This window comes from Ixodes scapularis, unplaced genomic scaffold (genome assembly GCF_016920785.2).
Source record: "Ixodes scapularis isolate PalLabHiFi unplaced genomic scaffold, ASM1692078v2 PGA_scaffold0__279_contigs__length_252992795, whole genome shotgun sequence".
NCBI lineage: Eukaryota > Metazoa > Arthropoda > Arachnida > Ixodida > Ixodidae > Ixodes > Ixodes scapularis.
In genome coordinates, this window is record NW_024609835.1 from 53,951,381 (window position 1) to 54,078,325 (window position 126,945).

The window sequence follows — 126,945 nt, forward strand, 5'->3', positions numbered from 1 at the left end:
GCCGGGTCCGTCCGGTTGCAGGCCGGCCCAGTTGTTGATGGGGAGAGTCTACGCAGTAGAGTTCCTTGCCATCCAAGTTTGCTCGGGCCTAGAACCGTGGACGACGCAAACTGGAAACTGCGTGATGAAGGAAATTGGAGAAAACAAAAAGCCGACTTCGATAAGCGTCATTCAGCGAGGTCTCTGCCTAGCCTTTCTGCAGGTCAGCGGGTCTGGCTTCCGGAAACGAGCACCGAGGCGAGGGTGGTCAAGGCGTCCTCAACCCCAAGGTCCTACTGGGTCAAGAAGGACAACTTTCTGCGCAGAAACCGACGCCAGCTGGCTGCAGTACCAGGGGAAACGGCCGGCCAGAACGTCTCAGAGCACCGGGTTCCGGCCAAGTCAACACCGGGTGGTCAAGACGGAAGCCTTCCAACGGCTCCATCAGATAATAAAATTCCCGACATACCGGACGACTCCGGAGAATCGGGGGTGACGCCTGTCCAGAGTCTCCAACACCAGAGGCCGGTTCCAGCCAACGCGAGGCCGCCTCCGCAACAACGGCAGTCTCGCTTCGGTCAACTAATTAAAACTCCAAAAAGGCTCAGAATTAATAATTAATTGTTTGTGTAAGCTAGTTGACTGTAATAACGTACGTTGTTGTAAGAAGGGAACATGTAGTGTCATGATGCGGCCGCGCCGCTATCACTCTGATAACGCGACCGCGCCTATGTTTGTATTCTTTGTTTGGTTGACACACGACTGTATAAAAAGAACGTTTACACGAGGCTTTTTTCGGCTATTACCAGACAGATCAAATCCTCATTACACTGTATAAAAATTAAAAAAAAAATTGGTCATATGTTACATAAAAACTACTGTGTTGCATAAAGGACATGACGGAAATCCCCCCCCCCCCCCCTCTACGGCAATTTTCGTCGAATATGACACTCATCCCCTTTGACGACTGACTGCAGTATGCGGGCTCGCCCGGAAGGACTGCACGCTGGGCGGCAGCACACATGCCGGGTCCACGATCAGTGCTCTCGCACCAGTGCCTGTCGATATAACCAAGACACCTGGTGCCCGTACCACCTCGCCGGAAGTGTTCCTGGTAACTTCCATAATGGGTATCTCCATGATGCGGTTTTTCCAGCACCACTTAACCATTACTCCCTCTACAATCCTACTTTTCAGTTACCCCGCCACCCCACAGCAATATGTCATTATAAGTAAACTTTTTTCCCCCCAAGATATGCGCTGGTGTGTCACAAACATTCAAGGAGTGGGACTGAGGAATCTGAAACAATCGTACAGAATACGCCGAGAAACGGAGAGAGAAGCAGAACGAAAGAGGCGCGGGGATGTCAGAAAGCCGAGCTCTGACTGGAATGAATAGTGGTTAGACGTATAAAGCTAGTTGCCTTTGTCTCTACTCACTCTTCGAAGTGGTTCGAATGCGAACGCGGTACGCTGGACGCCGGCGTTTGGCAATCGAACGCGTTCAGCGTGTGAGCAAAGACAAAGGCGGCTATCTTTGAGTCTACCCACTAATTATTCCAGTCAGACCTCGGCGTTATGACGTCCCCGCGCTCTCTCCTCTACTCCACTCTATCAGGTTCTCGGCGCATTGGTTTCGTAACGGCGCTATGTTATATTTGTCAGCAGCGTACAGGGTTGAAAGGCACAACGTGTGGGGAGCGCAAGTTCGTCTGCTTTTTGACAGAGGCGGCGATGATGTCAGAACGCCGAGCTCTTATTGGTTGATTGAAAAACAAAAAGTGGATAGACCTCGGGGCATCTGGCATTGAGGTTTACCCACTATCCTTCCAATCAATTAAGGCCAATCAGAACTCGCTGTCGTTCTGACGTCACTCCCCCCCCCCCCCCCCCCCCCTTGGGGTAAGATGCAGACAACTTGCTCTCCATTTACTATAGTCACCCACAACTTAATAAACGCATGGTGCGACTTATTATGCTTCAAGCTTCTTGCTTCGTGAGTCGCTCTTCGGCTTTCTTCAAATGCCCGCAACCTCATCGGCTGCCGAGCGATAACAAGATGGTCGAGACTCACCACGCCCTGGTTTTCTTACGCTATCGGTCACGATGGAACGTAAAATAATGACGTCTTTCGCAATCGGGGTGTTGGCGTACATTCGGATAGAATATTTCATAGCTGAAAGGCCATTCATGCCGCACAGACGCTCGTAGTGGCGAGGGTGCAGGAAGCTCGTTTCTCCGTACAACGTGGCTCAATCAGTGGGATCCCGCTGAAAATAACTAATGCTACCGAAGCGGGAAGACAGCGTGGCCCAGTTGGCATCCATGATTCCAGATCGAGCTGCGCATGAACCGCAAACGACTAAACAAAGGCAATAAACGAGCGTTAGGAAAGGTCCTTTTGGGTTTTTTAAATTATTTTTAACTTTGTTAGGCCGACCTATGATAAGTTCATACTATGAAGCCTAAGGTTGTTTCTTTGAGCTCACGATTACTGGTACCTGAAACCACACAATAAGAACTAAAGTTGTACACATATGTTTTTCGCAATGCTCAGTGTTTTTTTTTTCCTCCGGCGTCATGTGCACTTAATTTACATGTATAAGTGTTGGTTGTTGTTTTTTCTTCTTTTTGCATATCTCGCTCGATAGTAATCTCGCGGAATTCATCTCGGTGATCATACAAATTATTTTTAAAACCTTAGCAACTTTATGGATGCAAGAGACAATCGTATTATCCGGCAACAAAAAAACAATGGTGGCCTATAGCCTTGAAGCCATGGAGCAGCTGAAAATAGAAAATCGAGGGCAGCCCGTATCGTAGTACTTCAGTGCTCACGTCACACGATTTCGCAGAGACCATAACAGTTCTTGGTATAGAGAGTGGACATTGTAGCTTTGGTGGCGATTCTGTGGTCCTCTGAAAGTTCTAAACATAACCATAAAATGCGTTTTTTTTTTCTTTTGTCGCAGTGCAGACATTGCATAGTGGAGAAGAAAACGTGCTAAGAAAGATGGGCTTTTTTTTTTGCGTTTTGGCACATTTGAGTTTTAGTCTGTTCAGAAGTGTTTTTAGTTCAACGCACATGGGCAGGAAAAAAAATGCAGTGCTCTTTTTTAGAAAATAGTCAAGAAGTATATCTAGTTTAGTTAAAAAGTTAAACAACGGGAACACAAATAGACCCTTTTTGAAACCCCATCAAGCAACATTGGTGATCGCCATTTCTTAGAGACGAAGCGTGTGATTTGATCAGAGTCCCCGCCGAGCGCTGACGCAGCACTTGCGTTTGTTGGCGATAAAAGATTCATTCGTGTCAGTTATTATACTGCGACAACATTTCTTGCGTCATTTTCCCACTACAAATTCACACTCTTTTATCTAGTAAAACTGTTGTCCCTGGCCAATACCAGCGTTTTCCGGTTTACTTAAAGCAACTCCGACCAGCCTGGTTCGCCCTGGAGGAGATTTAGCACTGTGAACAACTATACAAAATGTTACGAATATGCACAAAAAGAAAACGCGTTTTCGTGCCCCACACAAAAACGCTGCAACCTTGAGTAGACTCAGCAACCTGGAGTCGTTAATAAATAGATAAACGTGAATATTACGAAGCTATTTCCGGGATTTAAGGGGGAAACACAGGCAAAAAAGCATGGTGAACAACGCAAAGAAAATGACGCTCAGGTTTCCTCTTTCCTGGTCAGGAGACGTGTTGGTTCAAAAACATAGGAAGCTGTAAATCACTACTCTTATCGTATTCACGCGTCTTCGGTAAGACTTTGTGGGGAAGACGTAATAGAAAAGAAATGCATCACCTGTCATACACTTGCCGGTCTCTGAAGAAAAATATTTTTCTTCGTAAACTGCGACTGTGGAAAACGCGCTGGGGATTCTAAGCCAGAAGCAGAACGTTGCGGCATATGTAGGTGTGAAGATCAAAACTGTTTATTCACATATTAACAGGGCTAATGAGAGTTTATACACCAACTTATTTTTTGTAGATAGGCGTATGGTAACGTAAACACTGTGGACAATGCACATATACAGAAGGCTACCTCTGTTTAACCATAAGTGCGAGTGAAACGGAACTTAGATGCGCGAGCACGCTACATTGAACCACCTTTGCACCGAACGGGCGCGTGTGCTCTGCAGGCCGGTTAAAAGCGCGTATTTCGCACTTGTTGCATTTGCTACGCTCAAGCGAAAAAGGGAGTTTAAGAATAAGGGGCCCCAATGTTGTGTGTCCCATAAGCCATAGGTGGACAGGAGCGCAGCGATACTCGCGCTGCAGGCTTATACAACTGGGTTTTCAATACGTATACCTGACATGCTCGCGTTTCTCGCTTGCAGCGCCAATATGGCTAACAAGCAAAATGAATAAAACAGGAATTTCTTTCTTTTTTTTAAAGACGTTCACAAATCTCTGTAATGCGAAACTAGAGCGAAGCTCTTGAGGAAAAGGAGGGGAGGGTACGGAGGGGAGGAAATGTAAGGGAGGGTATGTCCCTTCTCCTCCCTCTTCTCCTCCTCTCCCCTTCTCCTTCTCCTTCCCTCTTCCTCCTCCTTTCCTCGTCCTCTCATCCTGACGCTGGATTTGTTCATAGGTGGCGTGACACGAAGTCGTGACGTCATCTTCCCCGCTAAATGTAACAGGGAAAGGAAACTGAATTGGTGTTGAGGTCACGTGACGTCAAATACCCGCTAAATTTAGCGGGAAAACATTCGTTACACCCCCTGTACAAGGCACAAACTGTCACGCGTGCTGCTTTTGGCATTCGGCTAGAACCAAGTCTTTTTTTTTTTTTTTGCTTTAGATCTTTTGAATTATTTGCAGGTCAGCACTTGTGCGTGACCTCATCCGTTCCTTTTCTATGCCTTCGTACTTCTGGGAGAGCGAGGCACACCCTTAAGTTGAGACTACAGCCAGTGCCACAAGCACGAGATATCGAGGTAGCTGCTTTGAAGCGTTCTTCCGCAGAACGAGCGCTGGCGTTAAAAATGCACACGTCAAAGTCAGGAGCGCGGACCAGCTCGTGGTTCTAGCTTTGGCTGCAGTCTCAGGCGCTATTATGTCAACAATAGACGTATTGCTAAATTTCCCAAACATCAACGAGAGTGCCGGGAATGTAAGTCCACGCGCCGCACAAGCTCAACTTCTCCGTCTAAAAGATTCGAAGTAAATATTAAAAATAAGGCTTTGGCGAACGCGCGTGAATTTTAGGCCGTTGTTTTAGAACGGTTACTGCGGCATACGACAACACGTGCAGCGCCTGTAACTACACCAGTATACGGAGTATTCACTGGCGGCCATAGCTGTGTGCGTGGCGGCCAAGCGCGTGCTGATGGCGAGCTTCCACGGTTCTTTTGCAACGTGCATTTCAAACCATCAAGGCCGCCGGTCTTAGCAGCCTATTACTGTGAGCTCATGCCGATCATAAGCTCTCAATAGTTCAATAGTGCCCTCAAATACGGCGGCCAGTGAATACCCCCAATACTCCCTTCAACCTTCAGCTTATATTGCAGCCAAATCTACAAACGCGAGCTGGTCCACGCTAGAAGCTTTGAGGCGTGTGTTTCTACACTCTTAGAAAAAAGAGTACCAAAAGGAAGTAACAGACCGCCTTGACCACCCTCCTCCCCGCCAGAGGGAAGCGCTTTGCTTGTTACCTTCTCAGACGCAGCAGACGCCAGCGCCTTCTATTAAGAATGTGTTGCTACAGGGTAAAGTTCGCCGCGAGGAATTGTTTAACGAGCGGAAGGTTACCTCCCAGGGGGTGCACGTGTTTGGGCGCTGAGATTGGCTATGGAACGTCGCAAACGAGAGCGCTAATTGGTTTCCTCGTATGGCACACCATTCTTCGCGCACGCCTTGCGGAAAAAAACGTTTCAAAGTGGCGATCTCGTGCTCTCGTGCTTTTCGCTTTGGCTGGAGTCCCAGCTTTACGGGGGGCGTTGTGTGTATGTTTACACTACCTAGAACTTGGTCTCCCTCAACGGGCGGCGAGTCTCCCAGCTGTAGACAAGAAATTTAGCCAGTGCAGTACAACCGCTTGCCTGGGGTCTGTAACGTGCCTCACGCAGATACACGACCGCACGCTGGTACGATGCTCATCCGGATCGAAACCGGCGGGGATGCGGTTGGGGCTTGGCTAATTTACCCGTAATTAGTTTCTTTTTCTTTTGTTGCGTAGGCCCGTGTATACAGTGCGTGCGTGTTTTGTCTGCTCGTGTCGGTGCTGTAGCCATGTATATTTTTTTTAGAGGGACTGAGGTGGCTGTTTATGAAACAAAACAAAAAAATTCTTATCAGTTTTTGGCTTAAGCAGAAAGTTTAGGTATTTCGATATCATTTGATCCCCAGAAAAACCAGAAGATGCCCTCGAAGTGTTTCTCGAGAAAAAAATAAGCTAGGGCTGACGCGCACACTCGTCTGAGAAGTGAGCAAGGCAAACTGGACATAGCATGCTTGCTCGAGATGCTGGATAACGAGTCACGCCTTTCAAGCACCACGAATGGATTTACATTTAGGGAAGGACAAAAAAAAAACAAAAAACAGACGCCATTCGAAACTGTGCAAGTAGCCGTAGGTGTACCATCCACACGGGTAAGCGGGGAGTGCTCAAGTTTAACTTATTGGAGAAGAGGTCTCTCATTTTATCGGTTAGACTCGATCACCTGTTGCTTCTGAGATTATGCTCAATCCCTTGGGTCGTTCTTCTTAGCAGTGATTTTACCCCGATACTTTCATTTTCTATCGTTGCAATATGAGCGCGCACTTACTAGAACTTTTCATTTAACAACTTTTTGATAAAAAGAAGTGTTTCGTTTTCTCCTTTAATTTTAATTTGGATTTTTTTTTTTTTTTTTGCACGCTAACAGGAATTATTTTGAACCGTTACGGACCATAACTTTCTTTTTCGTTAAAGAGCAGAAACGGAACAGAACATTTTCTATGGAACCAAACTAAAAACAGGACAAAACACTTTTTTTTTCCAACAGCCTGGTTTGGGTCGCTCAGGGCTCGATGGATATTGTTTTCTGCCAGGTTTAAACCGATTGGCCCTTTTTGTCAAGATGTACAGAAGGCGAACTTCTACAAAAGCCGGAGAGTCGAGGGAGAATGAGCGCGATTTTTGGGGTGGACTCGAGCCCTCCATCGCGCATCAATGATGCAGTGATCCCAAATTTTGCAGGAATAATTAGATGTTCATAATTTGTAAAACTAGATTCTACCAAATAAACCTTCGATAACATCACTATCTGGAATCTCTTCAATTTGTCCTCATCCACTTGCTTCATTGTTGATACACAGAAATAACCATGTTTATTTTCACACTTGGTAGATTTTTGGCGCATGGAAACTTTCCAACTAATATTTGAAATGTTTACGAAAATGAGATTATTTAATATTCACAATAAAAAGTTAGAAAAGCTATGTTGTACAATTGAATATGATTTTTATGTTTTGAAAGTAACTTTTTATATATCAGTTTGAGTGCGCACGTTTTTGTGCACATCTGTACGAATACGCATGTTTACGTACATTTCTGTACAAAATTAAATGTTCGACAGCTCTCTGCCTGCTCAGGCAGCGACATCAACGGCAATTAAGAACTTTAATCATAAATTTAATGAACAGAATTTTGACGTTTCGGCCACACAATATACTTCGACAGCAGCACTGCGCTCACCGCGGAGAAGAAATTCAGAAAACATATCTTCGTGACTCATTGTTCATCCAACGCGTTCAAGAAAAATTACCAACTCCTCCGGTAATTTTATCAACAACTATGTTTCGGTGATGCCTGACGTCATCAAAGCTCCGTACATCTGTGTATAAACGAGCCGGTCCTGGACTCAATCAAAAACCGACCAGGTCCCGATTCGTCAGGGTTAATGGTTAAAGTTCTTAATTGCCGTCAGTGTGTGTACAAAAATATGCACTAAGTTTCAAAATGCCCCACATGTACCATTACGACTGTTTGATATGCTACAAAAATTTAACTTATATCAGTCACGGGAGAAACTATCATCACATGCAGGCGACGTCGCTTTGCGCGGAAACCGCCAAGCAAAAAAAAAAAATGAAAGCCTGCACGAAGCGGTTCAGTGTAGTAGGAGCTCGAACAAATTATTGCAAAAATTCTGCGTTCAAAGCATCCTGTCGCAATATTGCTGAACTGAATGAAAAATAAGAGCGCAGGCGAAATAGCAAATTGCAAATGCAACTGAACCTTGACACCAAGGAAGCGTAGTACTCTTAGAAACAGGTACTTAGACGTATAAACACTGCATGTCAGTGATTTCTTTTTGTCTCTTCTTTACCAATCGGTTACAGTTGAAAACGAGCGTGTTGGTTAAAAGATACAAAACTTGAAAGTATAAAACAGAGAGGACGAGGACGGGAACAGGACATCTTTGAAAGATGTCCTGTTCCCGTCCTCGTCCTCTCTGTTTTATACTTTCAAGTTTGGTATTTACCAATCGGTATCTGTCTTTTGTTATAGTAGTGCGTGACTGAAATTGTTTTTTGTTTACGCACCCTGAGGCCATAGAAGAAACTATAACCAATTAACTTCAATGAGCGTTCGAAGCCGCTTTTATTGAGGCAACAGCGATTAGTTGAGAACTCCGCTGTGGTGGCATCTGCTTCGTGATCGAAAGTATAAATAAAATAATATGTTGGTGCTCTATTAAATAATTCAGAAGGCGCAACTAAGACTTCTTATCTTGTTGTTTCATGACGAATGTACTGGGCTTGCACGTGACGTCAGTCCGCCCATCTTTCTGATGACCAGAAGCGTCTCGTTAAAGCAGCGGAAAGTACCTTCTCAAGCGCCTTTCTCCCATTATGTCTGACCAAGTGATGTCAGTGGAAGCTATGCATATTGTATGTTAATATGTCGGGGTCTGGACCTAGTCAAGCCATGTGCTTGATGATTTTTGGCTTTCACTGCATCAAATAATTCGGGTGGTGATAAATAAAATTTTATTTATATGACCTGTAACTCTGGTCTTAGCGGTAGGAAATATGTCCCGTGGAGCACCGGGTCGCAAGGCAATTATAAACATATGCCTTCATTACGATAACAGTTATGTTTCTTCATATCCAACCCAAACTCACGAAATACGAAGGAACAGACGAAGACGGACAGAACAAAACGTCCCCCTCCAGCAGTCATAATAAGGATAAATAAACGCCAGAAAAAAAAAAACCAAGACAAGAAGATAGATAGTACGCAGGAGAGGGCATAACTTTTAATTAAAATTGATTAGAATACGCGTGCATGTATTCTATTAAATATCAATTGAAAGTCATTCCCTGTCCTGTGTGCTACTCATCTTCTTGTCCTTTTTTTTTTTGGCATATATCCTTAGTGTGAATTAGAGCCAACTATATTCGGTTACAGGTTCAAAGCTCAGCGAAACGCCTCCCACCTCTTTCCACTTCAGCAAAGCGAACGCTGCAGTGGAGGCGACCTCTCCTCCAGCGTTTTCGCTGCTAAAGTGGAGGAGGTAGGCGCATTTTCCCCTCAACTCTTAACCTCTTACTCCAGCAGTCTTCATTCCCGTGCTTTTTTTTTTTTTTTTCGTTCCCTGCCTAAGACGAAAAGAACTAAACCCCCCCCCCCCCCCCCCCCCCCCCCCCCCATCCAGCTCTGTTTCTACGTCAAGCGTCCAGAGATAGGCTGAGGAAAGGAACAACTCTATCTTACAGTTACAGCTACCGTACAGGCTCTGCAAGCAGTGCCTATACAGTTACCTTAGGGTAAGGAGACCTGCAGCGTCACCTGAAATCGTAAAAAATTCCTATTTTGGTTTAATCCACCCTGAATGAATGGATGGGTGGATGCGGTTGAACCCTCTGAATTGGGCGGCGACTTGCGCAACCTAGCCCCGGATGTGGCGCCACCTATTGGCAGATACTGGAACCTGATTTTTACTGAGTTCGATGATTTCTTGATTGCAAAACAAGGGCGCCATTAGCCTTCATCTCTGCACGTCGCTAAGTTCGTTTAGCAGTACGTTGGTTTTATGTTTAGTTTTTGTGGCTCTGATACTTTTTGCCGTCTACTGAGGATGGCCGAGGACGTCCCGTCCCATCTTCAGCCCGACGGCCAGGTTGAGAAGCCACAGCAGATCGTGGGCCTCTCGCAAGACGAAGTGTGGCGATAGCCGCACCACAAGACGGACTCGCTGTGACAGGTCCACCGAGGATGGGCTTTTAAGAAAGTGGGTTACGTCCGCAAAGTCAGGTGGAAAATATCTGACATCTCGGGAATATGCCTCGTACGGGGCCTCTGCTTTCCGTCGATGAAAAAGTGCCGTACACGGTATCGGCGCGGTTCTTGAAAAGAGCCGGGATCGTCATAGGCGGCCTTAGTAGCCGTCACTTCCTAACTTTGTAAGACGTTCGATCTTTGCATCGCTCGTAGAGATCGAGATAGTCATTGTTTCGTGTCAGCGAACTCAGTCGGCACAAAGCCTGAGTAATATTGGTGCAGCGAAACCAGTCCGCACAAAGTCTGAGTGATATTTGTGAAGCGATGATTTTCCGGTCTAATAAAGTGGTATTGTAATCACGCAACTTTCTAGGGTGCTTTTCTGCGGTGCGATTAAAGAGATTGACATGTGACGAAGTGAGGAGCTCACTTCGTGACAGATCAATTCATTTAATTTGTAGATGACTTTATTTCTGCGGGCTCAATATTCCGCGAATTTCGGGTAAATTTCGCGGGCAAACAATTTTGCGATTAGGAGTGGCTTGCTATGTATTTTTTACCATGGAGTAATATATTCGAGGGATCTATTGTTCGCTGTAATAAGTTCAAAAGTTCTCGAAGATTAGCTCCTTGTGAAAACTAAGTCGTTGACAGTAGTCAGGTATGCTTATTTGCCTTTCAAGCATTTGAAGCGCCTGACATGCCAACCCCCCCACCGCGGGAACCCAAGCCGCTCTTCTACCAAGGTCGTCCCCTAAACCGGCCGGTGCCAATTCCGACATTCAAACGCAACACAGCGCTTTGGCATCGTTCAAGCACACCGGGAATCGCACGGCGTTGCTCGCGTCTACCAAAATGGATGTCTTGTTTTCTACCCAGTCAAATCCGGCCTGACAAAACGTAAGTTTTATAACCTGGAACCGGCAAGGCCGGAAAAGGGTGGATTCAGTTGCAATATCCTCTTAAGAACGGCCAGAATTAGAAGACGGTCTAGAAAACGGGGCGAGATCATCGCTCATACTTTGGGATTTAAGCAAGTTAATGCAAAGCGAATACCATTTGTACCATTAATTACCGATGAACGTGTCTAAGAGTGCAGCGACCATAGTGATTTATTTCTGAAGCGAGCAATGCGTGGCGCCGCCCTGCATTGCTATTGTCTCGCGAATTCTGCATACCCTTGTCCAACTAGAGTGACAAGGAAAAATGAAAGCCGTTTACAACTCCCTGTAACGCCGAATTAGAGCGCAGCTCTTGAGGAGGAGGAGGGAAGGGTACTGGGGGGTGGGTCAAGTGACCTCGGGGGGCGGGGGGGTCACGTGACCTTGGGGGTCACGGGACCTTGTGGGTCACGTGACCTTGTGGGAGTCACGTGACCTTGGGGCGTCACGTGACGTCGGGGGGTCACGTGACCTGGGGCCACGTGACGATACCGATGACGTCATCAGTAGCGTCACTGATGACGCCATCAGTGATGATGATGACGATGCGGATGCCGGTGACGTCATCAGTGACGTCACTAATGACGTCATCAGTGATGATGACGATGACGATGCGGATGCCGGTGACGTCATCAGTGACGTCACTGACGACGTCATCAGTGCCTATGACGTCAACGGGGGGTCACGTGACCTCGGGGGGTATCCCCAGGTCACGTGACCCCAGGGGGGGTCACGACCTGGGTAACCATCGTGACCCTCGTGAGGGTAACCCTAGTAACCCTTGTGAGGGCAACTCTCGTGACCCTCGTGAGGGTAACTCTCGTGACCCTCGTAAGGGTAACTCTCATAACCCTCGTGACCCTCGTGAGGGTAACTAACCCTCGTAACCCTCGTGAGGGTTACGAGGGTGAGTAACCCTCGTGAGGGTAACTCTCATAACCCTCGTGACCCTCGTGAGGGTAACCCTCGTGAAGGTTACCCTCACGAGGGTTACTAACCCTCGTAACCCTCAAAAGGGTTACCTTCACGAGGGTTACCCTCACGAGGGTTACTAACCCTCGTAACCCTCGTGAGGGTTACAAGGGTAAGTAACCCTCGTGAGGGTAACCCTCGTGAAGGTAACCCTTTTGAGGGTTACGTAACCCTCACGTAACCCTTACGTAACCCTTTTGAGGGTTACGTAAGTAACCCTCGTGGCCCTCGTGATCCTCGTGAGGGTAACCCTCATGAGATTAACCCTCGTAACCCTCGTAACCCTCACGAGGGTTACGAGGGTTGCGGTTACGCCGACGCCGACGCCGACGCCGACGCCGACGGCGACGCCGACGCCGACGCCGACGCCGCTCAAGCCGGGAACGGGCCCCTAAGAGCTGCGCTCTAAAACAACCGATACCGACGAGCCCCAGATGCGTTCAGAAAGCACGGGAATGGAGCTTTTACAGGATTGCAATCACTCGAGCGTATTTTACGATCACCAAGAGATGCATGCAGCGCCAAAGGCACCATGTTGTGCATGCTGCACATGTTTGAGGCATGTTGGTGTCGGCTGTTTCTGTTTGCCGCTCTAGTGGGAATGGGTCGTTTGGTGCGCACGCTAACCAAGAGATAGCTCCTGTTCGGCGCATGCGCACTCGTGAGCCCTTATTTCTTAAGGGTCCTCTAACGTTGGGGCCCCCTATTCTAAAACTGCCTAATATCACGCAGGCGCCTGCCGAATGCCGACACTGCGAGTGAAATGCCGGAAAAAAGCCACCATATCGTGGATCGACATCCCGAGCCGAGTAGAGTCCCCGAACTATAATCTCTAAACGTCCCATCTCGACGTTCATAAGATAACTTGTATTATTTTTTTATTCGACAACTTCCAGTTCGGAGCGGAAGGGAGTGGCCGTTGTTCACAATAGTTTGCTACTTTAGGTAGATTTTAGGAAAATAAGGTTTTCGTTTTTAATTTACTTTGGCATTGAAAGAACCTGTTTGCAATTATTATGTACGAATATGCAGATTCTAAATAGCTCCACACAAGGAAAAAATTTTCCTCTTTTTTCTTTTTTTTTTTGTGCTGACATCAGGACCCGTCAATGTGAAGCATATAAGGGAAGCTCATGGTCAACGCGAAGTGCCTTATCAACTGCGCCTCTGTCCCCGCGGTCCATACATGGGTAAATTACTTCCAAAATGCAGTTTAATTACAATTACAATTACTTTGCTCCAGAAGCTGTTTAACTACAATTACAATTACTACTACGTGAAAAGCAATTTATTACAACTATAAATTACTTTTAAAGAGTAATGCAATTACTTAACAATTACTTATTTCTGAGCGTGACCCGACTTGGGTCATATAAGTTTAAACGAGTTGTATAGAATGCAACGTATTTCTTCATTTCTTGCCCCAATGTTTGACTTAAGCATCGCTGCATAAATGTCACGTATTGTACTTTACTTTTATGAATTCTGTTAAATTAATGATAGAACGACAGTTTGAGGCAATGATCTCCTACGTTATTATATTTTCAGTGGCGAATAGTTAATTAGTTCATATCCTTGAAGACGCCGGATCGCTGAAGAAAATTGGGCTGACACACTATTGTTAGTGAGGCAAATAGAAATGCGACATTTAGTCATATGTGAATATTTTATTGATGTTAATGTAAAACTATAATCCACACGAGCTAATACAACCACATTTACATATAGTCATCATGTTATAGTAAATTGTTTCCATTGAGTTGGCTTTATAATGGCTCAAAAATATATTAGAACCGAATCGGGGCGCCAGATCCACGGGTGCAAGGTCAGTCTCCAAAATGCTTATGTAAAAAAATATTCGAAGTATAACCAAAAGGAAATAAACATGAAAAGAATACAAAGAAACAAATATGCCTCAGTACCAAAAGACGGACGTAAAAAACTGAAAAGAAAAAAATTCATAGACAATTAAAATCACCAATCTCGACTGAAGGCTGAAGCTCAATTTTGTTTCTTTCAATATTTTGGCATGTTTACGCTATTATTTTCTGCTCGCACCGCAGACGGCGCCAAGCGGTGCCGTTGAGGTAGGCTCCAAAGAAGATTGTCTCTCAGCCCGCAGTGTAAGCAACAAAACCACAAACAACGCGACGCTATTTTTGTTGTGCGTGTGTGTGCATGCGTGTCTATGTGTGCGAGTGTGTCACCGAGCGCTAGGCCGCTTGCGCGAGCGTTGTGGCTTTCAGAGAGATTCCGCCGGCGCCACAAAGTCTTGCAAAAGTGATTGTAATTGTGCCCGAAATTTTGCAGTTACTGACGCTAGAAAGTATTGCAATTACGTTACAATTACAATTCCTTTTCGCCGGAAGTAATTAGCTACAGTTTTAAATTACGAAAAAGTAACTTAATTACAGTTTTAAATTACGAAAAAGTAACTTAATTACAGTGATTCAATTACTGTAATTAAAAAAAACGCAGTCTTAGTTTTGACATTAATCAATGCAAAACGTCACACTTGCATTGCTTAATGTCACAACTCACTCTGCGTTCATTGGTCTAAACATATGTTTCTGCATCGTCATTCGCTGAGCTGCCTCCGTAAGTTGCGTTCATTGGTTCTCCGAGTGTTGTGCGTGAAAGTAGACGCACAGACTTTTTTTAGAGTGAACTCGAATGCCATTTACAACTAATGATATTTGAGCGGACGGCCAATCAGCACGCGACACTCCGGGCGTAGCGCATTCCACGCGCGACTGAGTGCGAGCTGATTCGCCGATCGCACAAATGTCATTCGTTGTAAATGGCATTCGAGTTATCAGCCACCTGGCAAGCGCTCTCCAGAAAAAGAAGCCCACTCGCGTGGGGCTATTCATTATCTCCATGACTGTACGTTAATAATTTAAAAAAAATGCCACGATCCTTTCTTCTGTTAAAAGCCTATAGTATATTTTTGGTGGTCTTAATAAGTTCTCTGCATTGAGCGGCTTCTATAGCGTTTAAAATTTTGGAATTTTTCATCTGTTATCTCTACCACTATTATACTAGGGTTGTTCAGGAAAACAATGAAAACGATGTGTGAATCCTACCTTCCAACAGAAACCGGACATTACCAGAGACATTCACTGAACCCTTACCTTGTTCGCCCCAATGTTTAAAAACAAAAAATACACCGGGGCCCATTGAAACTTACTTTTATCCAGCCGATAAGTACTTGAGTTCGTAAATAATTTTTCTCTTTTATTCCACAATTAATTACATGTCGAAGATTCTGATTCCGAAATCTCTTGTGTTACAAAGTAGTTATATTATATCGAACTCCTTCCTGGACTTTTTTGTCCTAAGTATGTAATAGATTGTAAAAGAAGTTACTCCTTGTGTGAACGTGCCTAGTTGTGAGAGGAATTTGAGCGACTATTCTCTCGGGATGTCCTAACGGGATCTTTCAGAGCCTACCAATCGACACCTGGGAATGTATGGGAAGTGTATATTGTGGAATGTTTCAAACCCGGCTTATTATAAATGTATGTATATTTGAAATTTTTGTGAAGTGAGCTATAAATATGAGGTAATTCTGTTTCCTTCATTCCCCCACGCCACATGAGGCCCACAAGCCAGAGGCGTGGTCGTTTAAATAAACGTTTCAATCAATCAATCAATCAATCCTTCATTGATTTCCGTCTTTACTCTTCACACTTCAGCATTGAAGAAAAGCTATTGGAAAAGAACTATGCAAGTTTTGTGCTACCTTCTTTCATGAACCCTATTACTCGCTGCGATAACATATACTGAAAATAGTATTGCTGTTCCGAACCAGAGTCCGTAAAAAGGTGAACAGAGAAAACGGTACAAAAGCCATATTACCAAAATGTATTTTTATTAGCGAGTTACCTACTATTTACAATTCCTTTAATGGAATGAAGAACACCATTCCCACAAGACGTACACTAAATTTTCACGTAACCTCTATATATGCTCGGGTCAACGCAGTAAACTTTGAGACGTGTAACAAATATACAGCACGATAGCATACAATATTGAATTCACGCACTCGATGGGCCGCATTCATACACTGCTTCGTAAAACGAATTAATCGCTTCACGTTTCCTCGATGAAGAAAAATAAATATGTACAAAAGAAATGCTCCCTTTGAAAGCAGGTACGCACAAACGGAAAATGCTTGATGTTCTGCTTGATAAAAAGCAATAACATTCAACCATTTTTTAATTATGGTGTAGCATCGACCTTGATAGTTGCGAACAGACAAAAAAAAAGGCTTCAGAGCGAAGGAGAATGAAATATACACAACAGTAATCATTGTGAAAAGAAAAGAACTTCAACGGAACCAGACACAAATCTTCGCTCATGCTAAAATGCTAAACTGTGCCTCACTCAGAAGATAGAGAAATTCCAAAAGTTTACGAACGCGGTTTTAACAAAACCATTTGTTCACGTTGGGCCACATGAGTTTCCTGAGAGAGGCAGCAAAAGCAGCGCATAATTTTTAGCACGTCTTAGAAGCTTATCTGGTCTCTTCTACGTGTACAGAAACAGACAACGCGCGGGGCAAGCGAATCTTCTATCTTGGGCGTGCACTATCTGTGGGCCATATACAGGTTAAATAGAGACATATACCTTGTTTCTAAAACAAAAATGCACCAAGAATTAAAAACAAAAGACCACATAATAAACGTTTTGAGCAATAAACCCAACAGTGATATCTGCTTTAGACATCCTATATCAGCTTAAAATACCAAATGAACCTTGACTTCACACAGAAAGGGTGTAAGCTACCTGGTGTAGACAAAACACGATGAAAAAACCTGCGATAATATTCCCTAATGTTCGTTCCCAAAAATAAAAAAAAAATTAATGGCTGCCCTAGAGAAAGGTAACAGTTCTGGATGCCTGGTGGCAAATGTCACAATTTCTTCCAAAAGCGCGATACCGTCATTAAATATCTGACAATATGAACACCAATGAGCTCAAGCTTACACTTCAAGTTCATTACTTTCACAAGATTCACCTTCTTACGCTCACTCGACTTTTTTTTACTCCTCCCCTTTCTTGATTACCCGCTACAGATGTATTGTTGCTCCTAGAAGTGGAAGTTCGACGTCGCAGCGACGCTGCTCACAGAAAATCTGCAATTTGAGTTGTGGTTTAAAGGTATTTTCCCACGTTTTGGATGAACTGAGCATGAATTACGGTGCATAGGCGTAATATAATTCTAATTAGAAACACACGTTTTTAGGTGACTCCCGTTTTCATCTCCCTGTTTTGTTTGAAAATATTTGCTCAATGTTGCTTTTCATTCTACCAAAAGTGCTGAAATAAATTACGACTCTGATTCCCATCTGACATGGTTTTATAACCACTAAGACTTTATTATATGTGTTATCTCAACTATAGATACTTCAAAATATGACACATACCAAAACACCCTATATTAATTTTTTTTTTTTTTTTTTTTTACCTTACGGATCATAATTGGTATTCAAATCCCATGAGCTCGAACAATATTACAAAACAAAAGAATAAGAACTCTTCAACTTATTGAGATGACGGCAGCTTAAAACTGTAGTACCCATGAAGCCATCAAAGGTAGTTCACAGTGGAAATCATTCGACTGCCATACCAAAAATAAGGCAGCACAGGCTGAATCCAGAATTTTGTCATTTTCCATTCATAATCACTCGATTGTATTCTTGTAAACATACACGTTTCGAACGTCATTTACAGGTTAGGCGTCCTCTGCTAAGCTCAGCGTGTGTCTTGCGCCAAACCTGCGCCTGGCAAGACAAGGACAATGGTGACATAATCTCCAGAAGGACGTGTCCTCCGGTTACAAGAACTGAGATCTTGATAGGGCGAAGGAGAGCAGTAGGGAGACGGCGCCGAGCGCTTGGGACACGGGCAGCGTCGTGGCCGCGGAATCGATGACGTTGTCGATAGGCCGGAGGGGTTTGCTGGGGCGCTTCTCTGGAATCCACTTGGGAGTGGGCTTGGGCTTCGGGGCGGGAGACGTTGGAGCTTGTTTCCTGGGACAAGATTTACAGGTGAGAGAGCAGTGAGCAGGGTCGTTTAGGCGAACGACCTCTCATTAAAACAGGAGGCTGGGCCTCAACCTGTCCGGCCAGGCACTTTGGGCAGAGAACTGTACCTCCGAGATGTACTTCTGTCATGATACCCGCGCCGGAAGAGAGTTTATAGCGTAAGCGGTTAGGAAACCAGTGATGAAACTCGATTGAGTAGGAAGGTATTGGCAGAAAATTCAGCCGTTTTATTTTATAGAAGGGACAACTCAACCTTGAAAATTGATGGGTGGTAAACGGCTCGAGGTTCGTAGAAATGGTACCCCCAAGAAGCTGGACATCAAGTACGCATCTAGAAGATTCGCCAATTAGTGGAGTTTATAGGGTATTTTTTAATGAATATATACTTGATGTATATAGACTTTATATACATCAAGGTAGGAGAATCAAGCTCTTCCGTTAAATCTGCTTAAATAAAAATAATCATGCATTAACCACCGTAAATAGCGCTATCTGCTCTTTGATAAATTAGGTGTAAAAACATACTAAAAATAATAAAACGCTCAAATTAAGCGGTGTACGCTATCTCAAATTGTTTTATACTGAGATCCAAAAAAATAATATCGCTAAACAAGTTATCATAGGAACTAAAAGTGCCAAAATAAATGGACGGAGCAAAGACGACGACACTACTAGGCGCTTTGTGTTGTCGTCGTCTTTACTCAGTTCTTGTCTTTTAGCGCTTCTAGTGTGTAATGCCCCAACTAGTAGCACGTGGAGCCAAAGCTCGCTCTGCGGAACCCAAAGATCCTGGGTTCAGTCCCCATCCCTACCCATCTCGATATGGATGGGCATCGTATCGGCGTGCGGTCGTGTATCACTACTGCGTGATGCAAGCTAAAGACCCCAGGCAAGCAGTTGTACTGCACTGGCTAAATTTCTCATCTACACTGAGTAACAGTGTCGCCATGTTTTTGGCAGACTAACCTCCTGCTCTATAAACAACTAATGACTTACTTTTACCCAACCATTTTGTAGCTAAACATAGACGTATTTTTCTCACAATCTTTATTAGCTTGGTTTTACAATTATGGAACCGTAATTCCGCACATACAGTTTAGAAATATGTGACTGTGGACAGAATAGAAACAAATCAGAGCCATTCTAGTCCCCGATCAGTTGCTAATGAGCGCGCCATGGTTTTACCTGATACTTTTTTTTTTTGCTTTATGTTGCCTAAGTGATATATTTCATCGTTGTTACACTTACAGTGATTACAAAATGAAAACAAAATTAAAAAAGCGATATCATAAAAAGCTTCATTTTTTTGTTAAACGGATGAACAATATTTATAACATTCTTAGCACGAAGAACCTGTATACCCCGAGATATGTTTATTGCTTCTTTTGACTGAATATGAAACTCTTCTAAAATATAGCTTTACTATAAGTTAACCATACTGAATAAGGTTTTTTTGTTCTTTTTAATAAACCGGATAAATGGTTCGACTAGCTTGATACAGTTGTGCCACATCCACTCGGAACAAAATGATAGCCGTCAGGATAAAGAGTTTAAAATCAATTGCGCTGTAGACCTCTTCAAAATGCACCTTTTGTTTTTCTTTCAGTGTGGCAAATGCTCAACTTCCGAACCTCCGTCCTGAGATGGGTTCCGAAGCGCCTGAAGGGTCTTTTGTCTTTCACACTCCCAATGGGACTATCACTTCCGGAAATTTCACGATAAAACTTTCCTCACCAAGTTGTTTCAAAAACGGCACGTTTCTCGGCTGTTTATAGGCAATAAATAGTCCTGAGGAAATAATGTTGCACTCACCTCTTCACAAGGTATGGCTCCCAGAGGTGGCACTTCTTGGACCTCGGTCCATGGGCGACGCTGTAGTCGTTGGGCTTCAAGATGACGTATGCCTTGTCCTCCTTGGTGTATTTGGGCCAGTCTTGGTCTGTCTTGGGGATCTTTGGCTTACTGCAAAACAAACAGTAAATCACGTTGAGTCGTCTGTCCTTTAGGTTTTCAGAGAATATTAGAAACGGCAAATAGCTTTATTAAACTTCTCACCTTCTGTTCACGTAAAAAAAAAAAAAAAAAGAAACAGCTTGCTTTTTTTTAATACGTTATAGTTTTGACTATGTAGAAAAATTGTGACATAAAAAGGGACCGATTCGGGTAACGTGACCGCTGTCTGTTAAATTTGACGGCGCCCCCAATATTTACCCAATTTGGTTGGCTTCCCTTCAAAGTTTTGGCACATATTTTACGTAGAATAATTTTTTCCCCAGAATGATCAAAACAGGCTGCAATTAGAAAGAATGACAAAAAACATCAGTGAGAAAAAGAGCTCGGACATTTGGCCGGCGACACGGCTATAGTGACGTCGACATCAGCTTGCCCTGCTGAAACAAATCCGAATACCATTAAACATAACTAATTACATACTTACAACGCGTCTTCGACTGGTGCGCTCAGTGTTCCATATTAAGCATAGATCAAAATGCCCCCCTCCCCTTTCCCTCTAGCGGCCACAAGGTACGCTTTAGGAACCTGTGGGAAATTCTAAGGATTGTCGTGATTCTGGTGATCGGTTTTTAGAAACGCCAACCGAGGCAAGCCGATCGTAAGGGCTCCTGGCTCCACCCGTGACTGCTGTAGTCTCCGTTTGCTGGACAGCTGCACAGCAAACTATGCAACAAAATTTACGCATCTACCCCCCCCCCCCCCCCCCCTTGCTGTGTCACAGGAAGGATTGCTGCGCGTCGCAATATTTTCATTCCTGATGTCACAAGGAGGAAATGCAAGAGGGTACATTAAAAACGCGGTAAACGTACCAGTCTGAGAAACGTTCCAGGTACCGCTTTACTACATGCGGTTCATTCCGCAGGCACTTTTGGGGTTATTCGATAGATGCTCGATCATCCGTGATGGAACCATAAGCAAGTGTTCCAAAATGCGCCTTTCGTGCATCGGAACGCAAGGAACGCGAGGCAGTCAAGCGGGCGAAACCATTGGTTGAGGTCAGGGGTAAACAAAGCACGTGCCACGTTTGGGGGGTAAACACACGCACGTGGGGAGCAAAGAGCAGAGGAACTTGCAGGTCGTATAGGCTGCATAAAAGAAGGGGGACACAGAACCACGAGCTATGTAGATTAGGAGTAATGCGGGAAAGTCTAAGGAAAAAGAGCACCGATATTGGAATCATTTGGCATGCCCCTACTTTTTATAGAAACCATCAAAATATTCAGCCTAGGATATTATCCCACTAACAATGGCACAACCCTATCTGCATAGCATACTATGATGCTAACTACATGCGCGTTTCGTTGGAAGCAAATCTGGAAAATAAATTGCAATAGATTCAATAGACCAATCTCATCAGTCAGTTTGACTACGCCAGCGCAGCCACGATGCATCAGGAGAACTTTAGTCTTTCTGCACGTGCTGGAGCTCTGCACTGGAGCTCCAGCACGCGCAGAGCTCCTCGCTGTAGCTCTGCGCCTGTAGAGCACGAGAAGGCACGAGACTTCGCGTGCACGGCCGCCTGCCTCCTGTGGTCTAAAGTTATGGCGGCGACACGCCTCCGCAGAACACGTAGTGAGATCGGTCTATTCACCACAACATATAGAGGAGACGAACGTCCAGGCATCGTAAAATGAGCCGAACTAATGACGCGACGAAGATGGCACAGGAGAGCTTACTGAAGCTTACTTGTCACGTAAATTCATCCGAAACTTTAAAAAACCCCGCAAGAAACAAGGCAAAAAAAAAAGATATTGATCGAGTCACTTCTCGCCCTATCCCCAGACGTTTTGGACGACCTTGACCACAACCCTGCATCACGTGCACGGGACTACGTAACACCTCAAGCGAAGATTTCAACAATTTAAGACGAGCTAAAATCAATTTGAAATGAAGAGAAAACAAAAACGCCCAGATGAAAACTAACTTTGCTCGAACTCGCCAGCTGAGGAGCCCTATTTCCTCCGGCCGGGCGACTAGAGCGCTAAGGCCAAGAGTTTCAGGTCAAAGGCAGAGCAGTGCGTCCCAGAACTCGGATAGTTTCTCTCAGGCACGGAACACTTTTGGGAAAGAGCGCCGCCGTAAATATCGCGACGGAGAATCAAACCAGTTTACTAGGGAGCCGTGAGAAGCGAAGGTCGGCGGATTACTGAAGCAAATTAAAGCAGCGACTGCACGATTTAACCTTGACGGAGGAAGGCAGCACGTCGAGTATACGTGACAACGACTGTTCCGGAATCAAGCCAAGAATCTACCCGCCACGCGTGCATTTCCACGCTCTCGTGATGCTAATGCTCCACATGTCCTCCGGGCGATACCAGAGATTATACCAGTTCCTGATCGCAGAGAAGTTACCACTTTCAACGGAAATCTGCGTGCTCGTTTCCGCAAAATATATTCCTTTTTTTTTTTTTATAAGTGCTGACTTTTGCATATTTTGTAATACGTTTCTTTATAAATCACTTTTTTTGAAATAACGAACAAACACAAGACATTTTTTGTTATTGTTTAAAGTCTTTAGCGCGCGTTTTCTTAGTCGCGCGCAAGCAACAAAATAGTGGCGCTTTCATAAATTTTAGTTTTATGTATGTACATGTTTCGCTTGCTTAGAAAGTAATACGTAAAACCAGACAATTAAAACTCAAGGAGAAAGAGAGAAGTTCGTATAAAGCGCAAAACCGTGTCAACAAAAACATAATAAGTATACGACCCTACTCGGTGCTTCACAGTACATATACGACATATTTAAATGGCTAGGGGGCAAAGTACAGTGCAAAGTAGACGCGCAGTACAAATAATATTCGTAAGTGTAAGAGGGTCATCCCCACGCGAAATACTATTGCGTGACGAAACCCGTGAAACACAAGGGAAACGTATACTCCGTTTCTTAAGTTGCGCGCGCGCACAGTTGAATGAAAGCACGGATGAAAAGGCTCAGGGTTGCGCGAGTGTTTTCGCAACGCAAGCGCAATGAACGTATCCACAGAGGAACGGCCATCCCTTCTGCATTCATGAACGTTGTGGACAATATCCCCCGGGGGGAAGGGGGGGGGGGGGGGGGTTATGAGGTTTTGTTTTTTACAATATTCAGAATGCTACGATGCGAGCTACAAAATAATTTCAGTTTCGTTAGCATTAGATTTCCTATACGTTTTCACATAATAGGAATGCTTAGTCAGACACCTTAAAAAACGTAGAACGATGCGATTCCTGAGCATTGTATTGTTGTTCCACAGTCAGTAAGATTGGTGCATCAGCCGAAAAGAATTCGAAACAGCAAATCACAAAAGCGAGACGTGACGTGTGAATGAAATAAATTACGCATTGCGTTTTGCTGCGAGTGACTATTGTAATGTTATCAAAAACAAATTCACACCTTTGAAAGCGGAGCGATACCTTCAAACCGTAATTGCAATATGCGCAAAAAAAAACATATATATGGGGTTTTAAACATTGCGTATAAAACCCGAGGTGGTAAAAAACGAAAACGCTGTTGCGTTTCTCAGTGTTGTTATCAGCGATCAGAGCCGTCGGACTGGGACTCAGCTGACCGCGAACTTTACCTTTTTTTTTTTTTTTTGATAAAAAAAAAATTAAGTCCGATATATTTTCTTTTTATGAAACTTACCCTGTTCGACAGAATTCAGCGACAGTGTGAATAAGCTCATCAGAGAAGCGTAGCTCTTCGAGGTTAGGTTTTAAATCCTTGAGGACTGCAGCGAACGGCTCTCCATATTTGGTCTTCAGGGCAGTGCCAGCTATCCTCACCGTTCCGAGCAAGAACGGGAGCTCTTCGTTGTGCGTGACTGTGATCCAGTTTTCCCAGAAGCTGAATGACGGTCTGTGTCCAAACAAGTATCGAAACACGGACACGTTCTTGTCGTTTGCGGCATCGGCGAAAACATCAGTGGCGCAGTTGAACCCTAGGTCCGACACAACGGTTGACAGAGTCATGAGAACCTCGGTTTCTTCCTGCCCTTCCGTCTGACTGAAGTAAGCATCGGCAAGTGGAGCGCTTTGGGCGGGTCGTATGTTGTAGAAGCTTTGCAGGAAAGCCCGTATAACAGTGGGGCCGTCTATTAGGCCTTTGAGCCATTTGAGGCGAGACTGAAATTGCGTAAGCAAAAATGCTCCGTCATCCTTTACCGTACCGATGAGAACATCCTTCACGTGAAACTTCTTGCTGTCAAGTTCGAGCGGACTATTCGGCAACAACGAATCTCCGTACCTCGGTAGAACTGCGATATACTTGAAAGCCAGACCTTTTTCGCTTTCTTGACTAAGTCGGTGAGCGTCAATCTTTCTTAAACAAGTCACGCATTCGGATAGCTGAGTTTTGAAAGGCTTGTGGAAATCGATGCAGTTAAATATTCGGCAGACAGCTCGAAAAATGGTACCTTGGTCATTATTATCCGAGTAAGAAAGCGAGTTTGGAGTGCCGCTAATCATTATGGCACGTTGAAAAAGGCCATCGCTCATTTTCGACATCACGTGATAGCCAACAGATATTGATCCCGCACTGTGACCAGCAAGAGTGATTGCACTGGGATCCCCTCCGAAATACTTGATGTTCCTGTGAATCCACCGCAGGGCCTCAAGTTGATCGTACAGGCCCATGTTACCTGGTGCATCCGGAGTGGAAGAGTTCAAGAACCCCATAATCCCGACTCGATAATTAAAACTGACATAAATAAGATTTGCGCGGGCGGCAAACTCAATCCCGTCATATAGAAAAAAAGCACTGGATCCCCAGCTGAAGAATCCTCCGTAAATATACACGAACACGGGAAGCAAACCACCGCAGGCTGCACCATCCCCACGGCAGGTCCTCTTGGGGGCCCAGATGTTAAGCCTGAGGCAGTCTTCGTCCGTGTTCGACATGTCAAACTGGGCACCCTCGACGATACTGAAGTTGGTTTGCACGCAGCCCGGATGCATGCGGTTGGCCTGAAAGACGCCTCTCCAAGGGGACACCGGCACTGGCTTCTTGAACCTCCGCTCACCGATCGGTGACTCGGCGAAGGGAATTCCATAGTAGGCATCGATTCCTCCGCTTTCACTTCGCAAACGCATTCCGACCAGTGACCCCGAGCTCGTCTGAACCTCGGGAGGCGCCTCCACCTCGGCTCGCACCGGTGCCACACTGGCCAGCACAAGCGTTTGGAGCACGAACAACCGCGACGCCATCCTTCTTTCGTAAACCATCAGCTCGTACGACGGGCGTCTCCGCTACCCAATGTCAAATGCGCGAATTCACTTCATTCTCTTATAAGTCGTCTTCAGTGACGGGGAAGGAAATGTCTTCAGGACCTTGTCAGAGAATACAATCGAAGGCGTAAGAATCGCTTCACTTCACAACAAGAAGGGAAGGACGAGAACGACAGGGCTGTTCGTCACTTGCCCACGAAATAAGCCGGTTTTGCTTTTATAGATTCTTTAGCGGCCGACTCCTCACCGCCTTTCTCTTTCCTTCGGTTAAAACAAAGATGAAAGCGATGATGATGCTGAGGCCGGTCACACGGGCATGCGGAATGGCCAGGGAGGGTCGTTGCTCGAGGCCATGTTGATGCGCATGGCATACCTTCTCCCTTGTATAAGCCGCATATTACAACATGTCGCAATAGCTCCTGGAATGTCCCTCTCAATCGGAGCTTCCGATGCACCATACATTCCCAAAAAAGATACCTACGAATTCGTTATCTGATTGGTGCGAGTAGGCGTTAAAAGAACTGCTTCCCTTCGACGCTTGTTGGGAGGCAAACACTTTTCCTTTTATGCTTCTTATTTTTCTTCCTTCCTTGTTGGTTGAATGTCAATCACAAACCGACCTTCTCCAAGCCGTCTGCTTTGTTTCATTTATTATATTGTTTTATATTGGCCTTCTTGAAACGGGCGCCTACGTCGATTGACGCTTCAGACGGAACACTCGAGGAGATTGCAAACACGGCAAGCTCCCTTCTCTTCCATCGCCGGGATTCATTCTAGGTCTCTAGCAGAAGCGAAAACGGATTACGCCTATATTGTGTATGTCAGGTGAGCTGAGAATTACGTTTTACAAATATCACGTGTAATTCATGATTTATCTTTCCTTGGCGGTTCTGTACAAGTTTGTCCAAACTATTCAAAAATTACGTCTACCACCCCCAGTGTTGACTGTGACTGTTTTTTTGTTTTTTCCTAAAAATATATTTTGGAGCGAAATAAAAAAAGTCGTAGTGGATGATTGGTGCGTTTTAGCACGTAGGAAAATTTATAAGAAATATCTTGCGTGGAGTAGCTTTGTTCGGGGTCAAAGCAAGGCCTGAGAGACTGAACTGCGGGCTCGAGCGTGAACACATAACGCACAATATGTAGCTGGTCCAAACTGTCGGCGCATCTCAGCACTAACTCTCCCCTGTCCCTTGCCGGAAGGCTAGAATGACAGACGGATTTTTAATGCAATCAAGGAAGATATGTTACGTGGCAGTGAACATAGTCGCCCGAGATTAGACTCACTCTAAGTATCAAGCGGTGGAAGCTTCATGTTCGAAAGATTATAGAAGCGTTCCAGAAATAAACCTATATGTCCGTTTCCAACGAGATGAAAGAATTCAATAACTGTAAACAATGATAATCCGTTCTTTTGCACTGCTTATGTATACAAAAAGTCTGACGAGCAATTCTTTCTTTAATCGGCACCACCGCAATTATAAGGAAAAAAAAGATTGTCTTCGGTTGTTGTCGATTTCTTCGTATACAGTATGTGGAACGTTTGCAACATTTCAGGAAACAAAGATACGCACGAGCAAACATAAACAGCTTAGAAATCTTTAATAACCATGTCCAAATAAACTACAATTAATACCTTTAGTAACCGTAAACCCGCCTCAACTTATTTGTAAACACAGTTAAAGTTAAAACTACTGGAATATGTGTCAGAAGTTTATACAAAGGCTTCTAGACGCAGACCACTCCTCATGACACCTGCCCACATCGCACTAGGCGATTTGCCTCCGCCTACTTGTTCATTACGGTGTCCTAAGTTTTCGGCAATACCAGATGACAAATAGAAGTAAGCAGCGCGAGCAAGCAAGAAACGAAAGAAGGCACGTATACCTCAAGGGCTGTATGCCTTCAATCGTCCCTGTTTGATTCGCGCGGTTCATTTCCATGCCTCAAATAATAAACTAGTCACGCCAAACTTAAATACTGAATACCAGCTGAGCATGGCGACTTCGGTTCGTAAATTTGAGAATATACTTGGCTGTTAATACGGTCCAAAATTGGTTGAAACAAAAAAAATTTATTACGCTACAGTCCCCCTCATATCAGGTCATGAATGAAGCGTTTTAAATACTTAAACCGAAGCTTATTTTTCATTACTTAAGGTGCCCTAGAAAGATCAAAAACCTACAAAAAGACAACGAGGAGACAGACATACACATATGTTTGTCTCGTTCTTCGCTTACTTGTAGGTTTTAAGCCTCACAGCCATCATTAGCAGGGGGCTTCTCTTGCCTCAAACAATCAGCGTTTATCAGTTAAACAGCGTTTCGCTGGTATCCATGCAATTTTAGATCACGGTAATTGGGTACCCCAACCATATTGAAAGCCAGAACTGTATTGCTTTATTTGACGACTCCTAAGTCAGGCGCTTTTCCTAGTTGACTCAAATGAGAGAGCACGTTACTTCTACACATATTACCAGGAGTTTACGGTAACTTAATCATTGACATGTGGAATGGCCGTTCATACCCGAGTTGAAACCAATGTAACAATCTGAAAAATCGTTGAGAAACACAACGGGAGAACACGGCAATGTCTCGCGTCAACTACCTCGAGTAAAAATATTAATTGATGCTGACTGAAATATAATGGCAGTTAATGTGAATTGTGAGAAAATAAGAAAAGAGCTAAAACAAATGTAAACTGGTAAAAGTAAAAGCTATTTAAGGCCGGGAAAGTGTATGTGGGGAAGTAGGAAAACGAAGCAAAGTCCGCTTGTCCTTTGTTCCACTCATGCAAAGCGGAGACTTATCGTAACTTGTCGTGCGAATCGCTATGAACACCGCAAGAGGAGAGCTACTCTTTCGGTACTATTAGAATCATGGCTCTATGTTCTCAATTGATGACGCCAGAGCAGTTCACAACTTTAAAAGCGTCATGTAGAAACGCTGCGAAAATAAGTCATAATAGAGACTCAAAACGGCTAGAGTTTATAGTACAGTCTTGATCGTAAATATTTCAGTATGCTTGAGCATTCTTACTACGAATCATCGGCTCTCATGTTCTAAACGGCAACCAAATAAAGGCCGTTCTCGAGATTTCTTGTATTTCCTTCTTGCTACATAAAATTGAACGTGAATATTTGACAGGTATCCACCTGTTGGGGTAAAACTAATTAAAAAGGGAAACGTTCAACCAAGCCCTAATTAGGGACGGAATATTTTGAGGCCTGCTCTTGACTGTCGGGATGGCCATTGAGGTACAGTATTTTTGTTTGGTATACGCCTTCAAACAAAACTAAACAAATCTATTATATGCTGTCCTTGTTTACTCCCCTCAAGACAATCACGAAAGGAGTATCCGTCTTAATATTAGCGATTGTGTTAAAATTCGTCATAGATTGAATGTGATAATTTCCAACTCACCCAGTCTTGCAAAACATGGCGAGCGTGTCCAACAGATCGTCAGAGAAGAGCAACTCGTCAGGTGTTGGACAATAGTTTCGAAGCAGCATTTCCATCGCCGCCCCACGCCCCATCAGCACTCTCTCTCTCGAAGCCCTCACTGTCCCAAGGACGAAAGGTAACTCATCCGCATGTGTCGCTGTAATCCAATGCGGCCAGAAGCTATACGATGGCCTGTACTCGAAGACGTAGCGATATATTGTTGCATTCTGATTAAGCGCTTCCGTTGCGAAAAAAGAAGTTCCGCAATCAAATCCTCCATCCGTGATGGGAATTGACAGGTTTCTCTCAACCTCCCACTGCTCGTGAATGCCACCCTCGTCAAAGTATTCTTTGGCTAGTCGCGCGCTAGTGGCGTAATCGATGTTCATAAAGTTTTTCAGCGCAAACCTGAACGCTGTCGGGCCGTCAAGCTGGTCTCTGATGAAGTGCATGCGAGACAGCATCTGAGACACCAGATACGCACCGTCGTCCTTGGTTGTTCCCACAAAGATACTCTTGATGTGCATGTTAGAGCTCTCGAGTTCGATAGGGCTGTGCGTTAAAAACTCGTCTCCGTATCCTGGAAGAACAGTGACGAACCGGAACGATAACGCCTTCGCTCCCTTTGAGACCAAATCGTGGGCTTCCACTTGCCGAAGGCATGCCACACTGTCAGCAATCTGGGAAGCAAATGGCCTACTTTCATCCGTACAATTAAACGCCTTGCTCAAGATGCGAAAGTTTTGCCTGTGGTCTACGTAATCGGAGAAGGCTAGAGACTGGGGAGTTCCGCTGAAAAGCACAGCGCGGTGGAACAATCCTTTGCTCAGCTGTGACATCATGTGGTATGTGACTGACATAGCTCCTGCGCTTTGGCCCGCAAGAATCACAGCATAGGGGTCTCCACCGAAAAACCGAATATTGTTGTGGATCCACCGAAGAGCTTCCAACTGGTCGTACAATCCCATATTTCCTGGAGCTTCCGGAGACGACGCGTTCATAAATCCTAAAATTCCGACTCTGTAATTAAAGTTTACGAATATCACCTCAGTGCGTGCGGCGAATTCGAGTCCGTCGTACAAGTGCAGCGAACTCGAACCCCAAGCGAAGATACCGCCGTATATGAATACGAACACCGGCAGAGGTTTATCACAGACTCCACCATTGTCGTTGCACCCGCGGCGGGGAACCCAAATGTTCATATACAGGCAGTCCTCCGTTGTGTTAGACATATCCAGCTCCACGTTCTGAAACACAAAAAAGTTGGTCTGCACGCAGCCTTGGCGCTTGCGGGTAGCCTTGAGCACGTCCGTCCACGGCGTAACAGGCGACGGTTTTCGAAAGCGGCGATCACCAATCGGAGGCGCGGCGAACGGAATCCCGAAGTACGCGTCGACGTCTTTTCCTCTACTTGTTAGTTGTAGTCCTGCCACGGGGCCCGAGTTCGTGTGCACCACAGGCACTGAGATAGTTTCACCCGCGCACCACAACCTTTGAAGCTGGACAGCGAAAATAAACGCGACTGTCCACGCAACCATCATGCTTGCCTGCTTAGACTCTTCTGGCCTTCGCGCTTCACTACGCTGACTGAAGACGCGTCCTGTCTTGTGGCTGGATGGCCCAAGGCGGAGCGACTCAAATCTAATCCTTTCCCCTACGTGAAGAAAAAGATATGCCGGGAACGGGTGTGCTCGTACCTCGGCTCTCGCATGCTTCAAAAAGCCAAGACCACCACCTTCTCTCCTAAAAGCGGAAAATGCCAACTTTTCTCATGTGTCATCAAAAAGGACACTTCTTCATTAGAATTCTGGTATAATGTCTCTGTTTTTGTCTGTTTGTTGTTTAAACTACGCCTTGATATCGTTTTTATGGCGCCACGTGACTAAAGCCGATAAACATCAGATAATTGTGTAGACCCCATCGCAGTTGTAATGAAAAAAAAAAACAGTCCATCAGGAAATTAAAAGAGTAACCTTGCGGGGTTTTTTTGCGTGAAACCAGAAGTTTGACGCAACAGAGGCTAATCAGTGGAGCAATTTGGATTCAAGGCCAGCAACAGTGTATGCGAGAGTAGGGAATCCGCCGCAAATAGCCATGTGCACTTCGAAACAAATATTGGCAAGAATGCTGGACGTAAAATATTCGAGCTATGAACATCAATCTAGCGACGACGTTCCTGTTTCCGGATGCTCCGATATACGTTAAGCAATTGGTTTATCAGAGTGTTGTAAGTGATAATGAAAAGATTATGAAAGTTTTAACATTGCTTTAATAGCATGCCAAGCTAGCACATGTCTTTAATTCGTTTCATCTCCAAAATGTCACACATTTTAAAACATAAAGCAACATAAGCATTTTAAACATAAGCTTTACGTTGCTCGTCTAATATCCAAGTTAAGCTTACCGTTTTCGCTTCTATTCCAGATATATGCATGCGTATATCCGTTTTAGTCTTCCGCGAAAAAAAGGAACTCCCCTCTGCATTTACGGTTTTACCTTAAAAAAACAACTGTCACCTAATTTGAGTGCGAATATTAGCAAGACACCCAGAAATCCTTTTACTGTCTAACATCAGCATGTTACACAATATTCCAATGTTAGATTTGCTAGTAAAACAAAAAAAACCGCCCGCCATTTTTCGGTAAATTCAACGCGTACATAAAATTGAAAGAATAAAACACAGAGGACAAGCACAGGACGACCACTTTCTTTCATTTAGCAACGACGTTTATTTTGGGCAGAGACATTGCACCCCGACAAGATAGGTTGTTAAGGGAGAAGGCTAACAGGGAAATGGACCTATCAACCTATCTTGTCAGGGTCTCGTTCAGGGTGCAATGTCTTTGCAAAAATAAACTTCGTTGCTAAATGAAAGAAAGCGGCTGTCCTGTGCTTGTCCTCTGTGCTTTATTCTTTCAATGATATGTATTCATGTTCAACCCGCTCGCCTTCACCAGTCAATGCGTACGCCACGCATGCGTTGATTTGAATACAATGTCGGTTATCCTCACTGGCGACATAATCTTCTCTCCGTATCCGGAAATGGCCCTGAGGTACTTAAGGAGTTATGCGCCTCCCTCTGTATTCGTACTAGTAAAACGCTTTCTCCATGAAGACCGTCCTTTCAAGGTTTCCCTGCCTTGAACCTGAGCACGTGCTGTTAAAGTTTCTAAGATATTTGCCGAGCGAACATTCTACTCCTTCCAGACTCTCCAAAACGTTTGAGCTTGCTTAATTAGCCTCGTGGTCCCATTTCTTCGTTTCTACAATATTCTGCGTCCTGTGCGCACTTTGTCGAGTCAGAAGTACAGAAAACACTTTTGTCCTTCTGCCTAGTGACATGAACAGAAATACCCGGCAGGTCCTGCCTGATGGGCGGAACACGCGAGGTGGGGTTCACAAATATGCCGGCCTGCTGTGACTGTAATGCACGGTATGTAGGAAGGAAGAACAAGGTGAAAAAGCACAAACCAAATGTTAACAATAGGCCTTAGCTCCCGCAGAATAGACATGCGCATTTTAAAGGACATGTTACATTTGCGTAAGGGGCTAAGGAGTGTATATATAGGTGGAAATAACCATGAAACCAAACCGTTATCAATCGACAGGTCAATGTCTGACATCGCTGTGAATGGCCTTCAGTGTGCTCAACAGAAGAAAAAAAATCGTCTCTTTTTGGTTATTTATTTTTAAATATTGGCGCAGAAGTTCAACAAACCCTTTATCCCGCCCTAAGACATATACGTGCACAGCCGTGCTCGCATTTACTATTCCATATAAAAATTTCAGCGGGGAAACTGGGGTCCCGCTTCTACCAAAAGCCCCATATCGAAAACAGCACCTAATTGGGAGGTCGGTGAATTTCTTAATACACGAACTCCTACCATTCCTGCTACTACTCCGTTCTAGTCAGCCTCCACTATTGAAGTATCATGATCATGAGATGGTACCAACATTTGTTACGATGATCCGAACAACAAAGCATACCGTGCCCAACACCCGCCATCAGTGCCCTTGTAAATACATGAGCAACAGCACCTGCGGTACAAATCAATTACCTATTCTTAATCAACATAAGTTAAGTGTCAGTAACAATTACGGGCGGTCTAAACATAAATATTGTCACCCCTACAAAACCGGAAGCACCCCGAAGGTATACAGCGCGTTAAGGCGAAATATCACTACCATTGATGTTCATTTTTCAGCAGTGTTAAAAACAAAATACTACGATTTGAGGTGCCACGCAAGCCATTTCATACCTCGTTATTTTTTTTTTTTTTATTTGGGGGGGAGGGACAAGGGAGGGGGTGTACGCTTTATTTTATAGTACTTGGTTCTCTTAGTAAAACTTCAATCAACGCGGTGCTTTTCTTTTTTCTGCTTGGTAACCAAACTGACAAGTGAAAGGTAAGCTCTCGGGAAAAAACATACAGTCCATAACAGGAAATCTTTCTGTCCACCTTTTTCGCTTACCCTCACCCCTTATCGACAGCAAATTGTATGTTGAAAAGTATGGCCAATTACATACGTCGAATTTCCTCTCCTCTCTCTACACCAGGTATCGTCATTGTTTCAAGCCGCTATCTATTTGCTCTCTAGAACGCTTTAAAAAAAGAAAGGGGTAACGTAAAGAAAATCGACGCCGACGCCACCAAATTCTCGATCTAAGTGTCAAATCAGGTAAATTAAAAGAGAAAACAAAAAAGCCTTGTGCGCCCTTTCCAGCGCTTCAAGCGAATGGAGTTGTTTCTGTACCAATAACTGTTCCTTTTCAGTGCCTCATGCTCTAAAAAACAAAAAAAAAACGCTTTAACACTTGTAAGGTAATTTCAAGGTCTCACAACGTGAATTTTTAATTTGGTTTGATAGAAGATAAAAAGCGAAGTATTGTTGAAGCTTTATTTAATGACTATTGACTTAAATTATATAAGTCCGATGCTACACCTATTTGAGTCATTATAAACTCGTGACCTAAGATTTCGAATCCACTGCTGTGCCGACCTCTGTTGAACACCGTGACGAACGTACACTTTTCATTTCAAGTACAAATTATGAGTTCATCCAAGAACAATTTCAAGTAAATATTGTTATGTTTTTTTCCCCTTTCAGATCATAACCCTTGGAGTAATACCCCGTCGAAATATATGATAAATTAATTTAAAAAATTCTTATGTATTATCATGCAGTATATTAACACTATAAAAGTGGGCCAATCACGTGATGGCTTTGTTGTATTCGATTTTTCGCCAGAATACGACAACCTCTAGTTCAAGAATGACGCCATGTCGTAAAACGAATGATTAAAATATAAACAAATAAGAACTCACACAGTCTTGCAAAATTTCGCCAATGCGTCAACAAGCTCGCGGGAAAACTGGAACTCTTCTTGCGAGGGATTATATTTTCGGACGAGAGTCTCCAACGCTGGCCCATACAACAGGTTTTCATCCTTTGCTGTGGCGTTTAACGTTCCCAAAAAATATGGCAATTCTTCGGTGTGTGTCCCATTTACCCAGTCCGGCCACAAGCTATATGAGGGCCTGTGCTGAAATATGTAGCGAAACACTGTAACGTTGTGATTCGCTGCCGACTCCGAATACATTGATGTACTGCAATCGAAGAGTGAATCCGTGAGGGAACGGGACAAATTCTTCATCAATTCCCGGGGCTCGTGATAGGATTTGTCATCAAAATACACTCGTGAAATCCTCAAGGCGCTTGCCTGGTCCATATTCATAAACGTCTGAAGGATTAGCCTGAAGGCAGTTAGAACGTCGAATTTATCACTCAAGCCAATTCGGGAATAAGCCTCGGTAATTAACGAAGCCCCATCGTCTTTGGTAGTTCCCAAAAGTATTTCGTTGACGTGAAACTTTGATCTATCGAGATCCAACGGATTCTTCGGCAAAAACTCATCACCATAGCCAGGAAGTATGGATAGCTTTCCATAAGAAAGCGCCTTGTCAGCTTGTGCGACTAATGCGTGGCATCCACTTTTCACAGGCATTCCAAACTAGCTTCCAACTGTGATTCAAAACTCTTGCTGCGGTCGTGGCAATTCAAGGCTTCGCTCACAATTCTAAAGTTTTCGAGCTGATCGACGTGGTCAGCATACGCCAAACACGGGGGCGTTCCGCTTAAGAGTACGGCGCGCTGGAACAGTCCTTTGCTGAGCTGAGATATCATGTGGTAACCAACAGATATGGCGCCAGCGCTGTGGCCGACCAAGGTCACGGCATTAGGGTTTCCACCAAAGAATTTTATGTTCTTGTTGATCCAACGGAGGGCCTCCAACTGATCGTACAGCCCCATGTTCCCAGGAGCTTCTGGTGAAGAAGCGTTCAAGAATCCAAGGATTCCGACTCGGTAGTTGAGGGTAACATAGATGACTTGAGCTCCAGTGGCGAGAGCAGCTCCGTCGTAGACGTGCAGGTTAGCTGAGCCCCACGAGAAATGGCCTCCGTATAGGTACACAAACACCGGAAACGGTGTGCCGTCGGTGGTGTTGCCTTGTGGGACCCATACATTCAAGAAGAGACAGTTTTCAACGGTGGCCGACATATTGAGCATAAGCTCATCTTTGTACACAGCAAAGTCTGTTTGGACGCAACCCCTGGGCTGGTGTAGGGCCAGGAGTACGCCTTTCCAGGCAGGAATCGGCAATGGTCTTTTGAAACGAAGGTTACCTATGGGAGGTTCTGCGTATGGAACGCCTAGGTAGGCATTCATATCTTTCTCTTCGCTTCTTAGTCCAACCCCAACCACAGAGCCCGAGCTAGTATGAATCACGGGTACTGAACTCGATCCGCTCACGCTCACCACGCAGAATAATCCTCCAGCAACCAAGTAGAGCCGTACCCATAGCTTCCATTCAAGTGTGTGAAGGTACGCGGCTTGACATTTCATCGTGCGAAGGTTTCGAGTAGACTGATGGGAAAAGTTATACTCCGTGGATTCGGTTTTCCCATCTCGTCCGTTTCGCAACGCATGGTCAAATGTGCAAGCAGCCGGTTTCTACTCTAAATGCAAGAAACCAAGTGGTTCAGAAAAAGCATAGCGCATTATCAATGGACTATTGTAACTGGGCAGAACCTCGACGCATTCTACACACGTCTGTATGTTGGCTTGGTTTCAAACTCCTTTGCATGACTTTTTTCTTCTTAACTGCACAGTTTCCTTTCATTCGTCGCCGGTTTTCGTCCGTCGTACACACGTCACGTGTTGCGCAGTACCAGCAAGGTTACGTAAAGTTAATCTAATTAAAATAAGTTTGACATTGAAAGTTCATTAAATTGCGGACGCCCAAGCCGGAAGTTCACAGCAAAGCGAGAATCGCAATCATGCCATTACAAGGAAAGCATATAACATAATAGCTATTCTATAAAAAAAAATGACAAATATTTTTGGTACTTTTTTACTTTGGCTGATTTGTATCAAGGGCATTAAAGGAGTGTCAGCAAGGCCAACCCAAGACAAAGAGTAGACGCTTAGCTAAGAGATGGCTTTTAGGCGCGTGGGGCGTTTCTCGGGTGTAAGCGCTTCCCGTTTAGGTCCTTTCAATAGTTCTTGACAGTTTGAAATATTTTTACTTAAAACCGTATTTTAGAGGTATTAAACGTCTGAGTAATTCTTACGAAGGAATAAATAAATCGGGTTAAGAAAGCTTCATCGCCACACACATTCTGGGACTAGAACATCAGAAGAGTTAGAAGTTCTTCTCGCCACTCGCAATAAAGCGCTCGACCAGTATCCATTACTTGCATGACTTGTATATGTGCTCGCTGCAAGTGCACGCGAGGCACAAGTCCAAAGACTTCGTTCTTCCGTTGCTGGCTACAGAAGGAAAGGGCTACGGCCTGCTGGGACGCAATTGGTTTTCCGAACTCAAAATTCGAGTCAGCGGAACTCATCAGGTATCTGAAAACACCGCATTTATATTTATTATTTTGTCTTTAAGAGGCAAAGATGTGATGATTTCAAACTGGCGAAATATAAACTTTTTCTGGGCCTGCCTCTTCGTGCGAACCATATTGAAGTTATCGATACATAGAGCTGAAAGTTTTTGTGTGTTATATTTTTCTTTAAATGTGTGTGTGTGTATGGCGGGGGGGGGGGGGGGCAGTAAAGTTTGGGTCTTACTTAAACTCAAATTGTAGTTTCCTGCTATAAATATTGAGGACCGCTGAAAATGCAACCCGTCAAAGTTTATTGATCTTCTTATGGCGTCATTCGCTTTTTGAATATGTTTCCCTCAGTACTTCGGCGTTAATTGTAATTCATAGGTGGGAAAATGGCAAATGACGTTAAGCTTTAATAAATGTAGATCCCTATCATTTTCCCGCACTTCGCGTGCCACACCATATTCGTATTACCTCACTAACACTCAAGTAATATCATGCTTAACTTATAAATACTTGTGTGTTAATTTCACCTCTGACCCCATCATGGACTACTCACATAACTTCTGTTATTTCTGATACTAACCGTCCTCTCGGATATTTGCGCCGTAACCTTTAACTTGCTACACCTTCCATAAAACGACTAGCGTATACTACTATTATAAGATCGAAGTTAGAATACGCCTCATCTATATGGTCTCCATGGCAGTCCTACCTCGCAAACAATCTAGAATCTGTCCAAAACAGAGCCCTTCGTTTTATTTATAAGAACTACTCACCATATACTGGCATATCAGAATTACGCCAATCAGCTAACCTTCATTCACTTTCCCTTCGCCGCCGAGCATCACACCTTTTTCTCCTCCATCGACATTTAAGACGTTAATTGGAAGATGTTTGGTCCTGCAACCTGCTGGAAAGTATGCTCTCCCGTTAGGTAGTAACAAATTATTTTTTTTTCTTTTGTTTTGTTCTTTTATTTCTTTGTTTGCTTGGGTCTTGGGGGGGGGGGGGGGGGGGCGGAGGTTCGTTTAAAATAAGACCCACCGATAAAATATCCCACAATACTAACGAAATTACTGTTGTTTCTTATTTAAATTGTTAACATCTTTCAAGCTGATCTTAGGGGAAGGGGGAAAAAAGGGGGGGGGGGCGCATCTTAGACGCTAAGTTTGCCGGCTGCTTGATATGGCCAGTTACGGAGTACATATATGTTACCACAATCACCGCAATGCTACTGCTGCTAAATTTTCGTGTTCAAAGCAATTGTTTGTTTTTTGTGTGGTCATGCGAGCATGAACAGATTGACCCGGAGCTTTCATTTCGTTAGGTAGAATAAGCCTATCAATGAGGGTAAAAGAGGTTTAGGTTATAAGAACACAAACATTTGTGCGTAGTGATGATACACTTACCCAGTCTTGCAGAAGACGGCAACCGAGTCAATTAGTTCGTCAGAGAACTGCAGTTCGTCGGGAGATGGTCGAAAGTTCCTGAACAACGATTCCAACTCCCTTCCATGACCTGCCGTCAGTTCACTCTTTGAAGAGTGTATATTTCCAAGAAAAAAAAGGAGCTCGTCTGTGTGTGTCGCAGTGATCCAAACAGGCCAAAAGCTATATGACGGTCTGTGCTCAAACACATAACGGAAAACGTTGATCCCCTGACGAATAGCTGTTCTCAAGTAGAAGTCCGTGCTACATTCGAACATGCCATCCGTAAAAGCCACAGATAAATTCTTTTTTGTTTCTAACTGTCCATGAAGTCCAACGTCAGCGAAGTATTCACGAGAAAATTGCGCTGCTTCCGAGTGGTCAACCTTCATAAAATTGCGAAGAAAAACTCTAAACATGGTCGGACCGTCGAATTCATCTCCTAGCCAGCGTGTATGGTACAAAAGCTGGGCTACCATAAATGCTCCTTCCTCCTTTGTTGTTCCAATGAAAATGTCACTAACGTGGAGAGCCGAGTAGTCGGGGTTCAGGGGGTTATGCAGCAAAAAGCTGTCCCCGTATCCCGGAATCATTGTAATAATCCGAAAAGACAAGGCCTTGATAGCAGAGGACGTTAGCTTGTGGGCATCTAACTTTCGAAGGCAATCAAGGGCATCAGATACCTGGTCTGCAAAGCGTATGCTAGCATTCCAGCAATCGACAGATCGGCTGACGATGATAAAGTTCTCGCGCTGGTCCGTGCTGTCCGCGTAAGCGGTCGAGTGAGGTGTGCCACTGAAGAGCACAGCCCTTTGAAACAAGCCTCTACTTAGCTCCGACATAGCGTGGTAACTGGTCGAGAGGGCTCCCGCGCTTTGTCCCGCAAGTGTTATAGCATTCGAGTCTCCACCGAAAAACCGTATGTTCTTGTTTATCCAGCGTAGAGCTTCGAGTTGATCATAGAGTCCCATATTCCCCGGAAGCGTGGGTGTCGAAGAATTCAAAAACCCTAAAACACCCACGCGATAATTAAAACTGACGTAAATCATCCGGGCACGAGCAGCGAACCTGAGTCCATCGTAGAGACTCATAGCGGAGGAACCCCAAATAAAGAGGCCTCCGTGTATGTACACAAAAGCGGACAGAGGTTGTGCGCAGCTTCCTGGGTTGGCACTGCAGTCACGACGAGGAACCCAAATGTTGAGGTACAAACAATCTTCGGTCGTCTTACTCATGTTGAGCTTGGCCTCCTTGTACACTGGAAAGTCCGTTTGCACGCAACCCGCATGCTTCTCAACTGCTCGAAGAATATTTGTCCACGGTTTTATCGGTTCAGGTTTCGCAAAGCGACGCCGTCCCACCGGAGGTTGTGCGTAAGGTATTCCGAAAAAGGCGTCCACCTTCCCGTCGCCGAGTTTCAACGTAAGCCCGGTCACTGGTCCAGAGTCCGTGTACACCACTCCTGTTGAGTCTGCCGGTTCCACTGTCGGTGAACCACATCCTAGCACAACAAAGGTAGCAACGAGGACCCTCGAGAACATCTTGCAGAAACACAGGAAACTTCCACAGTCAATTCACATCGAACTGGCGCGTTAAATATTCGAAGGATAAGTAGAACCGTGTGTAATTAACCGATTATGAAACATTAAATAACTACACGAATACCTCAAGTTATGCGTTAAGCTAGCCCGAGCTTTTAGGTTCCTGGAAACAGTCTGCAGAGAATAAAATAACAAGTTGGACCCTGTCAGCTTTATACCATCGCACTCCCTTTCGTTGCTTTCCACTCTATTTACATTTACGCCAATTATAATCTCGCCACATATTTTCGGAATTCTGATTGCGTGCGAGAACGAGAACCGAAGTTGTGTCTCAAAAGCAAGACCAAAAACAAAACAAAAAAGGGGGAGGGGGGGTCACGAGTTAAAAACACGATGGATCCGTCCAATTGGCTGACGAGGAATTAAGTTATTTGCAGATTTTATCGACTCGATCGCTTTGGGCTAACATGGAGAGGTATTTTTTTTTATCTTGCATCATCTTCAAGGAAACCGGCTTTTTGTCACGGCCTGCCAGAAAGTTTCATTGAAAGTGAATGTGAACTTGGGCGCTGTGTCGTGAGGTCGCAATGTGCTTCAGCAAGCTAATCCCTAGAATGTATACGTGTTTCTACCATTCGCCCACAACAAATACATCCGCCGTATTGACATGCGGCCTTTAAGGCGACCAATCTTGAACTACACACAACCCGTGAAGAGAAGAGGGAAAATATGAATTTGCAACGAAATAGCCTATGTGGGCGGTCGAGCTGAAGGACACCGAGAAAACATTGAGCAATCGCGCACAATTATACGGAAGTGCTCAATATTCTACAAGATGAAGGTCCAAATAAAAAAGAGTACAAAACAACCCGCTACATGCAATTTTTTCTTCATGCGGTTACTTGTGTTTAGGCTTCGTCTCCCAGTAATGTTCTACAAGCAGACAACTTTCCAACCATTGCGCAGGGCTTGTCAGACAACTTTTCTGTCATATTTTCTTCGGGATGAACCGACTAAATAGCAATATGCAATTTAATCACCAGACTATTCGTCTTAGCAAGGGACAGTGAAATACTGGGTCAGGAATAATGTAAACTTCTACTTAATTTTCCCGTGGTATAACCAACAAAGAGTTTCATGCCTGTAATTTTAATGAAGCCAACAACTTGTAAAGCTATTCCCCTGAGATCCACAGCAACTGGTGTTTATATAAAGAAAACGTTTCATTACTTATGAACACGCGCGTGCCTCTTCGCATTGTATCGTCATCTCCTGATTCGTCATAGTTAGCGTGACTTTGAAACGGCTTTCTTACAAGAAAAAAAGAAACGCATATTTCGTGTAGTCGGAAAGGCCTACTTCTTTCAATAATATGTTACTATTGATACTGTTAAATAATCTGCGTCAATTTTGGAAAGTTATTAATCACACTTTCAGTTCCAGTTTGACGCTTACGGTTTTTGACAGAGACGAAATCGCCAGAGATGTATGTTCTTTTCTTTTGAGTGACGTGTTTTCTAGATCCTTTTCGATGCCGGTCACCTCTTGTCCTGATTTCCCAACTTGTGTTGTTGTTTCGTTTTCCTAATGTATTGTGTTATCATAGCCCTATCGGAAACCTAAAACAGCAAAATTTGATAATATAAACGCAGTTTTTTTTGTTTTTTTTTTAACACTAAACTATATTTCGGTACAATGTTTTCTAAATTATTTTCTCAGTCGCTTGAACAGGGAATGCTACCAGGAGGCTTCAAAGTGGGGAAAGTAATTCATGTTCAGAAAGGTGTGATAAGCATATAACACTTCCAAATTTTTCCCCATCTCTTTAACCAGCATTCCATGCGAAATCCTTGCGTACGTAATTTAATACCTGTCACTGATTAACTTTCTGAAGTCAAATTATTGTTCCATTCATTGCAACAGGAATATAAAAATTCTAGTCATATGAAACCCAACTCTTTACGTTTACCCCTAATATTCACGCCACTCTAGACCGGGGGACCTCATCTTACTACATATTTCTCGATTTCTCAAAAGCTCTTGATAAGGCTCCTCGCCTTCTCCTTTTTCATAAACTCGGTAGCCTTAAAATATGCCCATACGTTCTCGCTTGGAAAAAGTCCCTTCAAACTAATCGTCTCCAATTTGTTCATGCATACAAAACTAATTCTTCCTCTTCTAGTGTTAAGTCCGGGGTCCCACAAGGTTCAGCACTAGCTCCACTTATTTTTCTTATATAGATTAATGATCTTCATATCCCGTGTATTCTCTTCTATTAGTCTTCTTGATGACGACTGCGTTATTTACAAATAATTCATTGACGATTGCGATCTCTATGCTCTTCAGACCGATATTAGCAATGTTACTTTATAGTGCGACAACTGCCGTATGGAACTTAGCACATCTGAATACAAATCCACCAAAGTCTTTCGTCAAAATAACGCTTGCCCTTCCTACTCCATTAATAATTATATCCTCCTTAGTGTGTACTGTTAAATATATCTTGGTGTTCACATCACTAATAATCTTTCCTGGAAATTCCATGTCGACTACGTAAATAAAACCGATAATCAAATATTGGGTTACATCAAGATTAATTTTTCTTGTTCCCGTTTTTTAAGAACTTCTTATTCATAAAACTTTAATTTGAGCTAAATTTGAATATGCAGCTTCAAATTGGGACCCTGGTATCCCTCGTGCAACTGAAGTGGAATTAATCCAAAATTGCTCCCCCAACTCATTTTATATTTTCTAAATACCACCGCACAGCTAGCATTATCTCTATGAAAGCATCCCTATATTTGCCTAACCTCTCCCTCCGTAATAGAATGTATCGCATGCGTTTGTTTTAGACGATTTATTACTCTAACCCAACATTTCGCCAAGCACAGTATTCAGAACCATTTTGAATAAATATATCATCACGCACCAATCACCAAACGAAGTTAGGATCCCTTATTGTAACACAAATATACTTTTAATGCCTCCTTTTTAACTCAAACCTTAATTTATCGGAACCGCCTCCCCGCAGTCGCAGTTTCAATTACTAAAATTGTTGAAATTAGAATCGATATTAGTTATTTGTTACTTGGTGTTTCGTAACAAGGCACGTAGTTGGACATGAAGCTGCTGCAGACTTGTTTGGCGGGAACAGCGCTGAAAGACGTAGGACTAGGACGAAAGAACACGCAGACTGGGCGCTGACTCACAACTGAAAGTTTATTGCTCTGCAAAACTTTGTTTATTTCTCTTTTTGCAGAAAAATAAAGTTTCAGTTGTAAGTCAGCGCCCTGTATATGTGTTTCTTCGACGTCCTTTAGCGCTGTTCCCACCGAACAAGTATGATGTTTCGTACTAATTTTGTAGTCTTACTTTTTTATTTTTATGTGTATATTAGAGTGCTCACTCCTTTCTGTAATGCATTTGGGGCCCTGAGATAAAAATAAATTAAATTAAATTAATTCGTCATTTTTTCTGACATGATATTCTACTTATTAGTGAAAATGCAGCAAGCCAAGCCTGCTTGTGAAAATAGAGCGAGTCAACACCAACCGTTACAACATATTAATGACTTTAGCCATTAGACATAGTAAACCTTTAGCGAGTCACTGACAGCTGAAGAATCACACGGCGTTGTCAAGAGCATATCATTATCTCTTCCCAGGCAATCAGGGGGGCTACGTTCGACAACTGTTTCGTTTCTCCTAAAAAGAAACGGAAGTGACGGAACTGACGATACTGCGTCTGATTGGCTGGAGGCTTAAATGACGAAAGTTTCCTCGTTCGTCATTTAAGCCTCCAGCCAATCAGACGCGATATCGTCAGTTCCGTCACTTCCGTTTCTTTTTAGGAGAAACGAAACATTTGTCGAACGTAGCCCCCCTGGTGTGGGTACATCGTCTGATAGTGAAGCATTGCTGAGGCGTACCCACTGCCTCAGCAATACTTGGCTATCAGACAATCCACCCACACTAGCAGTAAGATGGCGGCGCCCAGAGGCCGTACTTCCAAGCGTCTATAGCTATGCCCGAGAGTGATGTCGCGTGCAGCTTCATATGCTGCTTTGACATAAGACAGTTAGAAAAGGGCAGGTCGTAATGGCCTCCATAATTTTACCTTTGCGGACTGACTGATTGACTGATTAGCTAGAGCTCATAATTCGAGTACACCTCGAGTACCTGTGACTTTTCCGTCGGTGCCCGCCGGCCACCACCTCGCCAGCATCGAGTAACCCGTTACCAGTTGTGTATTAGATTTAGTTGGAATGAAAGCCTCGAGGCATTCGGTTATAATATTTTATCACATGTTATGGCGAACAAAAATCCAGCTATGTGGAGTTAGAAGAGTAATTATGTCCATTTACAGATATTAAAACACGCTAAATACGGGCTATTATAGGTGTTCAATTCTAGCCCTAAAAAAATGTTTCACGTTTCCTCTGTCAACGCAATCCTTCAAGTCGAATAGCTGCCTCTTAACATTGCTTTCAGTAGCTCCTTTTGCGAATGGCAAAGTGTGAACGAGAGCGAGCATGGCTTTCAAAAACTGATGATCAGAGCCTCACTCACTGGTGTAGACTCGCGAAGTGCTGGTTTTGCCACTGTATAGGTAATAGGTATGTGTTTTTAAGTATTTGTGAAACTCTTAAGAGGGTATACAAAGTTTTAAGACTTCACACCTCTTACAGCTTAAAAATCTTACGCCCGCCTAGTTTTTGCTTAAAAGTGCCCTCAGATTTCTTATACTTTTATGTCGGTATTAAAATGTGTAGTGTTATTATAAATGGATGAGCTAAACGTTCATCAGTCTTAGTCAAGAGAACGCATGGCCTCATTCCAGCCCGTTCGTAACGAAAGGAGGTCTCTAACGCCCTTTTTTCTATAACAATCAAGCTTCATCCGTCCTCTTACCGGCGCGGTGCCGCAATAAATGCTCGAATCGAGGCCACGCGGACGCCGCTATCGCGTAATGGCCGGCTAAAAATACGAGAAACCATCGAGGTTAACCATGCGCGGCAGCGGATCGATGGATGTCCCCCAAATTCTCGATCTAAGTGTCAAATCATGTAAATTAAAAAAGAAAACAAAAAAGCCTTGTGCGCCCTTTCAGCGTTTCAAGCGAATGGAGTTGTTTCTGTACCAATAACTGTTCCTTTTCAGTGCCTCATGCTCTAAAAAACAAAACAAAAAAACGCTCTAACACTTGTAAGGTAATTTCAAGGTCTCACAACGTGAATTTTTAATTTGGTTTGATAGAAGATAAAAAGCGAAGTATTGTTGAAGCTTTATTTAATGACTATTGACTTAAATTATATAAGTCCGATGCTACACCTATTTGAGTCATTATAAACTCCTGACCTAAGATTTCGAATCCACTGCTGTGCCGACCTCTGTTGAACACCGTGACGAACGTACACTTTTCATTGCAAGTACAAATTATGAGTTCATCCAAGAACAATTTCAAAGAAATATTGTTATGTTTTTTTCCCCTTTCAGATCATAACCCTTGGAGTAATACCCCGTCGAAATATATGATAAATTAATTAAAACAATTCTTATGTATTATCATGCAGTACATTAAGACACTATAAAAGTGGGCCAATCACGTGATGGCTTTGTTGTATTCGATTTTTCGCCAGAATACGACAACCTCTAGTTGAAGAATGACGCCATGTCGTAAAACGAATGATTAAAATATAAACAAATAAGAACTCACCCAGTCTTGCAAAATTTCGCCAATGCGTCAACAAGCTCGCGGGAAAACTGGAACTCTTCTTGCGAGGGATTATATTTTCGGACGAGAGTCTCCAACGCTGGCCCATACAACAGGTTTTCATCCTTTGCTGTGGCGTTTAACGTTCCCAAAAAATATGGTAATTCTTCGGTGTGTGTCCCATTTACCCAGTCCGGCCACAAGCTATATGAGGGCCTGTGCTGAAATACGTAGCGAAAGACTGTAACGTTGTGATTCGCTGCCGACTCCGAATACATTGATGTACTGCAATCGAAGAGTGAATCCGTGAGGGAACGCGACAAATTCTTCATCAATTCCCGGGGCTCGTGATAGGATTTGTCATCAAAATACTCTCGTGAAATCCTCAAGGCGCTTGCCTGGTCCATATTCATAAACGTCTGAAGGATTAGCCTGAAGGCAGTTAGAACGTCGAATTTATCACTCAAGCCAATTCGGGAATAAGCCTCGGTAATTAACGAAGCCCCATCGTCTTTGGTAGTTCCCAAAAGTATTTCGTTGACGTGAAACTTTGATCTATCGAGATCCAACGGATTCTTCGGCAAAAACTCATCACCATAGCCAGGAAGTATGGAGAGCTTTCGATAAGAAAGCGCCTTGTCAGCTTGTGCGACTAATGCGTGGGCATCCACTTTTCTCAGGCATTCCAAACTAGCTTCCAACTGTGATTCAAAACTCTTGCTGCGGTCGTGGCAATTCAAGGCTTCGCTCACAATTCTAAAGTTTTCGAGCTGATCGACGTGGTCAGCATACGCCAAACACGGGGGCGTTCCGCTTAAGAGTACGGCGCGCTGGAACAGTCCTTTGCTGAGCTGAGATATCATGTGGTAACCAACAGATATGGCGCCAGCGCTGTGGCCGACCAAGGTCACGGCATTAGGGTTTCCACCAAAGAATTTTATGTTCTTGTTGATCCAACGGAGGGCCTCCAACTGATCGTACAGCCCCATGTTCCCAGGAGCTTCTGGTGAAGAAGCGTTCAAGAATCCAAGTATTCCGACTCGGTAGTTGAGGGTAACATAGATGACTTGAGCTCGAGTGGCGAAAGCAGCTCCGTCGTAGATGTGCAGGTTAGCTGAGCCCCACGAGAAATGGCCTCCGTATAGGTACACAAACACCGGAAACGGTTTGCCGTCGGTGGTGTTGCCTCGTGGGACCCATACATTCAAGAAGAGACAGTTTTCAACCGTGGCCGACATATTGAGCATAAGCTCATCTTTGTACACAGCAAAGTCTGTTTGGACGCAACCCCTGGGCTGGTGTAGGGCCAGGAGTACGCCTTTCCAGGCAGGAATCGGCAATGGTCTTTTGAAACGAAGCTTACCTATGGGAGGTTCTGCGTATGGAATGCCTAGGTAGGCATTCACATCTTTCTCTTCGCTTCTTAGTCCAACCCCAACCACAGAGCCCGAGCTAGTATGAATCACGGGTACTGAACTCGATCCGCTCACGCTCACCACGCAGAATAATCCTCCAGCAACCAAGTAGAGCCGTACCCATAGCTTCCATCCAAGTGTGTGAAGGTACGCGGCTTGACACTTCATCGTGCGAAGGTTTCGAGTAGACTGATGGGAAAAGTTATACTCCGTGGATTCGGTTTTCCCATCTCGTCCGTTTCGCAACGCATGGTCAAATGTGCAAGCAGCCGGTTTCTACTCTAAATGCAAGAAACCAAGTGGTTCAGGAAAAGCATAGCGCATTATCAATGGACTATTGTAACTGGGCAGAACCTCGACGCATTCTACACACGTCTGTATGTTGGCTTGGTTTCAAACTCCTTTGTATGACTTTTTTCGTTTTAACTGCACAGTTTCCTTTCATTCGTCGCCGGTTTTCGTCCGTCGTACACACGTCACGTGTTGCGCAGTACTAGCAAGATTACGTAAAGTTAACCTAATTCGAATAAGTTTGACATTGAAAGTTCATTAAATTGCGGACGCCCAAGCCGGAAGTTCACAGCAAAGCTACAGAGGGTTCGCGGGCATACTTGAGAATCGCAATCACGCCATTACGAGGAAAGCATATAACATAATAGCTATTCTATAAAAAAAAATTAAAAAAACGACAAATAGTTTTTGTACTTTTTTACTTTGGCTGATTTGTATCAAGGGCATTCAAGGAGTGTCAGCAAGGTCAACCCAAGACAGAAAGCAGACGCTTAGCTAAGAGATGGCTTTTAGGTGCCGTGGGGCGTTTCTCGGGTGTGAGCGCTTCCCACTTAGGTCCTTTCAATAGTTCTTGACAGTTTGAAATACATTTACTTAAAACTGTATTTTAGAGGTATTAAACGTCTGAGTAATTCTTACGAAGTACTATATAAATGGGGTTAAGAAAGCTTCATCGCCACACTTTTTATCTTAAGGGCTAGAAAACTCGCACTTTCTCGACGAGCAACCGTGGCTCTCAATCGAATCAGCCGCACTTCCACTCCTCTGACCCTTTACTAACGTGACGATAGTATCAACCACCGCAGAAACAGAGATGCGCTTGAAATCTATACAAAACTACTCAATTGTTGTTGTTGTTGCTGTAGTTGTTTTCGTATTATTTTCAAAAATTTCGTTTACATTGTGGTGTTCGGCAGTGTTCCAGTGTGCCGCGAGAGGCCAGCACCTCGTGGAGCGGGAGCGGTGTTGGGGCATTCTGGGACTAGAACATCAGAGGAGTTAGAAGCTCTTCTCGCCACTCGCAATAAAGCACTCGAACAGTATCCATCACTTGCATGACTTGTATATGGGCTCGCTGCAAGTGCACGCGAGGGACAAGTCCAAAGACTTCGTTCTTCCGTTGCTGGCTACAGAAGGAAACGGCTACGGCCTGCTGGGACGCAATTGGTTTTCCGAACTCACAATTCGAGTCACCGGAACTCATCACGTATCGGGGAACACCGCATTTATATTTATTATTTTGTCTTTATGAGGCAAAGATGTGATGATTTCAAACTAATGGAAATATAAGATTTTTCTGGGCCCGCCTCTTCGTGCGAACCATATTTAAGTTATCAATACATAGAGCTGAAAGTTTCCGTGTGTTATATTTTTGTTTAAATGTGCGTGTGTGTATGGCGCGGGGGGGGGGGGGGGCAGTAAAGATTGGGTCTTACTTAAACTCAAATTGTAGTTTCCCGCTATAAATATTGACGACCGCTGCAAATGCAACCCGTCAAAGTTCATTGATCTTCTTATGGCGTCATTTGCTTTTTGAATGTTTCCCTCAGTACTTCGGCGTTAATTGTAAATCATTGGTGGGAAAAATGACAGATAACGTTAAATTTTAATAAATTTAGATCCCTATCATTTTCCCGCACTTCGCGTGCCACACCATCTTCGTATTACCTCACTTACACTCAAGTAATAGCATGCTTAACTTGTGTGTTCATCTCACGTCTGACCCACCATAGACTACTTACATAACTTCTGTTATTTCTGATACTAACCGTCCTCTCGGATAATTGCGCCGTAGACTTTAACTTGCTACACCCTCCGTAAAACGACTAGCGTACACTACTATTATGAGATTGAAGTTAGAATACGCCTCATCTATATGGTCTCCATGGCAGTCTTACCTTGCAAATAATCTAGAATCTGTCCAAAACAGAGCACTTCGTTTTATTGATAAGAACTGCTCATCATATACCAGCATATCAGAATTACGCCAATCAGCAAACCTTCATTCACTTTCCCTTCGCCGCCGAGCATCACACCTTTCTCTCCTCCATCGACATTTAAGGCGTTAATTGGAAGATGTTTGGTCCTGCAATCTGCTGGAAAGTATGCTCTCCCGTTAGGTAGTCACAAATTATTTTGTTTTCTTTTGTTTTGTTCTTTTATTTCTTTGTTTGCTTGGGTCTTGGGGGGGGGGGGGCGGAGGTTCGTTCAAAGTAAGACCCACCGATAAAATATCCCACAATACTAACGAAATTACTGTTGTTTCTTATTTAAATTGTTAACATCTTTCAAGCTGGTCTTAGGGGAAGGGGGAAAAAGGGGGGGGGGCGCATCTTAGACGCTAAGTTTGCCGGCTGCTTGATATGGCCAGTTACGGAGTACATATATGTTACCACAATCATCGCAATGCTACTGCTGCTAAATTTTCGTGTTCAAAGCAATTGTTTGTTGTTTTTTGTGTGGTCATGCGAGCATCAACAGATTGACCCGGAGCTTTTATTTCGTTAGGTAGAATAAGCCTATCAATGAGGGTAAAAGAGGTTTAGGTTATAAGAACACAAACATTTGTGCGTAGTGATGATACACTTACCCAGTCTTGGAGAAGACGGCAACCGAGTCAATTAGGTCGTCAGAGAACTGCAGTTCGTCGGGAGATGGTCGAAAGTTCCTCAACAACGATTCCAACTCCCTTCCATGACCTGCCGTCAGTTCGCTCTTTGAAGAGTGTATATTTCCAAGAAAATAAAGGAGCTCGTCTGCGTGTGTCGCAGCGATCCAAACAGGCCAAAAGCTGTATGACGGTCTGTGCTCAAACACATAACGGAAAACGTTGATCCCCTGACGAATAGCTGTTCTCACGAAGAAGTCCGTGCTACATTCGAACACGCCATCCGTAACGGCCACAGATAAATTCTTTTTTGTTTCCAACTGCCCATGAAGTCCAACGTCAGCGAAGTATTCACGAGAAAATTGCGCTGCTTCCGAGTGGTCAACCTTCATAAAATTGCGAAGAAAAACTCTAAACATGGTCGGACCGTCGAATTCATCTCCTAGCCAGCGTGCATGGGACAAAAGCTGCGCTACTAAAAATGCTCCATCCTCCTTTGTTGTTCCAATGAAAATGTCACTAACGTGGAGAGCCGAGTAGTCGGGGTTCAGAGGGTTATGCAGCAAAAAGCTGTCCCCGTATCCCGGAATCATTGTAATAATCCGAAAAGACAAGGCCTTGGTAGCAGAGGACGTTAGCTTGTGGGCATCTAACTTTCGAAGGCAATCAAGGGCATCAGATACCTGGTCTGCAAAGCGTATGCTAGCATTCCAGCAATCGACAGATCGGCTGACGATGATAAAGTTCTCGCGCTGGTCCGTGCTGTCCGCGTAAGCGGTCGAGTGAGGCGTGCCACTGAAGAGCACAGCCCTTTGAAACAAGCCTTTACTTATCTCCGACATAGCGTGGTAACTGGTCGAGATGGCTCCCGCGCTTTGTCCCGCAAGTGTTATAGCATTCGAGTCTCCACCGAAAAACCGTATGTTCTTGTTTATCCAGCGTAGAGCTTCGAGTTGATCATAGAGTCCCATATTCCCCGGAAGCGTGGGTGTCGAAGAATTCAAAAACCCTAAAACACCCACGCGATAATTAAAACTGACGTAAATCATCCGGGCACGAGCAGCAAACCTGAGCCCATCGTAGAGATTAATAGCGGAGGAACCCCAAATAAAGAGGCCTCCGTGTATGTACACAAAAGCGGACAGAGGTTGTGCGCAGCTTCCTGGGTTGCCACTGCAGTCACGACGAGGAACCCAAATGTTGAGGTACAAACAATCTTCGGTCGTCTCACTCATGTTGAGCTTGGCCTCCTTGTACACTAGAAAGTCCGTTTGCACGCAACCCGCATGCTTCTCAACTGCTCGAAGAATATTTGTCCACGGTTTTATCGGCTCAGGTTTCGCAAAGCGACGCCGTCCCACCGGAGGTTGTGCGTAAGGTATTCCGAGAAAAGCGTCCACCTTCCCGTCGCCGAGTTTCAACGTAAGCCCGGTCACTGGTCCAGAGTCCGTGTACACCACTCCTGTTGAGTCTGCCGGTTCCACTGTCGGTGAACCACATCCTAGCACAACAAAGGTAGCAACGAGGACCCTCGAGGACATCTTGCAGAAAAACAGGAAACTTCCACAGTCAATTCACATCGAACTGGCGCGTTAAATATTCGAAGGATAAGCAGAACCGTGTGTAATTAATCGATTATGAAACATTGAATAACTACACGAATACCTCAAGTTATGCGTTAAGCTAGCCCGAGCTTTTAGGTTCCTGGAAACAGTCGGCAGAGAACAAAATAACAAGTTGGACCCTGCCAGCTTTATACCATCGCACTCCCTTTCGTTGCTTTCCACTCTATTTACGTTTACGCCAATTATAATCTCGCCACATATTTTCGGAATTATGATTGCGTGCGAGAATGAGAACCGAAGTTGTGTCTCAAAAGCAAGACCAAAAACAAAACAAATAAAAGGGGGGGGGGGGGGGGGTCACGAGTTAAAAACACGATGGATCCGTCCAATTGGCTGACGAGGAATTAAGTTATTTCCATATTTTATCGACTCGATCGCTTTGGGCTAGCATGAAGAGGTATTTTTTTTTTATCTTGCATCATCTTCAAGGAAACCGGCTTTTTGTCACGGCCTGCCAGAAAGTTTCATTGAAAGTGAATGTGAACTTGGGCGCTGTGTCGTGAGGTCGCAATGTGCTTCAGCAAGCAAATCACTAAAATGTATACGTGTTTCTACCATTCGCCCACAACAAATACATCCGCCGTATTGACATGCGGCCTTTAAGGCGACCAATCTTGAACTACACACAACCCGCGAAGAGAAGGTTGAAAATATGAATTTGCAACGAAATAGCCTATGTGGGTGGTCGAGCTGAAGGACACCGAGAAAACATTGAGCAATCGTGCACAATTATACGGAAGTGCTCAATATTCTACAAGATGAAGGTCCAAATAAAAAAGAGTACAAAACAACCCGCTACATGCAATTTTTTCTTCATGCGGTTACTTGTGTTTAGGCTTCGTCTCCTAGTAATGTTCTACAAGCAGACGGCTTTCCAACCATTGCGCAGTGCTTGCAAGAAAACTTTTCTGTCATATTTTCTTCGGGATGAACCTACTAAATAGCAATGTGCAATTTAATCACCAGACTATTCGTCCTAGCTAGGGAGAGTGAAATACTGGGTCAGGAATAATGTAAACTTCTACTTAATTTTCCCGTGGTATAACCAACAAAGAGTTTCATGCCTGCATTTTTAATGAAGCCAACAACTTGTAAAACGATTCCCCTGAGATCCACAGCAACTGGTGTTTATATAAAGAAAACGTTTCATTACTTATGAACATGCACGTGCCTCTTCGCATTGTATCGTCATCTCCTGAATCGTCATGGTTATCGTGACTTTGAAAAGGCTTTCTTACAAGAAAAAAAGAAACGCATATTTCGTGTAGACGAAAAGGCCTACTTCTTTCAATAATATGTTACTATTAATAATGTTAAATAATCTGCGTCAATTTCGGAAAGTTATTGATCGCACTTTCAGTTCCAGTTTGACGCTTACGGTTTTTGACAGAGACGAAATCGCCAGAGATGTATGTTCTTTTCTTTTGAGTGACGTGTTTTCTAGATCCTTTTCGATGCCGGTCACCTCTTGTCCTGATTTCCCAGCTTGTGTTGTTGTTTCGTTTTCCCAATGTATTGTGTTATCATAGCACTATCGGAAACCTAAAACAGAAAAATTTGATAATATAAACGCAGTTTTTTTTTTGTTTGTTTTTTAAAACTAAACTATATTTCGGTACAATGTTTTCTAAATTATTTTCTCAGTCGCTTGAACAGGGAATGCTACCAGGAGGCTTCAAAGTGGGGAAAGTAATTCATGTTCAGAAAGGTGTGATACCTTACCTTGACTCAGCTTTATTGCAGTGTGATGAGTGACTGTATGTTTTTTTTTTGTTGTTTTTTTTCATTTTTGAGTGTATCCTTTATTTTCTTTTTAGTATTAAGTGTATTGATTGTTTTAGTATTCTCATATGTTGTTCACTGTACATTAGTTCCTATTGGAACGATTTATGTACCCCCCCTATGTAATACCCTCTCACGGGGGCCTTTAGGGGTAATATATATAAATAAATGAATAAATAAGCATATAACCCTTTCAAATTTTTCCCTATCTCTTTAACCAGCATTCTATGCAAAACCCTTGCGCACATAATTTAATACCTGTCACTGATTAACTTTCTGAAGTCAAATTATTGTTCCATTCATTGCGACATGAATATAAAAATTCTATTCATATGAAACCCAACTCTTTGCGTTTACCCCTAATATTCACGCCACTCTAGACCGGCGTACCTGATCTGACTACATATTTCTCGATTTCTCAAAAGCTCTTGATAAGGCTCCTCGCCTTCTCCTTTTTCATAAACTTGGTAGCCTTAAAATATGCCCATACGTTCTCGCTTGGAAAAAGTCCCTTCAAACTAATCGTCTCCAATTTGTTCATGCATACAAAACTAATTCTTCATCTTCAAGTGTTAAGTCCGGGGTCCCACAGGTTCAGCACTAGCTCCACTTATTTTTCTTATTTATATTAATGATCTTCATATCCCGTGTATTCTCTTCTATTAGTCTTCTTGATGACGACTGCGTTATTTACAAATAATTCATTGACGATTGCGATCTCTATGCTCTTCAGACCGATATTAGCAATGTTACATTATAATGCGACAACTGCCGTATTGAACTTAGCACATCTGAATACAAATCCACCAAAGTCTTTCGTCAAAATAACGCTTGCCCTTCCTACTCCATTAATAATTATATCCTCCTTAGTGTGTACTGTTAAATATATCTTGGTGTTCACATCACTAATAATCTTTCCTGGAAATTCCATGTCGACTACGTAAATAAAACCGATAATCAAATATTGGGTTACATCAAGATTAATTTTTCTTGTTCCCGTTTTTTAAGAACTTCTTATTCATAAAACTTTAATTTGAGCTAAATTTGAATATGCAGCTTCAAATTGGGACCCTGGTATCCCTCGTGCATCTGCAGTGGAATTAATCCAAAATCGCTCCCCCAACTCGTTTTATATTTTCTAAATACCACCGCACGGCTAGCATTAAATCTATGAAAGCATCCCTATACTTGCCTAACCTCTCCCTCCGTAATAGAATGTATCGCATGCGTTTGTTTTAGACGATTTATTACTCTAACCCAACATTTCGCCAAGCACAGTATTCAGAACCATTTTGAATAAATATATCATCACGCACCAATCATCAAACAAACCCTATTGTAACACAAATATACTTTTAATGCCTCCTTTTTAACCTAAACCTTAATTTATAGGAACCGCCTTCCCGCAGTCGCAGTTTCAATTACTAAAATTGTTGAAATTAAAATTGATATTAGTTATTTGTTAATTGGTGTTTCGTAACAAGGCACGTAGTTGGACATGAAGCTGGTGCAGACTTGTTTGGCGGGAACAGCGCTGAAAGACGTAGGACTAGGACGAAAGAACACGCAGACTGGGCGCTGACTCACAACTGAAAGTTTATTGCTCTGCAAAACTTTGTTTATTTCTCTTTTTGCAGAAAAATAAAGTTTCAGTTGTAAGTCAGCGCCCTGTATGTGTGTTTCTTCGACGTCCTTTAGCGCTGTTCCCACCGAACAAGTATGATGTTTCGTACTAATTTTGTAGTCTTACTTTTTTCATTTTTATGTGTATATTATAGTGCTCACTCCTTTCTGTAATGCATTTGGGGCCCTGAGATAAAAATAAATTAAATTAAATTAATTCGTCATATTTTCTGACATGATATTCTACTTATTAGTGAAAATGCAGCAAGCCAAGCCCTCTTGTGAAAATAGAGCGAGTCAACACCAACCGTTAGAACATATTAATGACCTTAGCCATTAGACATAGTAAACCTTTAGCGAGTCACTGACAGCTGAAGAATCACACGGCGTTGTCAAGATTATCTCATTATCTCTTCCCAGGCAATGAGGGGGGCTACGTTCGACAACTGTTTCGTTTCTCCTAAAAAGAAACGGAAGTGACGGAACTGACGATATTGCGTCTGATTGGCTGGAGGCTTAAATGACGAAAGTTTCCTCGTTCGTCACTTAAGCCTCCAGCCAATCAGACGCGATATCGTCAGTTCCGTCACCTCCGTTTCTTTTTAGTAGAAACGAAACATTTGTCAAACGTAGCCCCCCTGGTGTGGGTAGTACATCGTCTGATAGTGAAGCATTGCTGAGGCGTACCCACTGCCTCAGCAATACTTGGCTATCAGACAATCCACCCACACTAGCAGTAAGATGGCGGCGCCCAGAGGCCGTACTTCCAAGCGTCTATAGCTATGCCCGAGAGTGATGTCGCGTGCAGCTTCATATGCTGCTTTGACATAAGACAGTTAGAAAAGGGCAGGTCGTAATGGCCTCCATAATTTTGCCTTTGCGGACTGACTGATTGACTGATTAGCTAGAGCTCATAATTCGAGTACACCTTGAGTACTTGTGACTTTTCCGTCGGTGCCCGCCGGCCACCACCTCGCCAGCATCGAGTAACCCGTTACCAGTTGTGTGTTAGATTTAGTCAGAATGAAAGCCTCGAGGCATTCGGTTATAATGTTGTATCACATGTTATGGCGAACAAAAATCCAGCTATGTGGAGTTAGAAGAGTAATTATGTTCATTTACAGATATTAAAACACGCTAAAAACGGGCTATTATAGGTGTTCAATTCTAGCCCTAAAAAAATGTTTCACGTTTCCTTTGTCAACTGAATCCTTCAAGTCGAATACCTGCCGCTTAACCATGCTTTCAGTAGCTCCTTTTGCGAATGGCAACGTGTGAACGAGAGCGAGCATGGCTTTAAAAAACTGATGATCAGAGCCTCACTCACTGGTGTAGACTCGCGAAGTGCTGGTTTTGCCACTGTATAGGTAAGAGGTATGTGTTTTTAAGTATTTGTGAAACTCTTAAGAGGGTATACAAAGTTTTAAGACTTCACACCTCTTACAGCTTAAAAATCTTACGCCCGCCTAGTTTTTGCTTAAAAGTGCCCTCAGATTTCTTATGCTTTTATGTCGGTATTAAAATGTGTAGTGTTATTATAAATGGATGAGCTAAACGTTCATCAGTCTTAGTCAAGAGAACGCATGATGAACACAAGTAATTAATAAAAAATACAATTTACCTTCCCGCGAACGCTTTCTAAACTTGCGGAGGCTAAAAACTACTACGAATACGCGTTCATTGAGCATATCATTTAATATGTCAAACAGGGAACAAAGCCTTACGGCTAGGAGCCAATTTTTAATAATAAAAAACGGTGCGTTTCATTTCAAACGATACATCGTTTTTAGCGGTTATATTTGCATTACGTTTTTTATAGTCCCCCAATACGAACGATAACCAGCACAAGTAGTGAACATTCACAAAGTTGTGAGTGGGCAATATGCTCCCGGTTATCGCTCGTATGGGGGGGGGGGGGGGGGGGGTAGAATAACTGTTGCGCTATCTGCGCCCTGATGTGCGGATAGCGTGACCCCTTTAATGCCAGTAAACAATCGTCAGTGTTTTCTTTTCTCATGAAATGCTGTCATGAAACTTTGAAGTTGTCAGAAGGTTTACGAAAATGACCGTGAACTACTAATTAAATACTGATTTCATAAACTCCTTCGTGTTTGTTTGCCCTCCTTCCTGCGGCAATAACGGAAAATCACGCATGGCCTCATTCCAGCCCGTTCGTAACGAAAGGAGGTCTCTAACGCCCTTTTTTCTATAACAATCAAGGTTCATCCGTCCTCTCACCGGCGCGGTGCCGCAATAAATGCTCGAATCGAGGCCACGCCGACGCCGCTATCGCGTAATGACCGGCTAAAAATACGAGAAACCATCGAGGTTAACCATGCGCGGTAGCGGATCGATGGATGTCACGGACTCACCCGGTCTTGCAGAACTGAGCCAAGGTCTCTACCAAGTCGTTCGAGAATTCTAGCTCCGCGGCCGTGGGCACTTTGTCCTCGAAGACAGAGAAAATGTCCCTACCGCCGTTCCCGTTTAGAGTTTTGTTGTCGAATTGCAGCGTTCCGGGAAAGAAAGCGATCTCCTCGGTCTGAGTGACGTTCATCCACTCGGGCCAGCGGCTGTACGACGGCTGGTGCGCGAACAGGTAGCCGTACACTCGGGCTCCGTTCCTAACCGCGGCCAAGCCGAACTCGTCGCGGTGGCACACTCGAAGCCTGCGTCGGTTGTGGCGGCCGACAGTAGTTGAAACGTCAGCAGCAAGCACGCAGAGCCTCGATTTCCAAAGTATTCTTCGGCCAGCCGCTCCCCCTGGTGCAAGGTGACACCGTAAAGAGTCCTCAGCATCGATATGAGAACAGAGTACGTCCGTCAATGAAGCCCGCCGACGGCACATGCTTAAAAATCTGCTCCATCAGGTACGCGCCGTCGTTCAGGAGCGTGCCGATGAGCACGTCCTTGGCGCTGACCTTTGCGTTGTCCGTGTCCGTGGGCCGCCTTGGCAGAAACTCGTCGCCGTAGTTGGGGAACAGGTTGATGTACCGGAAGTTCAGCTCCTTCTCCTTCTTTTGGTATATCTCTTGAGTGTTGACCTGGCTCAGGGAGTTCAATATTTCCGAGATCTGCGACTTCCAAGGTGCGTACAAGTCGAAGCAGTTGAAAAACTGGGCCGTGCGTCTGAAGGTTTCGTGGTGGTCTAGTCCTTCCGTAAAGACCACTGTAAATGGCGTTCAGCTCATAATCGCCGCGCGCTTATAGAAGCGCTCGCTAAGCTTAGACATCAAGTGGTAACTGACAGAGATGGCTAGCGAAATTACACCGGTCAAAGTAACCGCTGCTAGATCTCCTCCGAAAAACTGGATGTTTTCCTTAACCCACCGCAGGACTTCTACTAGGTTCTACAAGCCCATATTCCTGGGTGTCTCCGACGAAGACGAATCGAGAAAACCGAGAACCCCGACTCTGGTAAATGAAACTGACACATATAATCGGGTGCGGGAAGAAACCTGCGCTCCGTCGTACAAAAAAAGAAAAAAAAAGAAACCCAACGAACTTGTTCCCAGGTGAACAAGACATCAGAAAAGTAGACAAATACAGGCACAGATTTCTTCTCGCAGGTCTCTATACCGTCACTGCAATGCCCCGCTGGAATCCACACGTTGAGGTAGAGGCTGTCTCCCGTGGTGTTAGACGCGTCGATAATGGCAGTGTTTGACAGGGGAAAGTGTTCGAAAGAAACCCGGTCGATGAACGTCTGCACGGAGCACGTCCTTCCAAGGCGTCACTGAACGAAGCTTTTGAAACCGTCGTTTTCCCATTTGAGGCTCCGCGAACGTGATGCCACGGTTAGAGTCGACTGATTGCTAGTTGACGCTGAGGTGGATCCCAGAAATGGGACCCAGACTCGTGCTGACTTACATAATGTCGGTCGAGTCGTCACGCCTCAATGGCTCACTCAAGATGCACACCTCTCGGTCAATCGATCGTTTAGCGAGAATTATTACTTCCGATATCAATTATCAGTAAACGGTAGGAGAAACCAACCCTCGACTGTGTCTCGAACTTTCTTGACTCCAACTTGTAAGTCTAACAAGAGATCGATCATAGTTTTTTGTTGTTTTTTCCCCGCAAACTGAATAAACGATAAAAACAAACTAGACTATATCGACGTGGTAATGAATCCCCGCAACTAAGAACGGTCGCGTACAACCAAAAACGTTATTGCGCTATAATTATTGACTCTAGCAAATATTCATTAAAGCGCCGCTTTGTACTCTACCCAGTTAAAAATAAACAGTTGACAGTCAGCGCTCCGTCTTTGTACATCTTCTCTGTCCTTGTTCGGGCTGTTTCACCCGTAAACCAGTTTTACTCCATTCCTACCGCGGCCAGCGCTATAGGATCTGATGTAGCCAATCGAATACCGACAAAAATGCATCATCACGACGCTCGCCGCTTTTGTGCGCTAGCGCCGTAACGGCCGCGTTCATTATTTATGGTGAAACGGAGTATAGTTAAATTTTGAAAAACAAAAAAAAAGCAACCAATTTCTAAAAGTGTTTTAGCTGCTTATGGATACAGTCGCAGGAGTCAAGATTCACCCTAATATTATTGATAATGTTTAATTTAATTAAAGTAAACGTTGTTAACACAATTCACGGTACCCTATTTTTTTATTCAACAAATAAAACCGTCATTTCTCTTTTTTCTTTTTTTAGTTTGTGAATTTACACAAAACTATGCAAAACGGCTCCAAACAAATAGAGCGGCTTCTAAAGAAAGCTGATAAATGAAAAAAAAAGGTCAGATGTCAAACAAACATAAATTATGGTTTGTTTGTTTCTTAATACGACACATTAGCACTTTCAATTAATCTACTCATCCCAGTGTCTATTACGTTTATCCTGACATGCAGAACGTAACGCAGTGTCTCTACTGTCACCGATGCGAGGAAAGTTTATGTTGTCACGTTTACACACAATATATATATATATATATATATATATATATATATATATATATATATATATATATATATATATATATATATATATATATATATATAATGTCCTGTGTCTATGCTCGTCAAGTGGGGAAGTTTGCAGGTAGTAACTCAATTTCCTGATGGCAAAAATTACGTTACCTGGTAAGATCGCCCTTGCTTCTCTCCCTTAGAAAGCCTAATGCATCAAATAAATTCCTAATCAAAGCGTTCAAGAACCTATGCTGTTCCTTTCGGAGTTTTGTTTAGGTTATAGCAAAAGATACCACGTTGACTCTATAATATCAAGCGTTTCTATCAGTCAATACTACTGCCGTCGATTCTCGATTTCAGCTTGAGGAAGTTGGCATAAAGCCCAGATGAAATACTCATTTGTTTCACGTGTACCGCGACACGGGAGCTATAAGATGACACACGATGTTTCGCTTTTTTGTGTGTGTGACCTTGGGCGCAGTAAGCAGTCGAAAGAAAGAAGTGAGCGATAACAAAAACATATTACATTTGCAATGCGTCCCTTCCGTAACACCGCCTCAGGCAATCGGTTAATTCCTAGTAGCACTACGTATACCTAAGGGTTGTCCAGCAGAGAGAGGAGCGAGGTGCCACATCTTGGCGTAAATACGCGATTTCGCGTTTTAAGATTCTACGAATCTTTTTCACCTCGGGCAAGAAGCTGTCGCTTTAGCTGGAAATTGAAGGACGACTATAATCATTCGACTGAACAAATATCGCATCGCTTTGGACGGTATTAAAGCCCGAAATAATTACAACACTTAAAGTGTATTACAATTGTTTTGGGGGGAGGCACGAGGTTTCGTTTGACGATTCTGACAAACCTGAGCGACAGAAAGACACGCACAAACACACACACACACACATATATATATATATATATATATATATATATACTATAAAGGTGAGGCAGAGTAGCTTGAGAACAATGGACCGGGAAAATGTAATAAGTCAGAGGTCCGTACTTGCGGAGTTAGTAAGGCAAAGTGTAGGAAGTCGAAAGCTGCTAAAACGCTTGGGAAAGCACAAAACATTCACAATAATTTTGAAGAAATAGATAAATTAAGGCCGATCATTCCGAAGAGACTAACGAGACGAAATAAAAACGGTCAGTCTTGGGCTTACGTCCAATATTCTCAACAAGGCACTTGAAAGGAAGCAAATGTAAAATGAAGAATTCCCTGAACTCATAGAGGCTTTGGGCAATAGGCAATTTCGTTTTACAGAAAGAGGTGGAGCTTCTATGTTAAGAGCGCTAAAAATTGCATATCTATGTTTGCGTGCGAAACCTCCAAACAAGCAAAAAAAAAAAACCTTTTCTCGCATGACTTTTAAATTAAAAGTTGAGACAGACAAAATAGCCACTTCTTCAGCGAAAACGTATTTTAATAAAGTTTCGACTATGATAGTATACTTTGTATGAAGCACTTCTCTAAAGGAGAATTGATACATTTATAACGGCAAGATAAATGACAAAGGAAAGTAATTCGGAATTCAATGTGTGCCCTATAACAAAATACGGAGTATAGACGCAATATATTATGTACAATTTGCAAGTAGCTGCAAAAATATATCACATCTAGACGTTTCACTCTAATTAGATTTCAGGTGCCGACAAGCTTGTTATAGAAGCATATCTTATAGTCGGATCTCTGCAGGCTTCAAAACGTTGAAGAAAAAAAGTGTAAAGTGTGTTATTATATTTACAATTTCAGCATTCGAGTATGCCTCGAATGCAAATCAATGTATCCGTGATAACTTAAGTTTCCGCACGAAAAACACGTATAGGAAACGCAATGCGACCTCGCTATCCCCAACACAAGGTACACGTTATTTCCTGTCGCCTTGAGTAATCAAGATATCGCATACGCTCAACGTCAGATTTTCAGGGGCTAGTGAGCGTGCGGAAAAAAACACGGAGCCTATTTTACTTTCTTTTGTTCGTCTAGCTTTAGGATGAAAAAGAAAACCTACGACCAATGCCAAGTAACGGCCACCGGAAACGATTTCGTCGTCGGAGGAGACGAGTAGCGAGGTCCATACACAAATAAAAACCAAGCTGGTAAAGAGACATTGAGCGCACATTACTAAAAACCTAGAGGTCAAAGAAGCAGAAAGAGTTTTTTGTTTTGTTTTTACGAGTAACGATGTGCGTGTGCGTCCTCCTTTTTATGGAAGAGACGGTGTATATGCGTGCCTTTTTTTTTTATATATAGAAACGGTGCATTCCCTTGCTTTTTTTCTTCTTACCGCTTCGTTGATTGCAGGCTTTAGTTGTGTCAGTGATTCACCAGCTCGCTTCCACGCTCATTCTTCTTTCACGTTAAGCGAGCGGCGACAAGATGAACGACTATATCCAAATACCTAATATTAATATTTCAATTTAGCGCTCGCCGTTTAATGCCACAAATGTCTAAAGTCGCCGAGAGGATCAGAACGGAAGCGAGGACGATCAGTTGTTTCACATTCAGAGAGAGCTTCCTACCTTCGATAACGCTTCGGCATCTCCTGAACCTCCAGCATGCACGCGCAGTCGAAGCACGACGGAAGGCGTTGTGTGCGCACTGAAGGCCGGGCATGAGAAAGAGCCGCCCTGCCGTTTTCATCCTGTCAGTGATTATAGTAGCCTTGCAAGGTCGTCGTCATAATCATGGGGACGAAGACGCTCGCAGCGAGCGCGATGTACCGCCGCACAAGCGACAGCGCCAAAGAGCGCTCGCTGACGTCACTGGCGACGTGGCGTACTAACCTGTGGCTGCCGTAATTTCTACTCACTTTCTTTCTTTCCTTATTTTCTTTTTAGCAGACAGGTTTAACGGGCACACTGCCGCTGAAATACATACCTACGGTCAACCCTAAAAAAGAATCGCCGGGAACAAACTTTTTGTCGGATCGGACGGTAGTATTGCGTATCATCATCAAATAAAATCGATGCTGGTCAAGGAAACGACGAGTGAATATCGCCGCGCGCTGTGCCGGGAAATCAACGCTCGGTCACGGAGCTCTAGAACGTTCTCATTTAATGCCGCGCGCTGTGCATAGTCCGAACGGCATAACTTTAGATTCGTACAGCCCGTCCGGCGTGACGAAGGCAGTCTTTACACGATCTCGTTCGTCCACCTCGATCTGCCAGTACCCACTCTTCAGGTCCATCGACGAAAAGTATCGGGCGTGGCGCAGCCGGTCCAGGGTGCCGTCGATGCGTGGCTGGGGGTGTAGCACAAGACATGGGACGAGGTGTTGCCGTACGTCACGTTTGTGTACAACACAGCGGCTCAAGAAACCACGATAATGACACCGTTCCAACTGGTGCACGGCCGGACGGTTACCATAATGCTCAGCGCCATGCTGCCTCACGTGCCAGCCGACGATGACAACGACGAGGCTCAACTGATCTCCCAGCGCGCGGAGGAAGCTCGTCAGCTGGCAAGAATCAAGATTCAAGACCAACAACGAGTCGACGCACGCCGGTATAACCTTCGTCACCGAGATGTCCACTTTCAACCCGGAGACCGGGTATGGGTTTGGACACCAATACGGCGCCGCGGTCTCAGCGAGAAGCTTCTGAAATGCTATTTTGGACCCTACAAGATCATCCGACGCCTCGGCGATCTCAACTACAAAGTTCTACCCGACGGAACACGCCCATCTGCAAGACGTCAGCCGCGACCCGAGGTGGTGCACGTCGTCCGGCTGAAGCCGTATTACGAACGATAGAGCTTTCCACTCTCGTCGACGAGTTAACTGTGAACTGCGGCTCGCAATTCTGCTGTCCTTTCTTTTTCCGTTTTGTGCTGCATCGGGTCGATGCACTTTTAAATGGGGGGGGGGGGGGGGGGGGGGGGGGGGATAATGCCGCGCGCTGGTGCTCCGGGAAATCAACGCTCGGACACGGAGCTCTAGAACGTTCTCATTTATTCCTGTTCCGGACGTAACTTCCATCCTTCATTCCTGCTTTCTTGTTCTAGAAAGTGCGTGTTCATTCTCGCCCCGAGCGCGCTACGCTCGAACCTTCTCCGCCGAATCTTCGAGATAGTGACTCACTCTTGATAGGAGGTCGCCCTCGACCTTGTCGAGTCAGTTTTCGCCTCAGCGTTCCATCCTGCTGCTTCGCCGCTTAATCTCGACGCCCGCGACGCTCTGTTGTTATTATCTTTGGCCTTTTATTCCTGGGCACAAGTTCGCCCCATTAAACGTCTCAGTTTTCTCAGTTATTTCGTTGTTTTGTCACCTTGTCATTCGTGACAATATAACCAAACCCTGGAACCAAGAAAACAGAAAGACCGTCTTTGGCGAGTAAAGACGGTGCGCAAATACGTCTTCTTTCATCTTCTCATTGTTTCTTTTTTTTTTTTTTTTTTTAAGAGACGGTGCATTGTTTTTATTTCCACCGCTTTTGTTCCTCGGGAGTTCAGAGATCCATGAGGGTACTCGCGACGGTCTCCAAGGTTTCGCGACTGTGAAGGCACCAGGCGGAAACTGAGCGTACAAAACAAAGTCGTGGTAAGCGCGCCATGTCCACAGCTAGGTAACCGGTGCGCGACCGAAAAAATCCACCTGGTTCGTCATTCTTGTCCAGCTCGCTTGCACCTTTGCATTTAATTGCACGATAATAAAACGCCTTCCAGGCACCGTCCCAGGAATAATGTGTGACCTTAAATTCGTGCCAATAGCCAAGTCGCACCATATTCCAGCATGATAAGCGCGTGTCTGTACGGAATCATTTATGATTAATAACGAACGCCAATATTTACTTTTGTCGTAATAACTCGCGTGTGTGTGCGGTTATGTGTATATGCGTGTGTTTGTGTGCGTGCATGTGTATTGGCTGCATGTGCGTATAGGGGTTTGTATGTTCGTATATAAAGCATGTTTGCGATATTTCTTTACACGTCTAGTACCACAATTTGGCAGATTGCTCATACGCTCATTAAGATGAGAGGCTCTTCAACAAGAAGCATCTTCTCCGAAGTTGAAACAAATGAAACCCACTGAGTATTGCATTGTCAAGCGCCGCTGATTTGTCACCCTCAACAAGGTAAGCAAACGTTTCTCACTATACAGACATTTCATTTATCCAAAATTGCAAAACACGTAGCAACTCACCCTGTTCTGCAGAATTCCGCCAAAGCATCAATAAGATCGTCGGAGAAGTCGTACTCTTCTTCAGTTGGAAAGGTGTTGATGACAGACAGGATTTTTCTGCTCTGCTTGTTGTTCAGTGCTTGCACGGTTGCGCGAACATTCCCCAAAAAGTAAACTAGATCGTCATTGTGCGTCGCCCCCACCCAGTCGTCCCAGAAGCTTATCGAAGAACGATGGTCAAATAGATAACGGTACACAGACAAGTTTCTCTCGGCAGCTAACGACGCGAAGATGTCTGCGGGACATTCAAACCCGGCGTCTCCAATCATCCTGGAGAGCTGTTGCAACGTTGTCACGTTGTCTTCCGACGTTAAGTATTCTGTTGTAAATACGTTGCCTTGCAAAAAGTTCATCTTGAACAGAAACTTCAGTGTCAACAACGTCAGCGTTTGAGCGTCTATGTCTTGAGTTCCAAGTCTTGATTGACCTTTAAACATGGCCATCAACAGGCCCCCTTCGTCGCTGGTGGTGCCTATAAATACCTCTTTGATGTTCAGTTTTACGTTATCGTTGTCAATGGGACAGTTTGGCAGAAATTCGTCGCCGTAAGAAGGAAGCAACGTGAGGTACCGAAATCGGAATTGTTCAAGGAGTTTTTTGGAAAGAGTGTGAGCCTCGACTTTGCGGAGACAACTCACGGCATCCGTGATTTGTGACTCCCAGGTTTTAGTCGCATCGGTGCAGTTGAATATGTGGCTGATGGATTGGGTATTTTTAAGTTGGTCTATAAAATGCGAGTAAGCCATTGTAGAAGGGGTACCGCTAAGCAAAGCGGCTCGTTTGAAGAGACCTTTGCTAAGGTCTGACATCATATGATAAGAGGCCGATATGGCACCGGCACTTTGGCCCCCTATAGTAACCATGTCCGGATCACCGCCGAAGGCCTGAACGTTGTCGCGAATCCAGCGTAGAGCCTCCAGTTGATCGTACAGTCCCATGTTCCCGGGAGCCACCGGTGAAGACGCGTTCAAGAATCCAAAAACATTAACACGGTAATTAAACGTTATGACGATAAGCTTCGATCTGGCAGCAAAATGAATTCCGTCGAAAACAAACAACGAAGTCGATCCCCAACCGAAGAAACCGCCGTACAGAAAGACGAACACGGGCAACAACTTGTCGCACGGGTCCTTGGCCTTGTTATCGCACGCTCGCTCGGGAACCCAGACGTTGAGATAGAGGCAATCTTCCGTCGTCTCCGACATGTCGAAGCTCACCGTCGGGGTGATGGGCATGTCGGTCTGCACGCAGCCTTTGTTCTGACTAGTCGCGTTGAAGACACCGGTCCAGGGCGCCGCGGCAACGGGCTTGAGGAACCTCCGCTCTCCGACCGGCGGTTCGGCGAACGGGATCCCCAGGTACGCGTCGACGATCGAGCCCCTCTCAATCAGGCGGGTTCCGACTACGGGTCCGAGGCGCGTCATCACCAGCGGAGCTTGGGTGCTCTCGAACGCCGCTGTGCAGACGAGGCCCGCAAACAATACCAGGGCCACGCCGGTGTCCATCTTGGTTCCGCCGTGAGCGAACTGTCTCTTGGCGGGCCCGCGTGTCGCGGCTGTTATTGAAGACCATCATGTTGCCGTGGAGAGAGAAAGAGAGAAAGAGAGAGCGGGCGCGAGCGGGGCCAGTTAAGGATCGACCACGTGCTCGGCTGTGTGCATGCTTTCACTCTCGCGTGACCTTCCCCGGGATAAGCTCGGCACGCTTCCGAGGAGTCGGGTTACTGCCTCTCCCAGTCGGAGGTTGTGTGCGGTGATCAGGCCCGCCGGAGTGACCCTTTTACGGAAGCTATTATGAGAAGGAACAATTAAGGGAAAATGCCATAACATGGGAGCACGAGTGACGCGCTTGATTTACAGCTTTTTTCCTCGAGTTTTCGCGTCGCTAAATGCTGAGCGCGAAAGAAAGGTGCACCTGGTGGCTTTCTGAAACCTTCACCCGATAAGTCACGGAACGCGTTGTTATCCTGTGAAGCAAAAAAAAAAATTAAAAAAAAAGTATTTGGAAACAAATAATGGATGTGCCTCGACCTCCATAATAAAAAAACATTCCTCTTGAAACTTACGAAAGATACGCGGCAACACACGTGCATGGAGCGCTGTAAGCGTTGACGTGATTAGCCGTGCGCACACTGTTTTTCATTTCTCTTGCCCTTCTAAGGGTATGTGGCATGAAGGAAGTTATGGTAAGAATTTTTTATTTCTGCTATTTTTTAACAAGGTTCGCGTATTCCTTGGCCGATTCGTTTATTAGAGAGTTTTAGTAGATCGTTCTAATGACTCCGATAACGATACCCGATACTCCACCACCGCCTCCCTTGCGCATGCATAGTATCGTTATCGGGGCTATAGGAGGTATCGGAACGATCTACTAAAACTCTCTATTGTCTAAAAAACATTAATTGGTTATCATTGTCCAATGACAGACCACATCAAGTTCCAGGAGTCTATCAATATTAGCTCGATAAACTAGCGGTATCCTACTTAAGGACGGTAACAGTGCAATCGTTCACGTTCTAAAGGCGCGTTCACACTCTTGCAACCGAGTACGACCGAGAAAGACTTCTTGGGACCGGATGCACTGAGCGGAGCTGGTCCTAAGAGATCGCAAGAGGCTTAAAAACCGGTTTGGTCTCTCTCGGTCGCACTCGGTTGCAAGAGTGTGAACGGGCCTTAAGCCTATCAGATAACATTTTGCCCGAGCTATTTCAAGCAAACGATCCTCGCAAATTCAATGTTTGTTTCAGGGCGCAGCTCTTAGGCGCCCGTTTCCGGCTTGAGCAGCGTCGGCGTCGCCGTCGGCGTAGCCGCGCGGTGCATTATAGGTAAATTTCTCCGCTACATTTAGCGGAAAACTTTCCCCCCTAAATTTAGCGGAAAATTTTTCCCACTAAATCTAGCGGAAAAATTTCCCCGCTAAATTTAACGGATAAATTTCCCGCTAAATCTAGCGGAAACATTTCCCCGCTAAATTTAGCGGAAAAATTTCCCCTCTAAATTTAGCAAAAAAAAAAAGTTTCCCCGCTAAATCTAGCGGAAAATTTTCCCGCTAAATCTAGCGAAAAAATTTCCTCGCTAAATTTGGCAGAAAAAGCTTCCCACTAAATTTAGCGGTAAATTTGTTCCGCTAAATCTAGCGGAAACATTTCTGCGCTACATTTAGCGGGAAAATTTCCCCGCTAACTTTAGCGGGAAAATTTCCCCGCTAAATGTGTAGGAAAAATTTGTCCGCTAACTTTAGCGGAAAATTTCCCCTAAATGGGAGAGGAGGAGGAGAGGAGGAAGGGCATAGCCTCCGCTCCGTACCTTTCCCTCCTCCTCCTCAAGAGCTGCGCTCTAATTCGACGTTACCGGGAAGTTGTAAACGGCTTTCATTTTTTTTTTCCGCTGGTTAGTTTATTTTTGGTTTTTCACTCTACAGCACATTGAATAAACTTTATTTTCTATAAGAAATTGCTGTTTGCTCTTGCTTTCTAAGCCACATTTAATTCCACTTTGCCAATTCAAAAAAAGTCGACGTACTTTTAAAGTTAAATGACAACGAAGTAATCAGTTGCTATTTTGTCACGAGGTGTGCACTACCCCTTCGCAAACACCAGGGGCGCATTAAAAAACATCCATTTTGAAGTTTTTCGTTTTTTTTTCATAGGACTGGGGCAACTGATCGATTAACCTAGCGATTAATCGATTAACTATTTAATTGCGATTAATTATTTTAACCGGATAAACGGTTAAGTTCTGACGAACCAAAAGAAAGCAAAAGTTAAACGTTTTTACTACGGAGACGTGGACGAGCACACCTGTATGAAGGGAAACCTTTCGGTAAAACGTTAATCTAAAGTGAACTAGGGCGAGATCTGTAACTCCAGACAAGTTCGGAAGGTTACACATGCCCCAGCCACTTCAATACCGTGTGACCGTCTTTTTAGTTCAGAGGAGACTTTTTGTGAAAAATCAAAGAATGTCCCTCTTGCCGAAGGATATCAACGAACCTCTTTGCCTCATGCAGCTGAAGTAGTAATCTGTGAGTGTGCGTGTCTTTGAACTGTTCTCAATTGTACATGCAGGTTAATCATAATCGCACTTCTCTATCGCGCCGTTTATCACATAATTTGCAAAAGACAGATTTTTAAGTTTTATAATTTGAAATAAAGAAGACCGATTGATCGGTGTATTAATTGATTAAAGGGTGGCGATTAATCCGGTTAAAATTTTAATCGACGCCCAGCCGTATATTTTGTTATGTTCGTTACAATAGCACTGTTAGCGCTTTTTTTTTCTAAACGCAGGCAATCATTACTGTTAATAATGCTTAAAACTCGTGCTACTCTAGATTTTGAGAGCTTGGGACAATTTTGTTTATGCTTCGCACTATTTAAAGCTTTGATAAGGCCTTCTGTTACTTGAGAAACCTGATTCAATATTTTTTTAAGAAAGTCGTTAGTGAAAGCAATCAACTATGGCGCAAGTAAAGAAAGGGAGGACGCTAGAAGGCCTCAGTTGCTTTCCATCGTTGTTTAACAAGTCACAGCGTTCTTCTCATTTTACCTCCCCTCTGCCCTCACTGCCTCCTTGCCGTTTTAATTAAATCGTAGAAGTTGATTCACGAAATGGCAACGTATACTAAACGTATAACTCGGTTTCGTCTTCCAACTGTAACAGGATCTTTGCGGAAAAAGCTTTCATAACGCAAACAAACTGTTCTCAACGACACTATATAAATATTTATATCACCCAACGCCTAAAGTTGCGAAAACGATGAAGCTCAGCGAAGAGCAGTATTTCGCGTCAGTGAACAAAACTGAACGCGCCACCTGTCCTTTGTTCAATGCCATCGATATAAAATCCAGTTCTTCTGAAATTATAGTAATGACAGAGAAGCCCGTAAACAAGAAATACGTGGGTCTTATTGCGACTACTGACACAGATCATAATTATTACTTACGTAAATCCAGCGCACCAAAACAAAACGTGGAGCGTCCCCACATTCCATACGTTTTTAGGTCGAATTATGTAATCAATTTGCACCCCAGAATTTAAGCAAGGTTATATACTACGTTGTGTTTATTTGCATATTTCTTCGACAAAAGTCGTAAATAAAAGTATCGTCGTAAGTTGGTTTCTTTTGTGAGGTTATGGTTACTGCTTGCACCTGCAGGGCAACTAAGTTCTCGACAACATACTAGTAGCGTTACTAAAACGCTACAAAAATTGCATGAATTCCAATTCGCCAGGCACGTAGCCAGGATTTTTTTTTTTTTTTTTTTTTGAGGGGGGGGGGGGGGGGGGGAAGAGCGGGGGGCCCGCCTATGACCAAATGCTGTATGAAGTGGCAGTGGGAGAGCAGGCCCCAGCGAAATGGAAGATTTCGGGGTGAAGGGGGGGGGGGGGGGGGGGCGGGCCCCATGCCCCCCCCCCCCCCCTGGCTACGTACCTGCAATTCGGTATACTTCACGTTTTCTAGATGAGTGAGCTGAACGTTTTATTCAGGAAGTCCCACCTCGGCGATTCTATGCGGAGGAAAACTAAAAAATTTACGTCCAACGTAGCTTTATCTTTCTTACGCGTGTGTTTATTCACCCAAAACCATATGACTAGCTTCTGCGATACACTCGGTAGGTAGTAATTATAATGCAATTAAATGCAAAGGTGCAATCGAGCTCGTCACTGGGTAGGTGGTATTAGACGTTTAAATGCCAGCTCTGGAGAAAATGTAATTTTCTTAACTCTATGGCATTGCCGCAAATGTCGCAGATTATATTTCTTTAAGAAAGACATTGGGCGTGAAGCTACCTTTTTTATTATACGTTTGGTCCGACGTAACTTTCACTGTTATTTCTAAAGTCTGACATAGCGTAACTTTTAAGTCAGGCGTACATTCGCTTAACTTTTCTTTTTGGTTTTTTGCCTACGTTTTACAAAATCTTTTAACTGTACAACTGACCCAACATAAAGTAAAAAATAGGCCCTGTGTAAGACTATGTTTGGGGGAAAGGGGGGGGGGGGGGTTGCGTTTTGTCATAGGCGGGACACCACTACGCATCAACTTGTCAAGAGATTTATATAATAATTAATAACTTAAATAATTTTATATACACATCACCTATACTCAATAAGTAGACATTTCCATGTAGCTGATATAACTGTTCTCTTAACAAAAATTTGGCACCCAACCGTAAAATAAGGCTTCATTAAAGCTCCCGTCCTTGAAAAGAACCAAAGTTCGACGGAGATCCTCAGAATGTAACCTACGATGCTCCATGTTTTATGGAGAACACGAATAAAACCGGACCCTGCTGCTGCTGCCGAAGCGCTTGTCAAAGGTTGGATCAATTCATTACGGCACTTGCTACATAAACCAGTAAGACAATAAGCGGAGTGACTGTGGTATTGAAATCGAAGGACACAAAGATATTTAGGGCACTGCGCAGAGCTCTGTTTGAAATTTGCGAACAAAACTTTCCTTCTGTCCCCGATTATATTTCTTGCATTTTTTGTCTATTTTTAGCGGTAATGTTTACGGCCTTTATTATTTATTTTGAGGGGCTCTTATTGACAGAGTCTAATACCAAGCTGAGCAGTTCTCTCTCACCCACTAAATGGGAGTGTTTAAGAAGGGTTATCGTGTCACTCTCTCGTTCTCTCTCTTTATCTCTCTCGCTATCTCTTTCTCTGTCTCACTCTCTCTCTCTCTCTCTTCCAGTTTCGCTCCCATTGAGCGCCTCCGGCATGTCAAAAAAATTTTAACGCGCGCGAGGGGTAACTGATAGGTTGTTTTCCAACACGCTAGTGTTGTTTTTACAAACCAGGGACAGCACAAGGAGCTGCTAACGGGCAAACTGTGAAACTCGACTCGAAGACAGTTGTGTTTTCACTGTCTGCACATGAACACTTCTACACGGCTACACGGCTCATTCAAGGTCTTGTCTACTGCAAGAAGCAACGGAACATGCGTTGAGGACTCCAACTCAAAAGCTGTACCTCTGCCAAGCCCCGCTTCCGCCATTTGGCACATCAAACTTGTTGATGTTGCTTTTTATTGTTCTTATTTCGTCCTGGTTAATCCGAAAAAAAAAAATATCCAGCTAGTTAAGATAAAGAAAGCAGATGTCAAGAAACTACAAAAACAACTTTCCGAAGATACAGCCAACACTAAACATAGGTACTGTAATTTGTTATCGGCGTACGTGAAAGACGGGCGCAAATACCACGTGATTCATAAGATTAACAATATTTTATAGAAAAATGTTTTCAAATCACAGTAATTAGAGGTAGGGCCGTGGAGCTAATTGATTAACCCATGTATTAATCGCCCGATAAATTAGTCTACGACAACGTTTAGAACCACATAATGAGTATTAAACACATTGTGAAAATGCTTGTCACGGTCGTGTAATGTATAGTTACGATAAAAGTAATAAAAAACCTCTATAAAAGCTATACTGCTTTATTTTCTGCTTAGTTTCCTGTTGGAGTATATTCATTTTATTTGGCGTTGTGTTCCGTTTTTAATGTTGCTGCCGCCTACGGGGTAATAGGGACGAAGGATCGGTTAAGAACCACGTTGTTTCTTTGGCGCGCACTTCTTCATATTTAAGTAAAGTAAATATATTAAACTAAATAACACCTAACTTACACTTTTTTAAATGCTTCGATGCTACATAGTTGATGGCAACGTGACGGCAGTAGAAACGAGCATATATTTTCGTCTTCTTCCCTCTCTACTTCTAGCATTAACTTTTAATGCAAACAAAAATAATTAATAAAATGAAGCGTTTTCCCTAAAACGTACTATTCTTTTCTCGCTAAGGCCATACCCCAATTATTGTTACTCAAACGTATTTATACGAGGGGTGAACAATAAGGTTTGTTTCCTAGGCTGTAACTCTTTTATTCAGCGATGAAATTAAAAGGATGTTAGATTCCAACGGATGTTTGTTATTCCTCTTTCCCAGGAGCACATAACTCTTCATTATAGTCCCCACCTTACGGTGATGCACTTCCGTTACCTGTGCATGCACTACTCTCCGCATTCCGTCGTAGATGATGGGGGGCGGTTGTTGACGACACCAACGGCGCACTGCATCGGGAACCTCGTCGTCGGACGCAAGCCGTGTACCTTTCAGGTATTTTTTTATTATTTTTTTTTTTATTTTGCCAAACAACCTCAAGTCTGATGGTGCGAGGTTCGAGCTGTAAGATGAATGAGGCGAATCATCTTAGGACTGCAGTTCCTCAAGAGCAGTGTTGGTCTCACCAGGCGGACTCAATCATCTACCAAGGCATGTGGAGAGGAGTGCACCGGCAGCGGAAGTGCACTGCCGCCGCTGGGGACGATGTTAAAAAGTGATCTGCTCCCGAAAAAGAGGAGATTCCAAACTTTCATTTCAGTGTAAGATCTTTGAATTCTATCCCTGAATAAAAAATGTTATAGCCTAGGAGGCAAAACTTATTCATCACCCCTCGTATATAAATTACTTCAGAGTACTCCCGATTAGCCTGATGGTCGAATTAACTCATGGATTAAATAAAGGTAATTAATTATGCACAGCCGCAACCAGGGAAGTGATTTTATCGCCCCGCTTGCATCAGTGCTGGCCTTGTTAGGGCGACGTGAGCGGCAGCAGACACTACAGAGCAAGGCAAAGGCGGAACGTACAGTTCTTAAATAATAAAATGATTCGTGTGAAAAACAAATAGCTTATTTTCGAGTGCGGCATTTGACCAACACGTCAATATGCCGAAGTAGTTTTTGTCCTTTTTATTATCAACCTTTTTATCTCAATAGCTACCTGAGCTACGAATTACGGGCGTTGACTCACTCGCCGCCTTTGGGTGGCTTCAATTCGGTTGGTTTCGGTTTCAGCACGTACGCGGCTGTGTTGGTGCTTTGCGTCATTTCCGCTAAATTCGGTGGTACAAAGCTGTCTCCTGTAGCACACGCTCAATAAAACGGTGGTACTGAGGTGATTTGTGAACCACGAAGTGGTTTCTCGTCTAAATTGCGGACCTTTTTAACGAACACCTTATGATGTAGCTGGTCACGTCCGTCGTTAATTTCAGCCAGGCTCGGCGGCGGAACGACTGAACTTATTCGCAGGGAGGCTTTATCATCGTTCATGACCACACAAGCAGACATTATTTAAAACATTAAAAACAAGAACTAATAAAGAGAATAACGCTTGGATCCGTAGTGAAAAAGCAGTCCGAAAACTTGATTAACAATTTCCTGAATCGCGAAGAGCAGATGAACTCGCACGTTCACGGCTCACTGTTTGATTTTCGCAAGCACCAACCTTTTGTTAACTTCGCAGACTAGAGAAGGCTCTGATAATGGCGCAAAATATATTTTAAAAATATAATGTATCAGTCGATTTATTCTTCTTCCTTTTTTAAATACCCAAGAAATATTGTGATAGTTCATCCTTGGCCGAGTAGGAAATTTCTTTCAATATCGGCCCTTACAACGTACTCATTAACAGCATTTCAAAATATAGGACTTATGAAATCGAGTACTTCTTAGGCGGACACTTGCGTACGACATACTCAGAGTATCAGATAAGTGACAGGCGCGCTAAATAAAAAGCACAAGAGAGGCGAGCCCTGACAAGTTTGGCTCAAGACGAATGCCAGGAAGCACCTCATGAACCCGTATTTACATTTTTGCTTGTTTGAGCAGCTTTGTACACTTTGACATTTCCAGCTACTGAAAGTAAATCTCTATCCGGCATCGAGCGCACGCTGCTTTAACATCCCCCTGGCAAGTTGTCTAATTTCTGTGGAACGGTCAGTGGACCAAAGGTCAAGTTATTGGTTTCTGGTAAGAGGCATGCTAACCGGTTTGTGCCCTGTGCCACTGAAGTAGTTTATAAGATCTGTTTGAGTTGTGGTCGGGTGTATGTAGGGCGAACCGGACGCTGTCTTAATGACAAATTACGAGAACACGCGGCCTCGCTTATCAGTGGTTTTGGTTTACACTGCCAATGCACTGCATAGCTTGTGGTTGTTCTCCTATAAATTGAATGGTGTGCAAGTGGCGGGGCGTAGAAAAGGAAGGTTCGAAAAGAAAATGCTAGACGCGGCTCTGATACACGACTGTGATCAAGACTCGTGTATTAGCCTCTAATATGTTCATTTAATGGAAAGAGAGTAGGAGTTTATCGGTAGGATTTAGGCTTTATTGTGTTTTTGGTTGCGTAGTGTACAAGCTGTTCTCTTATCGCGCTTTGTTTTTAATGCACTTCAGGCGCCCTTTCTGTTAAGTTCTGACGCTGTTTATTGTGTAATGCACATGCATGGATAGATCATGACAACAGTTTCCTGCCCTTTTAATCATTAATATAAATTTGTCGTTTTTTTTTTTTCAAATGGACGCTGTGTCATCTTCATTCATCAAGATAGCTGTGACGTGGCGTCACGTGCGGGTGCGCTAGATATTTTTGTTTTTTTTTTTTGCTCGGTGAAATTTTTAGATAAAACTTTTAGTTGCAAGTTAGCGGTCGTCTTGGGGGTGTTTGGCCTCTTCTGTATTCCGTCTTTTATGCGCTGCTCTTTTACCATGTGGTCTATGTTACAAAGGTGCAAAGCGCACCCGTGGTGTGCGACCTCACACTGGTTTCTGAGCGTATAATTTCTGTGGAGGCTAGTGAATCGCTCAAACATATTTCCGTGCGCTCAGGAGATATAATACAGCGGCAGTGGTCGACTTATCCGCAGCATCAGTAAACCTAACCTACTCCACCACAAACGCGATCTAAACAACAACGCCAACTGCGCCAGAGAAAGGCATCCAGAAATCACTTTAGATGAAGCACATAATGGTGTTCCTTTATCAAGTGACATATTGTGCGACGTGACCTTATCCCAAGCTGGAAATTTGCCCGCGTTCGTATCCGATGTCATAAACACACCGGCGCTGGTAAATCCAGCATGTTTGCGGCGTTGTGAACGTACAAACCTCGAGACCAGTGAGAGCTTTTTTCAGCAATTACGCCGGCTACGCCGAAATTTTACTGAGCAGCTCGCCGACCAGTCCAGACTTCTTACGGTCTCAATTGTGCGTCCAACGTCGACCTTTGGCGGCACTATATCGTTTCAGTTCCCTGTTTACGATCCGAGGGACCTGGCAAAGCATCCGTTACGACAACGTAATTTATGCCCAAGGTCGGGCCACATTATCTCAGGCGAGGCCGTATAATGCGACTGTCTTAGGAGCTGAGTCTTGCAAAATTTAAGCCGAACATTAATCGACGACGTTAACCGGACAACTAAGGCTGCGTTCGTTTTTCTTTCTTAAGAACGACGTGCCAGTTCTTATCTTCGGTGCACCGCGGCGTGTCGTATGGGATTGGATTGCAACACCGAAATCTACAACTTTTCACAAATTTCTTTTCCAGCTTTGAATCTGGGAAAAAATAACAGTATATAAAAAATAAGCAGCACGTGTTAGACGAGTCTACTAAAGCCGCCAAACATTGCAGTAATAAATAGGCGACAGTAAAGAGAAAATTACCTTGGAGAAGTAGACTCCGATTTACTGAGTTTATGCTGGCTTTTCCTTTTCGAACGTTGGTAAGCGTTTCTTGGAAGGTTCTAGGAAACATTATATTGAGTTTCTTGAATAATCAGATTGTAGTTCCTCAGGACCATCGTTCAGCAAGCCAGATTCTCCCAGATTTCATAAATTGCTACCACGCTAACCAGGGAAAAAAAGTCATCCGCGTATGCACGACCTTGTGATCTGAAAGCTAATTACGAAAGCCTGGAAGAATAGACGCAACCAAGAGCGAAATTCAAGGCCATTATACTCATTCAAGAAAACGGGGTGCATAGCGGACATTACTGCTAAGACCGGTAGATTACTCGTGCCGTGTTGAACCAGCGGCCACAACACTGATAACTACTGAAATAAACGCGCGGTTATTGTCCACGTGCCATCATTGCTGGTCGCTGCGAATTATAACATTGTGTATCTGAATGCCATTGCTCAAAATGACATTCCGTATTTGAAATAAACACTACGTTAAACGTAGTGCACGTAGTCATAGAAAACGTAAATTAAAGGCTCGTCGCGCAAGTTGATATTCTCCAACATTTAAACTGGGCGCGTGCCTTAAACTAATATTACGAGCGTTTTGTGGAGTAAAAAAAAAAATAAAGCACAAGTGTACATTTTGGTCCGCAAGACACGAAAAAAAAAAAGTCACTTTCTTCGAGCATTCAGACTCCTGAGTCAAAATCACTGGTCAAAAGTAGAGAGTGTTTGGATCGGTTGGGCCTTATAAACTTGAACTACGGACGGCCCACACTGACTGTGTTATCCTCCACGCACACAATACGTAAAGGATAACACATTCTAGCAGACATGGAGGCGAAGCCTTTGCGGCTTGTCTCTATAATGTTGAAACACGTAAATAACATCGTATGCTTTATTTGACCCGGTGACGTACGGTACCGTTGAGCACACTCTGCTGCCGTTTAACTTAAAATCACAACCGCTCCGCGGTACTTAAGAAAACACAAGACGGGTCCATGTGCCAAGATATACCTACATGGGGCAAGATACGAAGCAAACAGAATGCTACATAGTGACACAACCAAAACTGTCTTTTCCTTCTTCCTTTCTTGTTCTACGATAACGACGGCCACGTCTAGCAGCTACAGCCCAAAATACTGTTTACAAACAAGCCGGTGCTCGCCCACACCCAATCAGATTCGCGTGAGGGGAAGCGTCTGCGCATGCGCCGTGCCGACAGCAGCGCCACCGTAGCGGCGTGGCGTGAGTGCTGCGCGGTGGTCTGTACAAGGTGATGGCAGCGCCACCTTCAAAGCCCCGTACGTCAATGCCTTGGCGGTGACAGATGTCTACTTCAAGTGGGCTACCTCCTTGGAGCAGCTATGCGTTCACTAAAGTGAGCGAATGTTCCGCTACGCTGCCAGGGCTCTGCTACGTGTTCACCCATTGAATGACGAACAACATCACTTCGGCCCGCTGCTGTCCAGCGTCATTTTCACCAGCTTTTCGGGAATAGGTAAGTCATTGTCTACAGTAATCTGAACACCATCTCGTCGATCTTGTCTATAATCATCCCAGAATAACCTTCATTGGACGCGGCATCACGGGCCTTCGTGTTAGGGGCTGTCTCTTTTCTGTGGGTCTCTTCCGAGCCGAGAAAGATCGCAATCACGACCGCTGCTAACGAAAGGTAGACGAGGAAAAGTGTCGCTGCCAGCCTTACAAATACCTTCCGAGTTTTTTTGTTTTTTTTTTGCTTTTTTTTCGTTTCCCAATCTAAATTCTGTTTGCGAAAGTGTTTTTAAAAATATGCGATCAGAAAATAACAAATTTTCCGTATATTACAAAACACGCGGGCCATACAAATCAGAACTATATTGCGCCACAAAAAAATATGGTCTTGGCCTAGACCACCTGGTGAGATCACTTTAAAAAGCGCTCCCCGGATACCATAAGACGTCACAATACAGCAAAGAATCAGTTTACTGCGGCAGTGTAAATTTTAAGCGAAAGCTTCGGAAGCTTCTTAACAAAACAAAAATATTTAAAACCAACCGGATAAAAATGGGTATTTAATATCCAGCTTTAACGCGTTTCCATGGTTCATTTAGAATTCACGATGAGCCCCACGTCCAATGAGTTTTCGCAATCGGTTCGCAACAGCACACTTAAAACTACGCGTAAAAGTTTTTTTTTTAAACAAAAATAGTATTTTTGTTTAATGTGTAAACAAACAATGGAATTTCTCATGACTCTGATGAGATCTCTCATTACTGCTCAGTAATCTAACTATAAGTTGCTGTTAGTGTTTGCTCTTTTCCAACTATTCATTTGCAAGAAAATACTTCATGAACCTCGTGAAATTATATTTCATGTTAAGTATTGGTGATAGAAACGGAACTTACTTGTGGCTTTATTATTAGACGGTGCAAGGTCACTGATAAAATTACAGCCTTTCAGTTGTTGGGTGTGAACGCGGAGGCGCAGTCAACTAAAGCTTTAAAGTCAACAGAATCGGAACTCCACACCAATCACTGGACTAGTAGAGGTATATTGGTTCCTCCCTGTAAATTGTAACAAAAAAGAAAAAAAATACCAAGCCTCGCACGTGCTTTATGGCGTTTCTGTTTGTTGCTTTTGTATAGTGCGTCTGGCTCTACGCATGTAGTGTATATAAATTTATAAAGTGTAGAACGTCACGATTTGTTTTTATTTTGTTTTGTTTTGTTTTGGAGGGGGGAGGATTGTTTTTGGTTTCTAGCGGCTGTCGCCACACATGTGAAGGTAGAGTAGCGGACATGAAAAAAGTCCAGGCAAGCTCGTGAGAAGGCTTGCAGTGCTATCCATCTAAAGAAAACTGAATCATTATCGAGGCTTCAGCGGCTGTCTAATTTTTCTTGTCACTCCGCAGTTGACAAGCTGTCGCTGAGTTTATGCTGATTTCATTGGGGAACGTAGAGGCGTTCCACGACAAAAGGCAAAATAAAACGTTGCTGAAACCACTGCTTTAGCAGGATGGGCGAGCAGTTTGGAGACACTCAATATTATGCTGCGTGGTAAATGACGATAAGAGGGTTCTATCTTATTTCGCCGAGCACTGCTACCATCGGTGTTGACTCGGCGAATCAAACAGTCGCTGAAATGCCACTCGTTCACAGAATAGCCTCGATCACGGTGTAGCCTCGATGATAACCCGGCTTTCTTTCGTTAGATAGCACTGCAAATCTTCGGAGCCACGCGCTCGTCTGACATATTTTGCAGATCGTCCAGACTGCACATGTGTTCATATAACGGCATACAGTTTGCAACAACAGAAAACAAGTTATGAATGCATACGTGCATCCGTTATACTACAGGCAATGTTAAGTAGTCAGAAAACAAAAATGCACACACCCAAAACCAACTTGACCCACAGTGGTCAGTATTCGTTTTAACAGATTTTGACATATATAAGAACTCATTATAGAGCTGCTCAAGGGAATAAATTGAAGTCAAATTAGTCGAATATGAAACATCAATGGCATTTCATGAGAAACCAGAGGCGTTTCCATAAGGGCTACTAACGAAATGTACTTAAGAGTTACTTAAAATAACTATTGAAACAAATGTCGGTCGCGGTTTGAGGAATTTCCGGATTATGTGTGTTCATGTATTCCTTGATATTCGTTTTCCTTTCCAGTGTGAGCGTTGTTGCTAGGTCAGCAGCGTAGGTATCGGAGGTCCCCAGGGGGACGCGTTCCTGCGTTCGTTAGTCTGAAGCGCACTTTCGTACATAAAATACCATGTTGTGCTATATTCGGTCAGGATGCGACGCGTGTCTGTCGTTAAGTATCACGGAATCGCAGCGCTCACCGAAGCAACAATAGATTCAATCATCTTTGTTGCTTCTGTGTTCAATGTGAATAGGCCCGTAGCTCTCAAGTTTTGGGCAGCCCTCCAACCGAGGAAATATAATATTTTTGACTCGCGTTTCGAACGTTCGTCATTACGCTTCCCCACTGCAGTTTTTTCGTTCTCCCTTCCATTATACGTGCCAGCGTAGCCGAGGCTACAAGTGCGAGCTCCAAGCCTTCAATGTGTCAGTCAAGCACGCGCGCTCATGCAGTGCGAGCATCGTTCAGGGGAACGTGCTTTTGCAAGTTCCGGCTTCGCTATCACGCAAAGTGAAATCTCTACCTCGTTGAGTGAAACACACATGCTCGCTAAAGCTACGAAAGAAAGCAATACAAATACTAAAACTAAAGCAACGTTTAATGGGATGCTGTGGCCGCAAGCTGCATTTTTTTTCCTTTTTTTTCGTGGACGTTTTGTTATCGTGCGCCTACAGATGCTGAGATATGCTTCTATTCAAACATGGCACGTGGAAAATGTAACGTTACAGCACCGCGTTGATGGCGCACCCAGCATAACATGGTCGCATCTTGAGGACGCGCTCGCGTTCCCCGCCCCAGAGTAACGAGTCTATACACTCCGTGCGGGAACTATAGGGGGCGCTTTGAAAAACGCGCGCAGCGCCGCTAGCGGAGGAGCTGGCGTTCGACTGCGAGGCGCGTTCAGCAGCCTGCGGCGCCTTTTCGCATGCCAAGCTGTGGCGGCGGAAGCGCGTACGTACGAAACCTTTGCTTTTTGAGCCCATAAGTTGAGGGTGACGTTGGATAAGTGCTGGGGCAGAAGGGCATTTTGCTGTTCTCCACTTCTTATATATTGAGTTTGAGTCGTTATTAGGGGTAATTTCTCTAGTCGCGGCCGAAAAAGAAGTTGGAGCCATTTTCCCAAAAAAACAAGACGGCCGCCACCGTAATTGCTCTGAGTGCGAAATTTATTTCGCTCGTCGCTGTAAACCTAGGACTGCTGGAACGATGATATTTGGAGGCGAGTGAGATGTTCACTAAGTTTGTGCACGAAGAGTGCCAAGTTTCTTTAGGACAGCAGGCGTGAAAGTTATGTTTCTAACGAAAAAAGAAATAAAGCTGTACGGGATATCCAATATTGGACCCAAAATGTTGTGTTATAACGGGCTGTGCAAAGTGCAGATTTGGGCACACAGGTGCTTGGACTTGACAGTAACATGACACAGCACTTATTACACACAAAAAAAAAGGTGGCATAGGGAAATTAGGTGAAAATTTGGTTTGGGCGGCGTAACTCAATGGGAACCGGTTTTGACCATGAAAAGGCTGTCAAGAGAATACCACTGGTCGGGGGAGGTGGAGACTTTAGAGGTAGGAAGGAACTAGTGGACTGTACTTCCAATTTAAACAACTTTACGAAAGGTGGTTTCAAAGCCGAGAAAGCAAAGTTGTCGGCCAACACACGGTTCGGCCGCCAAGGGCTTTTGCGGTCAGCTGTTGTGTAATAACCTGTTGTGCGAGGTGCTGATTTTCGGCGCACATGTACTTTGACATGACCGTCACTTGGCACTACACATATTATAACAAAAAGAGTTGGCATAGCGAAACCAGGTGGAAATTTAGTTTGGGCGGCGTAACTAAATGGGAACTGGCTTTGACCGTCAAAGGCTGTCAGGTAATACCACTCATCGTGGGAGGTGCGCACTTTACAGGTAGGAAGGGACCGGTAGACGGTACTTCCAGTTCGAACCACTTTGCGATAGGTGGCTCTAAAGCCGAGAAGAAAAAAAATGTTGTCTACAGAACTCGGGGTGTCAGCGTTTCCACATCCAAAAGGAGGCTGATCAAGAAAGAAAGCACACCACATAAACTTCCATACTCAAACGTCGATTCTCCAGTGATTCCGAGTTTCATTGTTGTTTTCTTTAGATTTATATTTGTCACTTTTTTTTAGCGTTAGAATCTTTCTTCATGAAGTACAGATTGCAAGCCATACTTGTCCGGAAATATCATCGACACGTACGATGGGGACGAAACTTCTTTGGAGGGCATTCTTCCAACGAAATTGGCACTGCATACCCGCGAGTGTGGGATGGCACTTCAGTTCGTCCCATCGCCGCTGACACATGTAGGCGTCACCGATACGCAAACAAACGCAGAGCGCAAAGCGGCAGTGTAGAATATGTCAGCCGTGCCGACACAGTGGCAGCCATGATCGGGAGACCAAATTTCTCGCGTCGTACGGCACGGCTTCATCGTTGTCGCTGTCCCACAAAACATCGGCGAGGTGAAAAACTGTGAAACTTTGTCTCCACGAGATACGACGCATAACTATTGAAGCACTTAATGACGCAGCACAGGCAGCACTTCATGCTGTGAACCCAGCGCAACCGCACCGCTTCGACTTCAATGCGTACCAACGTACGCGGCGTGGTTTGGGTTTCGTTTTCTCTGGGGTTCTCACTGCCTACCTTCGGTACCGGCCGCGCGGCGGCGCGCCAGTCGCGTCGCACGGAGTGTATAGTCGACGTTCTGACGTGATTTTTGTGGGCATGTAAAGCCGGCCGTATTTTAGTCTTAGAGAATGGAAAATCTTATCGTCATAAGCCGCAAAGCCTTCCGAGAGCGTCAGAAGAAGGTACGAAGAGCAGGAGATTTCAAGAGCCGTGCAATCAACTGAGTTTATGTGTCATCAGGTGCCTGGCGGTCCGTTCCAAAGATCTGTGAAGAACTCATTCAATAAAGCATGTGAACACCATTCGCTTTGATTATCTCTGCTTTTGCACTTCCCTGGCGAAGAAGGATCCCACGTCAAAATGTCCAACGAGACGAAATGTCCAACGAGTCTGAATGTCCAATATTGGACATTTCGTCTCGGTGGACATTTCGTCTCGTTGGACATTTTGCCTTGCTTGGACATTTCGTCTCGTTGGACATTTTGACACTTTGGACATTTTGACCCGATTGGACATTTCGTCCCGTTGGACATTTTGAATCTTTGGACATTTCAACCCGATTGGACATTTCGAATCGGTGGACCTTTTCACCCGATGGACATTTTGACCTCTTTGTATCGTTGGCCCAGACTCTGGCACTGCATAATGCTGAGACGGACGTCTTTGAAATTCCGAATACTTACACGCGCCCCGGGTTTTCGCTAAAGCGGTAGTAGTGTGATGACTTGAAGAAATCTGACAAACTTTTTTGGAAAAAACAAAATATTTCTAATCGCAAAAAAACAAACAAAAACTAATATACGTTGCGTACGCTGAACGTCCGCTAAAATGTAACCCTAGCGGTTGGAAGAAACTGTCAAATTTCAGATTTGTGCGCTGGTTAAAAGGTGAGGGGGGGGGGGGGGGCTGATTTTTTTAAATTAACAAATGGGGCCTGTTCCCGATGACGGACGCTATTCATCTTTATGTATTCGCGGGCTCTGTTGACAACCATTTCAGCACAGACAATTTCTAAGTATTGCCTAAAATGAATCAGACTACACTATGTTCCGAAAAATTGAGTTAATTGCTCCAGCCGCTGGAGTTATATACTGGCGGGGTTGGTGCTGACCGCGATATCCAGCTTATTTTTTCGACGCTTAAAACAGGGCTTCCTTCCTTAACCTGCAAATTAGGAGACAGCTAAGGCAATATAATTAAGCGTGATGAATAACGGCAGCAAATGCAATAATAGATTTTGTAGTTAGGATACGGTGATTGAAGCAAAGATAAAATAGCGCTAACTAAAACTTTGGATTAGGTAGCTGGTTCATGACTAAAAGGAATGAAAAACGCAAAAAAAAACACGAAAGAAAAAAAAGGAAAAAAAAAATAAAGGTTGTGTTCTATGTCTTCTTTTTCGTCTGTATCTTTTTGCCTCGACAATGTTATCTTATATTGAGCCAATTTTAATATATAAAAACCAAGGAGGGCGCTTCGTGCCCATGTCCACGAGGTTCACATGCGGACGTTTGCAACAGAAGCATTTAAAACGAGATTCAAGAAGAAATTAATCATTGCACGTGCAAATCCTTGGAACAAAATTGTGCCTCCACTGACCTTGGCCGACAAAAGAAATCGGCGCAATTTTGCGTTAAACAGGGTCTTTTGTGTTAAACGGGGTCACCGACCGATCGGACCCAGTGTCGCCGACAGTGGGGCGAAATCCTTGAACAAAATTGTATCTCCACGGACCTTGACCCACAAAAGAGAAAACAAAAGAATTTAGCGCCTTTTGAGTTAAACCGAGGGTTGTGGGTAGTCAATCAACCAAGATAGATCACTTTGTCGTGGACATTTTGACCCCTTTTGGATATTCGTCTCCATGGACATTTTGACTCAATGGGCATTTTGACCCTATTGGACATTTCGTCTGGATGGACATTTCGACTCGATGAACCTTTTGACCCAATTGTACATTTCGTCTCGATGGACATTTTTACTCGATGGACATTCTGACCCGATTGGACATTTTGTCTCGATGGACATTTTGACACGGGTGTCACGTGGCCTATTGGACATTTTGACTCGATGGACATTTCGTCTCGTTGGACATTTTGACCAGAAGCCGCGAAGAAGGGTACATGGGGGAATATAAATTTTTCGGGAAGATGGCCATTATACAAAGCAATATCATAAAGTGCATCGCTTTTATTGCGTGTTTAATCCTTAGACCCCATTATTCATCAAATTCACTAAACCATTTACGGGATAAAACATAACAGCCCTCAATCAGCAGTTATAGACACGCGGCAGTATAAATATATCGTTAGTGCACCTATGAAATATTAATACAAAACGCAGTATGAGAATAAGAATCTCCTCCTGGAGCGTCACGACGTTAAAAAAAGAAAGAAAAAGATACTTAGAGCAAATGAAGAAAAAGATTAAAACAGCGCGTTCCAGTCGATGAATAAAAATAAAGTGGAATTTTGTCATGTTTATTTTTTCATCATGGAGAAACAACCGGTTTTGTCGTTTCGCTCACTCTTACTCTTTTTGTTTGTTTTTTGTTAAGTGTTTTAATCTTTTCCAGGTACGAGCGCCCCCCTTAGCCGGTGTGCGGAAAGCGAAACGTCCCGGTTAACCTTCAGAAAACCGTTTCGTACTTTATTCGCGTTTTCATAGATGTCGCTCTATTGGCGCGTCGTCTAAAAGCGATCTTGACTGAATGCCGGAGCTTTCGTGTGGTGACTAGGCTGTCACAATGCTAGTACTCAAAAGTGTCCAGGCTTTTGCCCAGCCCAGCGTTTAAAGTTTAACTTTGATGCTCTGCAAAACAACGGTCGGCGACGCTTCAACTTTGTGTAAAATTCACAATAACACCAGTTGCTTCCAACTTTTCTAAGCGAGTCTGTAAATCTATGTTAACAAGAGCAGTTGGGGCAGCTCTTATAATAATTAAATATGTAATTATTTAAACAAAAAGAAATATGTGCCACAATATTAAAGTTTTCGTATTAAGACATGATCACTGAGAGCATATTATTTACTCAGTTCTTGCGTGTATTAATGACCTTATTCGGATTTGATTGCACGGAGAGTTCTTGGAGCAATTTTCGTTCTACCAGTCTTCAGACATACTTGAAGCCAATCAGGGTACTGTACGATTGTTTTATTTTGTATTACTATTATAAACTTTAGACATTTTTTTTTATAGTCTGAACTGCATTCGTACTTGGACTATATATGTATTTTATCTAAAGGACAGAGCGCCTAAAAGCACGAAATTAGTGAGCCATTGCGGAGTGGACTTCCCTCTCGCGTTCTGTTCATCTGGAGACACTGTCGAACTCGGCAGGGCACTATAACTTCTTGTAGTATTCTATTTACTTTTGATTTTGAAATGATATTGTGATTTTGAAAGGTCCATATTGTTTGTATGGTTATTAATAACATCATTACCAAACATTATATGTAAATTTATAAGTGCTTGAATTATAAATCACCGTTAGATGTTTAAAGAGAAATCCGTCGACAAGTAATAAAGTTTGACTAAAATGAGTGCCATGCCTTTACTTCTGTGTCTTAAATCAAACTTTTTTTTAAGGAATTGCCGATTATGTTTTTTTTGACGTCTGTGCGCGTCCATCTTCATCAATAAGTACCAACATCATTGAGTAATACCTTAAATTGCCTAAACTTAAAAAAGAAACAAGGAAGAACAGTGCGCGAGGCGGAATATATTATAATGTCGAGAGTCGAGACGAGCGCGTATAGCGACAAGCTCACGCGCGTCGGAGCACGTGCGAGCGTAAATCTAAGCGTACCTTCCTGGTTGCACGCACGCTCACTTGAAAGAACGTATCTACATACGCAAATAACACTACACAAAAACAAAATTCAAACGACCACACAAAGCTAGTGTGCTGCGATTGACAAAGCTAGCTGCTGCGTTATGGAAAGGCATGTTGATTGTTGAAGGAGATTTGCCTTCAGAAAATGTGCTGTAAAATGTTTCTATGGGGTCTTTGCTCTCAGTGGAATTGATGTATGTAGGAGACTTGTGTAAGGAGGTGTGTGCTTAAAGGGGCGGTGCAACTATATGCAATTCGAATGTTTTTACCTTTACACGAGCTTACTGGCGCTAGTGGTACTCAAGGATACTCGCACGCAACGCCACTGGCCAAAAAACTCCTTTGTTGCGGTGTAATTTCAAGGACAAAAGCAAGCGTTTTCATTCAATCTCTCGTTCACGATACTTTATGACGTAACTGGGGGATCGCAGTATCCTCCAGTGACAATATTTTAATCCGGTTCAGAGATCGTACCCGAGCATGACGAGGGCACTCGATTTGGGCAAGGGATGATCGATATCTCGAGAACCATTCGGGTAGTGGCCCGTGTCGCGGCAATGACGACAATAGCCGAACCATAATAATGTCTCGAACTCAGCACGTGTCCTGTGCCTTGTCAACCCTAGCGCGTTGCTATGATCAACATTGGCGGCATATAATCGGCTCCAGATCACGTGGCCGCTTGTTCTGGCTGCGAGTTGAGGGGTGAACCCTGCTCGTTTTTCTCATATTTTTTCTGCGACTTCGATTGCGTGTGATGAAAACCGAACGGTTATTCCACAGGTCATTAATGTAAGGGATTGATTCTAGGCAGTATTTGCACAAAGTACAAAAATCATTGCATCGCCCCTTTAATTCATTGAGTTGTGTGAATGTTTATACAGCCGGAAGTTAGTCAGCCCCAATGGGCGTCTGGTGTATCAGCTGCTAATGCGCCTTATCTTTTTTTCTCTTTTTTTTTTTTTTTTTTTTTGAGGGGGGAGGGGGGGGTCTGAAACACTTTTTTAGAACCGGGCACCCGTAACCGCGTTTGCGGTGGAAGAGGCGAGATCACGTACGCGAACTGTTCTGTAGAGGCGCGGAGAGACACGACAATGGGGCGGCGGCAATCGGGAGGCGAGGGAGCGGGTCCGCACTGCGTGACCACGTGGGTGTTTCGCAACGGCGGCTGTCGGAAGGGTGGGGGGAAGGTTGTAGGGGGAGGGCGTCGCGGGAGGGCACGTGGATACGTGGATGTAACAAGAACCATGGAGTAAGGCCCCTCGGGCCTTACCATGGAGAGGCGAAGAGCGCTCTCCCTGTGATCACGTGGGTTTTTCGGAACAGTGGAGACCCACAGGAGAAAAAGGTGGAAGAGGATGGGGAGGGGGGTGGAAAGCTAGAGAGAGTTTTGCCGTATGTGAGAAACGTCGAGAAGAGGGACAGCAATGTCTCAGCTGTAGTATGGGGTTTTGCGTTTCTACATCAGCATTTCTTGTCGGGAAGGGGAACTAACAGCTACTGCTGTAAGAGGCAGGTATACAGTCATGAGCAACGTAAGCTGAAACGACCGAGCGATTACCGAAAAGTGAGAAGCTAAGGTCTCAGAGATTTTCTTCTGCGAGGCTGTGGCTCAGTATGTTCTCCGTCGTCTGCGATACACTTGGATACATTAGGCCGCCTCCGCTTGTTTTGCTACCGCCTATCCGCGTTTGGCGCTAGCCTTATACTGGGGAGCGTAATATCGGTGCCGTCTAAAGCGCTCTTAGCGTAATCGGGCTGAGCCATGCAGTAGGGCCACTGCATACGTGCAAGCATTCTTTTTATCGAGAAAGTTCAACTTCTCGTCTCTAGGCGGAGGCACCAGCAATACCGTAACCTAGAACGACCGGCTATCGCTCGGTCGTTCTAGGTTACGTATGTCTATAGCTGTGAATACAAACGATGACGTATACGTGGACAGTCCAGAGGAAGGAAACGAGCAATACCACGATTGCGGGACAAGTTGTAAAACCAAGTGGTCTATACTATCTAGCTCTTATCGTATGGTCGTTTTCTGCGTCATACCGCTCTTTTCATAGAAGATCTCACATCTTCCGATGCTCAATTGAAAAAAAAAATGCAGAAACCGTATGCTTAACGCGAAAAAAACTGCTTTTTCAAGTCAAACATTTTGCGACGATTCAGATAAAAACAAGTTCGTAAATTTAAAACAGCTTTTAACTAACACTAGTAGAAACCAGAGCGCTTCGAGTACAGATACATTCACGAGAAAAGAGTCAAAGTACAGGCTAGCTGGTGGAAGTCAACCATTTCGTCGTTTACCCTGAGACTGGGGGGTTTTCCGAAGAGCAGAAGTAGCAGAAAAAACAGACAGGTCTCAAACTCAGCTATACGTTTATTTCAACAACTTCCTGTTATATAGTTCGTTTTCGTCGTCAACAACCAATCACATACGACTTCTCCTTTGCACCGTGACTTTTCAGGTTCCACTCTATCACAAAAGAAGCGGACACTCCCAACGTTTCCAAGTGAGGCATATCTTTTGCTAGAACCTTTTCACTTGGAAACGTTGGGAGTGTCCGCTTCTTTTGTGATAGAGTGGAACCTGAAAAGTCACGGTGCAAAGGAGAAGTCGTATGTGATTGGTTGTTGACGACGAAAACGAACTATATAACAGGAAGTTGTTGAAATAAACGTATAGCTGAGTTTGAGACCTGTCTGTTTTTTCTGCTACTTCTGCTCTTCGGAAAACCCCCCAGTCTCAGGGTAAACGACGAAATGGTTGACAGATACATTCGTTGCGTTCCTTGAGTTATACGGGGAAAAAGACCTATAAAATTGTAAGTGTAATAGTCCTTTTTTTTAGAGAAAGCGTTCACCTTTCGCTGTCCAGCGATGAAGCAATAAAATTAAAATATTTGAACGCGAGTAACTTTTCACAGCTATTTTTTTTAAACAACGTGATTAAGTTGCTTAAAAAAAAGGTCGAAATTTCAATCTACGTTGTGAAGGTGATTGAACAGCGAAGCTGTGGTATCACCTGCAGCGATTGCCGACTGCACTATACCAAATGATTGACGAAAGAAAAGTAAATGCACAGTACCAAAACCTTCTATATATGAAAGGCTAGTGACGTCACTCCTCACGTCGCAAGCTGCCGTCGCCGCGGCAGCTTGCGCAACAGTAATCTTTAACGGAAACGTTTGCGATGATCGTTACGTGTTTCGGATTGTTAGCAGGAGCGCCTTATCATCAATTATGTGGTCCGGACGCTTGTTTTGTGCTTGTTCTTTATTGAAACAAATGCTGTGCTGTATGTTGTATGCCTGATTCCAAAGATTATGTATGCACTTTTCGCTTCAACCGCTAAAGTTTTTTTTTTTTTTTTTTTTTTTTGTGGTGAAAACGCCAACACGAAGTAATCCGATTAACGAGTCATATACAGTTTCGCTGTAACAATGGGATCTTTAAGGCCCGTTCACACAGTTACGACCTCTTGAAACCGGGTGCTTTGGAACCTCTTAATATGTCTTACAACGAGAGGACGCACTAGAGCTATCTATTGGGTGGCAGTGCAAACTTGGCGGTCCGGCATATCTTCTATTTCTCTCGCGCATTATCCTTTCTTTCTTGGCTCAAAAAACTTTTGTCAACGTTATAAACGAGCCTTCACATTTGACCTCGGAAATCCCCCAAAACCTTCGCTCTTGTGAAATGCAGTTCCAGGGTCCCCGCATAGATGGCGCCAGAGTGCCAGTGCGTTCTCTCGTCCTAAGAAATTTTAAGAGGTTTCAACGAGTCTCGTCTCTCTCTCGGTCGCACTCGGCTGCAGGAGTGTGAACGGGCCCTTATTAGATAGGTTGCTTATGATATTTAGAATTTTGGTTACGCCAGAGCGTCAAGCACTTCAGCCTACTGCTGCCTTTTAGTGATAGCGACGCTCACAGTGCCTGACTACCGTTGTATCGTAGGAACGCAAAGGCAAACTACAATGTAGAAGGTTCACGTACAGTAATAGCGTTCTTATATCAGCTACTGATAGCCTAGCAAACGTGTACGAGTGTCAATGAGAAAACGAAGGACGCGTGTTCTTCGCCAGCCACGGTGAGGAGGCAATTCGATCCTAACCTGCTGTCTTATCATGACGTAAGTGCACAAACCCGAAGGTTTTCATCTAGCGCTCATAGCTTTCCTCATGTTCAATCAAAGAGTAGGCTGTGACGTTGGCGCGTTGAAGTCAACTGGCATGAGCGTGTAAATGCCTCTATGGATATTGGTACCTCATCCAAAAGAAAACCCACCGTCTTCTTTGTAATATTTAAAAAATATTCCTTTAAAAAATCAAATATTTCTCCCAAACTAATACCCTTTCATGCAATAACAAGACGGGATTTGGGCAATTGACGCTAGAAATTTTATTTAAAACCAACTTTAGTTCACGAGCAGCTTAAAAGTGAATCATGTAAGACGCCTATAAAAAGTGCGTGCGTGCGTGCGTGCGTGCGTGCGTGCGTGCGTGCGTGCGCGCGCGTGCGCGTGTGCGTGCGCGTGTGCGTGTGCGTGTGCGTGTGTGTGTGTGTGTGTGTTTTAAGAATATACCGCAATGGAGGGTTCTGATAAAAGTAAATATGGGTTTCTTAAGCAGGCATTAATGTGCAAAAGGGACAACAGCGAATTATTGCCGGTTTTTAGTAAACAATGTGTGATTTTTTGTATCTTTCCGTCAGAGGGCTCATCTCAGCACAATAGAATGTAATACATCTACCGAGTATTGGTTTCACAGAAATCAACAATCAAGAGACAACCAAAGCAAAGCGTCTCATAAGCTTCTTCCTTGAATACAGCTTTCAATCGGATACTTCAACTGTGAGCACGTTGCACGTTTGACTCGTGTGGAGCGTAAAGTAATTATACAGAAGCCAGTTCTCTTCCGCTTTGTCGCAGAAGTGTGTGTGTTCGCGGTAGCAATATCGTGATTTTGAATTATTTGATTTCAAAATGGACATTCCTCCTCTTGGTAGCCTTGGCAGCCGTACTGAGAATTACAACAAAATAAATTAAATGGTTGCCACACTTCAAACAAAATAAACCTCGATCACTTACCCATATTCAGCGAAGCTTCCGATCATACGAACCAGATCCGACGAAAACTTTTTTTCTTCGTCCTTCGGCTCCTTGAGGACTGTGCTGAATTCGTCAGGCAGCGACCCCAACAATCCAAACCCGCTCTTCAGGTCCGGCGTGGTTCCGAGGCTAAAGATAACGTCGTCTCCATGCGTCACACCGAACCAATCTTCCCAAATAGAAAACGAAGGCTTGTGATCAAACAAGAATCTGTAGACGGGGTGTCCTTGCTTTGCTGCGATAGCGCTGAAACTGTCCGCTGCGCACTCAAACAGAGAGTCACCAAAGAGTTGTGCGATGTTCATCTTCCATTTTGTTTCGTTGAGATGGCCACTGGCCGTGCCCTTAAGGTACGCATCAACGAGACCATTTGTTTTCGCAGACGGGATATCCAAAAGCAGGCGCATAAGTATTCTGATCGGGCTTCTGAAGTCCTCCGAGACCAGTTTCCGAAGGTGAGGATTTCTTAGGAAGATTCCAGCAACAAAAACAGACCCTTCGTCGGAAGTGGTGCTGACCAAGAACTCCTGTCCGGTTCGGATACGTAACCCCTCCGTTATAGGGTTACTGGGCAGAAACTCATCTCCGTAAATAGGAAGGAACGATACACTGGTCAGAGGTAGTACTTTGAATGTCTTCTTGAGGAGAGCGTTGGGATCCACCGCCTGTAGGCACTTGACGCTCTCTTCGGCCTGATCTTTCCAAGGTACCGTTGCGTTGTAGCAATTGAACAGGCCAAGCACTCGGTGTGCACTGGCCTGGGTATTAAGTCGCTGCAGCGGTAGTCCTGTTGCCGTAACACCACTCTGTAAGAAGGCCCTTTTGAACAGTCCTTCGCTTACGGGAGATACCATGTGGTAGCCGATGGAGATAGCCCCCGCACTTTGTCCCCAGAGTGTAATCTGGTCCGGATCTCCTCCGAACGCCTTCGCGTTTTGCTTGATCCACTTCAACGCTTCGACTTGGTCAAACAAACCGGCGTTTCCCGCGAATTCCGGTAGGTCTGTCTTAAAGAACCCTAGTATGCCTTCGCGATAATTAAACGTGATGAATATTAAGTCTGTCAAGGAGGCGAACCGTTCTCCTCGGAAGACGAAAAAGCTTCCGTCACCGGTTAGAAAGCCACCGCCGTATATATAGACTACAATTGGTCGAAGCCCACAAGTTGACTGCATAACATTTCTTTCACACGCCATCGCACTGGCTGGCTGCCACAAGTTGAGGTATAAACAGTCCTCCGAGTTGTTACCGTAGTCTAGAAAAATCTTCTCGTCAATTTTCAGTGGCAACTGCATACAGGGTAGAGCGTGCTTGCTTGCGTCACGAACTCCCGCCCATGACTTCAGAGGAACAGGCTTCTTAAAGCGAAGATTTCCGACGGGAGCTTCGGCGAACGGAATACCCAGGTACTTGTTCACGCTCCTTCCCTCGCAGGTGGTGGTCATTCCGGATAAATCACCCTGCTCCGTTGTAACAACGGGCCGCTCGTCGGCACGTGCACTCTGATGGACGAAGAACTCGCAGGTCCATAAGGAGAAAACGAGCTGAATTTTCGCTACCCAAGACATGACTGCTTCGCACCGAGTGTGACATAGACTGAAATCTATGCACTGCCAATGCGTGTATTAATCTTTTAAGCGCTCGCAAATGGCCTCGCCTTGGATAGTGAGAAAAGGGAAGCATGACCTTGCAAGCCACCAGTGACCCTCGTTAGATACGCAGACACACACACACATTTCGCGATAGTAGAAGAATCAGCTTTCGATTTTCATCCGGAACGAGACCGTTATCTAGCATCTATAGACGGCACCTCCCAGGACTTTGAATGCGAGAGCATGCAGCCTTGACCGTCGAGAGCTGAGCAAAAATTTCTTCCACATTTCCGCTTTTTTTTTTTTCTTCCTTCGCGCGTGTCTGCATAGTAAGTACTGCGTCGTAAGGCGCAATTGACTCTTCGTAGCTCTGTTCTTTTTGTTGCGGACGGCCCGATTCAGACATGAGATAGCTAAAGAATCAGACACTTTGCAACTGTTATTCGTTAAAATTATTTTATCCATAAAATTGCTACCTTTCCATGATTTTGTTTCTGACAAATGTTTGTTTATTCCGTGGAGTATATCCCAAAAAAGGTAGGAATTACTCGATGGGACCCCATCAAATCATATTACGCACAAGGAGACGTAGAGATTTACGGACATCGTAGCTGACATTGGTATTTATACGCGACTGAAGTGTTTTGCATGATTTCATCCAGAGCTCTGGATTTCTTAAAAGCAGGTCAACAAATGCACATATTCAACTTATAGCAGGCATATGTGACGTGCCCCAGAAGATTTCGAAGTTAAACCCCGCTACTGTTCTAATGCAAGATATGAAATCTAAAAATAATTTTAAAAATATTTCTAAACATGATCTTAGATGTGTGTGTGTGCGTGCGTGCGTGTGTGCGTGCGTGCGTGCGTGCGTGCGTGCGTGCGTGCGTGCGTGCGTGCGTGCGTGCGTGCGTGCGTGCGTGAGTGAGTTTTATGCAACAATTATTGTGCTTCTTTCTGTAGGAGAAATACTTCTCAAGCTGCATTAAAAGTAAAATGCACTTTCAATACTTTCATACTTATTCTTGTCTTCTCAAGTTATTAAATTCAATTGACTTTAATGCAAGAAATTAGTTGTGACAACCTAAAATAAAGATATCCTTTCTAACGCCCTTCTTAGACTGTGCTTATATCTACTTTTTCCTTTTTTCCTGTTCCTTCAGCTAAACGTCTTCAGCTCGACCTAGTTGGTTAAACATAATCCGATCCTAGGTCCCTCCACACTACCTGTGACTCCAACCAAGAGTTCTGCCGCTTCTTTTTTCCTTTCTTGAATTTTGACTCAATGCACGTATTAAGTCTAGCGAGTACGCACACTTTTAATACTAATTACGCAAGCTAAAGAACGCAAGTATTAGTTGGGCTTGCCAGTTAGCAAGATTTCTAGTATAAAAACTCATGGTAACATAATGTTGCTCAAATGACACTCACCATCTTGTTTCTTCTTGTTATTTATTTTTCAATGGAGGTCTGATGTTAATACAAGTTACCACCAAACTGTCTTGCGTCCCTCTAAATACGTTTCAGCACAACGCCCGGGGCTCAAACAAATGACGATTGCCAAGCGCACACGCCTCATGTCCATTCCAGATTGCATTTTGCCCTTAGTCAATTGACCACAAGCTTTCTTAATTATCGACACTTGTTTACGATAAAAATCAACGATATAAGATGCAAATGAACGGTACCGCCACATTGAAGAAACACGCTTGCTCATTGAGGCAGAAAACAACCGGCGAACACTCCTCCACTTTGTGGGTCATTGCCACCTCAGAGAGGGTAAAAAAAAATGGGTTGTCGTGAAGCTAGGGGTTTCCCTCTCGTTCTCTTCCTGTGCAAAAAAACGGCTGATACAATCTGTCCGTTATTATCTGAGCTCCTTTGGAGCGACAGCAGCGTTCGCTTTCTCCGTGGCACAAGAAACGCCCTAAACACCAGACGTTGTACACAGGATTCCAGGAAGCATGCATGTATGTGACATCTGTAGAACCACTTATTCCATATGCCCGCGCGTTACCAAAAAAAAAAAAAAAAAAATACTTATGCATGCTACGCAAGTGAAAGAGACAGAAATCTCATTTCATAAGAGAATGTTAGGTCAAATCGACTTTCCAGCAGATGAAACGCACAACGGCAGTGGGGAGGCGAGGGAGCGTGTCCGCGCAGGGCGACCACGCGGGTATTTCGCAATGGTGGCTGCAAGAAAAAGAGGGCGGGGGGGGGGGGGGGGGGGGGGGGGGCGCCGCCAGGGCAAGAACGGCGGCAGCCTACAGGGGGGAAGGGAGGGTAGAGCGAAAGAGAGCCTTCCCGTGTGTGAGGAACGACGGGGAGAGTGAGAGCAGTGCCTGTGCTGTACAGTCGACTTTGCGTTCGTACATGAGTATTTTTTTTTAAGGGAAGGGGCACAACAGCTACAGCTGCAAAACAGCACTGGCAAAGCTCAGGCTTGAGACGAGCGGGACGTAAAAGTCGCACCTCATGCACTTCTGGGTCCGAGCCCTGGCAGTGCTAGAGGTGGGTGGTCTTAAATAAGACGATATTTCGAACAAACATCCCCGTTTCACCCGAAACAGATGCGACCGGAAGCTGGCTCATGCGCGAAACTATTATCGCAAAAGGTAATTTTTTTTTATTTTTTCGTAGATGAACTTTCTTTTATGATTAAAAAGTGTGAGGGAGTTTGTATTTCTGTGCCGAGTCAAAACACTACCGTTAATGTGCTTCTTCCCGCAGTCTGCTTACCTCACGTATCTAAGGAAGAAAATATGCGGACGTCATAAAATACTTGTATGCACAACTACAAACAAATCAGAAACAGCTTCGACGAGCTACGTCGTTTTGTTTCATTCTGTTTTGCTGTTTCTTTTCTACGGAGCGCACGAATTAAATTTCTATATACAGAAGAAACGTGGTGCGTGGTACTGCCCAAACTACACCAAATGTTTTCCCACACAATATGCATAGCGATGTTTTATTTCCATGTTGTCCCATATTGTGAAGAATTTAAATTCAAGTCTCACTTTTACTCAAGGAGTTCTAGCGCAAACAAGGGACATAGTTGTTATCGACGATGACGAACCAATATCATTCCTGTATGGCGCAAACCTCAAGATAGCAAACCCGAACAACTAAAGGGCAGTATCGTAGAAGCTATCACAGACGTATATGTTATTGTTTACAAAGCCTAGCAAAAGTTAAATATATTTTGGCAATTACAACCAAAAAAAAAATAGTGTACGTATCTTGCAGTTGCCACAACGAGTTTGAGAATGTATTCGTTGTGTGGAAAAAAAGAATACGAATGTACACTGCGACACCATTGTCGGAGTTCCACCCGAATTTGTAATTAGTTCCGCGCTTGGATAACAAAAAAAAAAAAAAAAACTGACGTAACAGAAAAAGGTTTGCAACCGTTAAGTGCCGTCACTTTCAGGATACGTATTGCGTCGCTCTAGCTTGCTGTTCAATTATCACTTCAGTATCGCGTTTTAAAAGTGAGATAAAGAATATCAAAATGCACAAACCGTGCATCTCTTGCCTTAAGCCTAAATAATTCCTTTATTGCCATCTCGCACAAAGTATCTCACATGCAAGCATACAAGGCTAAAAAAGAAAGCATGAAAATGCGACGCAATATTTTGCCCTGTAGACATGTTCGCGCGTGCCCGAAAGGTTGCTCAGATAACAACTTTGCTAGTTCAAGGTTTCGCCGGCCTGTACCAACCGGAACGTCGCAGCTATATCGACCTGTCTTAAAAAAGGGGGCAAAAACAAAACTATAATACAATATCAATCCCAAGGACAGGTGTTAATTGCCGGGCACGTGTTTGAAACCCGTTCCGAGAAGAGCATTCGAACTCCGGTTTCAGTGTCGTGTTGAAGTTCGGCTGAAACTCGTACTCCGAATTTTTTACTCGAAAGAGCATTGATGGTTGTCAGCGCGGGCGAAACTATGAGGAAAATTAAATGTGTATATGGGGGAAACCAACAACGATACAGTTCTCACGTGGCAGTCATGTAAAAAGAAAAAAAAAGGATGCTCTCTCCGGTGACCATGATAGTTCAAGTAATCTTATACTTCAAAATGTAACGAGGACGGTTAATGGTCATTTAACTGTATTGAATACGCCTAGAGTGAAAAAATAGTTACATAATTACAAATGCAAATACGTTGTGGTTGTTGCTGTTTAGAAAGTCGTATTTTACGGCTAAAGTTGACAACGTGGTCGGTATGTCACAATCACAAGAATTTCACAATCTCAAGAATGTGAAGTGAGAGTTCACTGCTGAGGTAAAAAAAAAGCTACGAATATGACCACACTTTAAACGCACGCTCGAACGGTACCACGAAAAACGTTTACAAAATTGCACAATAACTTAACTATAAAGGAGCAGTAATTAAGGAGAAACATTCTACTGCACAAAACCAAGAACATTCTTCAAATAAAAGTGAATGAACTGGATCACTCTAGTTACCTGTGAAATATAAAGCTAATGGCATTTTAGTGACGCAGTAGTCACCAGCGTGCTGATTATAGCTGCACTTAAATGATACAAGCGTGGGCATAGCCCGCAATATACAGGCCTCAAAATCCCAATGCCATTAGAGCGTACTCACGATTAACTGCAAGGTGATCACTTTCATTATATTCCACAAGGGGTTAACCATGCAGCAAAAGCGGTGTCTACGACGCGAGTATCCTACCCTTGATCATACGAGCGACCCCGCGCGGTCAAACCGCGATGGAAGGAAGCGATTGCGTGCTTGAGGCAAAACGTCTACTGCTTTCTTAGGAACGTTTCCTGTCACCTTTCCGACAATAGAGCGTTTTCAGTAGACTGTCCAGATACCTTCGATACCCCCGTTAGCAATACCAAATAACGATACTATGCACGTGCAAAGGCGGTGGCGGAGTATCGAGTGAAGTCATCCGAAGGGCCTACTAAGGGCGGCTCAGAAAAGGTCACCGGAGAAAAGCTCACCGGCCTTTGAGCGGATGCAAAGAGCAGTTCGCCGATTTTTTTTCTTAGCGTAGCGGATTTTGCATCAAACGTGACAATTTAACATAATTGAAATTCGTCACTTCATTAAAAATAATTGTCCTCTTTTTTTGTAATACTCTTGAAGTTCATTGGGAATATGTACTAATTCATCAGAAATTAGTAATCACCTATTTTTGTATATTAATTACGCCGCAAGTATAAAATCAGAACATCGGACGCCCGTAAACAAGACAAGTAATTGACAGCTTGACTGAGCGCCGTTGGTATCTCTGTCAGATGGAGAGGTTTGGTTTCTGTGAGCTAATATGAATAGCGGTGTGTGACGCGTTTCAGCTCCGAAGATTGTGTGGTGCCTGACAGATAAGTAGGTGTTTGTTTACGCAATCAGTGTCGGCTACGCTGTTTTCTATCTGTTAATTTCACTAATAAAACTTTAGTTGCGAGAACAGCTTCGTTTTGTGTGTTTGTTGTCTTCACTCTGTCTTCGTCATTTGGGCGGTTTTCATCTTGTATAACGTTTACCAACTTGTCCAATTCGCTACCTAACAGAATACTAGGTATTATATAGGGCACTAGTAACAACGGCAACAGTGTACAGCTCCTAAGGTCATGGGTGGCTCGCCGTAGAATGGCACTATCACACAAAGGCAACGTGTGGAAACACCGGCCGAACGGCTAGAAAACGTGCATGTCTGTGGAAGAAAGAAACCTCGATATCCTTCCTACTGACCGTTCTGTCCTGTTTCCAAAGGTTAGCAAAAGCTTCAAAGAGGATTTCAGGCACAGCGTTGTTGCGCATGCACTTTCGGATCTTCGGACTTTACAGTTTTGCTTTTTAAGTTTTAGGCAGACATTATTAAGTTTTCGAACTTTTTCGGTGCTCTTCAAGTTCATCAAGTTTTCAGTTAGGCTTTCGTTGCCTGGAAAGTGAAGCCCAAAAAACACTCACCCGCAATAATTAATTTGGGAGCAATATACCCAATAAGCTTAACAAATAATAAAAAAAAGAACAGTTTTTTTTACAAAACTGACGAATTTTAATGATAATATATTCATATATGTTACGCATGATCCAACAGCTTCGATGTAAAAAGAAGAAAAAAAAATCGGTGAACTTTTCTCCGCATCCGCCGGTTTTGCGGTGAGCGTTTTCTCCGGTGAGCTTTTCTCCGGGATTCATCTACTGAACCTCTATAATAATCGCGCTTAAGCAGAGTACCTCTCACGTCACTAGATCACTTGGCAAACCGAAAAGAAAAAGAAGTTAGATCTAAATCTATCCAAAATAATGCAGGCCGTAATCGTAACACCAATCAACAATAAAAGTTACACATACATAGACACCCGATATCGAAATTTCCTTGATGGTGTTGGCGCTGTTGCTTTTGCAGTGGCGGTTATTCTCGTTGTTGTTTTTACTTCTGGATTGTAATTTTGATGCGTGTTTTAACGCACCTTCTTTTTTTTTTTACGTTATTAGATCTTTATTTATGCCCTCAGAAGAGTTTGTGACTGCTTCTTGTTTTGCGCGCCTTTTTTGTTTTACCTTGTTTTATTGCTAACTTTTGTTGAAAAATATCTTGACTATTTGTGATATTTCGTTAGTTCTTACTTTCGGCCAAACGTAGTTCTTTCTATTTCTATTTTCCAACTTTGTAATAAATTTCCTTTTCTCCTTAAGACTCACGGCGTGGATAAATGAATAACGCGGAACATTTAGGATTGTGATAAGATTACAGAGAAATCGTTTTCAGCTACAGTTACTGACATTTGATGGCGGCGACGGGCGTGGGCTGTCGCCGCCATCAATTTGTGATGAAAATAAAAGTATATATTTTTTTTTTTATTAAACGCGGAGCGAGGCGAGTTTCGCCCTGTCAACCATATTAAGCGCCCAAATTTACTGTAATTGGTTTTCCGACCTTTTAGTATTGAGTGATTTCGTTTTGTTTGCTTGTTAGTTTGTTCGTCTGTTTCTTGTTGCTTATTTTCAAACGAACCTTATCAGATATTCTAGGCCCAGATAGAAACACGTGACGAAATCCCCGTACGCGGAAAGCTGAACTAAGTGAGTAAACAGCTACTTCTGGACTTGCTTATGCAAATGTGAGGCCTCTTTCGCCATGCATAATTCAATAAGCCTGCACGTGGAAAAAAAAAAAGAAAAACGTGGTAATAGTATATCCCTTAAAGGACACATGGTAATACTGGTCCACAAGGAAACGTTTCATGAAACTGCTGCGCATACCAGCCTCAATCACGCCTATGTAACCTTTAGGAGACAACGCGTAAACTTTGTGACACCTGTCACCTTTATGGGCGTTTCCGGTAACTCGAATCCCAACGTTTTCTAAAAAGCAGCGCTCGGCTGTTGCATGTGGGTAAACTGTTTTAAATGAAACATAAATCTTGCGAGTTTTAAAGCATACGAATGGCGGGTGGGACTCTTCGCTTGGAATACCAAAGACTTGCCATTTGACAAATATTATACACTGTGGAATAAAAAAAAAGAACACTCCGAGTATTGCACTGAGAACCTTAGAGTTTTTAGGAACGAGGTGAAATAAACAAGTTGAGGTAAAACGTCATTACCTTGCAATATGTAGCTTGATTTAAGACAAACCCCCGAGGTCTACTGAGACTTTATGTGTTGTGTTGTCCTTCGTCGTTTCCCCAGTCTCGGGTGTTTGTCTTAAATTATGTTAATCCTTCACCAGCTCCTGTGCACCCTAACGCTTTGTTCATAACTTGATGTTGTTTTCGTCGGTCGTATTGTCAATTCAGATATATAAATAACTGAGTTTTAGTGACTATCAAATCAATACCAAAAGCAAAATGTTTGCTAACCTCATTTCAATACCGTAAAACTAGAAAAAGCGCTGACACCAAAAAAAAAAACAATTTTATGACCCCATTCATAACGTATGGCCGGTAGTTCACTGTTTAATGTAATGCGAGTTCGTCAACCCAAACGACAAAAAAAAAATTAGCTGAATAGTTACTGTAATCTGAATTTTCGTTAGCGATTTTCAAAAAATTATTAAAATAATAACTGTCGCATTTCAGCAAGCAGCGTTTTATCTCATTTTGGCCACCGTGAATAAAATATGATGTCCAATATTGTGAATAACAAAGCGTCCACTGTATATTAGTTTCCTTGGGTATAAGTTTAAAAATGGTGGAGAGGGTACAATTTATTTCGTGCTTACAACTAATTTTCACCACTTCTTGTAAAAAAAAAGATAAAAAAATCACATCGGTTTTTTTTTTACGTTATTCCTAAGACGACTTGAAGGTCATCTTAGGGATAACGTAAATGGATAACGTCTTTAATGCATCGGCCCAAGTGCCGATGCATTAAAGACAGACATATGACTTACGGATGTGGCGGTACCCTCCAAAGGGGTACCGTGTCGGGCTACTGAACGAAAGGTCGCTGGTTCGACGCCAGCCGAAGGACAAGAGCGAAAAGTCTTTTGGGAGGATATTAAAATTCGCAGATGTCACGTAAGCGTTTTGGTACTTTTCGTGTCGCCGACGTGTTTTCGCTCAAGGACTTTGAAGGTCAACTGAACGATGAGACATATCAGGCCCTTTCGCCTTAATAAAAATAGAAACTGAATCGGGCGCGAAACAGTTAAATGTGCGCCGATAAAGCGAGGGAGAAGAGGATAAGAGCTCCGATTCGAATGATTAGGGGGTAGACCTAAAGCTAGAAACCTTTATCCCCACTGCACTTGTCGAACGCGCTACAACGCGGAACGCCGGCATCCAGCGTTTGGTTTTCGCATTCAAGTGCATTTGACGAGTGCAGTAGAGACAAAGGAAGCTAGCTTTAGGTGTACCCACTGATCATTCGAATCGGAGCTCGGCGTTCTGACGGCCCCGCGCGCTCAAACAGCTCTTGTCTCCTCCTCTCCCTCACTTTCTCAGCGCATAGAAGACGAGGCGAGAGAAATTCTCAGCAATGTATGGACCAGTATCTGCTCTGTTACATGGGCGCCGCCATGTTTGTTCATGCTGACGCCAGGACACAGTAGTGGGCTGAGCTTTTTACAAAACTCCGTGTTTGTTGTGTTTTTTTTCTTCTTTTTTTTTTCAGAAACCTTCCCACATATTGTAGTGCAAGAACGTCAGTCTCGAAGGTCCAAGTACAACACCGATGCCAAGAGCGCCGTAAAAAGCAAAAAATCTTATTTTATGCGCAGCCCCTCTCTTCACAAGAGCCCTGCGTTTGAGCTTATTACTTCCCAATAGACCTATTGCTATATTACCCGAGCATCAAGGAGAATGCAGGGATTGGTGTTCCACGCTCCGCACGTGCTGGCGTCAGCAGTTGCAACTTTTCTGAAGCGAATTCCTAAAACAAATGGCATCTTGCACGCGCGTAACGCTTTATCATGTTTATTTACTTCTAATATTTTATACGGGGAAGGCGTGCGCGTGTGGCGCGTGGAACACCAATCCCTGCATTCTTTTTGATGCTTGGGTAATATAGCAAATGGTCTATTGTATCGCTGGGCGCGAGGATTTTGGACACTGGCTTATAGGTCAAGCAAATAAAGATATATTGCAAAAAAGACCCTAAAAGGGACCCTGAAATGAAAAAGAAAATGTTCTTTTTTGACAGTCTGATTTGGACACGCGTTTCAACAACAAAAAAATTAATTTTACGCGAAAAAAAAATTAGAGCAATATTGACGGAGCGAGACGCGAATTAGTCGGCAGCCACCTTCTTTCCACTTGTTTTCTCTCTCTGCATTTTGGGCGCACGGAAAAGAGGTGGAGCGGCTTCGCCTTCACGACCAAGATGGTCATTCCACAATGACCCGTGACGTGATAGACTTTTCGCGCAGAATTTCGAATAAATCTCTCGCCGTCAATATTGCTCTAAAAATATTTTTTCGCGTAAAATTAATTTTGGACGACCGTGTCCCAAGCAAACTGACTTTAAAAAATGTGTTTAGGGGCTTTTTAAGATACGATACAGACTGTTTTCTTTTTCGATTCTTTTTTTTTTTTTTAATAATCGGCGTTGATAGAATTTAAAGGCACTATTTTACGGAAAATAGTTTCCCATAAATATTAGAATTCAAATAAATGTTAATAAGTCTGCTAAAAAAATATGGCGATTGTAAATGTCATGTAAAACGACTGAGCCCTGATGGAAACTGGATAATCTATTATAAAACATGCATGATGTGTTCACAAAAATACAAAAAAGAATGGCAAATGACGTTGGCAAATGAATAAACAAGCAGACGTTACCGCGCCCTCGCCGAGAATACCTCTATTTTCAAATTATGGTCGAAATCATGGGTCTCCAAACGTTTTGGCTCAGGGGACGGATTGGTTATCTGTCGCAGTCTCGAGGACCGAAAAATAAACAGGTAAATATATATGTAGAAATACTGAATAAATACACCTAAATAAGCATTGAAATATATCATTAATAACTAGAGTGGAAATGTATTTTTAAAAATTAAGTTGGACGAATGCATCCTCTTTATTTTTTTTAATTGAATACTATTCTAATTTTAATATTACAAAATAATTGTGACCCAGAAAACTCACCAGGTATAAATCAATTCAATCGAAATTTTCGCATATTCACACAGGGCAGAAGACTAATAAGAATACTAGACCTTGCAATGTGATAACAATATATAAAAGTTACGACTCAGGACTGTGAATAGTAATGCTGGTGATGAAAATGTGCAACAAATAAAATGGCGAGTGAACCCGCGTTTCGATGCAGTTGTACCACTTTGACGAAAAGCATACAATTTTAGTGAATTAAATGTTATAATAATCATTATTAAGACTTCTCAATTCCTTAAAGCGCCTCGCCAGTCTCTAAATTACAAAAAAAAAAAAAAAATCTTTGACCTGCTGGTTTATGACGTCATTATTTTCTATATGCATACTTTTGCCAGTACGTGTGTTCAGTGACAAGGCTCCTTTTTATTTATTTATTTATTTATTTATTTTTAGTGACCCACAAACAGCTTGACGCCTCCTTAGTGGTGCACTTATGAATGTTCGATAGTAGTCAAATTGTCAGGGCACGATGAGAAAAATAAGAAGTTCCGACAAGACAATTGTAGCAATAAATTTTCTAAATTTACGCTCTTCATAAAAATTGTCTAGGCTAATATTCTCACAAATCTGTTTTAAATGATTATATGTCAATTGAGGGCGTGTCATAGGTGCTGAGTGGTATAAATCAAAAGGATAAAACAAAGATGAAAGTTTACTAGACCTATGCGGAACGCGCAAGTAAACGTGACTTAGTAGCGCTGGTGAATTAATTATACCATTTACGATTTTATAGGAAAACATTAATCCACGGTTCGTCCTCCTATTTTGAAACGTGTCCAATTTCACGAGGTCACAAATACTTTCGTAACTGAAGAAATAATTCGGTTGAAAATAACGACCAAAACAATAGGTCTGCCCAGCACTGATTCATCTATAACTTGAAGCATAAGGACAGGCCTTACACACTCAAATCAACATGCAAGATTGGTGCCTGTAACTAATTCAAACTATGCTCGCTTGTTTTCCAAGGGTTAATTTGAACGTAAAGCAGCGTATAGGTGTCGCTTTAAGAGTTTGCCTGGCTGATCTGGCCATTGAGAATGTCCGAGAAAAAAATTCTACTTGTTAGACGTTGAGGCGCCAATTTTCTGGATTGTCGGATAGCGTATGCGTAAGGAATGTATGGGACACCATATATCTTCATTTTGAATTACGGACTTTTTTTCTCGGCAATAAAACAAAATAAGACCAATCGAACGAAAGATGGGAATGCGGAGATTAGCGGATGAGAGCAAGGTCAATCTAAAGTCCGGTCCAGCCTTACTGGAAACTCCGTGATAAACACTTCGACTAAAATTAAAAAAAGGCATATCGTATTTATCTCAACTTTAAACTTCTGAACCTCATTACAACCAAACCTCGAAACAAGAAAGAGACAGACATTAATTTCATTTAAACTTCCTTTGGATGTTTATTTCATTTGTGCACCTCTACATCACTACTCATAAAGTTATTTTTTATAGTTATATTTTTCAGTCTCATTTTTCAGTTGTGTTTTTTTTTATGTTTTGCTTGACGACACCGACGATGGCATCGTAAATATGAAATAACTGAGCTACCACTTATGGTCATGAAGGTACAGCTGAGAATCGACCTAGCGTCGGCTATTCTGAATCAAATAAACGATGGCCGCTAGCTTCGTTAAGCGAAAGCGATTCCATTTGCACAACCGTTTAATAATGGATTGCGAGATACGCCACCTCCAGGAAGCTCTAGTAAAAGAAGAAAAAAAAACATCGAGAATTCGACAACGCTCGTGGCGTACATATTCAAGGTCGACGGCGCCTTCCGAATTCATTTAGCTCTTCGATGGGGCAACTCGCTCGCTGTCTTCTGCAAGTCCAAGTTCAGCGACCGAGTGGAGTCGTGAACTTCGGCACGTCTCCGCCACGCTACCGATCTTGCCTCAACAGCTAGCGACCATTATCTCGATTATTCGGCACTACTGGATGCGCCGAGTAAATGACACACGCGTAGCCGTATCTCGAGTTCGCAGTGAACCACGTAATTTGCAGTAAGCGCGAAGTTACTAAAGGGTCGCTTACGCAAGTTATTTGGGTTCTACACATTCCGGTTCTCAGCCTGCTATTAGAGAGTTTGAGGATAGCGTAGGGACCCTTGCGTTAACACTGCGTACAACGCACGCAAACTCTCAGCGAAACGCTGCGGAGCGCGTCAAATCAACGCTTTTAGTACAGCGGGACACAAACCCATACCCGATAAATACCCGAGCGTTTGCACCGCCATCTAGATTTCCCAGGCAAACTGCTCCGGAGCAATCTAAGGCCGGTATTCGGTCAATCCAGCCTGAGTCTCGCGCTGTACCGAGAGCGACGACAGCAACGAGACGGGCACGCGGAAGACCGCTGCGTGCGGAAGCAAAACTAGATAGCGAGCGTAAAGCGCGAAACACATGTACGACGAAACCGTCCGATCCGACGTCCGACCGCGCAATACGACGGTCGGAGGCGAGGGTTTTCGTAGCATCGGAGAGCGTTGAAAACCCTCGCCTCCGACCGTCGTATTGCGCGGTCGGACGTCGGATCGGACGGTTTCGTCGTACATGTGTTTCGCGCTTAAGTACGTATAAAGCTTGCGGCGTTGCGTACGTATGGAGCAGGCGCGGTGCAGAGCACGCAACGCTAACGCAAACGCACATTGCTTCCGTTTGCACCCGTACACAATACGCAACTCACTATTTCGAGACAAAATATAGCGTTTTGAACCGTTTTCTTATTGTTTTCTTGTTTCTTAAGCGGGAAACACATGTACGACGAAACCTTCCGATCCGACGTGCGGACTGCCGGAATGACCTTGAGGGGAGAGGGTTTTCGTAGCATCGGAGGGCGTTGAAAACCCTCGCCTCCGAGCGTCGTATTGCGCGGTCGGACGTCGGATCGGACGGCTTCGTCGTACATGTGTTTCGCGCTTTAGTCCTGAGGATTGGAAGACGTGCGTCATCTGACGGAGTGCTTTAGTGGTTGTAGGTTTTTCTGTTGTTTTTTTTTTTTGTTTTTTTTTTCTTGATACATTTTTTTTTTTTTTTTTTTTTTTTGTGAAAACGAAGGCCGTGCGGTGAGGTCCAGCAGATTGAGCGCGGTTTCCAAATGTTAAAAACCAAGTTCGTATCAAACAGCTACGAACTAGGCCAATGTGAGATATTGTCGAGATTTATAGAGGTAACAAAAAAAGCAGCCTCAAATAAATGAAACTAATTAGGAAAACTGGTAAAGTGCGAGAGAAATCGAAGCACGACTAACCATCCTCTAAAATGTGTGTATACAATGCAACCAGCGTAAATAAAATGCAAACATTCTGAGGTTACATTCGAGCAACAGACACAGAAGGACATCTTCGCAATGGAATTTCAAATTCGCCTCTATGACACATTAAACTCAACTTGGACTTCGCTTCAGTATAGGTTGTTTTAGTAGGTTCCAAACTGAAGGCCGCATACCTATACCACATATTTTTAAATCTTAAAAAAAAGAATTATTTTTCACATGACGATATTGAAGAACCCGGAGATGTTGCACTAGAGACGGCGTTTCGCTTGTCCCACTCTGCCTGCCCCTCAGCTCTGTGTTTTTAAGCATGACCATGTGTAAGCAGTAGCAGTTAACACCTTCGCGTTAACTGCTATTTTGTGTGTGTGTGTGTGTGTGTGTGTGTGTGTGTGTGTGTGTGTGTGCGTGCGTGTGCGTGTGCGTGTGCGTGTGCGTGTGCGTGTGCGTGTGCGTGTGTGTGTGTGTGTGTGTGTATATAACATTTGGCACATTTCATCTCCTTTTTAGAAAACAGTATGAAAATTTAAATTTGGTAACTCCGCGGCTCCCACCATAAAAACGTTGCAGTCAACAGAAAGGGCTCAAGGAATGACGTTTCCTTTAAATATAGCAAGAGAAAAAAACGTTTTGAGCTTGACCAATGTTCGAGAACAACAATTCGATTGAGGACACGACTTTAAATGTGGTCACGTCAAACCGAATGTCAAGACGCAGACATTGTCCTTCGCTCAAAACGTTTGTTTCTCGGCTTTGGTATTGTTCCAACTCACTCTCGAGATCGCCGTGCCCATAGTCCCTGACCGAATGAAAACGGTAGGATATTTCTTTTCGATGCTCGGCCGCCAACAGGCGCTCGTTGTTTCCCGTCCTAATTTGGTAGCGTATGGACGCTGCAGGCTCACAAGATGTCAAAGCATTACTGAAGGCATGGAGCTCGCGCTGGAGACCGCACATCTGCAAGACATCCCTCGCGTTCTAATCATTTTGGTTGCTATTCGCGACTCCAGCAAAACGGACGCCGCCGAGCGGGAAAACCGGGAACCAGTCGGTCCAGGTCGCTCCGCGCCCCGCCGCGTCTCTGATGGCTTTCGCGGACACGTGCTGTCGGCGCAGGGGCGGGCAATGTAATTTGACGAAGGTCCGAAAATTTCTTAAGTTTGCCTGAGCGTTCATTAGTGTGGTGAAGCCTCAGCAGATTGTTTCTTTCCATCATGTGTTTGAAAGCCCGTTTACTCCACTACACACGGTCGCGTGCTTTCAATTTTTTGGATGAGGAGGAATCACGGAAAAACGTTTTGATTTCTCGTCTGTCTTTAATCACATTCAAAGTGACGACTGCTTGGAAACTGATAAGTGGTTTCTTTATAAGGATGTAGAAGAGTGGACAGAGGTCGACAGACGAAGTGTTTCACTGGAGGGAACACCAATGTTGCTGTCAAGTGAATGGGAAGGTTCGATAGCTGCTTTCCTTGAGTTTCGTTGTGCTCGATTAGCTTCAAGTTAATTTGAGCCACTAACGCCGGCCGGTGCGTTGGCTATTCATCTTGGCTGCTTTTCGCCGAAAAAGACCACATTGAAGGAGTTGGGCTAATTTCGCAATTACTTGATTCCGAAAACCTGCTCGCTGCATATGATTAATGAAAGAAATTGTCTTCTTTCAAAAGGTGGGGGACGCGTCTGGCAAAGTTAGAAGCTGTCACGTCATTATGATCTATCGCGCCTTCAATATTTATACTATAACCCCTGTCGAAGCCAGCAGCAATATACGTCTACATTGCTCAGGTTGACCGGCCACAAAAAATACTCATTTTATCCGTTCAGGATTCGAAGTCAAGTTCAATGCAGAGAGGTCTGATTGAATCTCCGATGAAGACTCTCCTCAGTTTGTCCGCATTCGTCTCCGTTCTACGGGCTAGAACCATTTGGCTAAGTTTAAGTAGTATCTTTCTGCCTGGCAAATATACTGTTATTCAGCAGTTCACCTAATAGTTAGTCAACTAAGTTCATATTTCAACCCGAAGAATATATATCTAATATCGCTTTAGTGGGACCATAGTACGTAATATAATACATAATCCGCATATTCGTCAAAATGACTTCTCGACTGCTACTAAAACCTGAATTGAAATACGAGTATCAGCTGCTTAGTGAAGCGCCAGCGGGTTAACATGCTCCTTGGCTCAAGAAGCGCTTGCTTAATTTTCGTAATTTTCCTGCAGTCTGTGTACTTGACCGAGCACACGACTGGAGCTGTTTCTTGAAACGCGGACACGCACAAAAGCTTAATTTCGCGGACAGATAAGTCGCATGGTCGAGGCATGCGAGTTAGCTAAAAATTACTCTCGGTGGAACAATTTTGTAGCCCTCGCCGCTTTTCTTAGATGATCAAAACTAATTAGAGTCTATTACTGTTTCTCCGGAGCCCATAGTTTCGGTTTTGAACGAAGTCTCCGAAACGAAAGTTTGACATGAAAAGAACAAAAAACACCGGCAAAACAAAACTATGCTCGGAAAGTTTATGCGCACCGGCTACACTTAACTGTCTCAGTTCAAATACTCATAAAATTGGGCATTAAACAAAAGAAAATCTGTTAAATTGAATGCGCCACCCATTCAGGTGGCCCGGCCGAGCCGACGCGACCTGGACCCAGCCGCCATGTTTGTTTGGTGGTGGCGCCCCCTATAGGTCGCTGGAGTCGCGAATATATAGCTCTCCGCGTGCTTTGTGGGAAAGAGGATGTCAGGGCGCTTTTTAGGGTGCCCGAACAACCTATGAGTACATAACTGCATCTGTGTACTACATGTACTACATGTACTACATTCCTGTTGAATTTACACATGTAAATTCAACAGGAATGTTTCCCTCAGATACGTGACGTATCACCTGCGACGTTATCAGAAGCCCTAGTCTTAAACGACTTCAATCCAGTGTACACTATTGCCGATGATCTTCCGCTGGGAATCAGTTGAACGTATACGGAAGTTTCCGGTTCAGACTGTGACACCAGATTTAATTTTACCATTTCAAGAGGAACAAATTTTTATTTTACCATTTTAAGACGAACAAAAGAACGAACTTGCTCTACTAAATCTCTGAGAGAGAAACAGTATTTTCCCAAAAATACATCTCGTGGAAATCACAATAATGTAGTGTGTAGTGCACCGCAATATTGTCGCTGGTTTCCTGAAATGGAGGAGAAGGAAATACTGCAGCACTTTAGTACGACGCCCACGTCTCTATGATCATCCTACGACTTATTGTACCTACGTTTTTGTTTCCGCGGTTATTTCGACTTTTTGAGACAAAACTTTTGAAATCGATTAGGAGACAAAGGTGGAGAAGTAAGCGAAGATTGTGAACTCACCCAGTTTTGATGAAGGCTGCCCAAGACTGCATGAGCTCGTTGCTGAATGTGACCTCCTCAAGCGGCGTCACGTGGTTTTCCGAGAGCCCGTAGTTGGTTGGAGAGGTGACATTTTTCAGTTCATCCTTGTGCGTCTCCAATATGCCCCTCAGAAAAGCCACATCTTCAGCATGCGTCGATGCATCGGTGAAGGTGCCGAAAAAGCTCTCCAACGGCTTGTGTAAGAAGGCGTAATTATACAAAGGAATCTTATTCTTCACGATCTGATCGGTGAAGACCTCATGAGGACAGTTGAAGAGACAGTCGCCGAAAGATTGGCTGGCCGTTTCTTTTAGCTCATCAAACGTCAACTCATATTTGTCGTCCGTGTAGCTTAAAGCTATTTTTTGGGCGTCTCGCACTCCCACCTTAAAGAAGGTCATGACGGCAATCCGCATCACGGAAACGTAGTTTTGCTGCAAGACCTCAGTTGCATTTGAAAACCTTTTGTGAATTGCGAACGCGAATACGGCACCTTCTTTCTCGTTGAGGCCCATTAACACTGCTTCTCCATTCAGGGTGTAGTCATCGACGTTGGCGGGGTTCACGGGCAAGAATTCATTCCCTGCCCGGGGGAAATAAAATATCATCTTAGTTCCCAGCTTTTCCTGGGCGGTATCCAACAATTGCTTCGCGTCCAGTTTCCGGAGGCATCTCAGCACGTCCCCGACTTGCTCTTCGGCCGCTTTCTCGAGATCGTAGCATCCAACAGCCACGGCAAGTTCGACCATCTGGCCCAATCCCTCCATGTTGTGACCAGGCGTCATTGTAAAGGGGTTCCCGCTCTCCATGATGACCCTCTTAAAAAGTCCTTTACTCAAGGGTGACATCATGTGGTAACCTGCCGATATGGCTCCCGCACTTTGACCACCTATTGTTACCTCTTCGGGGTCCCCGCCGAAAGCTTCAATGTTGTCCTTGATCCAACGCAATGCCATCGTTTGGTCGAGAAGTCCCATATTTCCGGGTGCGTCTTCGGTGCCGGAATTCAAGAACCCAAAGACGCCCAACCGATAGTTGAAGGTCACATAGACGATCTCCGTCGATGCCGCGAAATTGACTCCGTCGTACAAAAAGAGCGACGCGTCACCGATAACGAAGGCTCCGCCGTAGATGAACGCAAACACCGGAAGCTTCTTGCACCCCCTTTGACAAGTCGCCGGACGCCAGATACTCAGCTTGAGACAGTCCTCGCTGCTATTCTTGACCTGAAGCACGTCCAGAAGAGGCGCCCGCTTCAATTCGCCGACATTCACCGAAACTTGAACACAGGCGCTTGGCTCCACCGTCGCGTTCAACACCCCGCTCCAAGGGTCTACGGGATAGGTCTTCTTGAAGCGGTACTCTCCGAGCGGGGGCTTGGCGTACGGAATTCCGTAAAACACGTCGACGTCTTTTCCCTTGTGATGAACCCGGTTCCCCATGACTGCTCCGGAAGGTGTCTCGACGACGGGGTGGAATCCGAGCACGACCTGTGTCGCGGCCAAGAGCACGAGGCTGGCTTTGAAATCCATGTTCCAAGTCTGACCTGGGATCGGAACCGTCCTGCCCTTCACTGTTGAAATCGGTCGATGCGAAAGTTTCGGTGCGAAGTCCTCTTTTATGAGAGGAGCTCCAAAGGAGGCTCGCCGCGCGAGCGTCCAATGGGGAAGCGAACCCGACGCGACCTTGACAGTCAAAGTTGGAAGCTCGCTCTCCGCTCGCGGCGTGCCGCGAGAGCTGCCCTCGCTTTTAGGGCGCTGACTCAATCTTTTTTTTTTCCCCGCGCCGGTATAACCGGAGACGTCAACGAGGTGATGTAAGTCGTCCCGCTCTTCTGCTTCTGGTCGGCAGATCTGCAAAGTACCATCAGGTTCGTTAATATTTCTAAGTGTCATCCTGATATTCTGACGAACGCTTTCATTTCATTGTTACGTTTGCGCTTCCAGAAATGACCAGAAAAGCCATCTGACCGGACGCGGTTTCTCGTACAAACGAGTGTGAAACGCCATACGGGCACTATCGTGATTGACGCTAGAGAGGCGGGGAATGGTGATCGTGCCCCTGCGGTGCTGCACACAGGCTTCTACGAAAACTGTCGCGCCATGTAGAATTGCGATTATTCGTCAGTGTTTATTGCAGTATAATTGGCCTACTCAGACATATCGTCCAACGGGTCATATTGCGTGCTCCGTATTATCTCATTTCTTTTTTATTGTCTCAAGCACTTAGAAGAATTACAGTATCGCCAAGCTTAAACGACGCCTCACAACGCACCGAAGCTACACTTTTATATGCGTAAAAAAGTTGTATAAGTTGCTCTCAAAAATGGCGCGAGGAGTCTGGAAAAATGTTCTGGGTTTCTGAAAATCGGCGTTCCGTCGCTTGTTTTTAAAATACGTGATCTTGCGAGTAGGTAGAAGCGGCGCGGAGGCAACGCTTGAGAGAATTCCGGTTTGAGTTCCGCCAAGACATTCACCCAAGCGTTGACGGGGTTGCTGAAAAAGCCGCTAAAGAAAACGTTGCCTTCTGGTCGTTTACTGGATGTGCAAAGTCACGTGGTATTTTAGATGGCATCGTTCATGCTCTCCACGTGCGAACAAGAATTAGAATTAGATTAGCTGAATCGCCTCGAGGCTTTGTAACGAATTATACTTCCACATCGAAGTGCCGCGCCACATGCATCGCCAGCCACCTAAATAACCATCTTATACGTAAAAAAGAAGATATATATATGTGTGTGGCGTTTCTTGTTGGTTCAGTTTTGTTCTGCTTTTTCTATTCCCATTCGTTTTTAATTTATACTTTTTCCGGACAGCCATGACAACTTGTGACGCTAGATAACCATTGGACTCCCTCTCTCTCTTCTTCTCTCTCTCTCTCTTTCTCTTCCGGTCGTTTTGTCCACGACCTCAAGAGTTCTAATAACAAGTTGATCACAGATACGAATCAATATACGTGCAAAGCTGCACATACGCAAAGGAGGCGCCGTCGTGAATGCTGCCATCCACATGACTTGCAACAGGACGGTTGCCCTTGGCTCAGGTCTCTGTCACTGGCGACAGGCCGAACAAAGAACCGTTTCCCTCATTTTATTTTTTAAGGCGAAAGCAAATATGATATAGCTTCGCCAATACTGGAAACTCCTCCGAAAACCTAGGGAGCGGCGGCGAATGCGAAAGTGGAGCTTCCAGCGGACTCGTAGTCTACGGAAGCAGACGACGCACTGGAAAAGTGTAGGCTCCGCAACGTCCTTGAGCTTTGCGAACCCTGTTTCGTCACCCTAACAGCTGAAACAATTCATTACGGTCAGTCTGCTTCCAAAGCGGAATCCACTGATCGCAACTGCAACGACAATCAAATAAGAACGCGCGCAGAAACAAAGTTAGAGCAGTTTATTAGCGGTCTCAAACGCCACTCAGGAGATCACAAGCGTTTGAAGCAAATCTGAGCAGCAAAGAAAAGGTGTTTAGGTACTCGAACCACGTCGTAAGAGGTTACTGTTGATCTGTTACGAACAGCGCTGTCACAATTTCTTACCTTAATAGGTGATTATAAAAACTTGCGCAAACAACAAACGTCTGTTGAGGCGTCAGTGTCAATTTTGAAGCCAGACTTGGATAGCTCTTTTAGTTTAATTTGAAGTAACTTAATTACTCACGTTTGTCCGGTCTTCCGGAAGCGGAAGAATGATTTTCCACCACATCGCGAAAACTTGTTTTTGCAGGGGTAGGCAGCACATGGCATGCCTACCATTTCCAAGTATGCGCTGGTGTATGCCCGAAGGCGGCCGGTTGATCAACAAACGATGACCCATGGCAGACGTGGCCGCGTACTCAAATAAAACCCTAATTGAAATGTATAACGAGCTTACATTTTTTTAATATATTTATGAAGTATCAAAAGCACATATGAAGATTTCGGATTAGAAACTCAATCGAAGGCGAAAATAGAAAGTTATCGCAAACGACAGTGGAAAAAAAATAACAACAAAGTTGCAAACGGCCCTCCAGGGGCTCTAAACTCGTCAACAACGAGGTAGAGGGGCTTAGAGCGATAAACCGGGGTTCCGGTCTGCACTCGAAAGTGACCCCCATAAGGAGGCTGCCATTGTACGCAAATTTGACCACACGTCACATGACCAAACCAAATACGTGACGTCACTGGAAAGATGGCAGCGCCCATGCAGCGGCTGGCCCCAGCTGGGCCGGAGCTTGTCGGATGCTTTGTTGGTTGTCGTTCGTCTCGGCGAGTTGATTTCAGACGCGGAAGCCGTCATATAAGGCCGGTCGAAAGCGAGTTCGGAGTTCAGCGTGGTGTTTGACGTAGGTATAACGTGAAACTACGGAGGAACGGTGTGCATTTCGCTGGTGACCGACCGGGATATTGCCACGGAAGAGACAATCTAACCTACGTTGCTCGGACCTCGGATTGAATCGGATACCGCTAGGATAAAATTTAAGGCGACGTTTCTGTGCTCTCGTTGACCATCGGAATCTTCGAGGTTTGCAGTGAAGCGTGTGCAATATATTTGGATACACAGTTTAGCGACGGAAATTGCGTGAGTCGTGCTTGGCGGTGTGCAATCGCGGTGCAGCTTCGATCAAATGACCGAGGGCTCACTTCGGTTGTGCGGCGCACCTGAAGGCTGCCTTTAAGCTGGTAGTTCCTGTGCCATGCTTTAGGTGATGCTGTGCTGCTTCCGAAATTGTTCCGGCGTAGACGTGCGCTTTCACGGAGCACAGGTGTTGCAGTTGGTATTGGTCCCGCTGGTCTGTCGCACGTTTCGTCAACACAAACATATCATTCACACTCGTTACGCGAATTGCAAGCTGTCCGGACATTTCATCGAGCGTGTTACCTACCCAGCTCACGCCGCTTTGTGGCAACAGTCTGCAGTGGCTCATTACCAGAAAAGTGGTCCCACATCCATTTCAGTTCAGTTCGTCCACGGCAGTCGCCAAACCCCGAAGAAGAGGATTTATTCGGACAGAATGCCACTAAAGCAATGCAGCTTCTACAGTGGTCAGGATAGATTCTCTTCTGCGAGTTTTGTTATACTGTCACGGATCCTTGTTCCAGTCCTATCTTCTATCAATATTCGCTATTCTGGGACACTGCAGGTCATGCTCAACTGTAATCGTATGTTCTGGTGGAGGTGCTGGGCACTTTACCCATAGCCCTTCACTCTGTGTGTCAGCCGAGTTACCCGATAATGGGACACGGCTGGCGGACTATTTTGCGTTTTATACCCCCGTTGAGCCGTAAGCAAAGTCCTGACCCGAGCCTGGCAGAACAACCTCAAGACGACCGAGTACCACAAGGAGTAACCTCGGAAATACACCACGAAGCACCTGAAATCCGAGTCAGTTGCTGCTACCAGGAAAAACCACCGGAATTCGGTCTCCTGTCTGAAAATCCGAAGCTTACTAAGCCAACAATAACAAACCTGTAGCAGCGAACCGTGTCCCCTCCCACCATTGTTTGCATGCCCGTCGCAAATCACACTCCGACGCTTTTTCACGCAAGCTGTATGAAGGCGTCAAGGACTGGATTGAACAATATGACAGTGTCGCCCGCCACATTGGGTGGACAGACAACCAGCTCCTGCAGAACCTTACTTCTCGTGGAAGAAACTGCCGGCGCTGGTCTGAGAACCATAGATCCTCCTTAACGTCATGGGAAGTTTGCAAGATCGAGCTGAAGCGCGCATTCGTCAGCCAACATCAACGAGAGAGAGCCGCATTTCGATTCTGTCCAGGACACTGCCCCAACGAGAGCGCCACCGCACTCGTAGAGGATGTTTTGCGCTTGATCGAGCGCCCACGCCTACGCCCACGCCGACCTTGATGCTACAGAAGACAAGAACCTAAGAATCCCATGCCCCTCACGTGAGGGACAACACCTTCAGCAGCCTTGTCCGCAACCCCCCAACAACAGTCGAAGTGTTCATATCACCGAGGCTTCCAACATGGAATGTGCACTGCATGCCCGAGCCTGCCACTATGAACAACTTCCCGGCGTCTCGACACTCGAGTTGTCCAGCTTCTACTTCGACGCCAGCCTCCCAGGCATCCACGACATCATCCACGACGTTGTCTGGGAGGAGATCAGGAAGCTACTTCCTGCCATCAGTTGCCCGGCTTTTATTTTGATTGCCAAGATTGTTTCGGAACAAGTTTGACAGGTATTTCAACCGAGACTTCTGCGAGCGAAGCGGCATCTGACAAACCGAGGGCAACTTACGCCACAATGGCACGGCGACCGCCACCGGCTGCCCCTTAGTATTCAGTGCCAATTCAATGAGACACTCTAACGCCAAAGCATTCCCGACATTGTGTGTAGGTCTGTGCTCAACAAGGTACACCGAGGAAAACGTAGGTGATGCGAATGTGCGACCGAAGACCACTTTGCTACCACTGCATGAAGCCGACCATGTCTACCAAAGCAGCCCGTACCAATGAATTGGTCTGCGAGGGTTTGTGCCAAATGACCCTCGATTATGTCTCGAGGAGCGACCACAGGAGATTAAGGATTACCTTCGGCGACCTTTGTCCCTGATGCCGAAGGTTCTGAATCCCTGATTACCCCGTAGCTTTTTATGTCCATCACCTCAACAAGAGGTAAGCACGACAAAGCAGGTGAGCGGCGATGCAGTGACAGTTGATTTGGTGTTAGTTGTCGTCCAAGGACAATACCTAATAATTTGCCGACACCCTTCATCTGTGTCCATGCAATGAAGCACACAATTTCCAACTTTGAGGGAAAATGCCCCTGAGTGACTTGAAGGAATAGAATGGTTGGTTGCTCTCAAAAGTGAACTGCAAGCATCACCAGACTTGGATAGCAAACAAAAATTGTTGCCAGCTATCAAGTCAACGGTACAGCAAAAGGCACAGCCACGTAAGCAATACATGCCCGAGCTTGCTACATTGATGCCGAAAACTGCCAGGAAAATTTTCGGATTAGAAGCCAGCCCTGCAGCTTCACTGCATCAGACGTCAGTGGCCGCACATGACGTGTGATTACAAGACAGCATCAGTCGGTCAAAGTTGCCACTCGACCAAACTGAACACCGACGTGCCAGGAGCGTCATCTGACAACAAGGTCCACAGGTACTACGTCTGAACGCCTGACACGAGACTGTCGCAGAAAGAACTCGTTATTTAACCATTTACTAAGAATCAATAATTATGTAATCAAATGGAAATAGACATATTTGATACACTAACCAGATAAACATATTTCCGCTTGCCTTCATGCCTTGAGAGTCTACATACCGAGAATTGTGTCCACTGCACGCTCTGGACCTTACGAGGACACTCGCTTCTCTGACCCTTCAATATTAATTAAGGGGTCATACCAGACTGACAGACCTCTTGCAAGGGGCTGCACTCGTTCAAGCTTTCCTGAACATGTGGTGCATCCGAAAAGCAACTCCAGTGATGTGAAAATGTTATTTATTAATTTATTCCTTCCAGGGGCCTTCGTAGGCATTGCAGAGAGGATACTTAAAACTACACACATGATAATAGCATTAAAGCACACTGCTGTAACTTGTTAATTGGAAAAACAAACACAACTCTGAGCATATAGTTTAATAGTATGTGTTGATGCATTGTTATATAGCATGACACTTCCTATATGTATGACACAATAGACCCTTTGCAGAACCTTATCAAGCAACACAACTGCCATCATTTTTTTCGGCGTAAAGCACACGAATGGGCCCCAGTTCAGGTTGAACGCTAATGCAGCATTCGAGTCCAATAGGTGCTGAGCCGAATTCACAGGGATGGCGGACATAACATTCTTGTCGAACAAATGCCCAAAGTATGAAAGCCTGGGGTAATTACAGTAGTAGCTACTGTAATTTGTTTTATCAGAATTTGGCAGACGGCAAAGGCTACAGTCTCGGTGAGTCAATACACACATTGGACAGAGGCACATGACAACATATCAGAGTGCTCGTCTGCACAGATTTGTCACACACCTTCGCTCGGTCTCTCTGATTGGCTCAAGGGGGCTGTGGCGGTTGGCCTTTTCCAAGTTACGGTGATGCAAAGTATAGACAGCCCACACCTTTAAAAAGAGTCTATTGAAGAGACCGAAAGGAATGGTAGTCAACATTTTTCAACAAGACTGCTCTCCAGGCAAGGGATGAACAAAAATATGAATCATCTTATCCAGGTAATTAGAACAATTAAATAATTGACCGACTAATACAATGCACTCTTGATGGAAAAGAGTATAGCTGCAATAAATCCTACAAAACAGAAAAAATGCGCAGTTAATCTATGCATGCACCAAAACAGTTGTTCTTATAGCAAGTCAAATAGCTTTGAAGCAGGTGCCTGCAACGATTTATTCTTCCGCATACTCAATAAAACGCCATCCTCGTAGCTGAAAATAAGGGTGCACTTCGCACTCACACACACAAAAAAAAAAAAGGAAGAAAAGCGATCGAATGTAGAATCGTGGATTAGCACAAAAGGTTAAAATCGCAGGAGCTTCTTCGCTAAAAGTTCCTATGGTTGTTCGGTAACGGAGGGCTGAAACAACTTCCCTTAGGCCCTAACGTGACGTATACATTTCGCGTAGATTCTCAGATATTTCAACGTTTAAACAAAGCTAAGAGAATGCGAAAATTTCATGTTAAAAGTACTCAAAGTTCTATCGATCCTCGGACACATCCCGGAATCCGAGCACCGGTACGGCGATGCAGAGCTGATGCTGTCTCACAGGCGTTAATATCCAGATGATCCAGAGCGATCTTGCGCAAAAACGGTATAAAGTATCATTCCTTCATATTTTCACATTATACCTGCGTCAGCGAGCACGAAGAAACCCGAAGTCGTCGGAAAGCAGCAGCACACCACGGCTACCGCGCACCGAACAAACTCGCATCCGCCAGCTCTGGGCGCTGCCATCTTACCTGTGACGTCACGGCTCTTGGGAGGTCATGTGACGAGTGGTCACATTTGCGTAAAATATGGCGGCAACCGGGGGGGTGCCACTTCCGAACTTCCGGTTTATCACTCTAAGCCCCTCTACCTCGTTGCTCGTCAAGCACAAAGCTGGGGCCGAAGTTGACGGAGCGCACCGATTGGCCCATCGCGACGATGACTTGGCGCTTTTGTCGCCAGCGTTCAGTCGGCGCGCTTCGCGAACTTCCGAATCCAACTTTGTGTTCGACGAGTTTAGGGCCCCTTATGTCCGGGCACAGAGTAGCAGACGAACCGGCGGGAGTAGCGAAAGAAGGCAAAAACTAAGCCAAACAAGTCAAAGCAAAATACGCGATGGTTCGAACGTCAAGTAAACAAAAAAAGAAAAAAAAAACACAAAAAAACAACGACATAAAAGCAGGAAAAAGACAGAACGCAGCCGGCGTGGCGTCGCCTCGAACATAAAAAGAAAGTAGACTGAAAAAATGGAAGGAGTTGCGTGACTGACCCGTAGAGTTATTATAATGCATGCTAGAGGTTCAACTGGCGCTATTGTGCTACTGCAAATTGAACCAGACAGCAACCAGTCCGAATTTGACTTCCGGTAAGGCATTTCTATGGGAAAAAGCGAGTTCATTTTTCCTCTGCGCTCGATTATTAGAGCAAAAATCACGAATAATTCGTACGTACTAGGCACATTCGAACATTTCTCCGTCAAGCAGATGAAATAATTGGTCAGTTACTGCGTTTTTCTTTCAAATTTGTTGCATTAAAAGCGGTGCTAAAACTGCTTCTTACATGTATTTATGTGCACTGTCGGACACTGTTAGCGCGAACACGGCGTCGTCGCTTTCTAGCATGGGGGATATAAGTGCCAAACGAATGAAGGACATCTGGAAAACTAAGAGACACGGCAAGAACTACGCAGTGACACTTGATAAGTAACTCCTTGTGGATGCAGACGATTCTTTCTGCTCTTTTTCTTTATTCTTTCTGCTCATGAATATCTGCGAACATGCATGCTTGTTCTGGGTTCAAATCATCACCCGCACGCTCCAAATCTTTGCAAATAGGAGAAGCCAGAGAACAGGTGCCCGATAAAAACTGCCCGATATAGGAAGTAATAAAAAGACACACCTTTTGTAGCTCACGTACTTCATTTTTTACGCTCGAGTTTGACGGGCATATAATCAATACATAAAAGCCACCGGAATGCTGGCGAACCTTGAACACACTTAGCACATTCCTTTCGATCGTTATTTTGCTAAGAATCGTCGCTTGTTTTTTACATACCTGCCATGGTAGAGAGGTTTTGGCCTGAAATATAGCGAAGTTTACCATCATTCAGTGGTAAAGAAAAATTCTGCAACTAAAGCAATTATAGTTTCACAAGATTAATAAAGGTACATACTATACGGTACAAAAAAAATAATAAAAGTTATTTATGTTATTTTCCGGCGAACAGACAAAACGCACGCGCGTTTTCTCATAGGAATGCACAGGTGGACCGCAAAAGTAGACTGGTTGCTATCTGGTTCAATAGACCGATCTCACGAGGAGTTGCGCGACGCCACCGCTGCCGCGGTGCATTCCGGTACCTGTAGTTCTCCCCAGTTTTCCGGCCGCGTCGGTGCGCATTGTACGCCCGGCGTTTGGAAATTTTCGGGTTAGCACGAGACTTTTAGCCAGGTGTTGACTCATGGTTTTCAATCGGTGGCTTCACATGGTTGTATGCCACGAAGCTATAATAACAGCACCAGGCAAAAAGGCCTCGGATATTATGTCTTCCCGCAAGAAAGAAGCATGGCAAAGAAAGGTCGACAGAGCCGGAGAGAGCGGCAGGAAAAATAGCGTTTTACGATTTGTTTCGCGATTTGCTTCATAATTTATATCCAAGAATTGCACGTCAGCTAAAATATGTAAGATTACAGGGCACGAGACATACAGCGTGCCGAAGTGCTCCGTAAGCAATCTCTCTGACCATTTGCTCCGTAGCGGCCTATTCGTTGGTCTATCTCAAATAGAACCTCCGCACTGCTTTGCGGAGGCCGTTTTTAATACACTTCTTACTCGATGTATTTTGGTGGTTATAACTGGCATTGCGACGACATGTTTCAAGCACAACTGTGCTTCAAAAGATCAGGACAATCACTAAAAAAGAGCAGCGATTCCCCGATATGCACCAATTGATATAATACAACTTTTTTTCAGAAGCAGCCTTCAGTTTTTTTTTTTTTTTTTTTCATACCTACGCGAAAAGATTAGATAATGCAATTTAGAAGTGCAACACTTACCGCCAAAAATGTAACAAACGAACCTCATCCATTTTGTGGTGGTCTATTAGGCTGGTGTTACTGATCCATTCTGCATTAGCACCAGTCGAGACCGCAGAAAAAAGCTTCGCCCGTCGGGCGACTGTTAGCGTTCGGATCTTGCGCAAACTAAATAAAACTGAATAGAAACTGTGCACGAAAAATCATCTCTACCCCAAGCTTTCAGGTATCTGGCATGATTGCTTCTTTTAGATAGATTCCAATTATTACGGCGCGTCAGGCATGGCCTTTCTGTAGATCAGTTCTTTCTGTGCAGGCTTCTCCCGCTGTTCATCTGTACCCTGTCGCACAGGCTGTCAACCAGAATGAAACAACTCCTAGAAAACTATCGCGGACCGAAAAAGTCTATTTAGCTCCTCTTACTTGATGGCTGATAAATGTTATGCACAAGACTAAGCACCACCAAGCTCAGTTTTTCATCACATTTGATGCTGTTCCGTGGTGCTACACCGAGCCGATTGTCCCTCAAATTTTATTGTTTTTTGCTATCGCACTAGATGTTCACTTGTTTGCAAGGTAATTGAGACGTCCGAGAAGTCGGAAGTCTCGAGTAGTGGCGCCGTTGTTTTCTTGTTTTGTTTTTTCCGCGTACGCAGTGGGATTACCCCGTGAACGGCAGTGGGCTTACGCGTTCACGAAGACGAAGAAGCAGACGACGACGAAGCAGACGACAAAGTGATTCTAAAGCGATAAGACGACTGAAACTGCTTTTCTGCACTTGCTGAGGAAAGTAAGGCATCACAAACAACACAATCTTATGAAGTAAAAACATACAAGAGAATCAAGGTGATACCGGGGCGTGCCAAATGATAATCTATGATGATGTACGTACGCGCTGCCATATGTAGCCGGGAAGCCGGGAAGGGATGACTACAAGTAGCATGGCGGCGGCACCACTTCCGGAATGCCCGCGCCTGCGCAGTTCGCTTGGTGACATCGGTCTATTGGGCCTCCCGGAAGTCGCACAGAAACTAGCGCCAGTTGAACTATGGTGCCTGGATCGCGTCTTCGACTGGTGTGTTTAGCGTCCTATCCCGCCCATACATCAAAAGTGGTTTCAAAGTGTAAACAAATGACGTCACCGAAGCCGCAGTGTCATGCTGTTGCCTGTCGCGATCCTGACGGTTGACCGTAAAAATGCTGGCGAAAAGCACGAGCGAACGCGAGTGTCGCTGTCGTCACGGCGTCCCAGGCGTCCGAACTTCCGGCTGCTCTAGCTTCCGTGAACTGTCACAGTGGAGAGCGACCTGCAGCAGAAAAGGCGTCTGCCATATGTAGCACAACCGTTAAGACGCCGCCAGGGTCGCGACTGGCGACATATGACACTTTTATGACGTCATCAGGCGGAAATCGAGGGACCACTTTTTTGGCCTCGGTAAACACACCAGTCGGAGACGCGTTCCAGGCACCATAGTTGAACCTCTAGTGTACATTATAATAAAGGCCCGTTCACACTGGACAATTTCTTGCGTTTTCTTACGTTACGTTACGTTACGAATTCCTTACGACGACTTACGAGCGCCCGTTACTATGGCGACCAGCGACGCAGCGCCCGTCGTAACGTAACAGAAGGAGTTGGGCTCCGCTCAACTTTTCTTGCGACCGCTTACGTTCAACCAATCGGGACTGGAGGAAGCGAAGCCCCTGCGCATGCCTGGCTAGCTCGCTTGCTGTTGGCTAATCTCAGACAATACAGGTGGTTTGCTATTGGTCGTTGCATGTTTTCAACTGAGCTTTTACGGAAGAGTGTGAACGTGCTGTACGCAAGCGGAACGTAACGTAACATATCATAACGTAACGTAACTTAACATAACGTAAGAAACGGCCCAGTGTGAACAGGGCTTAGGAGCTGCGCTTTAAAAGAGAAGCACAGCAACGCAAATGCTTCGTCATGGAAGACATGGAGCCGGCAAGGGCGTCGCACCTGCGCAGTGAGGGAGCGTGATGTCACCGCCGGACGACAGCTCAAGCCAAAGGGAGACACACACACATACACACACCGAATACAATACCGGCAGAAACAACTTTAATACGTGTAAAAACATTGCTCGAAAACATTTCACCCGCTGGACTATAATGCTTTTGCATTCCTATACGTAAGCAGTTTTCAGTGTGTTCGGAGAATTTTTATTTTGTTCGTTTCACTGGCCTACTTTACATCGTGCATATTAGCGCTTTCGGCAAGAAATCAACCTCAAAACTCGAATACATCGTGCAAGGAACATTTCTTGTTTATAACCGCGGCCCGTGTTCCTTTCGCGGAAGCATTCCCTGCTTCCAAAGTTGGCAGACGGTAATCAGGCCAGTGACGGCAGTAAGTGTTCTTGGAACATGACAGTCCTCTGCACACGGCGACGTGCAACACTTGTGAGTTCAATGAAACGTTATTTCGTCAGACTTTGCGGAATTCTTCATATTCTCTGGGACATTTTGCTCGATCTACGTAATCTTGATTTCGATCCACGCAATCTTGAAACAAAGATTCTGTTATTTGCATAATCATTAGCCCGTAGCACTAAGTTGAGTGCTAGCAACATTCGTAGGTGAAACGACCACCAATTCTAAGTTGAGAGTTCTTGTTTAGAAGTGGTTTAAAAAAGCTTGCCTGTGGTTTCCATCTCGTCTCCAAAACATACACCGTTATTTGACGTCTGTTATCTTACTGTAGAGATGGCGATAAAACGCTACTTTATATGTGCGGGCTACAAACTTTTTTTTTTACAATGCAGTTTTTGTTTATGCTATTCCTCCCAACAAATTATATTAGCTTTTTTAGTTGTTCACTGCTTGCTTATACATAATTAAAAACGAGACTTGTTTTCAATATTTTGTTTCGGTAGCTCCATGGCAATCCGCCGGCCTACGCATCCCCAGGTGGCGGGTTCGAATTCAGGCCGAGCTTCCCGCATTCTGACGGAGGCTTATTACGGAACAAAATGGTGAGTTAATTGGGCCACCTGGTTCATTATGGGAAAAGACAAGCGCCGAAAAGCTAGGACAAAGTAAGTGAAGCGCCTTGTATTGTCGTTTCCTTACATTGTCCTAGTTTTTCCGTGCTCGTCTTTTCCCTTATTACGGAGAACGCGTCACGTAGCCGAGCCTTCGGTTGCACGGCAAAAGATCCCCAGGTGGTCGGAATTATTCCTCTGTCCTCCACTGGGGCGTGCTATGACTTTTTTTTTTATGTATAGAATATTAAGAATGAAATAAATTCAATCGATTATTTTATTACAGTTGGTTTCCATGCGAACGATTATACCCAGGTCTCGAGTCTGTTCAATTAGGCTAAATATTCATTTTTTTTAACGACATATTATTTTTTTAGTCTATTTGAGAGGTCGTGTTTGTGAACTGGGCTGGAAATCCTTTCTATAATCCTTTCTATCTTTGTCAAAAACAAATAAAGAAAACATTAATGCGATAAAGGCATGTGTAGCAGGAAAACCGAAGAGATGTGAATGGCACTACAAGGCACATTAAACCTTCGACACCCGCAGCAGCTTCTTTTCACACGAATCTCGTTTCTGCGCATACGGGCAGCGCCCACTCCCCGTGTGCGCAAACATTTGTAGACAGCATGTTGATATACATCGATGATGCTTTGATAATGTCTGCCGCGGGTTTCGCATTCACATATATGTTGGATTCCCTCTGTGTGAACAAAACTAAGTGTATATAATTTTTCGTAAGCAATATGGACAGTCAACTGTTTGGAAAATCTGTAGGCACCCATCGTAACACCTTGGCCAGAAACAATTCATGCCTTCTGAAAATTTGAGGTGATATTCAGCACGCTCGCAAACGCTCCTGCGTACACGTTGTTTTACCATTCTCTCAGCTACGCACCTATTCTGCTTTCCCACTTTTCGTGCAAGTAAAGTTTAACAGTAAGATTGACACTATCAAAAAAAGTTTGTCCTGCGGGGAAAAAGACGCGTAGCCCTTCCTGATAAACAGTATATTTATTCATGGTGTATATGTTTCTTTCACTTCACTATATACCGAAAAGGACTTGATATGATATCATAAATTAGCATAAACAGCAAAACATGACTATATATGTGCCGTTTAGTTAGACCATGCTGCAACAAAAGTGAAACCTAATTTTTGTACATCCTTCACTGAACAGACCAAAATCACTGATATTCTTATTTTGAACACAAAGCAAAGAAAAGTGTTGTGTGTATGTTTATACAGCCGGAAGTTAATCTGCCTCAGTGGGCGTCTGGTGTCTCAGCTGTAGATGAGCACTTTAGCCAGTGGGGTACAACCGCTAACTTGGGGTCTTTAACGTGCACCATGCAGTAGGGATACACGACCGCAAGCCGGTACGATGCTCATCGAGATCGAAACGGGCAGGGACGGGAAAAAGAAGTTCGAAGAATATTTGCTTCATTACTGACTTTGTAGTCAAGAGAGCAAAACTCAAGTTTTGTTGTCTTGACCATAAAGTCCGTAATGAAGAAAATATTCTTCAAACTTCTCTTTCACAAACCTCCAGAGCGAATGTAACACGTTTGAATGACTTATTACAGCGAGCGAGCGATCACTCGAGCAGAAGATAGGTAACAATGTACGCTAGAATGCTCACTATTCGCGCATCCGAGAAGTCTGCTTCTTCAAACGAATACAAGCGGCGCAATAAATAATGGCGGCAATTATTTTAGAAACACCTGGTGTCTACATTCTTTGCTCAGGTGAAAAATATGAACCCTGTCTAGACATTAGATGTCATTCATTAATATACTCGAAAAACCTACACTTTCCTGGAGGTAGAACATTCAACTCTCTTGCGACAGCACTCTCTAGTTGCTTCAATCATCATTATAGGGTTGTCCCTTGGCGGCGGCGGGATGAAACCAATAACAATTTCCAGGACCCCCAAAAAATGAACAACAAAAAAACCTCAGGGGCAGGCGAAAGCAAGAGATAACACGTGCATCTTAATCAAGGTGAAGTTTTGCAACATGACCTCAAGAGCTTCGCGTATTTAGTCCGGCATCTCCGGCAAACGATACATACCCTATCCAGTTGCGGTGCATGTACACATCGTAAATGTACCCACCAATGTAACTTACAGGGGTATATAATATGCATATAACACAAATTATATGCAAAAAAAAGCGCTTGAGACTAAAATTTTTTGGCTCCGACTCGAGACCTCAGTGCATT

General features: G+C 44.2%; 1 protein-coding gene across 1 annotated transcript; it reads right to left on the bottom strand.

Annotated features, from left to right (window-relative positions):
- Positions 1 to 15,968: 15,968 nt before the first annotated feature.
- LOC8033146 (acetylcholinesterase-1) lies at positions 15,969 to 112,350 on the bottom strand. Its single transcript, XM_029990711.4, has 3 exons — positions 110,478 to 112,350; positions 19,981 to 20,130; positions 15,969 to 18,153 (listed from the first exon to the last, which is right to left on the bottom strand). The coding sequence occupies exons 1-3, from the start codon at positions 112,028 to 112,030 to the stop codon at positions 17,958 to 17,960; spliced, it is 1,899 nt and encodes a 632-aa protein (XP_029846571.3). The 5' UTR covers positions 112,031 to 112,350; the 3' UTR covers positions 15,969 to 17,957.
- Between the last annotated feature and the right edge of the window lie 14,595 nt (positions 112,351 to 126,945).

Bases quoted from the DNA above. Each gene is read 5' to 3' on its own strand.
- LOC8033146 (XM_029990711.4), bottom strand. From the start codon at position 112,030: ATGGATTTCAAAGCCAGCCTCGTGCTCTTGGCCGCGACACAGGTCGTG. The intron at 20,131-110,477 runs GTGAGTTCACAA...TTTGTTTTGCAG, and splicing joins GCAGCCTTCATCAAAACTGG to TAAGCCAAAGATCCCCAAGA. The intron at 18,154-19,980 runs GTGAGTGCAACA...ATCTTGTCCCAG, and splicing joins GAGCCATACCTTGTGAAGAG to GAAACAAGCTCCAACGTCTC.